This window comes from Capricornis sumatraensis, chromosome 12 (assembly GCF_032405125.1).
Source record: "Capricornis sumatraensis isolate serow.1 chromosome 12, serow.2, whole genome shotgun sequence".
NCBI classification, from domain to species: Eukaryota; Metazoa; Chordata; class Mammalia; order Artiodactyla; family Bovidae; genus Capricornis; species Capricornis sumatraensis.
Genome location: NC_091080.1, coordinates 43,844,278 through 43,966,173, shown reverse-complemented (window position 1 = coordinate 43,966,173; position 121,896 = coordinate 43,844,278). Strand labels below are relative to the sequence as shown.

At 49.7% G+C, this 121,896-nt stretch overlaps 1 protein-coding gene across 1 annotated transcript; it reads right to left on the bottom strand.

Annotated features, from left to right (window-relative positions):
* Nucleotides 1-6,162: 6,162 nt before the first annotated feature.
* Nucleotides 6,163-62,420, bottom strand: SPATA13 (spermatogenesis associated 13). The gene is made up of 12 exons (XM_068984362.1): nt 60,978-62,420; nt 47,851-48,216; nt 45,875-46,019; nt 18,699-18,835; nt 17,840-18,019; nt 17,388-17,573; nt 15,208-15,387; nt 14,260-14,492; nt 11,411-11,540; nt 9,435-9,807; nt 7,706-7,780; nt 6,163-6,414 (listed from the first exon to the last, which is right to left on the bottom strand). The coding sequence occupies exons 1-12, from the start codon at nt 62,418-62,420 to the stop codon at nt 6,239-6,241; spliced, it is 3,624 nt and encodes a 1,207-aa protein (XP_068840463.1). The 3' UTR covers nt 6,163-6,238.
* Nucleotides 62,421-121,896: the final 59,476 nt, after the last annotated feature.

Sequence of the window (121,896 nt, the reverse complement as noted above, 5' to 3'; positions counted from 1 at the left end):
AACAGAACCGAACCGAAGATGGTACCATTAGGCCTTGTTCAGACCCCGGACACTTCAATGTGACATCACTTATTAAGGTCTCCCCCACTCCGTGTAGTTCTTGTCAGTGTGGGCACTTGAGTGCCTAAGACTTAAATGCCTGTCCTCTTCACAAGACACGGGCTTCCCTGGTGGCTCAGCGGTAAAGACTCAGCCTGCAATGCGGGAGACCTGGGTTTGATCCCTGGGTCAGGAAGATCCCCTGGAGGAGGTCATGACAACTCACTCCAGTATTCTTGCCTGGAGAATCCCATGGACAGAGGAGCCTGGGTGGCTACAGTCAATGGGGTCACAAAGAGTCAGACATGACTGAGCAATTAACACTTCTTCACCACACCCACGCACACACACACACTCATCACTAAGGACATGCATGTGTGCATGCTAAGTTGCTTCATGGGCTATAGCCCACCAGACTCCTCTGTCTATGGGAAGCCCCAAGAACAACATGGTGAAACCTTTTTTCCAATCCCATATAATCACTGATTCCTCTCTTTTCCCGTCAGTCTATTAACGTTGATTTCTGACTTAAAAATAACATCAAGAGAACAAATACCCTGATGCTCTTTCTCAGACAACAGCTCTGAGGGCTCCCCTTTGGGGTCTGCTGGGGCCCTGTCTCTTGCCCCAACCTCCCAGGAAAGGGGTGGTCCCTGAAATTCTCCCAGAACTCAGACATTTGCTCCCATGTCACAGGACACGTGCTGCATTCTAGTGATGCTCCGGACCACACACCCCACTGGACAAGCACCCGTCTTGCTGCCCCTCTGGTGTCCAGTGGGTGGGTGGGTGACTCACCTGCTGGGCGACTCCCCAGGGCCCCTCTGAGGACAGCCCTGCCCCTCAGCCTGCTCCTCCCTCCATGGGTGCCCTCCTGTGTTGTTGGCACCACCCTCTGAATCCACACCCCCAGCCCATGAGCATAAGCCCCTCTTTCAGTCCAGCCAAATTCTGAAAGAGATGGGAATACCAGACCACCTAACCTGCCTCTTGAGAAATCTGTATGCAGGTCGGGAAGCAACAGTTAGAACTGGACATGGAACAACAGACTGGTTCCAAATAGGAAAAGGAGTACGTCAAGGCTGTATATTGTCATCCTGCTTATTTAACTTCTATGCAGAGTACATCATAAGAAACGCTGGACTGGAAGAAACACAAGCTGGAATCAAGATTGCTGGGAGAAATATCAATAACCTCAGATATGCAGATAACACCACCCTTATGGCAGAAAGTGAAGAGGAGCTAAAAAGCCTCTTGATGAAAGTGAAAGAGGAGAGTGAAAAAGTTGGCTTAAAGCTCAACATTCAGAAAACGAAGATCATGGCATCCGGCCCCATCACTTCATGGGAAATAGATGGGGAAACAGTGGAAACAGTGTCAGACTTTATTTTTCTGGGCTCCAAAATCACTGCAGATGGTGACTGCAGCCATGAAATTAAAAGACGCTTACTCCTTGGAAGAAAAGTTATGACCAACCTAGATAGCATATTCAAAAGCAGAGATATTACTTTTCCGACTAAGGTCCGTCTGTCTAGTCAAGGCTATGGTTTTTCCTGTGGTCATGTATGGATGTGAGTTGGACTGTGAAGAAAGCTGAGCACCGAAGAATTGATGCTTTTGAACTGTGGTGTTGGAGAAGACTCTTGAGAGTCCCTTGGACTGCAAGGAGAAACAACCAGTCCATTCTGAAGGAGATCAACCCCAGGGTTTCTTTGGAAGGAATGATGCTAAAGCCGAAACTCCAGTACTTTGGCCACCTCATTCGAAGACTTGACTCATTGGAAAAGACTCTGATGCTGGGAGGGATTGGGGGCAGGAGGAGAAGGGGACGACTGAGGATGAGATGGCTGGATGGCATCACGGACTCGATGGACGTGAGTCTGAATGAAGATGGACAGGGAGGCCTGGCGTGCTGCAATTCATGGGGTTGCAAAGAGTCGGACACAACTGAGCGACTGAACTAAACTGAAAGGAGGTGGGGGCAAGTAGCTGTTCAGATATAGAGTCAGTGGCAACCTCTGTGGGGACCTCTTCCTGGTGACAGCCACAGCAACAGTGAGCCTTTTCTGACTTTCCCGAGCTGTTAGTTAGGGAGGGAAATTCCCTAATTTCCCCACTGGCCTGGCTCAGTGCACATGGCTGGCCGAGCCTCTCTGGGGAAGGGCCAGCAGCTGCCTCCTGCCCCTGGGAACCAGAACGGGCCTTCTCACTCAGGTTTAGCTTCTCCAGTCTCTTTTCAATGTTTGGGGCTTTTCCCCAAGCCCAGGGGCTCCTCTGTTCCCTTGGAGACCTCTCTTCCACACTTACCCAGCAGTCTGACCAAGTCATTAATGGTGACATTATGCTGAAAAGAAATCTACTGGCATCCAGGCAGGGAATGAGTTGTAAATCCCAGAAAGCTTCCTAGACACTTACTCTCCACTTAAAATATGATACACACACACACACACACACACACACAACCACCCACACCCACCTCATATACTATACACACCCAAACACTACACACCCACTCATACACTCACACTACATACACACTCACACTACACACCCCTACCACCCACACCCACACCTCCCACACACATACCCACATACTATGCACACTCATATACATTCACACGACACACACATACTCTACACACCCATACACTCACCTATACACCATATATACATACATAATACACCCACAACCCACACACACACCAGGCAACACACACACACTTAAATGCATTACTACAGTCAGTTTGACAAATTAACTTTAATATACAGATACAAAACAACAAATATAGATTCACAGCATTTACAAGAAATCATTCAAATAGCATTGTAAATAAATTTTTTTTTACAAAAACTTCAGAGAAAGTACATACTTGTCGTACAAGCAATCTTATACAACACATGTCAGCTGACAACAGCTACGTCATCAGTTGGGAAGCTGTCACTTGACCTCGACAGATAACATCGTCTTGATGTTGACGAGTTGGAATTGAAGGAACAGGGCCTGGAAAGCCTTGAAAAGTAAGTAAGTCAAACATGATGGATGTTGATATTTACAAAAAAAAAAAAAAAATAGACCAATTGTTAAATCACAGTTACAGTATCTTCTAAATAAATTCATGCCGGATACCTAATAAACAACAAAGAAGGCAATGTTAAGTTTGTCGTCACTAAATGTGCGTCCAGTGTTCTAAGTTCCGGGTTTTTTCCAAGATCAGATGTTTTCTACATGTTATTTTCAGAGTCTCTTCAATTCCACCTTTGTTGCATACATCCTGAGAACAGCATTAGCCAGGTGACATTTTAACAGGAAGACAATTTGTAGGTTAAGATTATTATGGGGACAACTTTGGGGCAGTCTGAGCTTGTTGTGTGCCCAGCATCCCTGGCCAGCAAGCCACATTGATCCATAATTGTTGGCACTCAGTGGTGAGGGACACGTTTGTTTCTCTTCTCCCAGACTTCCCTGGCTCAGGTGGTTGGGCTGCGTGTCCCAGCTGGGTAACCGAGTTGATCTGCGTCGAGAACCAGCAGGCTGGGCTTGTAGAGATCCCCAACTGATAAAGTGCTGGGTTGTGGCTTCTACGGAACATTTCTGTTGTGAAACAGGTTTTGGATTAAATGCACTTTTGCTCTGTGTCTAGACAGCAGCGATGTAGGATCTGGGAGATTTTCTGCACAGGCATGGAGCTCAGCCTCTGTAGTATGAATAAAAAGGCATGGAAAAATTCAGAAGTGGGGTGGGGGTGGGCAGATGGGGGATGACGACGGAGATGTTTCCAATAACATCAGGTCCGCTGGATGCGGAGAGGGGTGAAGATCAGATCAGCTGAGAACAAACACACAAGTCCCAGGAAGAGGCTGGCAAATCACGGCTGCTTCTTCCAGTTTCCAAGCCAAAGACAAGGATGGTACTTCTCCAGAGCTTTAGAGATATCCCGCTTTATGATAGCTCACAACCTATTGCAAGACCGTTCTACATTTTAGGCTTCATCAAAACCGAGAACGCTGCTTCGGACCTGAGGCCATTTCCCAGGTCTTTCAACAAAGTTAGCAGAGACTTTAACTTGAGTAACAGAGTAAGTGAAATTTATCACAATGCTATTCTATCTTTCTGGCAGGCAGGTCCACCCATATTATGCAGTGTAGGGTTAAAAAGAAAAAAACGGCAGGACAGAGAGAGTGAGATTTCCAGAGAAGTCCATACACAATCTGGACAGGAGGCTGTTTGTTTTGACTCCCTTTTTCTCCAAGTGGGACGCACAAGGAATCAAGAAGGAAGTTTGGCAAATGTGAAAACAGTACCCCGGCCCATCTATTCTGCAGGCATCTGCTAATAAACCCAAGGCAGACACACAGATTTAAAGAGGTCAAAGGATGCTACATCCTTTTAAACGTATTTTAGTGATTTTTCAGATCACCTGGAAACCCAAGCGGGAGTCATCTGGGATGGACATCTGACCAAGCGGCCGCTGCTTGTACAGAGAGGCTGGGGGGGGTGGGGAGTGAGCAGCCTGGGGCACTCACGGCTCCTCCATCGGGAAGACCCAGGGGAAGGAAGAGAGGGGAGCAGGGAGTCGGGGATCGGCTGGGAGACAGACCAGGGCTGCCAACAGCACCTCCATCCCTTGGTCCCCATGCTCTGGGGGTGGGGGAGCTGGGGGAACTGGGGGAGGTCAGGGGAGATGAGGGCCCGCTGGGTGCTTCTGCACTGGAGCCGAGTCCTCACTGGAAATGTAACATGAGCAACTGATTTGCCTTACTTCCTCAAAGTAATTCTCTTTTATTAAAAAAACAACCAACCAAGCAACCTAACCGTCCACAACTGCCACATACACACACAAATGTGTTTAGCACAGAGGCGCCTACAGTTTCTGCTGGGGACCCCACGAGAAGAATATATTATGCCTTGTTAGTAAAAAAAGGTCAGTTATATAAATGCAACTAGAATGGAGACATCTATTCAAAAAGGAAACACACACACGAGGAGCCACAGCACCTCCCAGGAAGCCCCCTCACAGAAGGGGCCTTCGTCCGGGATCCCGGGCCCGAGGTGCCCAGAGGGAGCACCTCCCTGGGGGGCGGCTCTGGGACCACACCTGGAGGCTCAAGTATCCCCTGTTAGGACAGCACAGGTGTGCTGATGCTCAAGCAGGGGCCTGGTAGAAAAGAGGGACTTCCGTGCTTTCAACATCACAGGGAGATTCTCAAGCAGACAACGCCAGGGCCTGACTGGACCCCCACCTGGAGGATGATGGGCGGCTCTCCTCCCGGCACCTTTACGAGTATTTTCATCAAAATTTACGACGAGACAAAGGCAGGGGGGTGACCGCTGACAGGTGTCCGCCACGTGGCCCTCGCTGGAGAAGACTGCTCTCTCTGGACCTGTTCAGGTCTCTTTCACAAGAAACACATCTTCAGAAACCTGTCGACGTGGGCATCACCACACGGCTGGCACTACTGCTTGGGTTCATGTGACAAATGGAGGAACGCGGGGGAAGCGGGACCCTGGAGTCCCCTGCATTCGCAGCAGCAGAAGGGCCGTCTGTGTCACTGTTGCTGCATCAGGAAGGACAGACGGACAGGCACTGGGTGCTTTTTGAGCTGCTGCGTCTGCACGTTCACTTTATCGTCAAACTAAGGGGAATGGGTTTTCTGTTGCAAATGCATGTGTGTGAGCAGGTTCGTGGGTTCTGCCCAGGCGATGGCACGCGGGAGGGGACTTGTGTACACAGGGAGCAGCGGGTCCCCCTCCCTGAAAGCCTCGGTGTCTCTGGGGCACACAGGTCTCTGTGCACCTCGGACCCTGGACTGCATGCAGACGCCGGCCTGGTCTCCCCACCACCAAACATGGAAGAGGTGGATTCAGAAGACGCCAGGCACCCCGGGACCCCTGCGAGGCTGCAACACCCCTTCCCTCACACTAGAGGAGAGGGACAGCCCCAGCACTGCCCGCCCCTTCAAGACGGGAAGGCCAGTGACCGAACCCCCCTCCTCCTGCTCCTCTGGGAGCACAGCACCCTCGGTCCAAGCCTGGACCAGCTCGTCATCAGCGATGCTCCTGGGGCCCCGCCCAGCGTAACTTCGGAACCCGAGCGGGCAGCCGGGCCTCTCCTTCCCCAGGCGGGGCCAGGTCCTGTCCTCAGCTGGAGTGCGGCCCCGGGGAGGCCTCTCAGCACCGGGTCCCTGGGCCCCGGCCCCATCACTTCCTGAAGGGGGCGAGCTTGTTGAAGGTGTGCCAGAAGAGCGACGGCTTCCTCTTGGGCTCGGCCAGGGCGAACACCTGCTGCTGCGGCAGGCTGCTGGGCACAGTGACGTGGCGCTGGTGAACCGGCCGCAGGCTCTGGAGCGGGGGGGCCGTAGGGCAGCCGCCGTAGCCTGGGGCAGGGGTGCAGAGGGACAGCCACTCAGCTCACAGGTCAGCCCAAAGGGAAGAGCCCCCCGCACTCCCCGGCCGACCTCTAGTCACATTTACCAAGAGGACCTCAACAGCCGCCCAACAAACCCACTCGGATGCTGCGTGCTGGACACAGATGGCCTCCCCAAGGCCTCACCTAAACCCCATCCCCGGACGGCCCCGGGAGGCCCCGAGGCCAGGAAGGAGCCGGAAGCCCAGCACTGGCAGGGCAGGAAGTGGACGCTGCTTGGGGGGAGCAGCGGGGAGGTGCACCGCCGGCTGGAGGGGTTACTGGGTTTCTCTGAGCCTCGGTTTTCCAGTCTCGGAGACAGGGGGTACAGTGCCCACCGGTGGGGGGTGCGGTTATGAGAGTTGGGTGAACGCAGGTAACTTGCTTAGAATTGGTGGCACCGACGCCTCATCAAAATAACCAGAACTGTTCCTTTAGAGCCGGCATTTTAAACCTGCGCACCGGTGGTCCGAAGTGAAGTGAAGTCAAAGTCACTCAGTCGTGTCTGACTCTGCGACCCAGTGGACGATACAGTCCATGGTATTCTCCAGGCCCAAATAATGGAGTGGACAGCCGTTCCCTTCTCCAGGGGATCTTCCCAAACCAGGGATCAAACCCAGGTCGCCCACACTGTAGGCGGATTCTTTACCAGCTGAGCCACAAGGGAAGCCCAGGAACACTGGAGTGGGTAGCCTATCCCTTCTCCAGGGGATCTTCCCCACCCAGGAATCTAACCGGGGTCTCCTGCCTTGCAGGCGGATTCTTTACCAACTGAGCTGAGGGGTAATAAATCAGCTAAAGACCACAAGCTGACTGTGATGGTCAGTAGGAGAGGAGGACAGAGCAGGGGTTCTGGAAGGTAGGCTCTGTCCACAGGCTCCCCTTGTCCCCCGGCAGGAGAGAGAGAACGACAGAGGGAACTCAGGGAAGGGGCACAACGGGCGACCCGGGAACCCTTAGCGCTCCTCCCAGCTGGCTGCCCTGTGGAGAATCCCTCTCTTGCCACCCATGCCCCTGCACAAGGCCCCCGCCCCAAGTTAAGCCATCTTACAGACGCCTCTGCACACGGGAGCACGCACTGAAGTCCGTTCAGAACCAATGCGGGTGGTTTTAAACCGTTCGTTGCTTTCATCTGACCTTTTTAACTCACACTTGTCTCGTCCACTCAGAGTGGGTCACACGTCACAACCTCGGGCATTTCTCCCCATTTTAATTCCAACACTGACACACACTGAGGAGACGAAACCGTCTGTGAAACTCACCTTTTGACTTTCCGTGTGCTGCCTTTTGAGCATTTAACATGGCGAGTTTCTTCTGATTTTCTGAAATTTCCATTCCTGGATTTAGACACAAATGTGGTATGTATTCAAAACTCAAGAAGACATTTCAGGATATAACCTGCACCAAACCCACGTTAACCCTGAGGTCCTCTCTACAACCAAAGCAGAGAGCCTCAACTGTTAAGGAGGCAGAAGGGGCCGAAGAGGGCAGACAAGGAGGAGGGCTATCACCTGGACGGCCACACCACCATTTCCCACACTGGGACCCCGCGCAGAGCGACCACTTGTGTAAACCCAGATGGACAGACACACAGGGCCTCCCTCACTGTCCCCCCACAAGGAGGGTGCTGGGGGAGGCCAAGCCACCGGACCTGTGAAAGCTTGGCTTCACCCCAAGCAGAGGTGACATCTGAGCCAAGGGTGCTGGCTCCTGCACCCCTACTGCAGACCACATGGACAAGGGCCAAGGGCAAGACTGAGCGGGGCCGGGTGGCTGTGCTGTTCTGGGCAGGCTCTCCACCCTGAAGCCAGAGACCTGAGCTCTGCCTGGGCAGCTGGCCGGCCTGGACCCCCTGCCAGGACCCCCTCTACCTTCTGCAAAGGTAGAATGCCATGGGCCTTGGCCCCTCAACACAACTGACCCCTGTCCTGACAGGCCCTAGGGTCCCCTCCAGGCTCCAGACCCTGGACCCGCCCGGCCCTCCACCTCCTTTCCACTCTCCACACCTGCCTGGTTCATGATGCCAGGGTGCATCCAAGCAGGAGACACTGGACATACGCGACAGGCTAGGCAAGGCCGGGTTGCCTATCTCACCCCACACGTGCCTGGGCCACAGGCCTGCCAGCCCCTGGAGGACACGTTCGCTCCTCCCCCTCATCTGCTCGTCCACCCATCCCTGTCCCCCAAGCCCCAGCTATAGGGAAGCATGGCTGTGCCGAGAGGGGTACAGTCAGGCCTGTCTGAGGCAGAGCTGAGAAGCAATCACTGCTCTGCCTGACTGGTGAGACCTGGGAGGCCTCCCATGGGTGAGAGTCTCTGTGGTGGACTCGTGTAAGTCAGGGGAGGCCGCTGAAGCCCCTCCTGGTTTCCAGGCAAGCTCCCCTCACAGTAGGGCCGACCTCAGCCCCTGAGGTCTGGGGGCCATGGGCTGCAGATGCCGCCCTACACCCCACTGTCTCTGGGGCCCAGGCCTTGTCTCCATATGGCCATCTGTGTTCAGACCCCTGCCATGCCCGGGGGTGGCTCTGGGCTGGGCTTGGAGACTTGGGTGTAGGCGGGTGGGGCGTCATAAATACCAGGCCTGGCAGCTCCAGCCTTGGGGAGTGGGAGCTGAAAGACAGGAGGGGGCTGGGCAGGAAGCAAGGCGGCCCTAGCGGCCCTGAGCTCTGGGGCGGGGAGGGGGCTGCTGGGCCCGGACAGACCAGGCAGCGAGGTGGACGCACCGTGTGTGATGTGCAGAGCAGAGCTAGAGAGCAGACGTCATGCTCCCTGTGGGGGTTGTTGGGGGGGGTGGGTAGTGTTAAACTCCACCAGCCATGCTCTAGGCTAAGAGTGGGTGAGGCCCTGGGCCTCAGTTTCCTCATCTGTGAGACAACCACTGGACCCACGGCACCTTGCCCGGTCGGTCCCGTCAGTAAGTTCGGGAACACGAGGACCTGCAGGTGACTCCCGGCCTCCTCCCCGTGGGGGTGAGCAGGGCCCCAGGCTCACCCAGCGCCCGGTCCTCCTGCACCCGCCGGCGCTCGTCCCTGAAGGCCTGCAGCCACCGTGCCTTGTCCTCGGGCTTCCTGGCGCAGAACAGGTGCACCTCGTCGCCCGTGCGGCTGGCCAGCCTGAAGGCGTTCCTGAGGCCCGGCCCGCGGGCACCGTCGCGGCCGTCTTCCAGGTCCACCAGCTCGACGGCATCTGTGTCGGTGCGGCCGCGGTAGTAGAGCACGTCCCTGCGCAGCAGGTCCTTCTTGCAGAACACCAGCTGGTGGTCGAACAGGAAGAAGGTGCGCTGCTGGCTCCTGCCCTGCCGTGTGAGGCTGGTCAGCTCCCCGGAGTGGATCAGCTCCGAGCTGCGCTCCAGGAGGTCCTGGCCCTGGGGGCAGGGGTGCAAGCACGTCTGAGGTCGCCTGAGGGGAGGTCTCCTCCATGTGCCGGGGGTAGAGGGGGACCCTGGCAGGAACCCTCTTCAGGTGGCCAGGTACATGGGGCCCACGTGTGGGGCAGGCCCCCAAAGGCCGGTCAGATCTCGCTGACAGCCTCCTCAGGTGGGGAATTTATCTTTTAGACTCCACGAGAAAAGGTGAGCGAGTCCGTGTACCACCTAAGGGGTCCCCTCTATCAGAGAGACCTGGTGAAAAATGCTTGGTGGAGGGACCCCACTGGGAGGCGAAAGGGCAGCAGGCCTGGACAGGCGCTGAGAGCGCGGGGGTAGCCTGTGGCCAGGTGCTTAGGCTGTAGGCAGGGAGCTTCTAAGTCAGTCAGACAGCAGCTCCCCGCATAACCAGCTCAGGGCCCCGGAGACAAAAGGCCAGATGGCACGATGCCAGCAAGAAACTGGTAAGCTTCGGACAACAAACAATCCCCGAGACGTCAGAGTGCAAGGGCAGGAAGAAAAACACACTTCTGTAGTATTTAGGTTGGATCTAACCCAACATAACTTTACGCTATTTGCTATGATACTGGCCTTTAACATTTTATTCTTCCTTGATCCCAGTTATACACAGTATTTTTGGAGGCAAAGGATCCTGACTGTGAAATACTAGCCTGCAGGGATTCTGTGCCCCAGCTTCCTCACTCATGGAACAGGAGGCTGAGACCCAGGGACTGTGAGCACCTTAAAATAGTATTTCTCTCCAGCGCTCACTGCTGTCACCCGCTATAGTTAAAAAAGTTCCACTTCCTCACTGCTTGGGGAGAGTGAGTTCTGACAGCTGATCAGAGGCGGGACGCCCCCTGCTGGATCTCATAGCCGTCTGCACGTCACGGGCTTGTCCTTGGTGATGGCCAGGGGCCCATTCTGCTCCCTCACCTTTCTGCGCCTCGGTATCCCCATCTGATAAATGGGGTAATAATAGTTCCTACTCCCCAGGACTGTTGAGAGGGTTAAACGAGTTCATGTATTTAAACGGCTTAGACCAGAGCCAGGCATGTGTGAATCCAGTACAAGTACAAGCTCTAGGTGCTGTCACTGTTCTTTTTATTAATAAAAGCGTGCATGTATGTGTGTGTGTGCATATGTGTGTGTGCGCATGCTGGACCACCACTCAGGCTGTCTCACACAGTCCTCACCAGCCCTGCAGGTGACACCTCTCCTGCCTGCCCCTTGCCTTACAGATGGAGCATCCCTCTCGCCCAGGTCATAGGGGACGCGCACTCCCACCTCCACACAGCCTGCTGCTCTGTGAGCGCGCTCCAGCCACCCTCATGGAGCCCACCATCAGCCAGGAGGGAAAAAGGATGTACCCCATAAACTGATTATTGGGTACTCTGAAGACGCTCTTCAGGGTACTTCCCAGTGGAGGTGGAGGGTCAAGCATTTGACTGCTAACTTCAACAGCGTGAATCAAAACATCACACCATGGAAGCCAAGAGCAGAGGGAACCTATCACAGGTTGTAAAGTGTGTCATCCCACCAGGGGACCACAGGTGGGAGGTGAAGGGGGGTTCGGTGCTGAGGGCGGTGGGCTCCAACTTACCTCCCAGCCCACGATGGACACCTGCCACCGCGCGATCTTGTCTATGCTTTCCAGCTTGCGTTTCCGCTCATTGATCAGGCAGGCGACATTCTTCATGGCCTCGTACGCCGCCTTTATGTTGTCGTAATCACTGCAAAGTAAGGGGTTAATTTTAACCATGTAACAGGCGAGGACACATGAAGCAACACGCTCCACCCTTGATTGTATACTGACAGCCTAGACAAGATGGCCTCTAAACAACAGCCACTGTTCGTCCGTGAGTAGGCTACAGTCCGCGTAGGCTAAGGGAGCCGACCAGATGCCAGCAGAGTTTTCTGGAATAAGAATGTCATCAATCGTTTCCCAGAAACCACAGTGAATGAAAGCAAAGGCCACAAGAACTAAGTTTTAGTCACAGTGATGAGGGGTGATTTTCATTAACAAAGAAGGGACAGGCCTCTGTTTTGGCTCCGGTCCACACAGAGCTAGTTTTCCCTGTAAAGTTCTGTGACGGTCACCACTCATTCCAGGAGTGATTGGCTGAGCCTCATCTTACATGGGAGGACATGAGTGAGTTGTGTAAATGCTGACCGACATTTCCTGTGTCCAAGCACCTTCATTTCTGCTGCTTTCCACACACTGCGGTCAAACAAAACTGCCACATCCCCCTGCCCAGCAGCCCTTCAGACCCTGGAGACACCGGGAAAACAGAGGCTCTGGTCTGCACACAGGCTGCAGGAGAGCCAGCCTTGGGCCAGAAAGGTTTACATGCAGCTCTCGTTCTGCATTGACACTTCCAGTTCAGTTCAGGCACTCAGTCCTGTCCGACTCCTTGTGACCCCATGGACGGCAGCCCGCCAGGCCTCCCTGCCCATCACCAACACTTTGGGGATGTAGAAAGCAGTCGCCTGGCTAAGAGCTAAGTCTTTTTCCCCCAGCACTTTCCTGTGTCTTCCAGGACAGCACAGCCCCAGGGTCTCGGGTGGACTGGACTGCAGTCCTTCACAACCGGGAAAAAGCCCTGGGAGCAGATTCTGCTGTTTACCAAACACTCCCCCACCCCACTGAAGCTCCAATACTTTGGTCACCTGATGCAAAGAGCTGACTCACTGGAAAAGACCCTGATGCTGGGAAAGACTGAAAGCAAAAGGAGAAGGGGGCGGCAGAGAATGAGATGGTTGGATGGCATCATGGACAATGGACAAGAATTTAAGCAAACTCCTGGAGATAGTGGAGGACAAGGAACCTGGCGCGCTGCAGTTCCTCTGTTCGCAGAGTCAGACATGACTTAGCAAATGAACAACAACCTCACCCCCATCTCCAGGCAGATCAGACCCCACTCTCTTCAGACAGAAGCAGAGCAGAAAAGAAGAACCAAGTGGCACACAGGGGTTGCCAAAATAATGGGAGCAAACCTCCCAGAGAGGGCTCCAGCAATAAGGAAAAGTATGCAAAATTACTGTTTTCTACAATTTTTTTTGTACAATTCCAGAAAAGAGACAGAATGTAATGATCTTTTAAAATATTTTGGTTTGTTTTACTTCAGATGAGGAAATGGCTTTTTGTCATTTCCTTTAAAATGATTTTTTTTTTGATGAAACAAAGTATGCAAATGCTTCTCAGTGAAAAATGCTCTTAAAAAGAGAAAAATTAAGTGCTGAAGGGCGATGAGTGCACCCCTGGTATAGCTTCCCCATCTTTCAAGATGTTCTGCTTCCTAAGTTGCATTTTTATTTTTTCTGGTTCCTCATCATGACGTCTTTTTATTCTCTTCAAAAAGATTTCTTCAAATTTGTGACTTGCCTGACTTTGCTATTTTTTTAATTGAAGTTTTCTGATTTTCCCATCAGAAAAAAAAAAAAAAACAACCAGCTTCTTTTTAATTTTTTTCAACAAACTCCTTTCTCTTAGTCCTTTCATCTTGATTCTTTAAACTAACATCATTGTCTGGGCATGTCGTTAAGCGACCCTGCTCTTCCCTTCTACCTTCCATCTAATTGTGAAAAGCCCCCTTTCCCAGGCCCGTCTCTCTGCAGGAGTCCAGCGGCCGAGGACAGAAGAATGAGCCGTCCCCAAACCCTGCAGGGCGGGCGCTCCCTGGAGAATCTGACTGCTCTCAGGGCAATAGACAGATGTTAAGCAGAGTTGGTGGTCTGCTGCAGCAAATTCCTCCAGGCACTCTCCTCTCCCGGCTCCCTCTTCCCAACGGACCCCTGTCCTTTGGAGGCGGCAGGCGGAGGGAAGGCCTTGTGCTGTGACACAGATGTCAGGAACAAGGTTTGGTTTTCATAAACACAGAAGCATTATCCTAAAATACTGCTGGACGACAGCTGCATCCCCACTGGCCCTCAGCTGTAGGCTGCTGAAAACTCATCGAGGGATCATTGCTGTAAGCAAAGGGCGCCAAGCAGCCAGGCCTATGGGGGAGACCCTCATCCACGTCCCAGAGCTGACCGAATGGATGACAGCTGACATCCAGTCACAGCAAGATCAGACACGGTTCTGTACACGCGGGAAAACGAAAGCTGCTATTCGAGAGCAAAGGATACTTTGAGGGGTCCTTCGGGAGAATTCACAAAAGCCCCAGAGGGAGGTTGAGCGTTCAGGAACCACAACCAGAAGCCCTATGCTCAGAGCCAGAGGGACAGGGTGGGCGGGCTGGGGACGGAGCAAGCACTGCACTGCACCAGAACGGGGTGGGAGCCCTGCAGGACCTCAGGAAGCCGTGGCCCCTACTCAACACGCCCTGGAAACTGCCTGCTCCTTCAGGAATCCTGTGTGTCCTCCCCCTATATAACCGGTACTCTGCTTCCACGAGGTAATAACAGTGTGACGCAGGCGGCCCTCCGCGTCCAGGTCTCTGCCCCCACCTGTGCTCCGGCGCGGTGTACTTGAGCAGCTCGGCCAGCTGCAGCGGGTACTTGCAGATCTTCTGCACGGGCGTCAGCAGGAAGCCGTCCAGCGCGATGTCGATCATCTGCTGGAGCAACCGGCAGGCCTCGAAGAAGTGCCGGTAGCGGCGCTGCCGCATCAGGCCTGCCAGCTCCGCGCAGGCGCCCGGGTGGTTGTTGCAATACTCCGAGTAGATGGCGAAGCCCTCTTGCTGGGGAGGGCATGGAGCCGCGTCAGCTCGGGAGCTCCAGCTCCGGCCCCGCGAGCGCTGAAAACACCAGTCCCCCGCCCGCCCGCACCCCGCCAAATCCCGGACAGGGGAGCCCGTGGCGCCGACTACTCTGTGTGGGAAGGGGTGGAGGGGAGGCTGCGGAGAACACAGCATCCCCCCGCCCCCAAACCGGCCCCTTCCACGGACCCCCAGAGGGTGTGGCAGGGGCACAGTCCTCTCTGCGGGGCGGTGCCCTCCACGTCACCCGGGACAAGGGGGAGGCGTTGGTTTCTGCCCTGGTTGCCTCCTGCCCTCTGGTGGGTTTCTCCTGGTGACCAGGGGGACGCAGAGCCCTGCCTCAGGGTAATAGGCCTCCTTCCTGGGCAGAACCTGCTGTTCACGTGCCCACCTCCTCCCCGCTGCCCCCCAACCCGGACTCCCTTGGGGGCCCCTCCCAGCCACCTCCAAGAACTTACTGCACTAACTCCAAACCCCAGAGAAGTGAGAAGACTTTGAAAAAAATAAAGACCTGGGGTATTTAGGTGAAGATGAACCATATAAACTAATCAGCTTAATTTGCAAGTGACGCCTCCATCCTATGGGAAGTTAATCAAAGAAATAAAACAGAAAGGGACCTCTCTTCTTCGCAAGAGAAACATTTCTAAATTACTTAACTCAATGTGACGTTATTAATAAGAGGTAAAAGGTGACGTACGTGCTGAAGGAAGCAGGACCCTATTTCACTCAGGTGAGGTTCCTCTTTATTGTACTGCTTCTCAAGGTCTTTCAAGAACTTTCTTTGGAATCTGTAAATGTCTTCAATGTTTCCGAAAATGGTGGCCAGTTGTGCAACCGAGAACATTGCCGTGTGCTTGCGACACTGTCTAATGTAGCCCTACAACACAGGAAAGCAAACTCTTTTTTATGAATCTAGAAATTCACAGAAATTATCTCAACAATACTGCTTTTGAGGGCCCAGAGACATGGTCTTAAGAGTGGGCTTTAAAAAAAAAAAAAAAATATATATATATATATATATATATACACACACACACAATTTATTTTTTAGTTTTGGCTGTTCTGGGTCTTTGCTGTATAAGCTTTTCTCTAGTTGCGGCGAGTGGGGGCTACTCTCTAGTTGTGGCGTGCAGGCTTCTCATTGCAGTGGCTTCTCTTACGGCCGAGCACAGGCTCCAGGTGTGTGGGCTTCAGCAGTCAAGGTGCAGGGGCTGAGTTGCTCCAAAGCACGTGGGATCTTCCGGATCAGGGAATGAACCCATGTCGCCTGCATTGACAGGCAGATTCTTTACCACTGAGCCACCAGGGAAGCCTTAGAGTGAGTTTTAACTAGAGAAAATTATATTAACCTGAGGGGGTCCCTGATGGGCTAATTATACTTCCACAGCTAAGATGTGCCCCAAATATGTTAAAGACAAAAGGAAAGAGAAAATGTAAGTATGGTTGGGTTTACGGAGAAGGAAATGGCAACCCACTCCAGTATTCTTGCCTGGAGAATCCCATGGACAGAGGAGCCTGGTGGGCTGCAGTCCATGGGGTCGCAAAGAGTCGGAGTGACCGAGGTGGACTAGCACCTCGTGAGCCAGCGGCCGTGCTGAGCCACTTCAAGAAACCACAGAAAGCTTCCAGATTATACTCATGAAACAGATGGTTTGGTTTCAAACATTAGAGCTCAGAAATTGGTCCTGCCACACTTTCTCTAAACTCCTAAAATGCCCAGGCTTCCATCTTTAACTCCATGTCACAGCCAAAAAGGCCTGCCCAGCACATCGCTGACTGTTCCCTGTCCCAGTCCAGGGCCAAGGATGGCTTAACTGGGGCTCCACCGGCACCCGCTTTCTGGAGAAAAAGGACACAAACCTGGATATCTCCAACCCAAGGCTGCACTGATGACAGCACCGCTAATTCTCTACACCCTGGATGCACGGGGGTAGGAATGGCATTAGGATGGAAAGGCCGTGGAACGCCTACAGTTGTCCCCAAGTGGGCACCGTGTAATTGCACCAACTGAACTGACTACGGCAGAACAGACCACAGGCTGCAGGGTGGCAGGTCTGGTTTACACTCCAACCCCCCTTACTCCTGCGCACCTGGGCTTCCTCGTCTGCCCTTGGGGCACACGGACCAGCCCTGAGTGCTGCGAGGTCAGCTTACCCCGGGGGAGGGGCATGGCGGTGCTCAGCAGTCATCAGCAGGAGCTGATCCCCTAAAATGAGGCTTTGCTCCCTCAAGCGTGGGCTCCGAGGGAACAAGACACATAAGCCAAAGGCTGGGGGTCCTTATCTGGGGGTGAAGCCAACCCCAAAGAGGGGGCGCACTTGGCCTGCTTCCTGCTGGGCCCCCTCAGCTGACCACAAAGTGCAGGGTCCGCATTCATGGCCAGGAGGCTCGAGTGACCAGAGTGGGCACAGGACAGTCTAGCCCACCACTGTACAGAATCCACAAAAACGGGAAATACCATGGTGGGGGGGCGGGGGGAGACTGTTGCCAACGGGATCCCGAACACCGCAGGAAAGAGTTGGGGTGTCACCAGAGGATCCCTGTGTCCCTATCTGCGTCTGGGTGAAACGGACCCTGCGGGGCTTCAGAGGGGGTCAGGCGGGTCTCAAAGGTGCGCCCCCCAGCACGGTCACTCTCTCGGACCGAGGCTCAGGGTGGCAGGACTGAACCCTGAGGACGGCGAGCCGTCCACACCGCCCAGGGTGGACTAGCACCTTGTGAGCCAGCGGCCCTGCTGGGCGAGGTGGGGGAGGGCGGGGCTCTGAAAACACCGGAGCCGGGAGGGAGGGGCCGCGGGTAAGGGGAGGGGCCAGGGAGCAGGGGAGGGGCCGCGGGACAGGGACAGGGACGCGCCTCACGGGCATCGCCCAGGCCCACCTCGCAGATGTCCCGAAGGTGCTTGATGTACACGCGCTCAGTGTCCATGATCTCCTGGACCACGTTGGCCCGCATCTGCTGCTTGCTCTCGGGGTGCTTGTGGCGGGCCCTACCCGTGTCCTCCTCCTGCTCTTCGCCGGGGCTGCCGCTGGAGCCCTCCGACAGCTCCTCCTGGTTGACGCGCAGCTGCGGCCACACGCGGAGAACAGTCAGTGGGGGCGGCACCGGGCCTGGGTCCCCTGATTTCCACTCCCCAGGACTGTCAGGAGGGCGGCAGGTGCCCAGCCGAGCATCGCAAACGCAGCAGCGACACCAGCTGCCTAGCTGACCCCCGTGGACACTGCTCCACCACCCACCCTGACCGCAGAGAGGTCTGGTTCAGTGGGTGATAAGGAAAGAGTGGTCCTGGCACTGCCCCTGCCCCGCCCCGCCACCGGAAACAGGACACTCACCCTTACGAAGCTGGCCGGGAACCATGCCTCCCTGTCTGCGCTGCGGCCCCACCACCAGTCCTTGTGCGAAGCCTCCAGGACCTGGATGACGTCCCCCGCCTTGAAGCCCAGCTCCTGTTCGTCCATGGTCACGTGGTCCCACAGGGCCTCCGCGCAGACCACGCTGCCATCGCCGATCAGCTAGAATGGAGAGGTGGGCACTCAGCACCAAGCCGGGGGACCCTGAGCACCCCCGCCCCCAAGCGCCCACATGGATGACGCTCAAGCACCTGATGTCACAGGACACAACGGGGGAAAGAACCAGGGGGGCACCCTCACGTGCTCTTAAAGGAGCCCCTGAGCCCACTCAGTCCATAAGTCAGTCACCCAACAAGTGAGACTGACTGGACCGTTCACTCCCCCAGGGGGTTTCTGAGCCTCTAAACCGTCTCCCAAGGCTAGAGGGGCTGTTGCAAAGACTTCTGTAAAAAAGTGCTAACGACGCAGAGGAGCAGAAAGAAGCTCAGGCAAAGTCGTGCTTCACTTCTGTTCTGCCACCCTAGTAGGTCGCTCAGCCTCTTAGTTTCCAAGTGTTTGCCAAAACGTGGGCAGTAACTAACGCTCGCTGCCCACAAGGGCTGTGAGACCTTTATAAAGGTAGGCAGGGCACTGCCTGGACCAAGAAGCCCTCTCCAGGTGTCATGACAGCCTGCTGACTGGGAGGAACAGCTTCGGTCATCTGCAACACTTGATCACACAAATCGCCTAACTGGAGTTCTCCGTGTTACAATACGTTCACTAAGAAATAACCAGAGACAAGTAGGAGTGGATTCTGGGCCCAGACACACCGGCCACCACTGTGTGAAACGGACTCCAGTACCTCGTTGATGGCCAGCTGCTCCCCACCCGGCTGCAGGTATCGGGGGTTGGCCCGACACAGGTCCTCGTAGCTGAAGTCCTCCTCGCTGCCGTTGTCGTCCACTAGGGCAGACGGCTCCGCACCTCCATCGGAAGAAACTGAGAGAGAGAGAACGACGGTATGGTTTAAAAGATGCAGCTAATGGCAAAAATAGAAGGACAAAACCTGTGAGCTCTGAGAATGCGCCCTCTTGGGAAAGTTGTCATTTTTTGTCCTACCCAGAGTAAGAAACCATTAGAAAATGTCTACTGAGCTATTATAATCCAAAGATAGCAGCTGACGCTAGGAGGAGCCAGCGCTTCAAGTCCCATTCGGTGGGAAGGGGACACTTCAGAGACCACTGCAGACGGTGACATGCAGGGTTATTCCTGGAGTCAGGATACTGAGCAAACAACATGTGATGCTGGAAATTTGTGCTCCAAAGTGGATGTAACAGATGCAGTGTTTCTAAATAAGCTTGAGGAGGAAAACAAAGTTGAAATTTGATATACATACATATATATACATTTTTTTTAAGTGTCTGTTGCCATGTTTTCCTGCAAGGCACAGTGTGTGCTGTTGAATCAGGAGGTGCTGAGGGTATCCTAAGTGGAGCCCAGCAGCTGGGCTTCTTAGTTGTCCACACAGCAAAGGCCAGGGCTCACGTGTCACAATTAAGAGTTACCCAGCACCTTCTGAGGATGGGGGCAGCATTCAGGATGGACCACCTGGCCACTCCTATCTCCTTTCAGGATGGTGGGCTCCTCGCCAAGGCTCCTCTGTCACCGAACGTCCCTGTGAGAAGGACAGGGTCTCCTGGGAGAGGAGCCTGGCTCCTGACTGTGGACACATGTAGCTGCACTTGGGACACCAGGGCCTCGAACAAAGAGGGACTGGAGAGCAAGGGGCCTGGGCAGGGGAGTGATGGGTCCCTGGCGCTGCAGACAGAGACCAGGCGTTAAGAGTCTGAATTCAAGCCTGCCCCTCTCCAGGCAGGGAGCCCAACCAGGCACCCCATCTCCCTGAGCCCCAATCCTTCTCTTGTAAACAGTAGTCTCGTTCTTTTTGGAGAATTAGATGAGATAATGTGTGTCAAGTCCGTAGCATCCTTGATTCTAGTTGGGACTCGCTAACAAGAGTCACTGTGGTGAGGACATCCATGTTGGTGTGCTGGGACGCACAAGAGTGACTCGGCCACAGCTTGAAGCGGGTAGGGGGTGTGAGCAGACCACCAGTTGCAGGAGGTGGGTCAACTGAAGCAGGAGGCATCACGGTTCTCCGTCAGACAGACGGCTGGCGGGCGGGGAAGGGGTGTGAAATTCAAGGACAGGCAGGTCCAGGTAACGAGGGGGCAACAGAAAGGATAAAGTCTACCCGGTTCAGAAAATCCCAGGTTACTGGGAGAATTAATGGGAGAGGGAGGAGCTGCGGTCGGGGCAGGAGGAGGAAGGTTGGCCGGACGGTGATGGCGGAGGGAGAGCCCTAATGATTCTTTCAAGGACCTACCAGCTGGAATTTCCCCTCAGGGACAGGTCTATTTCTAAACTGAAGAAGCTGTTTTTAAAAATGAGATTTTTGGAAATTATTTTTAACTTTTTAAAAGTGAGATATTTCCTATTCCTTACTTTGTACTAAGTCTTTGTGACCTAAGCGCATCTTACGTCCCCAGCCCATCCCTCTGGACAGGCCACGTTGCGAGTGCCCTGCGGACACCTGTCTACCCAGGGCCAGGCCCCTCCGCTCTGCACACCAGGCCCCAGCTCTCCTCCGCCCTTCCCTCCAGCCCTGCCACTCGCTCCGGGCACACCTCCCAGGGTTCCTGCTGTGTGTGCGCATGTGTGTGTGAGCGCCGTGTGGCTGCCCCTGCCCTGTGCTGTGTCACACTGCTCTGTGGTCTTTTCGGGGGTGTGTCTGGGGGTTGGGGAGAGGACCTGGAGAAGGCAGACACACCTGCTCTAGGCACACGAGTCTCTCAGCAGACACCAGGGAGGCAACGCGAGTCTGCAGCCCGTCTCTAATGGAGCCCTCGGGGAGCTGCCCGACCACAGAGCGGTGTTCACAGCTGACTGGGTGGGGGGAACCACACCACCCCAGTCTGTCGGAGCCCCTTGTCCTCCCCTCTCGTGATCTTAACTGCCTTTAGGATCTTAAAGCCCCTTCTAAGTCGACGGCCCCCTGTGCTCCTGTGCTACGGTTCACACGTATCTCAGGGAGTGGGGTTTCTCCAGGGTCTGGGTGGGAGGGGTGAGGGCAGATTCTGATGCTGTCTACACAGAGCAAGGCTCCTGTCACCCCACACTTCTGCCTTTGTGAGGGTTTCCCTTCTGAGGTCAGAACTTCTTGAGGGAATTGGCGGGGTCTATTCTTGTACCCCAGCACCCAGTGTAACCCCTGGCGTGCAGAAGGCACTCAATAATGAACGGCAAACTGCTGGTGAGGGAACTCAGGCTCCCAGGAGGTTAACTCCTCCTCTGGGGGCACAAGGGTCGGTGGAGGCAGGGTACACACCCAGGTCTCCCTGCCTCCCATCCCCACCACCCTCTCCAGCCACACCCTATGCGGCTCCAAGGCTGACTTCTGGAAACCCCAGAGCAGCGACCAACTGCCTCAGTGCAGATTCCTCTGCAGGGAACCTCCATTCCCTTCCAGTTAAAGGCCCCCTTCCCCCGCAGAGCCCACCCTCTCACCAGTGTCGCCTTCTCACCGAGGCCTGTGTGTCACCTGCAGACCCAGGTTCACACGGGGCCTTTCCTGGAGGTTATTATGTGCCACTCTTTCTTGTCTGGTTTTCAGCGGTGATTCTTTATTTAGGGCTGTTTTGCATGTTGTGGACTTACTACTGACTCTCAAAATGCACTTCCGCAAAATTAGGACAGATTAATACATTCTAATAATGAAAGAGGAACCTTAATTAATTAGCTTCCTTCTTCCCTTCCTTTAGTAGTAAAAAACACATAGAATGGGCCATCCTGGACATTTGTAAGTGTACACTTCAGCAGTGTTGACTACATTCACGTGGTTGTGCAACCAACCCCAGAACTTTCTCATCTTGCGAAACTGACACCCTGGCCGCACTGAAGACTGACGCCCCCATTCCCTGGCAACGAGCCTTCCGCCTTGTTTCTGGGCTCTGAACACTTTACACTCCTCACTGAGTGGAGTCCCACAGTGGTTTTGTAGCGGATTTATTCCCTTCAGCACAAGGTCCTCAACGTTCACCCATGTGGTTGCCTGTATCCGATTTTCTTCCACTGCACCTGATACCGAGCTTTCTTCATCCATGCAAATGTCCAGGTGCGTTTGGGGCGCTTCCACCTCTTGAACACGGCTGCGTGAACACCTCCTCCAGGTCCTGCTCTGGATTCTCCTGGATGTGTGTCCGGAGGTTCGATGACTGGGTCATGTGGAAATTCTACTTAGCTTTCTGAGGTCCCTGCACGCTGTTCCCCATGGTGGCCGTGCTGCTCTATGTCCCACCAGGAGCACTTGGGCTTCCAAGTCTCCAGGTCCTTGCCAGCGGCATCATTTCTTTTGTTGAATAAGTTATTTTTGTTCAGTCGCTCAGTCATGTCTAACCCTCTGCAACCCCATGGACTGCAGCATGCCAGGTTTCCCTGTCTTCACCATCTCCCTGAGTTTGCTCAAACTTGTGTCCATTGAGTCGATGATGCCATCTTAACCATCTCATCCTCTGTCATCCCCTTCTCCTCCTGTCTTCATTTTTTCCCAGCATCAGGGTCTTTCCAATGAGTCCGCTCTCTGCATCAGGTGACCAAAGCACTGGAGTTTCAGCTTCAGCATCAGTCCTTCCAATGAATGTTCAGGGTTGTTTAATAAGTAGGTGTGCGAAAGCTATGTTTGAAAAGGATCTTGTGAATGGTGAGCAAAGACTGTTGCAAACTGAAACGGAAACCTCGACCCCTAAGACAGAGGAATCTGAGAGGGGACATGCTTGCTCCTCTGTCCACTGCGCCCTCACAGCTGCAGCCATGCCCAGAAGGGACGTCTTTCGGGTCTAAAAGACCTGCACACTCACGACAGCACACACGCCTGCAGGGACAACTCTGGGACAGTGCAGCAATCGTGTGCATTGTACACGTGCATAATGTGAACTACCCATGCTTGCTTAATCATCATGTCAACGTCCCCTGGAAAGGCAGACATCCCAGGACTCCAGGGGCTGCGCCGGGTGGACCACCTCCCCCCTCACCTGCCCATAGCTCACACAGTCTCATCCTAAGATTCAGACCCAAATTCTTGCCTCCCCAGGCTCTGCTTTCTTCCTGCATGCGCCGATCTGAGGAAACCCCATCCACCCTTCCAGTGCTGGCCCAGCGTGGCTTCAGGAACATCCAGGAGAGACCACCGTGGCCAAAGCGGATGTGCCTTCATAGTCAGGACTGCTGCAAACTCGGTAGAGACCATGTGAGCTCATGAGCAAATGCCAGCGAAGAGCAGTGTCCACGCCTCTCGGGAGGGCGACAACTTCTATCTGGACCTGGATTTCACGTCTCTGAGGAACAAAACCTGGCAACAGGCCCTCCAGGCGAGTTTTCAGGACAGGATATGTCAATACCACCACCGATGGAGAACCTCGGACTATAATACGCGCCAAGGACAAGGCCCTCCCACAGGCCCCCAGTCCGTGTCCCAGGGGGAGTTTTTCTCAGGACACAGGTCTCCCCCATCTGGCCTAATTTTGCAGATTTAAGGGCTTTTGCTCAGAGTGACAGAATTTCAAAAGCACAAGAGCTTGCTGGGGTCCCAGCCAGGCCCTGGCCCGAGCGTCCCCGAGACTGCCTTTCTCTTACCTGTCACACGGGGTTGGGGAGGGCAGGTGACAGGTGAGAGGAAGGTGACAGCTGACACAGTGGGAGTCACACCTGGGCACCTGCCATGTGGGCCACATGGGCAGGGCACTCTACAGGGGCGGGGGGGGGCGCGGGGCGGGGAGGGTTCCCACTAAAACACAGGTCACTTCGGGAAAATTCCTGCACTTGGAATAACCCATTAAAAACACACATTTTAGGAAACCTGCTGACCCCTCAGGCTTCCTCGGGTTGGAGATAAACTGTTCTCATTTCCCATCTTTCCCATCTGAAGAGCAAAACAGCAAACCTGGGCGGGTGGGCAGGTAGCCTGTGCTCAGAGCCCAGGGTGGACTTGACAGGGTGCTGCTGCTGCTGCTGCTGCTGCAGGGGGCTGGACCACCGGCCACGTCCCTGCACCCAGGGCGGCCCCTGAGCCATGAGATGCCAGAGGGTGCAAGCACGGACACAGGGGACCTCGATGCCAGAACCACCCTCCCCCTGACCTCAGGGCCACTCCCCCTCAGTGGTCCCCAAACACGCAGGGTCCATGGCTTCCCATCCTGGGCTGGGGGTGGGGATGAGGGTGGGGAGGGTTCAGAAAAACCCAGACCCCGGCGCTGGGCCAGAGAGCCAGGTCCTCCAGGGGGCGGGGGCAGGGGGAGGCGCAGGAGGCCGTGTTTGCCAGGAATCTCTTTCCAGAGCTCTCTTTCCAAGCGATTCTGATGCCTGGCTGAATTCTAGAACCATGGGCGCCCAAGCTCGACTTCCTCAGCCCCAGTGCAGGGACCTGCCCTGGGAGGTGTGCTGTGAGACTCATCTCCGCAGCGAGACAAGCTGGAGGGCAGTGGGTTTGGATCTGGCTGCTTCAACACCTCGGCTTCAGCCACTGTGTGCCGGCGAGTGTTCCCTGCTCTCAGCAAAAAAGGACACGGTCCTTCAGTCCACACTGACCACTCCACCTGGAGCGACGCCCCACCCAGAAAGCCCATAAGCTCCCCTTCCTCCTTCCGGGCGCCGAGCTCTCACTCCCTGGTGAGGGGTGAGGCTGGGACTCCTGCTTACATTCGCCACTCCCCCGCCACTGGCCAAGCCCCAGGTGGCAGGAACAGTCTCTGCCTCTCACATCCTAGAAGCCTATTAGATTTACTCACTTTAAAATGCTCACCGTATTTACACTGTCCTTATATTTCAGCAGCTTCATTGTAACACCCTCCTGAGCTGTTTTGAGTCTCTCATATCCACCCCTCCTGCCCCAGCGCTGACCTCGAGGGACCAGGAAGCCCGTGCTGGTCAATGTCAGCTCACACCTAGTTACAGGAGACACCCTTCCTGTTCAGGGCTCAACCTGACACCATCAGGACCGTCCCCTTATGCCTCACCTAGACTTTCAAACCATTCCACACATGGGGCAGTGCTCTGTGAGTCTTCTAAACACGTCAATGACAGTACAGTCAAAAAGGATAGTTGGCTTGGACGCGCTGCCCTCCACTGATACCCCTTCATGATGCCCACGGGTCTCCTGGAAATGCCCCTCCCAGGACAGAACTTCACATCTGGATTAGACCTGGGGCCTTGCTACCCTTGATGCCCGAGCAATGAGAAGGGTCACACCAAGATAGAGCTTCATTTATACCAAAGGCCCCAGAACCTCCCTATTTACACCAGTCACCCCTCAGAACTGACTCCTTAGAAAAGACTCTGATGAGTTGGGAGTTGGTGATGGACAGGGAAGCCTGGTGTGCTGCAGTCTATGGCGTTGCAAAGAGTCAGGCATGACTAAGCGACTGAACTGAACTGATACCAAACCCCCAGGTGGCCTGTTCCTATAAAAGGTTTGTTTAGAAAGCTTTGGCTCAAACCACGTGTATTTTTACTTCTCAATTTAAAGGCAAGTCATGCCCTGTGCATCCTCCATGCTCTGTACCCACCCAGGAGAGGCCCTCAGAGTCCTGAGATGGGCAGGCTGGGGTTGAGCCTCTGTGCTCTTGGGGGCCCAGAGGCAGGACAGTCTCAGCTCCTGGTGCAAGCCTGGGTTTAGGCCCTGGGTTCTCCCCTGGGCTGATCCCTTGGCATCTGTCCCCACTCAGCAAGCTGCTGCTACTCCTCTGGCTCAGCTCTGATGGTGGCTGCCCGGGCCTCTGTCTGCACCCTGCTCCTCCCCCAGGCGCCCCGGCAGCTCGTGCCCACTGCACCCCTCTCGGCTCCTGGCAGTGCCTCGCAGGCAGGCTGCAGCACCCTGGGAAGGAACCCGGCTGCTTTCACCACATCTCCAGGATAAACTCCGTGTGTACCAGGCCCCACGCTGGAAGCGTCCTGGAACCATCAGTGTCTGTCAACACAAGAGCAAACTATGGCTCCGAGAGGTGAAGGAACTGCTCCCCAGTCCTGGGGCTGTAATTCAAGTCCTGGTCTGTCTGGCTCCAAAGCAAGCCTGCTGGGCACCTGCCCGGGGCCTCAGCCTCGCTAACCATGGCCACAGGGCAGGCCTGCTGACCACCCGCCCTCCCCACCCGCTCCTGCCAGATCTTTCTCTGGGGGGCCGCCAGGCTGTCCCTCAGGGTCCCCTGCTCACTCAGGGCTCTCATCTGAGACAGAATCCCCCCAGTAAGCAGGCTCTCCACTTGATTCTCCGCTGTTGCATCTGTGGTCATTTCCATCACATTTACACACATACACACTTAGCACAGCAGGTACATGAGAGACAGTGCTGGGATCACACAACCATCGGGAACAGAGATGACCCCAGCAGAGCCCGCGCCTTCCTTCTCTTGGCAGCCAGACTCAAAGGCGGGCAGGGCTGGAGCCTGGAGCCCGAGGGCACTTGGGGAGGGAGGGCGCAGACCCCTAGCAGGAGGCCTGGCCGGCTGCGCCTCCCAGAGTGTCGGGCTCAGCACAGGGGCTGAACCCAGCTTCTCTTGGCCTCCACACACACACGTGGGAGGGAGGACCGGGCCCTGTGCCCGCCTGGGGTGGAGGAATGCGGGGGGCGGGCTCCATCGCCGGCTGCCTTGGGGTAAACACAGGCGCACCCCCAGCCCAGGAGGCCGGCAGGCAGCCAGCTGTCCTCCACGTAGGACCTGGGGTCACCAGCCACTCAGTGACAAGCACAGCTACTCGGCGGGCAGGCCTGAGCCCTGAATGCAGAAACCACTGGGCCACTTGTTTTTTTTTATTCTGAATTTGCGTCAGTGAAGCCCTCACCACACCCCTGTCTGTGCTCGGCCAGCACTGGGAGCCAATCAAAACAGGGAAGGCCAGCAAGAAGCGCAGAGTACTCAGTGCAGTGCGGGGAGGCCCACGCTGCCCTCTGGCTGTCACCTGTAATTCCCATTCATTCCAGGGTGAGCAACTGGAATTCACTTAATACAAAAACTGAGACAGGACTCTTTTTTCAAGCTTCCCATTGCATGATGTGTAGGAGTCGGCCAGAATGCTTTCCATGAAGCATTTACTCCTTTAAAAGAATACATGGGTTCCAGGTGATAACCTCCTAGTGTGAGAGAACCACCTTTCTAAGTTCACCTAGGAACTAGTCTAGTGACAACACTCACAAAAACACTGAAAAGCAATAATGGAATAAAGCCCCAAACAATAACCAAGTCCTGGGTAGTAACACTTTTTGCAAACAGTTGACTATTTCTCCAAAATCAATTCATACCATTAAACCTCACACACCCCAAATTAGCAAGGAACACTGTTATGGACCCCAACAACAGTCCCCTGAATAAAGAAGTTTCGTGTAACAGAAGCAAAGCCTAGCACAACAAGAACCAGATTCATAACTCATAAAGAACAATCCACGCTTGACTCTTGCTATTTTCTATTTCATACCAATGGCTGCACAACTCAAACCAGCCTCTGATTTACTGTGTCCACAGCTAGAACTTTTGAAATGAGTTTGAGCAAACTCCGGGAGATAGTGAAGGAAAGGGAAGCCTGGCGTGCTGCACTCCATGGGGTCACAAAAAGTCAGACATCACTGAGTGAAGAACAACAGCTACAACTGCCCTCAGGACCCCAGGTCCACACAAAAGACTCGCTCACACACACACACACACACACACACACACACAACCTGACAAGAGGCAGCACACAGAGCCCTGCACCTTGCGAGGACAGAGAGGACTTGGCAGCAAGGTCAGTCTGCACACATACCCGGGTGAAGGCTCTCCAGACTCCAGAATCTTGCCATTTCCCCCCTCGCCACCATCCTCGTGTGTGGGAAACAGCCGTGTTCAGAGCGGGGCTGTGGGGTGACTGAGCATCGCGGAGGATCACACAGGCTCTGGCTGCGGAAACGCAGAAAGCGCTTATTCACTGCTGACGCCTCTGCCCGCCTGGCCAGAGCCTCACAGCTCACAGCACCCGCGGGCGGCTGAGCTTGCAGCCCAGACAGGACGGCGGGGAGGGAAGTCTAAACGCAGGCCAGACGGCCAGCCAGAAACCTATCAGGAGTCCCCGGAGCCTCCGATGCCACTGACAGCAAGGCAAGGCGCCTGCTGCTTTTCATTATAACCCAGGAGCCTGATCCCCCATAGAGTTTGCAAGATGTGAGCTATCACACACAGGACAGACAGACAGCAAGTCCTACTGCAGAGCACAGGGAACTACATTCAACATCCTGTGACAGACCACAGTGGAAGAGAGTATTAAAAAAAAGTATATAGTAATACGTATAACTGAGTCACTTTCCTGTACAGCAGAAATTAACACAACATTATAAATCAACAATACTCCAAATAAAAAAGAAATAAAAGGGCTCAGAAAAAAAAAAGGACCTATTTCACGGGGGAAGAAGCACAGAGGTCACTAGGTTCAAACTGTAGTTGGGATTCCATGTTCTGGTGTGCCAAAACCTTCAGCTTTGACATCACATTTATATTAACTGCAAATCTGTGAACTCACTTTAAGAGTGACTTTGTTTAAAAGATGTATATGTGTGAATATGTGTGCCTTCTATATAAAAAGCATATGCATATCTTTTACTGTATAAATTGTCTGCTCTCTATAGTGCAGAAAATTGTTCCTTCTTTGAAGAGGCTCTCTCTAGATGACGCGGGTCACTTATTTTCTCTCTCATTTTTGTTTTTTTCCCAGTTGTCTACAGTGAGCAAGTCCTATTGTGAAACGACACCTACTAACAAACAGCTTCCTTCCATTTCCTCAGGACAGGAAGACGCTAACTTTTTACCTTCAGGAGCAAGGAGAAAACACACGCAGCGTAGTGATTATGTGGTTGTCCCCCAATAAACAGCTGAAAACTGAGCCCATGTGTGCAGGCTCTGGGGTGACAGACCCCTCATCTCACTCCACCAGCTCAGACCTTCAGGGGCTCGTGTCTGATCTATACAGTGGGGACAGCCAGCCTCCCACAACGCTCCCAGGTTCTCGAGAACGTGTGGGGATTAATAAACACGACTGCAGCTGCTCTCACAACCTGAGTCCGCAATCACTGGCTGGTTCCCAGACTTCACAGCACGAGGGGTCAATGGGCAGAGCTGCAACGTCAACTAAGACACCCACCCCGACCACGTGCTTCCCCGGAGGCTTTTCTTATCCTTAATTATCTGTGGCTGATTCTACTGACTCAGGGCATCTCACTCTTAAATCCAGCTAAGGCTTCAATAAACTACAAAGAGGCAAAATGTGCACACATATGAACACACACACACTACACTCACAAAACCAGAGTGGTTTTAAATCTATCCCATGCAAATATATATATTTTAAAATATTTTTTTATTTGTTTGTGCCAGGTCTGGTCTATATGTGGGATCTGGTTCCCTGACCAGGGATTGAACCCCACCCCCCTGTATTGGGAGCTTGGAGTCTTAGCCACTGGACCACTAGGGAAGTCCCCCCTTGCAAATATTTTTTAAAAATGAATTAAAAGAGTCAAATTTTTAAAAACTATTAAAAGACAGTCATTGACTAGGAGTGTATGTGTCCTTAATTAAGGCAGTGCTTCATTGCAGGAGGGACTCAAAAGACTCCTCGAGGTTGCTTCCCAGAGCAGCTCACTGTCTATGAGGTAAGGTTGCTTCCCATAGGCTCCAAGTCCAGATTACGACACCTGTGTCAACTTGTTTAACACAGAATGTCCCATAAGGCCACAAACCCCTTTTTTCACAGTAACATGTACAGCCACCTCAAAGGCTGCTGTCCAGGGACCAGCAGCACAGGGTGACCAGGGAGCTGGTGGGAAGTGAACCCCTGGGGCCCCATCCCGGCCTGTGGAATCAGAGCCTGACTCAGGTCTGAGAACTGTTAATTCACAAATGAGTGAAGCCCGTGGAACGCAAGGGTGGACCTGGTTTTAATGAAGAAGTGAAACGCTGAATGCTGAGACACAAAGTAGGGAAATGCGGGAACTCATTCTGATGAGCACACTTTCTAAGGGAGACTGAAATCCAGCAGGAGGCAAGGGAAATCCAGAGTGCTTTTATTTTCTTAAAAAAAAAAAAAATTTTCTTTTGTTGTTGTTAAAATTGCAAGTTTTCAAAAAAAAAACAAAAAAACTCTCTTGGCTGCATTTCCTTGGCACTGTCTTAACTTGGGTCCACAGCTCACTTTCACTCTCCCTGGGCAGCTTCTTTCCCAAGGACTTTTTCTAAATCCAGAGATGGGGTCAGGGAGATTAAGGTCCTTGGGATCTTAGGATTTTAAACCAAAGGCATTTGCTGAGTAAACTTACTGTACTGAGCACACACTCAAAACAAACATAAAGATAAAAAGAAGGGAAAAAAAGTAAATAAACAAAATTGCATCTTCCTCAAAGGAAGATGAACCAACAACACTTCTAAGATATTTTGGAAGAACCTACAGAGGCAGTTTGACTTTAAGATTTAAAAAATTATTTAGTGATTAGAGCCTATATTAACCAGATCAATAAGAATATTGCAACAAAGACCTTAAGCACAGCTGAAGGAAGTCTTATCTCCTCCACGCTCTACCGCCAACCTCCACCCCTGGGAATAGTCTATTCTCCTTGGATAAGACGCTGCTACAGGGTTGAGACTAGGATGTCGCCAACCTTGACTACTGGTAGGAAGAATTAAGAAAAGGATTGAGTCCCACTGGAGAGCAGAAAAACCCCAACTGTACATTAATATCAAATATTTGGAAGTCAGGATAAAATAAAAGTTGGAAGCACACAGGATGTTATGATCACGTTTAGTCTATAGATATAGAAGGAACTAAGGCTATTTTTGGCAGAGTGGCCCTAAGACCCACACACAGTTACACCCACATTTCTGGAAAAGGAGGGGGTAAGTTAGTGGTGGTGCCTCTACCTAAACTAGCACTCATCCCTTTACCCTCCAGGACCGGCTCTTGAGATGACCAGGGGGTCGTTAAGGCTGTACTTGGCTCCGAGTTACTGGCATCTCTGTAAGTACAAAATGGTTCAGGTCTTCTAACGTGGCCGCCTTAGGATTTGGGGCAGAAAGGTCACCAGCACTGGCCATCTGCTCAGCAACTGACACTCCCAGCTGCGGCTTCACAAAGCTGCAGCTCCCTGCATGGCGCAGAGACTCCCTTAACCTGGGAATATTCTAGAACCTCCCCCACCCCAGGATTGGGTACCACCCCACCACCAAGACCTGCAGGACAGCCACAGGGTGGTAGGCTGCCAAGGACAGGCATGCTGTGCCCCAACCAGCACTGCCGCCAGCTTCAGAGAGCGAGCTGGAGGCTGGGACACGTCAGAACCGAGGCAGCTCCTGCCCCCGCTGGACTGAGCCCCAGCCCAGACCACCGGTGAGCACCCAGAGTCACAAGGAACACAGCAAGGGCTCTGAGTCCACCCAGTCACTACCCTCGCTGCTGATGCCCTAAAGCTGGGATGGGGGTGAGGAAGTGATCAGCTTCACCTACTATGAGTTACTCAGACTCATGGGCTTCCTTGTGGCTCGGCAGTAAAGAACCCTCCTGCCAGTGCAGGAGACCCAGAAGAGCCAGCTATTTCTGCCTGGAGAATCCCATGGACAGAGGAGCCTAGCAGGCTATATAGTCCATGGGGTCACAAAGAGTTGGACACGACTGAGCGACTAAACAACCACTCAGACCCACAGTACCCTTGTCTTTTAGCATAAATAATAGAGTGTCCAGAGGGGTCCCTGTACTCTGAATGGATTACAGACAGACACTAGCACTAATCTTACAGGCCACAGCTACACCATTTTTGAGAGAAGCAGAAGAACACAGAACAGAGACCCTCAACACAATACATAACGTTTTCTAGCCCACACGGTCGCACAACCCACCACAGATCCCGTTTTGGTCAGCTGCCTGCTGGCAGAGGGCAAGGCAGGCCCTACGCAGGTCTTCCTGAAACACTGCTCAGCAGCCAGACGCCTGAGCACAGAGGGCAGGCTCGTCACTCCAGCACACAGGGAACGGAGCGCCGGTGACAACAAGGAGCAGTGGGAACCGAAGGCAGGGGATGAGCCGTGGGTCTTCAAAGCTGCTGCTTTTCCACCGGAGGCGCCGAGTGCCCGCCCACCCTAACGGACAGAAGATGCACTCTCAATGCCTTATGAACGCCACCCCGCTCCAAACACAGCCCAAAGACACTGGTCCTCTTGGGCTCCAACTACAACTTTTAGGCTAATTCAGAAACAGATCCAAAATTCCCCTTTAAAAGACAAGGTGCCGTCTCAACGTGACAACCGAGGCCTGTGCCGTCTTCTGTGAACAGCCATGTGGGGTTTTCATCCTTCAAGGCCTGGGACACATTTCAAACATAACAAGAGCAAATCAGAAAGTGGATGAACTTCACTTTTGTCTTTGTTTTAATAAAAGGCAATTATTAGGCGTGGCCTTAAAAACTGACACACGGGTGAACTTCTGTGCACATAAACAAAATAACTTTGTGTTCCATGCTGGAAAAGCGTAGCATCTGGGAAACAGTGAGTGGTATGGGAGCAACGCAGGCTTTGGGGTCTGTCTGATCTGCTCTGATCACCGGCTTCACTGTCTTATGACTTAAGTCCCACTTAGCTGAGCGAGAAAAAGCATGGCCTTAAAGTTTTCAAGCCTCAGATTCCTCATCCACAAGACAGGGACAGGCATGCAGGCCAGGCGCTTGGCTTGGTGGTGATTTGCTTCACGTTCATCTCTTTGCGGTCTTCCTCTTGACTTTTAATATTCTTTCTTTTCCTTCTCTTTAAAAAAATTTTTTTTAGAGATGTACAGTTGACTTACAACATTGTGTTAGCCTCAGGCATATGGCAAAGTGATTAGTTATACACATACAAATAAATATACTTTTTCATATTCTTTCCCATTACCATTTATTATAGGGTATTGAATATAGTTCCCCATTCTTTTCTTTTTAAAATCCAGTTTCTGAGACTTGGCAGTAGACGCACGGTATTTTGAAAACTTTTTAAACTCTGTACTTTAGAATGATTGGAACAAATACATGTGTTAGAACTGAGAATGTTTTAAAGGTTAGAAAGATGAGAATTTCAAGAGTTTGATGGAAAAACGTTAAAAAAAACACTTCATGATGTTTTTCTGAGACAGGAAGAACACTCTCTTTCTTTTCAAAAAAAAAAAAAGAGATTGATTTTGGGCAACGATAAGGCTGAGACAGCAGCCAAAGCTGCTGGAGCTGACACCTGTCTCAGATTTGCAGGCCTGTGGTCTAAGGGCTGTCTTCAGACAAAAGGAACAGAATCCTCTTGATTCACAAATAAAAACACCCAGTGTCCGTGACCCCAGGCAAGAGCCTGAAATGGGACGGAGACAGCAAAGAACCAGACCCGGCCCCGTCCACAACTGACCATCAGGGCTCCACCACCCCCATCCTTCAACCAGCCTCCCAGGAGCTCCGCTATAATCACCTACTCCAACAGTGCTGAGCAAGGACCAGACGACTTTGTACTTTCTCTCTGATTCCTCATTGAGAGAAAACTTTAGGAAAGCAGATGCAGAGGTTATCCAGAGAATAAGAGATCAGATAAGGTTTTCTGGTGCGGCTAAAGTAATCTCAAGGCATTAGACACCCCTCAGCACATGCTATTGCTTTTCTTTTCTTCTTTCAACAAAAAGTTTAGGCATTTCTAGGACATACTTTGGGAAATCTCTGATGAGGTCTGAAATTTGGGGTCAAGAGAGTCAAAAGAAAACATTCAGTCGAGTTACTTCCCCCCCCAATAACCTGAGTGTCTGCCCTTTAGATGGATTTAACTCACATCTGGATAATAATTAAACAGAACACTGTCACACATGGACTCCTGGATAACTCCTAGGGCTGTCTGTACACATTAAAGTAAATGACCTGTCAACAGTTAAACTGCTGGTTACTGAGGCTGAGTTAGTAACTCAGAACTCTGGCTGGAAATACAACCCATTTGTCACCAGAATTATGACTGCTTCTCTTTACTGCACACTTACAGCGTACCAGATCATTCTCACACATCTGTGGACAACAGTAATATTTCCTACTGAGAGACGAGAACATTAAGACTGGGGCGTGAAATGACTTGCCAAGGTCAACGAGGGACCGGGACTCAACTCTGTTTGGTGACCCAAATGCCAGTTCATAAGAAAATCAACTTTCATAACAATCACTAGAATAGAACATCGCCAGAATGATAGATTATAAGTAGGATTATCAACAACAAAAAACTAAGGCAAAAGGAAAAAAAACTATGTTTTTTTGTTCTGACCATATGAAAAATTAATCTAAAGAGTCTTAACAAATTTATTAACTTTACAACAAGACTTTTCAAAAAATATGGCTCGGTAATTTCTTGTTGCTGTTGTTTAGTTGCTGAGTCCTGTCCAACTTTTTTCAATCCCATGGACTGTCACCCACCAGACTCCTCTGTCCATGGGATTTCTCAGGCAACAATAGTGAAGTGGGTTGCCATTTTCTTCTCCAGGGGATCTTTGAGACCCAGGGATCAAACCCATGTTTCCTGCATTGCAGGCAGATTCTTTACTGCTGAGCCAGTAATTTCTTAAAATTTATTTGATTAAAGAAAAAAAAAATCAGAGCTTCCCTTGTGGTTTAGATGGTAAAGAATCTGCCTGCAATGCAAGAGAACCCCAGTTTGATACCTAGGTTGGGAAGATCCCCTGGAAAAGTGAATGGCAACCCACTCCAGTATTTTTGTCTGGAGAATCCCATGGAGAGAGGAACCTGTCAGGCTATAGGCCATGGGATCGCACAGAGTTGGACACAACTGAGCAACTAATGATTAAATTGCCCCCAGTTTCTTAATGTTGGGGCATTACATCAGAACTCTAAACCAAGGAATGGAACTTTCTGGTGTATATTTAACATGACTACTTCAAAAATATTTAATAAACATTGATATGGTCCTATTAATGAACTTTCACATATGGTAACATAAAGCCAAGATAATTTTTAATATGGTAGCGAAACAAATAGTTTTTAATTAGTCCTAACACTTAGAGAAAATTTTCAGCTATCAAATCAGAAAACCAGCACGGATAAACCAAACAGATAGAACCCCTCCACACTCATACACAAGGTGTGGACTTTTCCCCACAACCTTGCAGACACCCTCTGTGCATCCTGGCTCTGCCTTCCCACTGAACCAAAACTGTTTTTCTCAAAACCACCAAGTCTGTGGGCTTCCCTCATGGCTCAGTGGTAAAGAACTCACCTGCCAATGCAGGAGACATGAGTTCAATCCCTGATCCTGGAAGGTCCCACACACCACGGAGCAACTAAGCCTGAGCGCCACAACTATTGAGCCTGTGCTCTAGAGCCTGGGAGCTGCAACGAGAAAGGCCACAGCAATGAGAAGCCCATGCACCGTAAGCAGAGAAAAGCCTGCAGAGCAACGAAGACCCAGCACAACAACAACAACAAAACCCAGCAGGTTCCTAATTGCTGCTGGACCCATGGAAATGGCTCAGAGCACTCAGCTTGACCCTTGTCACAGGTGACACGGTAAGCACTGCCTCCCTGGGGCTCAGCATCCTTGGACAACTGGACACCACTCACCCGTCTGGCCATTCCATTTCTATCTTCACTGTGGATTTCTTTTCCTTCACAGGCCCCCCGGTGCTGCCCCCTCTTCTCACTCCACACACACCCTGCTGGTACCTCTCCCTCACCGGCCTGGAGAACAGCCAGCCATGTGTGGACCACTCCTCCCCGAACTCCCCTCGAGCCTGGGCCTCCGTCCTCATCAGACCGCATCGTGCAGGCCGGGTGATGAGATCTCCACCGAGCTGTCCCACCAGTGCCTCCAGCTCCAAGGCCTGGAACGGACCTGAGCCCTGCACTCGTGTGCTTTTCTCCTACACTCCCCTTCACCTGGGTGCAGGGAGGGTCTGCCCCCCAAACATCCAGACAATGGCTGGGCTTTCAGGTCTTTGCTTTTCCAAGAGAACCATCATGTTCCTGGTTAAGGGCTCTGTCCACTGGTTGTCTGCTCTGTCCCCAAGCAGGTCCACAATTTAGCTAGGAAGTTACCAAATGCAAAGCGAACCACTTCTGTGGTTCCTGGCTCTTCCAGGATAGGCCCTGAGGAAGGCCCTGAGCAGGCCGTTCCTCCCACCTGCAGTGGTCTAATTCCTGGTACAGACCCGCAGCTCACCCCACTACAGCCACTAAGTGTGGTCAATCTGCCTGAAAGACCCACTGCAGAACCAATACATCCACATCACACCCCGAACCCTTCAACTTCTACATACAAAGGTGCAGCTGCCTCATCAGTGTCATCCCCAAGGACCAGAGGTCTCCCTCACATGTCATCACGGGACAGGGATTCTGCATGTGAGACCACGATGTACCAACTGTGATGGCCAGTTCTAGATACTCTTAAGTGATAACTGGAAGCATTCTGAGCTCAGAGTTCCCGGTTTTTCCACATTTTACGCTCTCAATTCTTATCTGACTGAAATAACTTTTTAGCAATTCATCTTTATCAAGAGTTCAGTTGTCTTAAATGTGAGTCTCTTCTGAGTCTCACATTTACATTTCATTTGCTTACGGAGCTAGACAAGCTCCATGACCGCAGCAATGACCACAGCTGCAGCCATGCCCCTGACTCCTGGTAAGGACACGACCCACCCATGAGAGCACTGGTGGGTGCTGTGTCATCCCCCCCGCCTCTCAGCCATTCCAAGTGAGCCCTGGGCAGGAGCAGGCACCACCTGCACTGAGGACATGTCCCTTTGGTTGGGTTAAGCATGTGGTTGGGTAAAGAAGGCTTCTGAGGGGCGACCTGACCCTGAGCTTCTCAAGCAGGCTCTCCTCCTCCCGCCCCCACCCTCTGTACTGGCTGTTTCCCAGCCTAGAACAAACACACCTTCTCCAGCAACAGATTCCACCTAAGTCCCACTCAGCCTTCAATCTCAGCTTTGCTGTGGCTTTCCCAGGAAAGCCTGGGACTCCCTGGATGGGATCTGCCGCCCTGTGGTTACACTCACCTCCTTGGGCGCTGCCGTGGCTTTCCGGGCCCGGACACCCGCCAGGCGGTTCTGTGAGCTCGGTGACTGGCTTCCTGGAACCCGCCAGCCTGCACCTCAGGGCCCCTCTTATCACAGGGGACCTGTGTACACACACATGTTATGCACGGCAGCATGTAACTGTGCTCTGTGCATCCATAAAATGAGGTGTCTCCTAACCCAAGGGCGAAGTGAAAACTCAGCTCGAAAAGGTTTCGGGCACCCTGCTCACGTCCTGAAAAGCCACTCTTAATCTCCTAGTGGCATGTCCCGTGTTATTTCCGGATAATATTAAGCTCATCGACTTCATAAGGGGTCTAGATAAGCTGGCTTCTAGAACCGACACTAGCTCCTAAGTGGGGAAAAGAAAAGAGCGCCTACACAAGGAGATCTCCGGGTCTGAGATATCAGTGCACCCCGGCCCAAAATCAGCTGGGAGAACCGGAAGTTGCGGAGGGAACAACGTCCCCGAGGGGTCACCCCAGCCGCTCCTTGAAAGTGCTGGGCTTCAGGGGTGGGGGCCTCTGGACACACGCCTCTCCCAGTGGACACACCAGCCTTGAAACTGTGGGGAACGTTCACCCGAGGAAAGCCTGGCGGGGAGGGGGCGACCGTTGGGGGAGCGCACGCAACCCCTCCCTCCCCGCCGGCGCGCGGCATCCCGCACGCAGGACCGCAGGGCAACAGCAGCATCCCGCGCGCAGGACCGCAGGGCAACAGCAGCATCCCGCGCGCAGGACCGCAGGGCAACAGCAGCATCCCGCGCGCAGGACCGCAGGGCAACACAGCATCCCGCGCGCAGGACTGCAGAGCAACACCAGCATTCCGCGGGCAGGACCGCAGGCCTTCCAGCGCCAGGTGCGCGCGCCTGCGGTTTGGGAGAGGCCTCGGTTCTCTGGCGGCTTCCCCCCGAGGTCTCGTAGGTTTGCGGAAAGCGGGGCAGGTTGTTACGGCCGCGAGCCCACCCCGAAGAGCACTCTGGTCTCAGGGCGGGTTGAGTTGGACCAGCCCCTGTGAGCCCTCCTCCGCGGACCCCACAGAGCACAAGGGCAACCCTGCTGTGGGGGCGGGACCCCTGGAGGCGGTCCAAGCCACACCCCTTCGGAGTTGGACCCCCACCCCGCTCTACAAAGGGCCTCTGTGTGTTCTCCACAAAAGGAAAAATGGAGTATCTTGAACTTCTCACCACCAAGTACCTTACTTTGTAAATTCTTAATCCCCACTCTTATCTCTAGATTTATATTCTTGTTGTACTCCCTGATCAATTGCTCTGTGGTCTGTAGTATTTTTTCTTGCTTTCTTACTGACAGCGAACTGGGAATTTTTAAAACCTCAGAGTACCGTTTTTCAAAATAGCTCCTCTCTCATCAAAACCTCGGAGAAGGCAATGGCACCCCACTCCAGTACTCTTGCCTGGAAAATCCCATGGATGGAGGAGCCTGGTGGGCTGCAGTCCATGGGGTCGCTAAGAGCTGGACACGACTGAGCAACTTCACTTTCACTTTTCACTTCCATGCATTGGAGAAGGAAATGGCAACCCACTCCAGTGTTCTTGCCTGGAGAATCCCAGGGACGGGGGAGCCTGGTGGGCTGCTGTCCATGGGGTTGCAGAGTTGGACACGACTGAAGCGACTTAGCAGCAGTAGCAGCAGCACCAACCCCTGGCTAGCTCTGATGTGCTTCACAGATACATGGCCTGTTGCATAATTTCGGTTATTCTTTTGTAGAACACGATGTTTTATATAAATATATATATATGCATATCACTCTATATATCAAGCTTTTAAAGACTGGATTCTTTGTTTTTTTCCACATGAAAAATGTACATGGCTGGTTATGAGTTTGAGCTTCAGGACTCCCTTGTTAACAGCTTAAATGATGACATCATCCTACTGAAGACAGATTCTGGCCCGGCTCATTGGATAGCTACCCTGATTTAATGTCATCCTCTTTCTTACCTTGTTAAGTGACCATATTACATTCATAAGAAATTAAGGTATGAAAATCAAATCAAATCAAGCAATAATTTGAGTAAATTTCAAAATATTTTAAAAAGCCATAGAAAGTCCAATCAAGTCAACTCATGCTTTTCTCCACTTTTTACACTTAGTTATCATTGTACCTAACCTGGCCATTTTCTCTCCTCTGTTGTTCTCCTTCCTGGGGAACAGTTCAGACATCACTTGGTTTGCCTTACAGGAGAAAACTCATCTGAACTCGATGGGGAGGGTGGGTAGAAAGAGAAGCATGCGTAGACACGAGAATAAGAATTCTGAAGGGCGATCAAACTGGACTTCTGACCAGAACAGGTGAAGCAGTTACCGAAGGGAGAATGGCAGCGACAGAAGCAAGTTTGGGAAACTCAGGCTGCCGCGGAATAAGCTGCCTTGGATGTAGGAGAAAAATATCATAAAGGAAAAATGCAGACGGCAGTGAAGACAGTCTCCTAAGAAAAAGTGAGCATGCACAGGCACGGCTGCTCAGACCCAAGGATGACCGAGGGGCACAGCCCCCATCGCCAATAAAGCCCCAGGGTTTGGCCATGAACTTGACAAAAGCACCTCGGTAACTCGCGGTAGAATTCTGTTATCCAATGCCACACCCAAGCAGTGGGTGAACATGACCCAGGGCTGCTCTGTGCCACCTCTCCCCAGACACACACGAGCCAGGGAGGAGACGAGACGGTGCTTTAAGCAAAGGGAGGGAGGAGGGAAAGTTCTGGAAGGGAACTCAGGACGAGTTCACTTTCACCTGAAAGGATTAGGTCTTCACTTCTCAAAAAAATTAAATTGCTATGTTCAAATCTACATTTTGAGAAATTGTTACTTTCCGGGTGCATCTTGATTTGAATATTTTTGAGAGCACCTGACCAGGGAGGAGGAAATATACTGTTCACTATTTTAAAAAGGTTTTATTCTAGGAAATTGCAAACAAACTCAGAAGTAGAAAAAGTATATGATGAACCTATAAGGATCAATATTTTATCAATCTTTTCCAACTAGGTCTTTTTGGATATTTTAAAGCAAATCTCGAATATATAATTTCACGCAACAAATATTTAGTATGCACCCAAATGAATAAGGACTGAAAAATAACTGCACTATCATTACCGTGATAATGAACAAAATTGACAGTAATTCCTTCTCTGAATACTGAGTCCATATGAAAATGTCCCTCCTCATCTCAAAATGACCTTTTTACAGCTGGTTGGTTGGTATCAGAATCCAAACAAGGTCCACACACTACATTTACCAAACACAATTCAGATCAAACCAGATCTGTCCATTTGGGTGGCATCTACCAGGGATTCTGCATGCAACACTCAGCTCCTGAGCTGGGTGCATTCCAGCACGTCGGTGGGAGGGGAACTGGGCCCCCAGGCTGCCCATTCCTGAGGCAGCTGAGGGGCCAGCTCCTGGCAGATGGAGAAGAAGGGGTCTGGGAGACAGGAATGCTGGAGCTGGCCTGTCAGATTCTCACCATCCCCCAGGCTTCCCAAACCACATGGTGGACAAGGCAGCATCTGTTAGTGGGCCAGGGGCCAAGGGATCCAGGACTCCCGTGGTGGTGTGAGGTCTACACGGAAGAGCAGATGTCATTTCTGTCCTGGGTGGCAGAGCCAGCTTGGTTACTGGGATGGTCCCTCCCACCGGACCTCTGGCTGTGCTAAACTTATCACAGGGTCCCTAGGGACAAAACTGACGAGAGACTCCATGAAGGTGCTGCTTGATTCGTGGGGCAGGAAATCCCCAAGTCAGTGGGCAGAAGGCACACGTGAGGCACCACCACAGGGATCCGGGGATCTCGCCCCACGCCCAGAGCTAAACTGGTTCTGACTCAGAGCCTCCTCCTGAGGCAGAAGGCAGATGACCATGGGGTGGGGGTCCCATTTCTACAACCCTTCCTTCCTGTGAATTCCTTGGTGATGGAGCCCAAGAAAGGGAGGTGCCCCAGCTTCTAAGCGATGCTCTGTCAGAAATTTCTGACTGAGAGGCCTCAGTAGGGGCTACACATGTGGACCGGAGTGAATGGCTTGGCTGAGAAGCCCCTGGAGGAGCCTGGGAAGCACACTGTGGGTTACCGGATTGCTCTGGGGAGGATGTGACTGGACATATCAGAACACACCCTGGCACAGGAAACCACCCGTCCCATGGAAATCCACCGCAAACGAGGCTGTTTAACAACTGTGTGACATTATGTACACCCCGCAAATGCCCGTCTTTGTTCCTGGTCATCTTGATGCTGACTCAGCGGGTTCAAAAAATAAAACAGCCCTGGTGGCAGAAACGGATGCCAAGCCTGGGCTAAACCACGGGTGTCCCCTCAACAAAGTTAATGATACGGTGCCTTGAAGGACCCAGACGGCTACTTGTGGGGAGCTGATTACAGTGGACCCTTTTCACAATAGGTGGTTTGTCTTTCCTGGAAGAGACACTTATTCTAGATTTGGGTTTGTTTGTTTTGCCTATCAGAGTCCTGCTGGAATCTCCCCGGAGGGGCGCTGTTCATGGCAGTGCAGAAATGGAGGGGTCAACATGGGGGTTCACGATCACTTAATAATACACTTGCAAAGTGTTTTCTTTCCATCCAGTAACTCTGCTCTGTCAAAGCTGAATCTCCTCCCTTCTCAGGAGGGGCTCCTAGCAGCACCCCAGCCCTGGTGCCACTGGCTCTGAGCCTGGGCTAGGCTGGTGAGCCTCCTCGTGCATGAGGAATGAGCACCCAGGGAAAACGTGGTGCCCTCTGCGGTCTCTGCCACCAGCATTTCCCAATTGGACAAATGCGGCAACCTCCAATCAGCCTCCTTCCTCTGGCCTCACTCCCCAACGGCCTTGCTCTCTGAAGCCCAGCTGGCAATGGCTTCCGCTTCACTTGGAACAACCCTGACTCCTCGAAACCTGTGATGCCCTTTCTATGCAGACTCTCTCTAGCCTCCGGGCTGCCCTGGCCTCCCCCGCCCTGGACTCCCGAGCTCCAGGCAACCGGCCTTCTCGCTGAACCTCGGACACACTGAGCTCCTGCCTGACCTGGGCATTCGATGCTCCTTTGACTGGAACCTCTGTTCCCTCAGATCTTCGCTCCCTGCTCATCTTCCAAGTCTTGGCTCCAAGGTCACCTCCTCAGAGACATGAGGTTGCCCTCCCACCTTCCCCTTCTCCAGAAGGCTCACTAGTGCCCAAGGGAGCCCTGCGTATCCACTCACTGGTTCTGTTTAAATGCGGGAACATACATGCGTTGCGATGCTTGACTCTCTGCTTTACTCCAACAGTAACAGCGGTGCCTGGCTCAGAGCGGACGCTCCACATATTTTTCTTTCTTTTTTTGCAGACTGACAGGTTTTCAACTAAGAGGGGAATAAAGGAGACTGTGACGACTGGAAGCAAGCTCAGAATCTTGGAGAATAGGCCTGGAGCACCTCAGAGGGCAGAGATAAGCACCAGGTGCTGTGAGGAGCAGGGGGTCTGCAGTGCGCGGGGACCAGACTTGCAGAAGGAGAGACAGCACCCACAGCCAGCCGCAGAGGGGAGGTACGCCCTTTCCTGGTATCGGGCATGTGCACGTGTGATCTCTTTGTGTTTTCTGTTTCCTCTCCTCCCACTTCTTTCCACTGTGAGATGCGTGTGTTGCTTAAATTTACTTTTGGGCACAAACAGTGGTGGGCCTGCAGGAGGGAGGGACCTGATCGGAGGCCCTGGACTTGGAGACACCAGCAGTGACTGATGAGCCTCTGGGCTGCTTCCAGGGAAAGACTGGAAGAGGGTTCTCATTAGACATGGAATTGGTGTGCCATGTCCTTTTAAAAAACGAATGCCTGGGAATTCCCTGGCGGTCCAGTGGTTAGGACTTCGTGCTTTCACTGCTGAGGGCCTGGGTTCAGTTCCTGGTCAGGGAACTAAGATCCCGCAAGCTGCATGCACCACCTCCTCCCCCCAAAGAACACCCTCCACCTGCTTCACCTTTCTTCACGGTGCCCCCGTGGTGTTACAGCTCCTTGTTAACTTATCATCCCCACACAAGGACCTGTGAGATGAAAGGCGCTTTGTTGTGCTTCTGGCACATGGCAGGCCCTTGGCAGACACTGAATGAATGAGTGAATGAATGAATGAATGAATGATTTCCCTGGAGGAGCGACCTTCCTCCACCGTGGTCGGGGAATCCACACACTCACCACTTCATCCCTGGAGGACCCATCCTACTCCCGGTCCCTGTGCCCCGTGTTGGTGGACCCATCACCTGAGCTGGGGGGCTGAACCCCCTTCCTGGGACTCTGACTCCTGAGTGAGTGACTCAAGGACAGATGGACGGTGTCTTCCTCAGCTCCTTCCACATGGCTTCCCAGCTCCCAGGGGCCACCCTGACTGCCAGGTGTTTCCTAGATGCATTTCCAGCCACCCCATCAATTTTGGGGACACTGACACCCTCCCAAGACAGTCTCTTTTTGCTCCAGCTAGGCAGGGTGAGTTTTTGCTACTTCTCAACAAAAGAACACTAAACTCAAAACAAAACAAAACATGGTTCCAGAAAGCACAGAAATAAACTGTTCATGTAAGTACAGGGTTGGAGGAGAAACCATCCACATTCTTGCCCGCCTAACTACAGTATTTTCACTTTTGCACACTCGTGTTAAACCTTTGGCCACATGTGAGCATGCTGCATAGGGCTGCAATCATGGTTTGTTATGGGCTGAATGTGTACCCCCCTAAAGATGCTGAAATTCTAACCCCCAGTACCAGCGAGGATGTGTCCTTATTTGGAACAAGCTCTTCGTAAATGATCCAGCTGACACGTGGTCATTAGGACAGTGACTTAATTCTTTATGGCACCACGTGAAGATGAAAGCAGAGACCAGGGAGATACAGCCAGACGCCGAGCTCAGGGGACCCGAGGCCGCCAGGAACCAAGAAATGGCAGAGGGTTCCCACCTCAGGCCTCGGAAGGAAACCGCCCTGCTTCCAGCCTCCAGAATGGAGACAATTCTGTTCTGCTGCTGAAAGGACCCAGTTTGTGGTACTCTGTGACGGCAGCCCTAGTAAATAAAACAATATATGTGTGACTTTATTTCCTTTTTTTCCTTAATTTTCTCACATTACAGTGGTCACTTTCCCCGTTGTTACAGACTTTTTCCTGACGATGCTATAAGCTGTTTTGAAGCGGTCACCCGTAGACGCTGGGCTCACTATTCCACCAAAAGTGGACACTTGCTTCAACTCCTCTCCATCACAAGTAACGCTGCCTTTTCTCTCCTTGTGACAACTTTCCTGAGATACGTCACCAGACGCTGACGACTGGGTGGGACAGAAGGGGCTGCTGAGCAGAAGGATGACTGACGATGCGTCTGTCACCGGGATCCCCAGGGCAGTGGGTTTGAGTTCTGGGCAGAACAAACGCTGCCGTGTGTAAAGGGAAGGAAGGAGGTTCTGGGCAGAGTGAGGGTGCGAGCCGGGTGGTGGGTAGGAGAGCGGGCAGGAGGAGGAGAGGTGCAGACGGCAGGTAGGCAGGCGGCAGAGCCTGCGAACTCCTTACGAGGCTGGGGCTTTATTCCAGTAACCACAGCGAAGTTCGCAGGGAAACAGCGGCAAGAACCGAACAGGAATAGGCACTCAGAACCAGTGTGGATGGAAGCCTGGCCCGAGGAGAGGCAGGGGCCCTGGGATGAGGGAGGGGGCGCGATCCCAGGGCCCCAGCTGCTCGGCCGAGAGGACACAAATCAAGAGATGCTCGAAAACTTCCTCGCCCCCAGCCGCCCTACAATTCCTCTTTCTGGTCACCCTGTCCGATGAGAGTTCAGACTGGGTTCCTCCTGGGGTAGAAATCAGGCCACTCGATGGTGGGAGAGGAGGGGACAATTCCTCAGCCATATGTTCAAGCCGCTCGCTCAACCCCAGGCAGAGACCTCCCAGGACACACTCCCAGGGTAACCATTTCTGGGTCACTTCTTCACGCGCCCTGGTCCCTCCTCCTCCCACTCCCTGAAATCTAAGTGACACCGAGCAATACTCTCCTCCAAGTCTCCAGAAACAACTCTTTAAATCCTGCCCCTTCTTGTGGCTCTGGTCACCACCATCACATGGAGAGCATACCCACCAGCTGGCGAGGCCTCCGAGAGCCCCGTCCCTCACTCACGCTCACGGGGGAGGCTCGTCCTCAAAGCCAAGACAGAAAAAGTCAGCACTGAAACTATCCGGTGGCTAGCCATCCACTGCCTCTATTTAAGGAGTCCGCACAGCTCAGTGGTTAAAAACATGGGCCTGCAGTGAAAATTCTAACTGATTATAGATTCAAGTCCCTTCTCTGCCACTTCCTGGGTGGTTTATCTATTTACACTTGGGGTTTCTGATCTGTAAAGCGAGGAATACAAAAGCATCCGCTCAGCACTGAGTTGAGATCAGATGAATTAATCCTCAGAGCACACGGGAGGGTGTCTGCCCCACAAAACTGCCCGTCCTATCCCTGCCCGTGAGCCAGCCAGGCCACTGTCCAACCAGCAGGCTGGCTCAGACATTGGTGTCCGCACTCAGGAACCTGAAGTCAGGTCGGCAAGTGTTCACTGGGTAAGTCCCAGGCCGGCGTACGCATGGCTGTATTAGATAAAGTCTTCCATGCGTATACCATCTATTAGATAAACAGGTGAATCTCAGACACTCAGGAAGAGCTTTCAGAGGATTAAGACAAATCCCCAGGAGCCCATTCATGGTCAGATCACCACAGCAGGAACCCAGGACCCAGACTTCCCAAGGTCAAGGTCTCTGAGACGACACAGAGCCCATAGGGCACCTTCTCTGGACGGGGTGCCTTCCCTGGGCCCAGGGCAGGCCAGACGGGTGCAACAGGTTGGGTTCCCAGACTGAGCAACGATTCCACACCCGCCTCCGGGAGACGGACCTGCCTGGGGGGGACTGTGAGACTCACCGTTGGACGCTCTCAGGTGCCGCCGGCGTCCCACACGGTCCAGTCCGATGGGGGTGCTCTGGGAGAAGGCGCAGGGCCGCAGCCGGGCTGACACCGCTCTGTAGGGCGGCACCTGGTGTGCGGGCACGGGCGGCCGGGTGGCGGGCTGCAGAGGAAAGGAGGGGCGGTGAGGAGAGGCAGGAAGTGGGGCTGGGAGCCTCGAAGCCCCAGATCACGGCTGCACAGACTCAAGGGCAACCTTCCTCCAACGTGGAAACCCAGTGCAGACCCCCAGGGTGTCAGGTTGTCAGTCACCTGTCAGGACACACCCACGGGGACACTCAGGAAAGACCACGGTGGAGGAAGTGACGGCCCCCACCCACACGCGTCCAGCAGCACCCCCAGGGAAGCTGAGGCAGTGCCAGTGACTGAGGCCCGAGACAGTTCCTTCCCACACACCCCCCCACACACACACCACACACATACACACCCACCCGCAGGCAGGGACCAGCATCTGCGGAACACGGTTCTTGTTCACCTTAACTAACAGGGCAATGAGCTTTGTCTAAAAGGAGAGTTGGTTTTCCACCAATTTAGAACCATCTATAGCCCCTGGGATCTTCCATATGAGTCATCCCTAAAATGACACTGAAGGCCATGTTGGTCCATGCTTTCCATAGGCTTTCTCAGTATTTCTCTACCCAGTTCCCTAAACAAGCTTAGGGGGCAGAAAATTATCTTACTATGCTCCTTTTGGATGCTCTGAAGTGAAAAACTGTCTTAAGTGCTTAGATCGCCCCTAGACTGTGTTTCATATTAGAAGAGATTTGCTTCCATTCAGAATCATTTCCTGTGATACCATGGTGAGGACAGCCACCTTCAGAATTATTTCCTCGCATGTAGAGCATCTCAACACAACAAAAAGTCTGCAGTATTCTTCAACATGATCTGCTTTCACCTTAACTGAATTCAAATTAGTTCAATTAAGCAAGAGATTTGGGGGGTATTTGCTATAAATAAGCACTGTGCCAGGGTTATAGGGAGAATGCAAACAGAAAATCCAATACCAATATGTTACTGCCCTTTCAAGAGAACGTATGGGTTATTTAGGCCTTCCCTGGTGGCTCAGGTGGTAAAGAATCTGCCTGCAGTGCAGGAGACCTGGGTTTGATCCCTGAGTTGGGAAGATCTCCTGGAGAAGGGAATGACAACCCACTCCAGTATTCTTGCCTGGAAAATCCCATGGACAGAGGAGCCTGGTGAGCTACAGCCCACGGGGTCACAAAGAGTAGGACATGACTGAGTGACTACCATTTTCACTTTCTTCCTGAGTTATTTATAATATCAACTAGCAAGTTAAAAAAAAGAAAAATGAAACCCGCACTTACTCATGTGAACACTTGACCGTGGCTGGGATAAGACCTCACCAAATATAAACTCCTTCTGAATGGGGGCCTTTATTTAAATGTTTGTATCCTCAAAGGGCTTTCTGGGTAATTGATAAGTATTTGTTGAATTGCTAAAATATACTAAGGAAATAATATTAAGATTTTAATCTACTGTCGAAACAGTTACAAAGCTGCAACTGACATGTAAAGAGTAATAAAATGGCAGAAAAAAAATTACTTTCTCATCTAGAAAAAAATCAATTTTCTTCTTGTCTTTCCATTTTAGGGATAAGCAGCATTTTCTTTCCAGATTTCTTCTTCAAGGAAGCTCACTAAATATGCACGGCTACTTTCCCCAGATGATTTAGAACAAACAGCAAACCAGTTTCACATATTATCTGAGATCCCAGAAAGACAGAAGATTAGTCAGAGCCATCCAAATGTCAGTGGGTTAGTTCTAATTCATGCATGTTTTCAGAGTCAGGAAGAAAGGCTGTGAGCGGATGACGCCATCCCCGAGGCAGAGAGAAGAAAGGAAAACGTGTCTGGGAAGTCTGCAGCAAGAGGACAGAGGCCAGGAGGCTCTGCGGGCAGTATGGCTGGTCTTACTTGGGGCAGGAGGGCTTCCCCCTCCTCCGTCTGGCTGCTCCCATAGAAGCCGACCCCACCGATCACGGAGATGGGGCGTCTTCTTGGGCCCCCCTGGAGACAGCCCCCAGCAGGAGTCTGGTCTGCAGGGTCTGTGGGGGCCATGCTGGGCTGGTGGTCACTGTCCACAGCGTCCTCTTTCTGGGGGTCCACGGCGATCGAGTCTTCTGGGATAGACAGACTTCGGGTGACCAGCTGGCCATAGTCAGAGAGTGGTCGCGGCCTCAACCTCCTCCCAGACCCCAGTCTCTTCCTGGGGATCCTCTGAGCCTCCGTCCTCTCTTCCTCCGGTGGGGGAGCCTGCCTCCAGGACCCCTCGGTCACAACCTTTTCAAATGCGAACAAGTTAGGTAAGGGTGGTATCCAGGAAGGTAAAGAAAACAAGCCCCCGCCCGTCCCCACCAAGTTGACTATATGCCAGAAAGACACGACTGAAACACAGATGGGAAGAAGCAAACCTGTCTTTAATCAGAGGCTTAATTAAAACCCTAATTTCAGTAGTGATGTTGGTGACACATGATGAACCATCATAAAAGATACTAAGAAAAGCAGCACCCATTTGTTTATTTTTGTTTCTGTTTTCATTAGTCTAGTGAGGAGTTCCTGCAATTTATGTCAAAGAGTATTCTGCCTGTGTTTTCCTCTAAGAGGTTTATAATATCCGGCCTAACATTGAAGTCTTTAATCCATTTTGCGTTTATTTTTGTGTGTGATATTAGGGATTGTTCTAATTCCATTGTTTTACATGTAGTTGTCCAGTTTCCCCAGTACCACTTATTCAAGAGATTGTCTTTTCTCCATTGTATGTTTTTGCCTCCTTCGTCGTAGATTAATTGACCATGGACGTGTGGGTTTATTTCTGGACTTTCTAACCTGTTCCATTGATTGACATTTTTGGCTTTGTGCCAGTACCATACTGTTTTGATTACTGTAGCTTTGTAGTATACTCTTACACAACAAAGGAAACCATAAAGAAAATGAAAAGACAACCCTCAGAGTGGGAGAAAATATTTGCAAAAGAGGCAACTGAGGAATGAATCTCCAAAATATACAAACAGCTCGTTCAGCTCCATGCAAAAAAACCCAATCAAAAAGTGGGTGAAAGCGAAATAAACATTTCTCTAAAGAAGACATACAGACAGACCAAAAGCACATGAAAGGATGCTCCACATCACTCATTATTAGAGAAATGCAAACCAAAGCTAAAATGAGGTATCACCTCATACCAATCAGAATTCCTATCATCAAGAAATATACAAACAATGAATGCCGGAGAAGGTGTAGAGAGAAAAAGGAACCTTCCTACCCTGTTGGTGGGAATGTAACTTGGTGAAGTCACTATGCAGAACAGTATGGAGGTTCCTTAATAAACTAAAAACAGGGCTGCCATATGATCCAGCAATCCCACTCCTGAGCACATATGCAGACAAAATGATAATTCAAAAAGATACATTCTCCCCAATATTCACTGAAGCACTATTTACAACAGCCAAGACATGGAGACAACCCGAATGTCCATCAACAGAGGAATGGATAAAGAAGATGTGGTGCGTACACATCAATACAACGGAGTGCTGCTCAGCCTCAGACAGAATGGGATAACGCCATCTGCAGCAACACGCGTGGGCCCAGAGATTATCATCAGTCAGTCAAACACAGAAAGACAAGTATCATGTGACACCACTTATATGTGGGATTTAAAAAAAGGGTACAAGTGAAGTTACCTACAAAGGAGAAATAAGAGTGACAGACGTAGAAAACAAACTTACGGTTACCAGGAGATAAGGGGAGAGAGGGATAAATCGGGAGATTGTGACTGACAGATATACACTGCCGTTGCTGCTGCTTAGTTACTTTAGTCGTGTCCAACTCTGTGTGACCCCATGGACTGCAGCCTCCCAGGCTCCTCTGTCCATGAGATTCTCCAGGCAAGAATACTGGAGTGTGTTGCCATGCCCTCCTCCAAGGGATCTTCCCGACTCAGAGATGGAACCCGGGTCTCCTGCCCTGCAGGCAGAGTCTTTACCACCGAGCCACCAGGGAAGCCCACATATACACTGCTAAGTCGCTTCAGTCGTGTCCGACTCTGTGCTGCCCCATAGACGGCAGCCCACCAGGCTCTGCTGTCCTTGGGATTCTCCAGGCAAGAACACTGGAGTGGGTTGCCATTTCCTTCTCCAATATATACACTACTATATATAAAATAGATAACTAACAAAGCTCAGGTAACGCAGGCCTGCAGGAGAAATGGCCCAGAGGCTGCATTTGCTATCCAAGGCTGCCTCTCTCAGCAGGTTCACAGACAATGTGTCTTAAGGGGACTGAGTCTGGGCTGCTGCGTGGCCCAGCACGCGGGGACTTGGTCTGATGGGGCAAGCGCTAAACCAGATCAGCCTACTAACCAGCTGGGTGTGCTTGAATGAGTCACCACTAACCTCTCAGGATCTCAGATTCCAGACCAGACAACCCCACAGGTAGAGAGCCTGCCGCCCAGAATTCGACGACACTTCCCAAGTTCTCAAGTGACTGTTTCAGAGGCAATGCCATGTACTAGGAGAAACCCGAAGGTGTGGGAGTGGGCAGACTTCTGTCTAGTCCTCCTGACCCGGGGTTGGCTCGTGGCCCCAGGCTTCAGCCACTGCTCCCGTCTGGGTCCTGGGAGGACAAAGTGCAACCGTGGGGATCACAGTGCCCACCTACCTCAGCCCTGGTGAATCACTGCTCTCAAAGAGCCTCACGGAAGAACAACCACGAGGGCTCAGCCTGCAGACCTTCCACATCTGGGCTCAGAGCAAGCAGCGGTCCCTAGGAGTCTGGTGTTTTCAGCCCCTCCATCCCGAGACACTGTGTAACAACGACTTGAAAATAAAACAGAACCCCACCCAGGGAGGGCTGGAACAACCAGGCAAGTCAAGAGACGGCAGGGCAGGCAGAGCGGCCACTCTGAGACCCAGGGAAGTCTGGTGACTTGCTCAGGGCCACGCAGCCAGTCAGCAGTAACAGACACCAGGTGTGGGCCTTGTAACCCGTCCCCACTACGCCATGACGCACCCATATGCCAAGTCGTTTTTTAGTCCCTCAGTCGTGTCTGACACTTTGCGACCCCATGGACGGTAGCCCACCAGGCTCCTTTGTCCATGGGATTTCCCAGGCAAGAATACTGGAGTGGGTTGCCATTTCTTTCTCCAGATATACCAAGTCACCTCTGCTCAGAAGGCAGTGGGCTCTGGCAAACTCCACTCCCTTCCGACCTGCCAGTTCAATTTTTACAGCCTGGACGTCTACGTCCAATCCAAGTCACCATGGACAGGGTCCAGAACACACCATGGTGAATAAACACCACTTTGAGCTGCAGACACGTAAGAACAGGCTTTCCTTTTACCTGAAAGCAGGAGAACTCAGTTGTCATAAATCCCTTCCCTCCCTTGCAAGGAAAAGGTATTCTTTTCCTTCCAACCAGGGAAGACTGACTCTTATCACTGAGAGGAGAAGCCCTCAGCTAAACAGACACTGGCACAAAACTAGCCTGTCTCCCTCCTATTCTACAGGGCCCTCATCTTTCCTAAAAGTCACTCATTTTCCATAAGTGGCTTTTCCTACCACTTTCCCCTGTTAAGATGCCCTAACCACTTCTTGCAGTCAGTTTCTGTGAACTCCCACTTACTCACTTGAATAAAAGTCAACTTTTGTCAGTTTAATTTGCATACCTCCACAAAAAAAAACATACGAGGGTGTATTAAAACATTTTCCTCTGACACCATGGGAAAATATGAGAATAACTGGGGAAAAGTTTGTATTATTATTATTTTTTGCAGTATGCACATATAAAAAACAGGCTATTATGGGCTGTTTAGTTCATTTACTAAATCAAACAGCACAGACAACTTAAGCACACAGTGAGAAAAAACTCATTTATATCATCATCCTGTGATAAAAAGGTTCAGAAACAGCATGCTAGCAAAAGTAGAAGTACAAAAAAATTGCAGACAATAAACTGATCACAAATCTACATGCAGTTGTTGTCGGGCTTTGTTTGTTTGTTTGTTTTTCACTTATGCAACCTGCTTTCCTCATTGATACAGAAAAGAAAAAACAGAGTGACAGACAGATGGGTTTAGGAAAACCAGCGTTTGTCTTAGACTGATCAGGTAACAAATCCTTCTGAGAGCAAACACGCTCCAGGAAGTGATGGGGGCGGGTGAAAGGAAGGTGTGCAGAGGCAGGAAATGAGACGCTGGCTCCTTTAAGCTCATGCCCACGGGGCAGCTCGGGGAGAACCAGCTGTGGCTGTCCTTTGAAACCGTGCAGCCTCGCCAGAGACAGGAAAGGAGAGAGCTCGCCTTTTGGGTGGTGCAGAATTGTAATACATAAAACCAAAATGTACACTTTACTCAAAGCAGAAGTCCAGAGGGAGAGAGGGACAGATGGGGGAAAACCCCTGACTGAAGCGCACATCCGAACAGCGAGGCTTTGCCAGGAGACATATTCCTTGCAAGACACATGTGAAGTGTCCCACAAATTCTAAAACTGAATCATTGAGCAAACTTTATGTGCTTCTGAAATACGGCCATCCAGGGGACACAGCTTTGATTGCGACTCTTCCTAGAACTACAGACACCAGCGAGCCAAGACCTACCCCAACTCTGCCACAGGCAGTGGCCCCCAGACGCTCTGAAGATCAGCAGGTAACCACATCCATGTTCTCCAAGAGTGTTCCCTTGCTTTAGAAACACTCTCTCTGAGTGTAGGTGGCCGGGCCAGAGCCCCACCTGGTCTACCTTCTCACAGTCCAGCGCAGAACCACCCAGGGCTCAGAAAGCCTGACCTAGACCTGCCAATTCACACCCGTCATCAACGTCTGTACACAGACGTGTGTGTGGCCTCATTAACCCTTGCTTCCCGGCACAGTTTTAAGTGCTTTCCATAGGCTGTGGGAAGAAAGCTGGATATGGAATCAAAAGAGAAATACTGCTGACTCTGAGTGTGCGTGCTCAGTTGTGTCCGACTCTCTGTGACCCCACGGACTGCACCTGCCAGGCTCCTCTGTCCATGGGATTCTCCAGGCAAGAACACTGGAGTGGGTTGCAATTTCCTTCTCCTGGGAATCTTCCCCACCCAGGAATCAATCCTGCATCTCCTGCATTGGCAGTTGGGTTCTATACCACTGAGCCACTTGGGGAGCCCTCAAAAGAGAAACTCATGAGCAATTAATGCTTGCTGTCTCCCTGGAGAGTGCAGCGCTGGTGTTACAGACTTCAGTTGTCCTGACAGGTGTAAAACTGATGATTAAATGTGCTGAAAAGAGTCTGTGAGCCTATGGCCTTTGTAACTTGTTTGATGGGCAGAATAGGCAATTCATTAAAAATGCAAATATTAACGTTCACGTGGACACAATTTACTACTGATCACACAGTTCTCTGAGCATAAAAAGACCCTTACTGATAACTACGAAAAATCTGGACTCTTGAGGTCTCCCCTCCCCTGCCTTCATAATAATCATTCAGAGGAATTCCATCTGGGGGACTTAACACCTCCCCCCGCCCCCGGCCCCCCTAAGACTGTCCTACCATCTCAGAATCAACAGCAGCACAGTGCAAGAGCTGACTCACTGGAAAAGGCCCTGATGCTGGGAAAGATGGAGGGCTGGAGGAGAAAAGGATGAGATGGTTGGATGGCATCATTGACTCAATGGACGTGAGTCTGAGCAAACTCCAGGGAAGCCTGGTGTGCTGCAGTCCATGGGGTCACAAAGAGTTGGACACAACTGAGCGACTAAACAACAACAACAACAACATGAACAATAAAGAGCTGGATGTGACTGAACAACAGAAATGTTCCAAAATCAAGAACCGTGTTTTAGAGCTGAATATGACAGAAGCCTATTGTCTAAACCTTCTTGGACAGGAGACCTTGTTGATGACATCTGAGCTCCTCTACAGAGAAGGAGAGGAATCAGGATGCAGGGAAGCAGGCAGGGAGGCAGGGCTCGGCTTACTCTCTGGGGAGGATGATGAAGGATGGTGTCTGTGTTCCCAGCATCAGTGCACTTCAAGCCACAGTATGCCACTCAACAGCCCCGAATGCCTGTAGAATCCAGGAAACCAAGGTTTTCTGGATTAGAACACAGAACAGCACCTTCATAAACATGCCTGCGTCTGTGTTTCAGCCGAGGAGATCTCAGGCACCCCTAACTCCTCCCCTTCCCTCTCCAGCCACCTCCAGCCACCTCCACCCACATGACTACTACGTTCTGCCAACATTCAGTCTCAGAGGGAATCTGTTCACGGCTCTTGTAGAGGCAGTAACTCTCTTCCGTGTCTCTAATCCACTCTCCATCCTAAGAGGAGCGCGGCTAAGACTCCTAAGACTCTCACTAAGACACACATCAGATCATGGCTGGCGGTTCAAAACCTTATCTGATGTGCCTTTCCAGCTCCAGCTTCACCAGCCGCACCGAACAACTCACTGTTTGCCACTCGTTATCTGATGCAATTGGAAATGAGAGAACGGCTGCTCCCTCCACTATACCTTTTTGCCCCCATCCACCTGAAAATTTCATCCTTCAACATTCAATTGAAGTATCACTTCCTGCAAGAAAACCTCATAAATTCCCCTGGGCTCTAAGTTCTGTTTTCTGTGGCTCTGTTAAAACCACTGCTATATTTTTATAGGCTTGATTTGTTTATCTGGGTGTCTCATGAAAGCAGCTACTTACATTCTTTCCAAATGATCTGATGCTATCATCACATCCCCAAAGTCTGCAGCCTGGGAAATCAGTAGTTAGAAACTTTCATGAACGGTTGAGGGATGAATGGGGATAAAGGAGCAAATAAGTGAGCAGTTCTTGGTGTCAAGGAAGCAGTTCTCACCCTACATCCAGACATGACTTTATAAAAAGAACTGGGGGGTGGGGGCGGGGGGGTGGTGTCTGAAAAAGAAGGACACGACTTTCCCGGGATTCTTTCTTTTCGGCAACTCTCACTGATGACGACTAGATCTGTGATCCCTCCTTTAAAGGAACAAGAGTCCATCCAATGCATTTGACTGGCCAAGTAAACCCTGAACCTGATGAGATTGCTGTTCATCAAGAACACCCTGGTTAAGAGTCTGGGGCTGTGGGTACAGGGACCACGGGAGGGAAGGCATGACCAGGAGCAGCACCTGGTGTTTCCAGAGAATCTAACGTGGATGCTGCAAAAGATCTCCAGTGTGCTTAATTCAAAAATTGCAGTATCAGTATTTCAGATGAATAATTTATGCCTCAGAAAGAACAAATCCAGATGTGCAGTGGAACCGTGCTGTAAGTAAACATATGATACATTTGTGTCGTATATCAGGGAGTGGATCAGTCACACACTGTGTCCAAGGGCCGCCCACCCCACCCAAGGCTCTGACCTTCCGGACACGGCAGGGCTCTGCCCTCTGAGCCACAGGCCCACCACTGTCCACACAGCTTCCTCTCCTGTGCCATAGAGTGATGACACCCAAACTGCCAGGAGAGGGACGGAATGAAGGTCCTCAGTGAGTGGCCCAGCCCACCCCAAGCTGCCAACTCCACCCAGAAAATCAAGAGGAAGGACTCGGCTCTGGGCAAGGACCCGCGGAGGTAGGAGGTGGTCCACACTCCGTGGCAAGGATGCTGGTCTACACTCCGTGGCAAGGATGCTGGACAAGAGAAAACGGTGAGGAAGCGTGCAGATGGCGATGACGCCAGCATCTCAAAACTGGCCTTCACTGATCCCATCTCATTTAATCCTAAAAGCTATACAGTGGATACTTTAAATTCTGTTTTACAGATAAGGAAGATGAAAGGATTGCACCAAAGACTGGGAAACCAGAAATGGTCAGAATGTGTTTGTATGCGGGTCCCAGCAGAGGCTCCCCAGGCTCCGGTCCCCCTGGAGGCCCAGCTCCAGGCCCAGCCACGGGGCTTGGGAGGGGACGGTACCCTCTCCAGGCCTCAGTTTATCCAGCATCTGAAGCAAACCCTAAATGCTGACCTTGAGAGGGCAGCTGAGAAGGACCTTTATTAACTGAACAAATCAGATAAACAGAGGTTGCTATGCATACTTTTAGTTGGATGAGTCAATGACATTTTTAGAGTTCCAATGTGAGCTGGTAAAATTCCAGCCGCTACCCCCACCCCTCCAAGGGGGAGTAGCCATTGAAGGTCAACATATTTTAGACCAAATGCTTTATACCACCATTCCTTCTGGCTTGAAAGGTTTTAAAGCCATTTCTGGGAACTGGCATTTGTACTCTACAGAGGTTCATGTCCAGCTGATAACAGAGTCCATTGGAAACACCAGGGTTACAAGTCATGTTTAACTCTTTCAGGAGTTAATGCCTCTCCTTCCTGAACCAGGGATTAGCTCGACAGAGCTGGAAGAGAAACGCCCAAACCTAACCTACAGGACATCTGGACCGCGACAAGTCTGATGGAGACAGCAGGTGTCTACCCTCAATGCCTGAGCTATTCCCCTGTGGGCCCTGTTCCAGGTCCAGGTCACAGCTCCAAGGCACAAGCTCCAGCTGAGGCTCTGTGCCCTTACTGTGCATGCTGGCTGGGCCCTTACTGTGCATCCTGGGTCTGTGCCCTTACTGTGCATCCTGGCTGGGCCCATTGCAGACTCAGAGAAACTCTGGCTGGAAGGTGGAAAGTGATTTGCAGAGTTTAACTGGTCTGTACTGAGGAGCCTGACTGAAGGCGGCAATTTTAACTAACAATGAATCGATAACAGCTAACATTCATGCTTTGTTATTAGTAGTAATAATATCAATAATAAATAATACTATAGTTTTAATTATATGGTAAATAATATGACAAAATAAAACAAAATTTTATTTCTAATGTATAATACATATAACATAAATGCTATATGCTAATGATACTAATATTAAACCATATGTTTAAAATATAAAACAATATATGCTAATGATATTAATAATAAAGATATCAAGCTAAGCAATCTTAAGGTACTATGAGTATATTTCAGGCGCTGTGGTATCTTTTTAAAGAATATTTATGTGTTTAGTTATTTTTGGCCACGCTGGGTCTTTGTTGTTGCGTCTGTTGTTTCACTCTCTGTCCTTCCTCGTGTCCTGGATCTCCTCCCAACACTTCAGAGCCCTGTTACCTCCGAGATCTCTGCAGCAATAAATTCCAATAGCTTTCTCTCTGGTCATCTTTCTCCCCAGTTCTCTTTTTTAGAGACAGTGGATTAACTTCTCAAACACACAGTTCTGAGCTTGGCCCTTCTCTATTCAAAGACATCTCTGACCCCTCAATGCTTATCAAGTAACATACAGATCCTTTATGTGGAATCCAAGAATCCACAGTCTGAACCTAATGATTTCAGCTTGACCAGGATGGTTCCCCGACACCAAATCAAACTGTTGTGTCCTGTTCTGTGAAATCACAAAAAACGTCTGTGCCTCTGACCGCTGAACCGCTCCACTTCCACTCCGTAACTACCAGCAGAAATCTCACCTTCTTCAAACCAGATTTGATCACCCCTATTAAGCCTGCCTGGATTTGGTGCATGGGTAAGAACTACAACCCTTGTGAAATCCCTCAGCATCACGGTTTTACCCCTGTTATGGGGTTTAATTCACTCGGCGTATTCTACTATGACTTAGATACATCTTGGGTCATCGATCGTCTCCCCGACATTGCCCACTGTTCCTCAGAGCTACATCTGAGTGTCCGGAACCTGATGGGGAGTTGGCAATTTGATCCATAAGGGTGTAACACGGTGGGTGTCAAAATCAGTTCTAGAAAACACTGACCTTACCTGGCCCCTGTCTGAAGGAGTCAGGTCAATCTAGGATGGAGAAATCACAAAAGGAGAGTGAACAGCAGACCGCAACGGCCACTGGGAAGCACTGGGCCAAGCGTTTGCCACATAATTTCCTCGGTTCTTACAGACCTCCAAGATAGAGGGAGCTCTCCTGTGCTCTACCCTTAAGGTGTTTAAGGGTCTGCCCAATGCTGGGCATCTTTCAAATGGCAAACTAAAAGTCTGAAGCTCCTGTAAAGGAGTTACAATGGATTCTCATCACTTGAAAGAGTTCACCTGTGGCATACTCAGCACCACCTGGAAGTAGGGCATCCTTTCTGCAGGACCAAGGACAGGGCCCCAAATTCAGCCAGTGAGCTACTGGGTGACTCTGCAGGGACACCAGCAGCCACACTACACCCTGTGCCTGTTCCCTTATAAGAGAATGGGTATAAACGCTCAACTGCATTTTTCAACCAAGTAACAATTTCAGTTTCATTCCCAGGTCATCGTTGTTACGTTTACCACTAGGTGGCAGGAGTACAACGCTATGGAGGTGGTTTTGGAATACAGTCCTGTTCCACTGTGCGCAGTTTTTCGAAGATTGTCACTTTTACTTCTAAATGATTCTAAGTTAAAAAGTTATTCCCCTTTATTTAAAACTGCATGATAAGCATTTTAAATATCATAAAATGCACAGCTTTCAATCTTTTAAAATTCAACAATAACCATAGCTCAAGCTAGCTTTAAACATGTAAGTGGAATCATACATACTACGTACGTACTAAGTTGCTCAGTCATGTCCAACTCTTGGTGACCCCACGGACTGTGGCCCTCCAGGCTCCACTGTCTGTGGGATTCTCCAGGCAAGAATACTAGAGTGGGTTGCCATACCCTCCTCCAGGGGATCTTCTGGACCCAGGGATTGAACCCACATCTCTTGTGTCTCCTGCATTGGCAGGCGGGTTCTTGACTGACTACTACTAGCTCCACCTGGGAAGCCCACAAGTGGAACCATACTATCAATAAACTAAGAAAATAACACAGTGTACATTAAAATATAGTAAAGGCTGATACTTAGTTTTATTGTGGCCATATAAGATTGACAAATACTGCTTCTAACCTAGAAAGATTAGAATTGCTGCATTTTAAAGCAAGGTGCTTTCTGGTTTGTTTTGTTTGCTTCATTTTGCTTGTACTTTGCTTCCAAATGACAAAATAAAAGAGAAGGTTTCATGTTATATTTTACAAGTACTTCTCTGCAAGTAACAGAGAAGATATGCTGAAGATTACCAGCATACACAACGTAAATTGGGCAAAATCAGTCTTTTCTCTGTTTGTCATTTACTTTAACAAGCACATATAAGAGGAAGCTTGACGTGTTACATGAGAATTTTGCAGAAATGAATGCAACCTAAAAATGTAATAAACATCTTAAAGAAAATCTGTAGTATTATCAACATGCCTACACTATTAACTACTTGTGTCCTGCTTTCTCTCTTCAGTGATCCCTTGTGGGTAGAAACTAAGTGCCATAAACTAAGAACAGCAAATATAAATGTGAAATTGTCTAATGGTCAAAAATTACCCTGGGAAGTAAATAAGTCAGAAACTCCTGAATATATTTAATTAATATGTGCTCAAGAATAAAATACTTTAATGGCTTTTAAAAAATTATTATTAATTTTGTTAAACAGAAAATGAAGTCCCCGCCTTTAACACAAAGAACCCTCTTGACCACAGCAAATCCCTCTTTTGAGGAGGAAGGGGGTGTCCTAAACTATCAGTATGGCAGAACGGGGTGCTTGGTGTAAGGAATTACTGGTCATCTCATCATCCAGGCAGAAGTGAAGCCCAGACTGGCTCAGGCCTCGATGGATAACGCAACCCATCGCAGAGGCAGGACTCTCCCCTTGGCTGGCACTGAGCCCCATTCCCTCACAACTGCTACACGGACTCCTTTTAGGAATATGCAAATGAGCAAGTGGTCATCAACAAACAGGACCTCTGGAAGACAGATTGGCCCCGAGGTCTCCATGCAAGCCTGGATCTAGAAAAAGTGAGGCAGTCTCACTCTCTGGCTACCCAGGGACCTGTGAGGTGGACTTAGATCTCCCGAAAGTGATCTGTGGTAGGCCCCCTTTCTAAGGCTCCCTACAATGCAGAGGTTACAAAACAGTTCAGAGGCTGCCCTGGCTTCCGAATTTGCTGCATCATCACGCTCTCTTGCAGGCATGAAGGCAAAACTGAGGTCCTCTCTGGGGGCCAATGGGAAGGAACCACTGCTGGCACAATTTATACCTGTGATACAGTCTGGCTTCCTTGGTGGCTCAGTGGTAAAGAATCCGCCTGCTAATACAGGAGGCACAAGTTCAATTCCTGGATGGGGAAGACCCTTTGGAGAAGGAAATGTCAGCCCATTCTAGTATTTCTGCCTGGAGAATCCCATGAACAGAGGAGCCTGGTGGGCTACAGTCTATGGGGTCGCAAAGAGTTGGACACAACTGAGCAACTCAACAAAAACCACACAGTCTAGGAGCTTATGGGAAGAATCCTCTGCAATACAGACACAAGCATGCATCTCCTCTGCTCTCAGCTCTGTAAAGGAACGTTACGGAATGCATTTATAGAGTAGAAATTACACAGTAAGGCTGGATCCTTGACAGGAAATGAAAAGAACATTGCTCTCGGAGCCTTGACAGTTATTAGTGAATTTGATTCATGAGATGCTTGTGTTCTACTCTAAAAATAAGTATAATAACCATCAAAAACTTCTCTGAGCTATCATCACTCAGGGTTGACAGGTATAACAATATACATTTCTAATTCACTCTTAGGAAATGAAGTCGACTTCGAACATGCAATGGTCCCTTAACAAAGAATCTCATTCACACGAACTCTGTTGGAAAGGGCATGGAAACAGTTTAAAGCAGAAGGAGAAGGAAAGTCATAATAACGTCTCAAAGATTAGAATTTTGAGAGCCCCTATTAGCTGCATGGGGTAGGAGAGAGATGCCTTCAACTTTTCTCCCAAATCTAGCTCAGAGCTGGGCTCATCTCTCCTGGAGGAACTGTGTGGTATAAATGCCACCTCCAGGAGCTTCACAGAATAGTGGTACATTTCACAACAAAGAGAGAGATCACTTCTTAACCTGAGAAACAGCAACCTAACAAGAAGACTCCTGAGGGCAACACAGCTTGGCGCGCTGTCTCCAGGAAGGTGAAGGGACCACCTGTGCCCATCTCAGTGGCAGGAGGGTGGCGCTGACAGGCACCCGTTATGCTTGGCAGGCCACCAAGGATCCTTACCTCTTCTATCTTGTCTTCTGGACCAGACGCCCCTCCAAGGCTGGGTTGAGCGTGGCTCCTGGAGCCGCTGTCCTCCCTGCCCTGGTCACAGGCGGCTGGCACGGCCTCCTGGGAGGACCCGAGACCTTGCTCCCTCTGGGCGGGCCCCTCGGCCCTTTCCTCGCTGTCTGCTGAGCTCAGGGACAGCGCGCTGACACTGCTGGGACACTTGGCACTTGCTGCATCGGGGCTCCGAGGGCTGGGGGGCTTGGGCGTGGTGGGCCTCAGAGGCCCAAGAGGATGCTCAGGCTCGGAGGGAAACCGGTCACCAGGTCCTGGTTCATCGGAGTCTCTGTCCGACATCTCCCGGGCCGATGGGCTGGACGGAGAGCCCTGGGCGCGAGGAGCGGCACCTCCTGGGACCGCTGCCCTGGGCGGTCCGCCTGCACCCACCAGGCCCGGGTCTCGGGGCTCCGCACGCCCCCGTCCGCACCCCTCGGGGCCGGCAGCCGCGCGGCGGGAGTAGTCATCGTGCAGCCGGCTGAGCGGCCGCGGCCCGGGCGCTGCGCTCCCGGGGTCCCCAGTCCGGCCGGCCGTGCCACCCCCCGCGAGCCGGAGCACGCGAGCCAGGTCCGGCACCCGCAGCGGGCTCCTCCAGCGCCTGGGCCTCGTGGGGCCCCCGCCCGAGCCGTCAGAGTCGGCGGACGAGCCGCTCAGCGTCCTGCGGGGCACCCGGCCCTCTCGCGCGCCCCGCAGCTCGGCCAAGTGCGAGGCAGACTTCCTTCGGAAGGAGCTCTTCCCGAGGAAGGTCAGGCTGTCGGTGCTCTTGCTGCGCCGGCAGACACCATTCCGCTCGGGCTCGCGTGCTGGGGGCTCCGGCGCCTCGCACGCCACCGGCCCGGGGGGCTCCGGGTCGAGGCGGATGCGCCCTAGGCCGTAGGCGCGACGGAGGCTCCGCGACCGGAGGGCACTACGCGCGAAGCCGTCGTCCGGTTCCTCGGGGTCCGAGCCGTCGGAGGCGAAGCCGGGCCCTGGGGCACACTTGCCCGCCGGGGCCCCCGCCGCCGCGCCGTTGGGGACGGACTTGCCCAGATCGCGGTCCAAGTTTCCCTCCTTCGCCATATCCCACCCCTCCCGGTTCTGAATCCCCTGGAGGACAGAGGACTTCAGTTTTTTGAAAGAGCCCATTTTCCGAAAGGAGGCCAGGGCGTTCCACGTGGACGAGCTGCCCACGAGGCCGGCGGGCCGGGGCCGCTCGCGGTCGGCGCGCGTCCTGCCCGGGCCGGCAGAGAAGAGACGCAGGATGCGGGCCGGGCTGAGCCGCGCCTCCCGAGCGCCTGCGCCGCCGCCGCTGCAGCCGCCGTTGCGGCACGCCGGGTGGGTCCCCATGCCGGAGTCCTTGGGATCAGAGATGGAACCAGGGACCGCAGCTCCGCGCCCGTGGCCGTTCTGCGCCGTGGTCATGTTCTCGGGGCCGGGGGCCCGCGGGCGCAGGTCAGCGCGGCTCAGACCCACGCGCGCCTCGATGTCCCCCGGCCCCACGCGCAGGCCTTCTTCCTGGGGGCCTCCGGCCTGGCCTTCCCGCCCGCCGTGCACATTGGGCTCCGCAGTCACCGCCTGCAGCGGAAACAAAGCAGGGAGTTAGGCCCGTCATGCCAAGAAAAACCTTCATCAGTGGAGGCTTTGCTATTTTGTTTACGAGTTGCTAACAGAAAACCAGGCCTGCTGATCACATAAAAATCATTTGCAATTACTATTCAATTACTATTAATAAAATGTTATTTTTTCCTAATTCATAAATGAAAAGGGAAGAATGCAAATTTTGCCTATGGGTTGTGCATTCCTTATGATGGTAAACTCTGAAATCCACCAGCACTTGTTTCAAGAAAACTTTTGAAAAACTGCTAGAATGAAAAAGCCAAGGCGTAGTTCTAGATTGTGTCTTCTTGTTATTCGAAATAGAAGACATCATCAATTCTCTCTCTCTCTCTCACACACACACACACACACACACACACACACTCCAACAATATTCCAAAATATCACAGGGAAACTTGAACCAGGTTCAATTTAACACAGCTCATAGGAGGCGAGTGTTTAGTACACAGGAGGCCTCAAGCAAGGAGTTGTGATGTCAAGACAATGAGCTGCCTATTGTCTACAAAATACCCCAAACTCTAATGACAAAGATGCAAAACACCCCAGGGGCCACCAGAGCAGGAGGGACCAAGCTGACTTGACCTGAGGTCAGGCTCTGGGAAGGAAACCACATTAGAGGGGCCTCGGACCAAAGATGCTAATTGGCTGGGGGAGTCCAGAGAGTTGAGGGTAGTACTGAACTATGAGAAATCCGGACACAAATTCACATCAAACCAATAGCGCACGTTTGTCCTTCCTCCCTTGGGCCAGATGCCCACCGCACAGTGTCTGTGCTCTCCCCGCAGTGAACATGCAGTTCAATGGCCTCTGCCCATCAGGCCAGCCCGGCCTTCCCAGCGAGGGAGAATGGCTCCCCTGCTCTCAGTGAAGGATCAGAGATGGAATCAGGGAGGGTGCTCATCATCGTTTACCAGGTGCGTGCCTGTCAGACCCCAGTGCGAGGCGCTTCAGAAACAAGATGGCACTGGCAAGCCTATGAGGTCAGCAGGACTATCCCTGTTTTATGCACCATCAGATGGGCACCTGGGCAGGTTAAGGAGGTCACCTGAGGGTCCCACAGCTCTCCCACTCCAAAGGCTATGCTCTTCTCCACTGCTTCAAGGTAGGATTTGAACACAGGCGTCCGACTCCAAGCTCAATGCTTCATGACATCGTTCAGTCGCTCAGTTGTGTCTGACTCTTGGCGACCCCATGGACTGCAGCACCCAGGCTTCCCTGTCCTTCACCATCTCCTGGAGCTTACTCCTGTGACAGAGCCAGTGGCAGCCAGTGCAGAAGGAAGTGGCTCTCTCTCCAGGATGATTTAAGAGGTGCTGACAATCCTAAGCACCTCCCTCACATTCTGTCACAGCCCAGGCCCAAAGCTTGCCCATCCAAGAGCCAGCCCTGAGATCCGAGAATGGTCTGCCAATTATTGCTGTTGTTCAGTCGCTCAGTCGTGTCCAACTCCTTGCAACCTCATAGACTGCTGCATGCCAGGCTTCCCTGTCCTTCACCACCTCCCAGAGCTTACTCAAACTCATGTCCTTTGAGATGGTGATGCCATCCAACCACCTCATCCTCTGTCGTCCCCTTCTCTTCCCACCCTCAATCTTTCCCAGCATCAGGGTCTTTTCCAATGAGTCGGTTCTTCACATCAGGTGGCCAAAGTGTTGGAGTTTCAGCTTCAGCATCAGTCCTTCCAATGAATATTCAGGACTGATCTCTAGGATGGACTGGCTGGATTTCCTTGCAGTCCAAGAGACTCTCAAGAGTCTTCTCCAACACCACAGTTCAAAAGCATCTTCTTCGGCGCTCAGCTTTCTTTATGGTCCAGCTCTCACATCTGTATATGACCACTGAAAAAACCATAGCCTTGACTATATGAGCCTTTGTCAGCAAAGTGATGTGTCTGCTTTTTAATATGCTGTCTTGGTTTGTCATAACTTTTCTTCCAAGGAGGAAGCGTCTTGATTTTATGGTTGCAGTCATTGTCCACAGTGAGATAACTCTGACTTAAGTCAGGTGCTGGAAGTCTTCATGACACAAGTCAAAATGGATAGTCTGAGGGACTTCCCTTGTGACTCAGTTGGTAAATAATCTGCCTACAATGTGGGAAACCTGGGTTCAAGCCCTGGGTTGGAAAGATCCCCTGGAGAAGGGAAAAGCTACCCACTCCAGTATTCTGGCCTGGAGAATTCCATGGACCGTATAGTCCAGGGTTCCAAAAATATTCTGAAGACAACGTTAAAGGTAGAAGAGAAGGAGCAAGGTGTATACAGACCTTGAGGTCGGGTCCCAATCTGGCAAAACCCTTTCATGTGCAGAAAAAAATCCGACCTCATGCAGAGATCTCCTCTGTTCCTCCACTCCAGATTCTGACAGGTTCGTCTTCCTTTGCCCCTGGCTTGTGCCCACTGAGGCAGATTCCCAGGGAGAATCATAGTTAAAGGGTTGATTCCATCTGGGACCAGGGAGGCTCCACAGATGTAGACCTGGAAGCCTCTCTGAGGTCCACTTAACCAGCTCCCTTCATCAGAAGATGCCTTCTGAGGTCTACTGTTCAAACAGAGAGGTAAGGGGCCTGAAGAGCCAGGGGCTGCATCTGAATCAACCGTATCAGCAACATCCCGACTCACCCTGGCACCAAAGTTGGATACAAAATCTACCACCAGCCGCAGAATGAACCTAACAGCCAGCATCACCCGCCCATCCTCACCTACTCTGGGAGGGACAGGCATTGTGGCTGTTGCTGCTTCTCACAATCTTGAAATGAAGCAGACAGCTTATGCCTACTTCCATGTCCAGTCATAGGCACTGACCGCACAGTAGGTAATAATAAAGGTCCTGTTATGAGCTGCGGAAGAGCAGACAGTATCCCCCCTTGTAATCTGGCTGGATGAAGACAGTGTCTTGACACCACCACCAGAGGGCGCTACGAGACCTTCTGTAACCAAGGACCCATGGGAGAAGCTGATCCTAAGGGCTCAGGGCGTGCAGGGTCATGTTGGGTGGTTTGAGAATGTTCCATGGAGCACTAGGGGCCAGGTCTAGGTCTAAACTGTGGCCTGAATCTTAAGTAAAGCCATTTCTGTCATCCGTGCTTCAGCACCATCTACAAAATAAGAGATGCGGACGGTGTGTATCTCTGCTGGCCTGTGGGAGGTGAGCAGGACCCATGGTAAACTGCAGGTGGTGCCATGGCAACGGCCCGTTCTAGGGGGGGTCTAGCACAGGTATAGGAGGCTGTCTGTTGGCCCACAGATGGGGGTCCTCCAGGCTGTGGAACTCTCTGAGGTGAAACCGTAAAGTTCTTTGCAAACCAAGAAGACAGCTGACCCTACCTTAAGGAGAACAATATGGCTGGAAGGATGGCTCGATGTTATAGTGGAAACTCGGTAAAAGCAGCTTTAGAAAAGCCTAAACCTTCCTTGGTCTAACGCTTTAAGAGTATCTGCAGGTGTCACCTTTGAGAAGCCATTGCTAATTTCCTAAGGTGGATTAAACCCCTTACTCTGTGGGTTCCAGTTGCTGTTCAGTTGCTTAGTCGTGTCTAACTCTTTGTGACCCCATGGACTGCAGCCCACCAGGCTCGCCTACTACATTGGCAGGCAGGTTCTTTACCACTGAGCCACCCGGGAAGCCCAGGCAGCTCACCAGATGGCTTTACCAAAGTGTATCCTAATGCTATATATTTATATTTATCATTTTAACAGGTTCATGTGGCTGCCTTCAGAACAAGACTGCTTAACTCTTTGGGAGTAAGAACTGTGATTTGCACAATTATTCAAGTTTATATGGACATGAATTTTATATGCGTCATCCTGCCTTACTAATATCTGTACCAACAACTCCTCATTACATACCACCATGTTATTCCAACAAGAATATCCTCAAATTTTTACAACACTAAAAAGTGTGTGCTTAAAGCTTTATGTAAGTTTCAGGATCCAGTAAAATACATGTGTATCTGAGTTTCTAATTGGGGCAACACGCTTCTTAAAAGACCAGTGACTTAGTATTCTGTGAACAACATGATTGTTGTCTGTTGCTTGGAACGAAACTGAAAATCACGGAAAAAAGCTTTTCCTGGAATTTCCGAGTAACATACCAACTTGCATTATTTAGAACTAATACTTTGACCTCTATTCAGTAACAAGGGCTGCAATTCAATCAGTGGTTTTGTAGCCAGTCTTGTAAATTACGGGAGCTCAGCCAGAGATATTTATGAACAGAGCTACAAGAAAGAATTTTAGATGGGAATATTGTGAAATCCATTGTCTACCAGCTGGATTCTGGACCGTATGAACTTTAGAAGGGAACATTTCTTTTCATTCGTAATGAGAATTCTCTGAAAACAACCATGATCAGTAATTTTTAAATAAGAACTTGTACTCGAATCTGAAATTCAGGAACATATACCAGGGTCACGTACAAATAAGGAGGTTTTCATAACAGGTTAGGGTAAATTATAGAAAATGTGACACTGGAAGAAAACCCAGAAATCTGGATGCTCAGGGGTGGACGCACAGAGCCCTGAGTCACAGCACAGCACAGAGACCAGGACCCGCCGTGCAGCCACGACAGCGAAGGGGCAGCCCCGGCAGCAGGGGACGCGGCTCCAGCGCCAGCACTGCCGCAAGCTGGCCAAACCCCAGGGCCATCCCAGCCCTCTTCCTTTCCCTTCCCATCTCGCTGGTCTGGCCTGAGGTCCGGAGCGTTTCAACAGTCCTGGCCTTGCCCCAGCTCCAACACCTCCACCGGGATGGCTAGCTACCCTGACCAGTCTCCTGTCCTACGGTCTGACTCACTCAGCCCCCAGCCACAGTGTCCTTCCAGTGTGCAAACGGACAGGCACCACTGCCTTGAGTGTCCCTGGCTGCCCCTGGGGCCTCAGAAAGAGTCGCATCTCAGCCCAGCCCGCCACACCTTCTCTCTATGAATGCTGACACTCACAGTGACCCCTCCTCATGCTGTGATGCTCTGGGCCACTTCCTTGCTGGCTCTCAGAGCCGTTCGCAGCCATTCTTGTCTGTGTTGGGAAACCACAGTCCCCATGCTCTCCTGACCAATGGCTTCCGGCCATGCTGGCCAGTGGGTGGGCCCATGGGAGACACCGAGTGGGGGGTGAAGGGAGACGAAGGGTTTCCCATCTGCTCGGGTCTCGGCCCAGGCTTGTTCAGCAGCCCCCCGCCCCCGACTCCCACTCCTGCTGGGGTCCCCGCCTGTCTGAGCCCCATCCCAGGGCCTCACTCCTATACAAGGGGGCCAGCACCTAGCCCCCTATTTCCCTCCAGCCTTGGGAGGCAGCACCTTCCCGCTGCTGTCCGCCTGAGCTCTTCTGGCTTCTCTCGTTTCTCAGCCGAGTGAGAGGATAATTCTCTTAGCTTCTCTTTTTGGAATACCTGAAGATGCTTCTCCTTTCCTGACAGACATGCACTCTGCCTAACTATCTTTAACTCAAATCAGCTCTTTCTTGGGAGGCACGGTCTCCTTCCTCCCAACTCAGACACCCCCCAGTCCTCAGGGGGACCCCATGTGCGCCGCCATTTCAGCCCTCGCCACGCTGCTCTGCAGTTCTGGTCCCTGTCTGCTGGCTGCACGACACTCTGACAAGGTTGAGAGGCAGAAACCAGGTCTTACTGGACTGTGGCCTCTGCATCCAGCCAGTGACTGACTATGGAAGAGGGGCCCACTGAACCAGACCATCCTCAGCTGTGAGGCTGGCTGTGCACTGGCCGACGGTCAGCACTGCCTTTCGCTGAGCTTGTGCGTCTCACTCTCCCCTCCCCATTCCTGTAAGGCCCTTTTCTTCTCTCATTCATTCCAACATCTTCCCTAGAACCTTGCTGAAATCGAGACTCTAACTGGGAGCTCAAACTCCAGTCCCCCACCTTATGAACAGGTTGCGTTCTAAACGACTCTTTGCAACCACATGGACCTGCCATCCATGGACATCTCCAGGCAGGAATACTAGAGTGGGTTATTATTTCCTCCTGCAGCGGATCTTCCCAACCCAGGGATCGAACCCAGGTCTCCTGCATTGCAGGCAGATTCTTCACCCTCCAAGACACCCGGGAAGCCCAAGAGTTACTTACAGGCGATCTATTTTCTCATAGACTCTGTCCAGCAAACCACATTTAGCTGATAATATAGTGAATTTCACCATAATTTATAACGTTTCCTATGCACCCAAGTTTCAACGGTGGGTTCTAATTCCAAAGATGAAGGAAGGTCCTCCCCCGCTGCCCATCAGTCCTTAGCACAAGACCCTCTCTCTGTTCTTCCCAACGCCCATGTGCATATGTCAAAGGAAGCCTGTCCCTCCCCGGGGACCTGGCATCCTCAGTGTCTTTCCAGGAGAAGATGTGGGAAGATGCTCCAGCAGAGTGGAGCTCTGGCTTCACTGAAATGCCCACATGTACACCCATGGCTGATTCCTGTCAATGTATGGCAAAAACCACTACAATATGGTAATTAGCCTCCAATTAAAATAAGTAAATTAAAATAAATAAATAAATGCCCAATCGTGTAACTGTCTAAAAACCAAAAGTATAAACAAAACTGTAGCTGGACGAGACTGGATCACTGCATCTTCGGGAAGGGTGTGGATTCTGTACAAGGTGTGACTGGCTGGCCGGCCTTATCTGGGTCACTAGGCTAAATCGCATTCCTGCGGGTGAGAATGGGGTTTCCCAGTGAGGATGGATGTTTGCTTTGTCAATTCCAAGGGTTTGCCAAGGCAGGCCTTAGGCCAAAGAGAGGAAAACCTTCCTATGGTCTCTGAAGTTGGGGGTTGGCGGGTCGAACCAGGTGTGCTTGCTAAGTCTGCATCTGCACTGGGCTTCCTGGCCGTGATCCCGACATTCAGCAAAATGCCAGCCTCTGAACCCTGCTCCTGCACCCCACTCTAAACCTGAGGTTGAAAAGGCCTTGGAAGACTTCAGGAGGGGCACCGCCAAGGAAAGGGCTGCAGACGGCCTTTCTGGTTCTCACACCTCCTCCCGGCCCCCACCCTTCTCTCTTGGTTAGTAAGTCTGCAGCAGCAACCTCCCAAGTTCACGGTGAGGACTACCTCGTGCCTGCAGCCACCCCTGAAACGGATGTCACCATGGCAACAGGACCTCCCGGTAACGGCACTAACTATTCAGAGCAAGGAAGGGTTTCCAGATGGGCGGCCCTGATCTAGAAGGCACTTTGAAGGTCACTGGAGCAAAAGCAGCGTTTCTGCTTCCGAGAGGTGATTTAGCAGAATCCGGAGTCATAGTGACCGGGCTCACCCTGCAGGCTGCACGGAGTCCCCTCAACACAGCTTGTATATCCAGCACTTGGTAAAAACGTTTACAAGAGTGTGTGTGTGTGTGTATATATATATATATATATATATATATATATATATATATATATATATATCTGTGCTGCGTGCACTTATTTTACTGCCCAAGTCCTTTGGTTTTGTTCTTTGCATAAAACGCGTCTCTGGACATAGATTCCCAGTTTACAACACTGCATTTTGGAGAGAACAAGATCAGCCTACCACCCCGTTTCCATCCAGTTCAGCCCCAGTTTAGGGGGTGTGGGAGCAGCCGTGCTGCCAGCCCTGAGGACAGAGGCGCAGAGACCACCTTCTCCTGCTCGTTCACTTGGTGGCCCGCGTGCTCACGCTGGTTTTCATAGGAAAACAGTTGCTGGAATGCCTCGTTTGTCTGATTTAACCTGCCCGCTTCTAACCGAATTGACACATGGCTGTTGGTTCACAGACATCCTCCTTCAGGAGATGCCCTGGTACCCACGGGTACCAACAAGACCAGAGCAGTGGTGACCGGCCACTGCCCCTGAGCAGAGGTCCCCAGTCACGCCCCCACCTCGGGGGGCCCGGCAGGAGCTCAGTGGGGTGGAGGCGGGGAGGCTGCTTGGATAGAGGACGGGGCTGTGGTAATGAGCCCTCCCCGGGGACATCGTGTGTCCCTCTGCGGCCGAGGACCGAGGACCCTGGTCTCTGCAAAGGAAACCTCCTCTAATGAGGGGCTCCAGCCTCACTCCAGAGGCTCAGAAAAGCCAACAGCCCCGAGTGCAAGGAAAACCGGACGGAGGGAAAGACCGCAAGTGTCTCAGGCCCTCACCCAGGGCCAGTTCCTCAGCTCACGTTTATCCTTCAAAAAAGGACTAGCGGGCAACTCAGGAGAGCCCCTCAGTGGCTTCTTTTGGGGGTTTACTATTCTTTCTAAAATAGAAACTTGTTCCAGAAGCTTCCGTGGGACTGTACAGCCATTCCATCATCCGGCTTCTTGCCCAGGGCCGCTGCTGCAGGCAGGTGGCCGCCCCTGGGGTTGTGCACACTGAGGTCTTCTGGACGGCAAAGATGACACACCTTCTGTGGACACGGCCCTGCCACTGCGCTCTCTCTACTAGCCCACCACTCCCTGCAGGGGGAGCGAGTGTGGGAGACCGGCCAGGTTTCTTCTCTCTCTCCAAACACAGCCCACGAGCACTGTTCTCTCCTCCCAGCTTCAGTCCTGACCCTCTCCCCAGCCTGTCCTCCCGGACTCCCCAACCTCACACAGCGTCCAGCTCTGCCTGTGGGGAGACCAGCCACCAGCCGGCCCGTCCCCCAGCTCCATTTGCCTGATGCAATGCTGCTGGCTCTCACAGGTCGGAAGCTTCTGGAAGCCCAAGGGAATGTGGCAGGGACACATGTGAGACTCAGGAACACCCAGGCCCCACCCCCATGACACAGGGGTCCACGACATTCTGAATATGCAGGCTGCTCAGAGGGCCTGATGTGAAATGAGCACTACATTCTGTCTTTTGTGGAGTTCAAAGCCAATTTAGGTGCTTAAAAAAAAAACAAAAAACCTAAAGAATAACAATGATGGAAGTGTCCTGAACCTAAAAAAAGGAGAGTGGGAGGGGAGCGGGCAGGTCTCCCCAGAGGCCCAGGAAGGTAAGCACCAGGCAACCAAGAGAGGACTAGGTCTGTTCCCGCCCCGCAACCACGAGCTGCCGGGGGCTGCAAAGGACCCAGCGACTGCAGACGAGACCCAGCGAGACCCTTGGCGAGACCAGCCTCAGAGAGTTAGGAAAGCCCACCCAAGTCTGCTGGTTCATGTCCCTGGCTAACGATCACTTCAGAACCGTAATGGCACAGCATCACCCTGGGTCCCCACTGTCCCTCCTAGAGCGAGGGCTCTGATGTGAGAGGCTGCACCTCAGCAGAAACGTCTCCTCCTTGCCTCGGAGTGGTGACACAAGCAGCTCAGGGCCACAGGCCGGTAATCCGAGTGCAGGCAAGTCAGAAAGAAGCACCGACGGCTTCCAAGGAAACAGATCACCTGCGCCTTGTTTTGAGACTTCATCTTGTAACAAGAAAACCTCACTTGAGGCTTCATCTGCTCATCCATTCACTCCACCACTGGTGTTGGGACAGAGAGAGGACGAGAGTGGGGACAGTGGACACTGTCTCAGCCAGCTGGGAGACACACGATTAAACAACTGACTGTAAGGAAGCCTGCGTGGTTATGACACCTCAACGGGCTCCCTCAGGAAGTGACATCAGTATCAGGACTGCAGGGGAGAGAGGTGGGGGCACCTGCAAAGGTCCTCATTTATTGACTCACCTTCGACAAGAACTGTCTTTCATTCCTTCGCCCCACATCTTAAATGTGACAATCCGATCGGTTTCAACACCGATCTAAAATTAAGAACAAAATGAAGTTAAAGCCTTATACCTACTGAGGTTTAATGGAGAAACAGAACAGGCTTTTTCAACAATTCCTGTTGATGTTTTGTGACGACTGCATTTTCCAGCTAAATTCCTAAAATCGCCCTGGTCCTAAGCATAGCCCTTGACTGTCTCGATTGGGGTTGCGACATTTCTTGCTATGTCTTATCACTGTTATACTGTGTCCTCCGAGGGCTCTCCAGTACTGACACTGAGGTCAACATGAGCCTGTTGTTCAGGAGATTACAGACTTGTCCAAACAACAACAAAAACATTCACTAGAGATTCCCATTTTCTGGGAATTTTGTGTTTTCTGCATAATTTTGTAAAAATTTAGGTTAAAAAAATCCCTACCTCCAACAAAAAGAGAGCATACATGTTAAGACTTCTGCTTGCCTTCAAACTAAACCAAGCACGTAAATTTCTGCAGAAGGCTAAGCTTTTCTTAATTTGCTTCTCTTTCTACACTTAGCAACAGCCTTTTTTGGACAGCTAGTTAAAAACTGCTTAATAATGGAATTATTAAGTGTTTCTTTTGACTGAGGGGCTGCGTAAGAGACTTGCTGAGAAGCCAGGGCTCATGAACTGGGAAGTTTGGGACCTTCTGGGCCAGAGTTGAACCCAACTTGCACCAAAGACCAGCCTGGAACGTAGCTTCTTCCACAAGGCCTGATTCATGACCGACTAGGAGCAGCTTGCTCAGAAATGTGCACGTGTCCTCCAGGACAGGCCTGTCCTTGTCACCCTCGGCTACCACGTGTACCCAGAGTGTCTGGCAGCTGTTAACAGCTCAATAAATATTTGATGAAACGTTCAGGGACTCCTTGTGAACACTGAGTCTGCATGTCTACAAAGTAACCCGACCCACCTGTGGGAAGGACTGCCAGCTTCTCTCCGGAACTAACTGTGCATTGTAAGATCCAAAAAAGAGTCTTTCTGTCTCCTTTCCTACCTCTCCACCAAGAAAAATGAGAAATAAGTCTGAGACTTGGAGCAGCCACTGAATGTAAGCCACAATAAATTCTGTATCTCAGGGAAGGCCCCATGTCACCATGGTCAGGCTCTCCCAACACACACGTGACTGTCACCATGTGTCACACACGGAGACGCAGGCCCCATAGCACGTCCTCAATGGTGGAGTTCAAGGAGACCACGAGGACAAAGGGCCAGGAGTCCACCCTTTGCTGGATCGGACACCTGGCTCCTCACCAAAACGGACTTCATGAAAGGAAGCTCATGTCTCTGTGAGGAACTGAGGAAAGAGGGAAAAGCAGCCTTAGGGGCATGGCTTCCTCTCCTGCTGAGGGGCGGGGACGCCCCAGGAACCAGTCTGCATCCTCCACAGAAGGCTCTGCCGCACTTGGGGTGGGAGGCGAGGCTTGCAACGAGTCGACTCCTAGTATCTCCCCAGAAACCCTCATGGAATCAGCCCTCTGCTCCCCTCTCAACCACCCCACCACCAGACTGGACAAGCACCAGGACGCTTCAGCTGACAGACCCAGCAGCAGTCCCTACTCTGCTCTCATCTCCTGCGGGGGCTCTGTCCCCTGCGCTCAGTGCAGACTTCTGATCGCACATCATTAGAGAGGCAAGCGGAGACAGAGAACAGAAGACAAAGCCCATGTGACGAGACCTGTCACCGTCTCCACCTGCATCTTCCGAGCAGGAACAGCAGGTCTAATATCTGTTATTCTGCACGATTTTGCCTCCTACACCCTTCAAGTATTAAACCTCAATTTTAATTTTCTTCCCCAATTTGCACACACACACACAAGTCATAGGAGCATTCTAATACTGTACCTCAAAGTACAGGTGAGACTGAAAAATAGGAACTTAGGTCTCCAATGGAGGCCAGTGCTAGAGTCCGTCGATTCTGCTGGCTGAATGCCCCTATCCAGTCCTTCTGAACTTGAATCCTAGAACTAGAAGACAAACTTGCAAACACACAACAAAGTGATATCCTTACTTATTATCTTTTAAGAGCAAGAATACACTCAGATGTAGCAAAGAACACAGGGATCAAATATTATAGAGTTACTCATTGTCGTTGTATAAAAATACATTTATGACAACATGGACAGACTCCAAAAGCTAAATGGAGCCTTAAAGGACACAGTGCAAGAAGACAGACATGGAGGGGCTTCCCTGGAGGGCCAGCAGTTAAGACTCTGCACTTCCAATGCAGGTGGTGTGGGTTTGGTCCCTGGCCAGCAAACTAAGGTCCCACATGCTGCGTGGCCCAGCCAAAAACCCAGCAGCTCACACACTGCTGGCTTCTAGCAACTCCAGGGTGTCCAGGAAGGGCGACTCTACAGACACAGGAAGTGGAGGCCGGAGGCTGGGGGCTGGGGGCTGGGGACGAAACAAGAGGTGACCATAAAGGGCCATGAGGGTTCTTCTGGGGACAGTGGTTGCACAGCTCTGTAAACTTCACCAAAAATAACTGACTTGTACAATTGCAGAGAGTGAATTTTATGGTACGTAGATTATATACTAAAGCTGTTAGAGCACAAAATTGACGATATTAAGCACGATGGCCTTGTGAACCATCTGATAAACATTCTGAAGAGGATTTAGACACGTAATTCAAGGTAAAGCATATATCTGCTCTAAGTGTCCGAGGAATGAACTTCGGTCAAAAAAGCCAACATAACTTCCTAGGTCCCCACCTCAGAAAAGTCACAAGGTTCTCATCTTCATCACCAGCAACCTCAGGAAAAGTCGAAAGTCTTTTCTCCTGATGGTTTTTCCATCACTTTTTTCAGGGACTTTACAATGAAGATCTTCATGGCTCAGCTTTTGCCTGTTTGGATTTGCAGGAGAGCAACCCCCTTCCTGTGACAGGCGACTCATAGTCCACGCCAATGGCTTCACAGTAAAGCAACCAGGAGCTCTCAAAACTGGGCATGAGCCAAAGGTGGGGCAACGCAGATGCAGGCTGGACCACCTCCCTGGGCATCTCGAGGGGCTGCCCACGTGGGTGCCTGCGCCCAGACAGCGGGGCTGCCGTGCTTCAGCTGGTGTGAAGCCCCGGCCAGCTAGGCAGGCACACTCACCCACATTCGCACCTGCCCACATTTAAGGCCTTCCTGGCCAGTTTCACATTCGACATTGGTTACAGGCTGAAAAACTAGTCCTGTAAACCAAGCAGCCCCTGGGTTTGCTGCTCTGGGTTTTGCTTTCTGTTTGAAAAGGCTTCATCCTCATGCTCTCCGCTCTGTCCAGCCCCCAGCCGCCCCTCATCTTCCTCTCCAGTCTCCTCCTCCCGGGGACTGAGATGTCACCCACTCTCCTGGTCCTGGTCTTGGTCCTAATCCTCGACTGTCTTCACAGATGGGATTTCCAAGGGTTAGAAACAATAAAGACTTCTGTTCAATGTCTCATTTTACCAATGAGAAACCAAGAGAGCAAAGCAAAAGAGCTGACATGTTTACAGCAGTTTTATTCATAGCTGCCAACACTGGGAAACAGGCAAGATGACCTTCATGGGGGTGACTAGACAAATACACTGTGGTGCGTCCAGAAGGCAGAACAGTATTCGGTGCAAAAAGAGCTGAGCTATCAGCCATTTGAAAACAAATGGAGAAACCTTCAACTGCTGCTGCTAAGTTGCTTTAGTTGTGTCTGACTCTGTGTGACCCCATAGACGGCAGCCCACCAGGCTCCCCCTTCCCTGGGTTTCTCCAGGCAAGAACACTGGAGTGGGTTGCCATTTCCTTCTCCAATGCATGAAAGGGAAAAGTGAAATTAAAGTCGCTCAGTCGTGTCTGACTCTTAGCGACCCCATGGACTGCAGCCCATCAGGCTCCTCCATCTGGGATTCTCCAGGCAAGAGTACTGGAGTGGGGTGCCTTCAAGCATAACACTAAGTGGAAGACAATCCAAAAAAGCCATATACTGGATAACTCTCACTATCCAACATTCCGGAAAAGGCAGAGCCTTGGAGACAATGAACAGATCGGTGGTTGCCAGGTGTTACAAGGAGGGAGGGTGAACGGGGGGCACAGAGGATTCTCAAGCGGTGAGACCACTCTGTGAGATGCTGTCCAGATGGGCGCTTGTCACCATGCATTTGTGCCAACTCAGGATGGACAGCACCACCCCAAGAGTGAACCCCAAAGTGAGCCACAGTTCTGGGGGATGACAAGGTGGCAGTCAATATCGGCTCGTGGACTGGTACAACTGTGCCAGGTGGATGTGAGAAGTTATAAGCAGGGGAAAACTATGCCAGGCAGACGGGTATTAGGGAACACTGTACTTTCTGATTAATTTTTCTGTAAATTGTAAACTACTCTTAAAAAGAGTATAGATTTAAAATATAAGTAAACAAAAAGCTGCTGAGTGAACAGGACGGTCAAGCCAGCGACACAGACCTTTACTACTTGAGAGCTTTGTCCACAGCAGAGGGTCTCTGCTCACCCAGGTGAGCATCCAGAAACCCACCCCTTGAGTTAGTGACCACCTGACCAAGGTCTATGAAGGGAGAACCAGCACCATTGCATCACCAAGACTCAAGAACATTCCATCAAAATCCGACTCTATGAGTGCGTCATCCCAACCAGCAGATTTTGAGGTTCACATGAAAGAACAAGGGTTGGGGAATCAGCAATATTCAGGGGGGTGGTGTTGGGGTAACAGGCAGGGAGAGACAGGTGCCAAGTCAAAAGCCTCTATTAACACAAGGTTAAAGTTGATTATATGAAATCAATCATTTTAATTGCATTTGTGAGTAGTTTCTTTAAGCCGGATGTGAATGTGAGATTTTTATGACCCACAAGTGACAGGGGAGTCGGGGGACCTGCCCAGGTTTCCATAGAGGCTGGGGAGGAATGCAGCTCAGAACTAATTCATGGGTCCCCCAGGAGCAGAAAAACAAAGCTGCTCTACAGTCACACCCCAGACGTCATGCTTATTCAACTAGGAGATTACGTAAGGGAAAGAAATGTTGAGGGATGTGTTTCTAGGCGAAAACTCAAAAAAGAAACCTTAGGGAGTGACAGGGCTTCCCTGGCAGCTCAGACGATAAAGGACTGGCCAGCAAAGTAGGAGATTCGGGTTCGATCCCGGGGTTGGGAAGATCCCCTGGGGTAGGGAATGGCAACCCACTCCAGTATTCTTGCCTGGAAAATCCCATGGACAGAGGAGCCTGGCGGGCTACAGTCCATGAGGTCACAAAGAGTCAGACGCAACAGGGCGACCAACATTTTCACTTTTTTTCAAGGACTGATAAGCCCAAAATTCAGAGTGACGGTTACCTCTCAGGAGGGGTTGTCAAACTTACACGTTACATATGTTCTTTGTACAAATTAAGTGTTTAATAAACTCATTTTAAGAAGATACACGAGTGTTAAGAAGGATAAGGCAGAAAACACTAATAATAATGTACCGTAACAGGACTAAGCAGGTGAGAGGCTTCCCAGGGGGCACTGGTGGTAAAGAGCCCACCTGCCTGTGCAGGAGACATGAGAGACCTGGGTTCAATCCCTGGGTCAGGAAGATCCCCTGGAGAAGGAAATGGCAACCCACTCCAGTATTCTTGCCTGGAGAATCCCATGGACAGAGGAGCCTGGCGGGCTGCACTCCACGGAGTTTCCAAGAGTCAGACATGACTGAAGTGACTTGGCACGCATGAATGCAGGCAAGTGGGTGGACTGATCACCTGGCATCAGAGAGACCTGTGTTCAAATCCCTACTGCAGATCTAGCAGCCATTTAACCCTAAACAAGTGATACAGCTCCCACATCTGGAAAAGGGGGGACACACTAGTATCCTCAGCTGGAATTGGGTTAAATAGTAACTTGCCTGTTGAAGAGCTCAGAGGTGTCTGGGAAAGAGAGGAACAGATCCCATTCGGACCACTGACCACGTGCCAGAAGCCATGGGAACCCTACGGGCACAGACCCACTGGATTATGTCCAGGTCATATAGTAATAAACAAAGGAGATAGAATTTGAACCCATGGACAGTCCGACTCCAGTGCTAGCTCCTGGCCATCAGGCTAGTCTTCCTCTCTGATAAAACCCCTATATTATTATTAATAGTGTTGCTTACTATCATAAACATTAGGTGGCTTAAGCAATTAGGTTAAAAATTACCTAAACATCGCTAACATGGGAATACTTGACACAGAAGCAATTTATTTCAAAAAGAACCCAAAGGCAGAGAACCACCTGGCCAGTGTGATCAACATTGTCATGTGACTCTCAGAAATTCCAATACATTCAATTCTACACAAAACGATAGGAGCCGAGCTCGATCGAAGAGGCAACAGTCTTTCCCAGCCCTCCCCTAACCTGTTCCCCAGCCAATTAATCTGAGATGACACATGCAGTCCTAAGTACCACATGTTAGAAGAACAGTCACTGCAAATCGGCCTAGACAATGGTCTGGCACCCATGTCCTTTCACAGACAATAGAAGGATCCTGGGATGCTCAGCTTTTAACACAAAATTTAGGAATTTTCCTATGGAAGGAGCACAGATTTACTCAGACGTGCATCCTCTGGGAGAATCAGTGCATAGAACGCAGTCCTTTTAGTTCTGGGATAAAGAATTCATGAAGCATCAGGCGTCTAGCAGTTCAAGACGGTTCAGCGGCCACAGAGGGGCTTGGGGGCTGGATGCATCACCTCTGAGGTTCCTCCACCATAGGTTTTATGATCCTGAACAAACAAACCCCATCTCCTAAAAATGCAGTCCTTTCAGAAACAGCAGAAAGGGCCCTTAGGAAGGGCACTGCCCACTTCGGATGCCCTGCAGTCATTGCTACTTACAGCTCTCCTAATCCTGCTGAGTCCCAGACGCCTCTCAGGGTCCACACCCTCAAGAGCACACGTGGGACAGGCCCACACAACATCTGGGACAAGAGCAGAGTGGAACAAAATGCACTGCTCACTTGCTGAACCAGATGTCCAGTTTCAAGTCCCCACAACACTTACTTAGGGAACTGTCATGAACTGAGCCACCCCAAGAACAATGCTTCACGGTGACCCCAGACCACGCTGAACCAGGCATCCAACCAGACCTAACCAAGCATACCATCGCACTTACTCAGGCCCCAGATGGGAAACGCCCACAGACCTTGTCACCTGAGTCTAAAGGATTTCATGGTGAAGGGTTTCAGAGACCTCGTGGCAATTTTTCCTGTTTCTGGAACACCCAGCAAAACCATCTGTCCCTGACATAAGCTGGCCGCCTGATTCCCGCGTCCATGCTGGTACGGAGCGGGAGGCGGGGGGACCTGACACGGAGCACAGTCGCTTTAGAAACAAAACAGGTGTATAGGAGGGGGTGAGGGGAGGAGGCGCTGGAAGAGCAAGGCTCCGCTTCTGGGAAACCGAATGTCTGTCACACCCTGTGAGCTGAGCCCCGGGCATCTGGTAACTTCAGGAATGTTAGCGGCCCCTCTCTAATCCTTACACTCATTTTAAACAGCAACCAGAAACAGAAACCCAGAAAAGGGTGGCGCTTTCAATACCACATCAGAGCGGGTCCCATAGGACTCCCCAAAGACAATCTCATTCTCCAGAGAAGGTGCCTAATTTTGACTTGCTATTTCCTGCTGATTAGGTGAGTCACAGGTTAATCTGTAGATTATTTGTGTCCCTTAGCGATGCAGATCATTTCTGCCTTTCAGAAAAGATAACCACAGAGGTCACGGTTTTACTGCCTGTGGGGCGTTAGCCGGTTTTGTCTCCCATTCAGCAAACCTCTCAGCCTTTCCTGACTGTCTGACCCCTTCCCCCAGCACCCTGAGTCCCCTGCCCTCAGCACCCCAGACCCCTACCCTCACTCATGGGGTAAATCAGTCTCTGACACATGCTCACCAGGGATTTAACAGGTTACCCGTGTTTTAACATTGTGAAAATTGCCCCTTGATACATTTAATCTATATTCAATCACCATGGTCCCACTACTCTTTTCCTCTGTAATTTTCTACTGAGTCTGTGTCATGTAACAGTTTTTGTGATTATCCTCACACACTTTTAACTATCTTATACAAATGTTATAGATTTAGACAGCAGAAATAAACAGCAACTCTTCCTCTAAATATGGGTCTTTTTCAAAGACTGAAAAATAATAAAACATAAAAACAATAAGAAGTTCTACCACAAAGATAAGGTTTCTAAGTAACTGAGTCCCCTTTTTCCAATATGTCTGATCACTGTCCATCTATACTGGCACCTGGTTGCTCCCTTCAAACCGGGCTCCTTCTCAAATTGGTTCTCTTTAACTACTCCAGTCTAATTTAGAAATAATGCCTGTTATTGTCTCTTAAAATACACTGCTGCTAGGTCACTTCAGTCGTGTCCGACCCCATGCGACCCCATAGACGGCAGCCCACCAGGCTCCCCCGTCCCTGGGATTCTCCAGGCAAGAACACTGGAGTGGGTTGCCATTTCCTTCTCCAATGCATGAAAGGGAAAAGTGAAAGTGAAGTCGCTCAGTCGTGTCCGACCCTTATCGACCCCATGAACTGCAGCCCACCAGGCTCCTCCGTCCATGTGATTCTCCAGGCAAGAGTACTGGAGTTGGGTGCCATTGAAATACGCTACTTTCTACTAATGTGTCGATTTCTTTAGACCGCAAATAATCTTTACTGAACATTAAGTGACACATACTGTGGCAGACGTGTTTGAACAAAGAGGCAAAGAGGAAACCAGAACTGCGGTCATCTTTACTTGGCTCTCTACAACCCCAGCCCCCGGGATGCTTCTCAAAATGCTTCTCTACCCTCTGAGTGCTTTCATTCTTTGCTGTCTCTCGTTCGTCTGTATTGTTATTACAGATGTTAGATTGCAGTATGCTACTTGGACCTACTTAGCTTCTGGAGCTTTTGAAAATCTCTGCTCCACTCACCCTCTGACCAATCCAGATCAGACGCTTCCACGGGGGCAGGATCTGCGATCTGGTCACGCCTGTCTCTGCCCCACCCGCAGCTCTGACAACCGTCTTCTCACCTGAGGACCCGGGCCTCACAGTGGGGGTAGGACTCCCGGGAGGAGGCCCAGGCGGGGCACCACTGGGAGACCACTCTTAGCTCTTCCCCACACCCTCTCAGCACAGCCCCGGCTCCAGAAATTCCTAAGAACTTGACCGTGCCTGACCCCCTTGCGGGGAGCAAAGGGATGCTTAGAAAGAGTAGGCCACGTGACCCAAGTCAGAGCAAGCTCAGGTCCTCCCAGCTGCAAACTGTCATCTTCAATGAACACTTCAGCGCCCCGGCCCCAAGTCTCCAAGGCAACTCTGGTCCTGTTCACTTCGCCTCGCGCCTGAGCCGCTCTATCAGGCGCCAGGGCTGCTTCCTTGAGCACCTTTGTAGGCTCTTTGGGGAGTGACATACACACACCACCATATAGACAGTGACAACCAACAAGGAAATACTGTATAACACAGGCAAATACACGCAATATCTTATAATAATCAGGAAGGGAAAGGATCTGAAGAAGAACACGCACAAAAAATAGAATCGCTTTGCTTTACACCTGAAACTAACACAACGCTGTGAATCAACTGTACATCAATTTAAAACAAACAAAGAAAATCCATATTAAAAATAAAAGAAACCCTTCATACAAAAAAATACATGGATAACATCTCTACACTTTTTTATCCCTAGTTCGGGGACCAATAAATATTTACTAAATAAACGGATGGCTTAGAAAGGACAGTACAGAGCTGTCCTCCGTAAATCAGAACACCTCCCAGCTGTCTTCTTGTTGCTGCTTTTGGCTGTGCCACACGGCTTGTGGGATCTTAGTTCACCAAACAGGGACTGAACCCACACCCTCAGCTATGAAAGCACGGTCGTAATCACTGCATGGCCAGGGAATTCTCAAGGTGCAGCTATTTTTAACTGTTCTTTAAGACTGTTTTACAGTAAGATAAATGTTAGATAGCTACTATGTGAATATCACGAGAGAGAATGCAAATTCACATGACTATTAAAGACTGGAGCTGACACCTCACGGTGACCAGCCTCTTGACACCAAGGCTTCACTCCACAGCAGCGTATCTTCCTTCTCACCATGGTGACAGGGGCTCCACAGAGGAAACCCAGAGAAATGCTGACCAGCACACCTCTCACCACATTTCAGCAACAGTGGAAGCCCTTGGAAATATTACCCCAGACTCCTTAAGAGATTTTGAAAACTCTGCATGAAATTAAATGGTGCCACTTTAATTTCTTGTTCAAATGCAAACTGAGGCGATAAAATTGAGCTGCAGTTTTCCCTATAGAGCAGTCATTCAGATAATACAGAAAATGGCTAATTGACTTTCAACATTTATATTAAAGAAGACACAAAGTTTACAGATTACCATAGTACCCAAGAACACAGCCCCTGTCACAGAGAGCTACCTGCCGTTAATCTAAAACACCACTTGAGCTAATGCAGTCAGCCTTGTCTTCTCGGCCAACTTGTTAATAGGTGTTAATATGTACCTACATTAACCAGGTTAACTTCTCCCAGCTTCCCTCTCGTCCCCAGGGAAGTGAAACTAGATATTGTTAAAGTGAAACCAATAGGTCAGTTGCCTGGAAGACAAAGACAAAGAAACCAAAATCCTAGAAAATCTCACCTCACAGAAAATCGGTGCCTGCATAATTAGGAGTTTTCTAGAATACTGTGTTGTTCTGGACAATAACAAGTGTTGACAAAGACATGGAGCAATCAGAGCCCTCTTACACAACTGATGAGAAAGCAAAATGGAGCCGCCACCTTACAAAACAGTTGGGCAGTTTCTAAAAAAAAATATATGAAACATAAAGTTATCATATGACTCAGCAATTCCACCGCTAGGTGTTCCCAAGAGAACTGCAAACAAGTCCACACAAAAACTCATACATGAGTGTTTGCAGCAACATTATTCCTAACAGTTAAAAAGTGGAAACAAAGCACATATCCATCCACTGGGGGAGGAGGAATAAGCCAGATATAACATACCCACAGATCTGAACATTCCTTTTCATAAAAAGAAGCACTAATACCTACTACACATGGATGAACACTGAGAATATTGTCCTAAGTGAAAGGAGCTGGTCACAAGAGGCAACATATTATGCCATTCCATTTAAACAAAATGCCAAGAATGGGCAAATCCATGGGGACTACAAGCAGACCAGCAGTTGTCAGAGGCTGGGGGTGGGGTGGGGGGCGGGTGTGGTGGGGAGAGGCTGGGGAAACTTTTAGGGTGAAGGACTGGGCAGCCCGGCGTGCTGCAGTTCATGGAGTTGCAAAGAGTTGGACACAACTTAGGGACTGAACAAGTGCTCACTTCCCACGAATTTAGCCATAATTCATCTTCACAAGAGACACTGTTTCACCTCCTATGACAACAAATAAGCAGCCTGCAACTGATCTTGGGGAGGACAGAGGAAATCACTGATTCATGCCCAGCAGGTGAAGACTCCACATGCGTTAAGCAGGTGGAATTTTTAAACAGCGCACAAGTGAGTGGGCCACAGAAGATACTTAGGTGCCAGGAAGGGGAAGTCCCTGTCCTTTCAGCCTGGCCCAGCGGCCAGCTTAGTCTGAACACCTATGCAGTCATCGTCAGGACCACAGTTCAGGTTTAGGAGATGTGAAATAACCATCCTTTATAAAGTCACGTGAGGGGGAGATAGGATGAAAAATCAGCAGTCCCTTCTCACAGCCCGTGAATGACTCAAACATCCAAAGGAAACAACTGCAGCAATATTGGGAGCCCGTGCCACCCGCCGGCCACATCCCACCTCCCACAAAGGGCCCGGGACCCTCCTGTCCAGGTCCTGCCCTGCTCCTGCAGGCCACGAGGGAGAGGGAAATCTCAGGGTGATTTTAGTTATGTGGACTTTCCTTTATTTAAAAAAAAAAAAATCCTGTTTTCAACAACAGAGGTTGAGGGCACTGAGAAATGCACATTTAAACCACTGCACATGTGGGCACTCGCCTGACACAACTGCACGTCAGCTCCACGTACAACCAGGTCTCATTACTCTAGAATCTGCCCTTCAGGGCCCCTCTCGGTATGCAGCGGGGGCTGCACAGTCCATGTAACTGGAGGCAGCAAAGACCAGGAGGCATCGTGGGGGACCCCGCTGCTGACCTAAATGTGGACCCACAGACGGGAAGAGGGGCCTCTGTGGTCCCCTCTGGACTTCTCCCATGGACCACCATCCCCTGACGACTATCTCATTGCGATGCTTGGAAACTCTACGAGGACGAGGCCGCATGGGTGGCTGCCCTCCACCCGTGCTTCTGCCAAACTTCTGGAAGAGGAGGCTGCAGAGGACCAGGCAGCCCCTGGGCCCTCAAGGGCCTCCGGGAACCCCGGGCATGGCCCCCGTGTAACCTGAGGCCTCAGAGAAGAGGTCTGGGTTTGCCTGCTCCCCTCCTCTTTCCTGGGACAGTGAAGGGATTCCTGGGTCTGAGAGCCTGGAAGCACGTGACCAGGGGCAGCACAGGTGACGCTGCCTTGAAAAAAGTAGTCTCCTGCCAGTGTCTCACCAGAGAGCCCAGCGCCTGCCGGAACGGCCTCCCGGAGGAAAGGATTATAAAAGGCTCTTTGTTGATCCCACCCCGTTTGCACAAACCCGCTCCTACCCGTCTAACCCACACGAAGGCCCTTTTAACTGAACAGCAAATCAAGTGTGACAGAATCACCTCCTTGATAAATTAGCTGATTAGAATTTCCTGAGGACACATAAGCACCCAATGCATACGATTTCCTACCCTACCTCTTGAATTGCTTTCTTTTTTTCCTCCATTTCAGGATGGATTTTTTTCCCCAATAGCTCTGTTGCCCATTTCAAACAAGCTGCCCCATGGAGGACCTCTGGAAAACCTGTAATTTCCACACAGAAGACAAACGTGCCCACTCCATCACCAGGATTTGCTGTCGCTTCCTGAAACCCAACGCTGCAGAATCCTGGTAGGTAACTTCTCTCCAGCGAGGGAGCTGAGCGTAGAGGCCTGACTCAGACCCTGATGCCAACAGAAAGTCATGTCAACTGCAGCCCTCAGTCGGAGGCATTGCTGAGGTTCTGTCTGCGTGCAGGTCTCAGGGGGCCGGGCCCAGGGCTCATGGAAGTCTCCATGGCTCCCAAGGGTCCAGCCACCTCCAGGCTCTGCCCATCAGTTTTACTGGGCTGTTGCTGCTGCTATTCCACCCCCCACACCCCTCGCTGTCTGAAGGTCACTTTCAGCCCCTACACTCCAAGTACGTGACCTTGGCATATCCTTGACATGCTCTCAACTCCTGTCCCTAGTTGCACCACTAATTTCCAATCACTGGTGAGGCATCACATTTTCCTAGTCACTCCCCAGCTTCCTAACTTTCTACTTTTACCTTGAAGTTAATTCTTCTTCATGTGAGCAGGTGGAAGAGAGAGGGCTTTTTAGTGTCCACACAGGGAAACTGAGAACCCAACTCTCTCCCCATTGGGAGGTGGTGATGGTTACATCATGTGTCCACTTCACGGGGCCATGGTGTTAGTTATTTGGTCAAGCACTAGTCTAAATATTGCCCTGAAGGCACATTTTAATGTGATTAACAGTGAAATCAGGAGACTCTGAGGCAAGCAGATGACCCTCCATAAGGTAGGTGGGCCTTGTGCAATCAGTAGATGGCCTTACAAGATTGAGGTCCCCCAAGCAGGAAGGGATCCAGCCTCCAGACTGCCTTTGGTGCAAGATTGCAACATCGACTCTGGCTGGAATCTCCAGCTTGGCCAGCTGCCTACAGACTGTGCTCTTGCCAGCCCCATATGAGATGATTCTCTAAAACTAAGCATCTCCTTTGTCTCTCTCTCTCTCTCTCTCTCTCTCTCATATCAGGTCTGCCTCTTTGGAAGAAACTATTAAATTTCAATAATTAAAGACCTTCAACAAAATGCCTCAAGCAACCGTTAAAATGCAATGCTTTGTGTGTTAAGACAAGTGACTCGCTTTGTTTTTGTTGTTCAGTTGCTCAGTCATGTCTGACTCTTTGCCACTCCATGGACAGCAGCAGGTCAGGCTTCCCTGACCTTCACTATCTCCCAGAGCCTGCTCACACTCATGTCCATTGTGTCGATAATGCCATCCAACCATCTCATTCTCTGTTGCCTCCTTCTCCTCTTGCCCTCAATCTTTCCCAGCTTCAGGGTCTTTTCCAATGAGCTGGCTCTTCACATCATGTAGCCAAAGTATGAGAGCTTCAGCTTCAGCATTAGTCCTTCCAATGAATATTCAGGGTTGATTTCCTTTAGGATTGACTGGTTAGATCTCCTTGCAGTCCAAGGGATTCTCAAGAGTCTTCTCCAGCACCACAGTTTAAAAGCATCAATTCTTCAGTGCTCAGCCTTCTTTATAGTCCAACTCTCACATCCATACAGGACTACTGGAAAAAACATAGCTTTAACTAGATGGACCTTTGTCAGCAAAGTGATATCTCTGCTTTTTAATGCACTGTCTAGGTTTGTCATGGCTTTTCTTTCAAGGAGCAGATTTGCAAAATGAGAATATATTCAAAGACTAGATATGCAGAACTGTCAATAATCACGATGTCAAAAATAATGGGCTACTGGTGGACTCAAAATTAAAGAAGGAACTCCTTTCAGAGGTAAAATCCAAGCGCTAACTGAAATTTGGTTCTTTCAAATCTCAGTCTTTCAATTCTCTGCACTGGTTTATTTCTTACAGAATGGATTTTCAAGTAGCTTTAGAATAAATTATAGCCTTGAGTCAGAAAAATCTAAATTACAGGCCCCTAGAAAAATCATACACACAACAGAACATTGCCAATAAGTAAAATCCCTTATGAAAAAAAATCTTTCATAAAGCAAAGCAATAAAATTTTACTATTTAGTGCCTATCAGGCACTCTGGGAACAGTTACAAACAAAAGCATTTATGGTATAATCTTTGGTCACACAAACTAGCACCTACTTAGTGCCACAAACACACATCACAGTGAGGTGCCCTGGTCTGCATTGTTAGGAAAGGCTTATATTACATTACATAAACGGGGAGAATGCCCAGATTGATAATGAACACAATTACAGAGTAGGTCCCCGGAGAAGCAAAATGCAATGTAAAACGAACGCACTTTTCAAAAGACTGACTCCCAGCGCCTGCCCTGAAAATTATGAGCTCTTCCTGGTGGAAAAACTCATAAAAAAAAAAAAAAAAAAGTGTTGATTGCTAAGCCATATCTGATTCTTTGCAATCCCATGGGCTGTACCCCTCCAGGTTCCTCTGTTTGTGGAATTCTCCAGGCAAGAATACTGGAGCCAGTAGCCATGCCCTTCTCCAGGGAACAACTCATATGTCCACTCAAATCCTGTAGCAGTAAAGCATCCCTCACTTTTGGTACATGCCACCACTTGACTTTAGACTCAGAACAAAAATAATGGGTTTTCCTTTAACTCCAATCTCCATTAAGATAACAAAAGAGCTATTGCATTTAAAAAACGGCAGTCGGGGCCCATCCTACCTTTCCAGGTCTTCAAAAGGCCACCACCAGGGTCGTACCACACACAGTAGGGATGAATTTATTCTAGGTCCTGGTGGCTCCACGGGAGAGCTCAGACCATGAAATTATCAGAGCTTTGAACTTTGTCCTGTGCGGAACACAAAAACCCACCAGTGTGATTTGTAGGTTTGTGCTGCGGCCTGGCATTAAGTTAATGTGTAACAACAATTACATATCAGAGAGAAAAAAAATCAACAAGTTAAATATATACTTCAGAAAAACCCAAACTGACAACAACAGCAAGAAAGTGGTAATCTTGGCAGTGCGGCATTTTCCCCGCTTTCCCGCTGTGTCGGGCGCTTGCTTGGGACCAGGCGGCAGGCGAGTGGATGCTGACGGCTGGACCCACCTCTGACCCAGTCAACAGGGCTGGGTTCTCTCCAGCTGCGTGGCTTGGGTTTCAGAACAAAAGCAGTCTGATTACTTGGGTTCAGGTAGAACCAAAAATTCCTCCCAGAGGATTTTCTGTATGGAATTTCAACACCCAAATGAGTTTAACTCTGATTTCTCAAAATGAGTCATTCTCAGGGAGCACAGAGCCCAGATACCTATTCACAATCAGCCACTCATACAGGCTGTCAGTACTTGCCATGAATAAAGAAGCAGCTAGTCATTATTTGAGATGATTTAAAAACAATAATGAATATAATTTAACTCTCAAAATTACTACATGCCTTTCTTTCTTTGGGGGGTTTCTTAGGGAGTGCAGTGGTGAAGGATCCACCTGCCAGTGCAGGAGACCCAATACACAGGTTCGATCCCTGGGTTGGAAAAGTCCTCTGGAGAAGGAAACCGCAACCCGCTCCAGTATTCTTGCCTGGAAAATCGCATGGACAGAGGATGCTGGTGGGCTACAGTCCGTGGGGTCACCAGGAGTCGGCGACAACCAAGCACTGATCACACACACACAACCACCAAGGACCTACGGCTCAGCACAGGAAACTGCTCGATGCTACGCGGCAGCCTGGCTGGGAGGGCAGTTTGGGGGAGAATGGATACATGCATATGTATGACTGAGTCCCTTCCCTGTTCACCTGAAACTATCACAGCATTGTTTGTTGATCGGCTAGTTTTAAAAAAATTAAATTAAATTAATGTACATCTGTGTTTACTAAATAAGTAGTCTCCATTTTGTAAACCATTATAAATCACGTCTCACATCGATCCATCAGAAGAAAAGAAATCTTTCTGAAATCCTGTAATCTTTGTCAGAGACTCATAGGTGGACTGTTAAAGGTTTACTTAGGCTATGTGGGAACTTGATATATGTTAATTAATAAAACTGGATGAGGACCACTCAGGTGGACCAGTGGTTAGGACTCCACCTTCCAGCGTCGGGGGTACAGGTTTGAACCCTACTCACGGAAATAAGATCCCACATGCCACAGGTTATGGCTTTAAAAAAAAAATCTGAATGATTTGTAATATTTAAAAAAAGAAGTTGCCAGTGACTCCTCACTTAGCACCCTGTGTAACTTCTCATGATAGTCCTGGGAAGGAAATTAGCTTTTCTGGGTAACTTTTAACAAGTTACCTAACCTCCCCAAGTTAGTCTTCTTCACAGGGTGGGAGTGCTAATGTCTGCTCACTGCTTTATGCAGGGACCGAACCAAGACATGCAAAACCCAGGTAGCCCCATTTCAGAGGACACACACATGATCATTTTAAAAATCACACAAACTCAGGGCAAAACCAGGATTTGAACAAATGCTCCAAATTCCCAGCCCCAGTGTGGAGAGGACATGTAGGTCCCCTCTCTTCCTTCCTCAGCCCAGGTGCACCGAAGGTAAGGCCACCGCCAGCCAGTGGAGAACATGGCAAAGTAGTAAAAGCCTTGATTTGATCTCTGAAAACTTTCCACGCAGAAATAGTTCTGAGCACTAAGCTTACAGAGCGAGGACTCTCGGTCCATTGTTCCCAGTTCTGCCTTCATCCTGGTTTGCTTTGGTGGCATTTTCCACAGAGAAGAATCATGTCTGCCCTGAAGAAAATCCGTATTCATTATAGTTGATTTATAGTTGAAAATGTATGTTCAATTTATCTGATTTTTGAAACACTCGGCCCTCTGTTGAGGCTAAAACAACCTCAACATGCACATAACAGAAAATGAGCTGAAGAGATTTAGATCTAGTAAGACAGAGAGAGCCTTACAGGATACCAGAAATAGAAACTCAGAAAAAGGCTTTAACCTTATCACTAGGAAGTCGTGCGTGCAGGTAGAACTCTTGTGCGTGCAGGTAGAACTCTTTCTCTACCTTTGCTCGCAAGTTACCATGAGTAATAAATCTATGTGAGTAGATGTCTTTCTTGAGAAGCTCCACACACCCTAATCTCAAATGTAGCAATATAGTAACACCTGCTCTGTGAGCTCCCTTCCTCCCCACTGCTCCACTCCACAACCCGCCAGCACCTCCACCACCCTGCCAGCACAGAGAGCAGTGCCTGGACAGTCACCGTGGTACCCACCCCACCCCCGGGGGTCTCATCAGATTTGTTTGGATGGACTAGGCCTTATTTAATGGACCTGTGTAACAAAGCACAACGGCACAGTGAGTTTTCTAATACATCTCAAACCTGCACAGCAAACTAAATTTAACCCCATTAGTAGCACCCCACTCCAGTACTCTTGCTTGGAAAATCCCATAGAATGAGGAGCCTGGTGGGCTGCAGTCCATGGGGTCGCTAAGAGTCGGACACGACTGAGCGACTTCACTTTCCCTTTTCACTTTCATGCATTGGAGAAGGAAATGGCAACCCACTCCAGTGTTCTTGCCTGGAGAATCCCAGGGACGGGGGAGCCTGGTGGGCTGCTGTCTACTGGGTCACACAGAGTCCGACACGACTGAAGTGACTTAGCAGTAGCAGTAGCACCCCAGATAACTAGAAATGAAGGTTTTGACAAAGCAAGGGATACAGGTTAAGGAAGGATACAGACAGGACCATCAAATCACAGCACTGAAGCCGCACTAAACTCATCTTCCCACCGAGAGCAGGGGAGGAAGCTGCCTGCCTCTAAGAGCCTCAGGCAGGATCCTAGAGACAGGTGGCACGTCACCCAGCCTGGACTCCTTCACAAGGCAGGATTCCTCTTACGGGGAAGAAAAACCCACAGAGGAGTTTTCCACAAGTAGGTGAATAATTTCAACACCGCCTTTCACTCAGGCATTTACTGGCTGCCAGGCTATACGAGGTACTCATGAGGAATATGAGCACACCATCCCGGAGCCTTCAGCTCCTCCTAAACGCCAGCAGCTGTGCTATACACGCCTCTGCAGAGCCTCTCCGAATTCTCAGAAGAGTCCAGGGAAGCAGGTCCCCATCCTGGGCGGCAGGTGAGGGAGCAGAGGGACTCGGACCAAGACTGGCTGATTCTGCAGGCCACGAACTCTAGCATTTCCTCAAGGGAAATTGAAAGTCTTCTATAAGAGCTTCCAGAGACATTCCAAGGAATTATTAGGGGGGGAAAAAAGAATGCTCCTTTGTCAGAGAATTTAATAAGGAAAAATTTCAGCTAATCAGCCATTAAAATTAAGATATTGAACCAAATCATCTATTATTTCAAATACATATTAGAACATGGTTAATTTATTAGAGAAATATTAAATATGTATATTAAATATGGCTAATATGAGCTTCATTCTCTAAAAGGAGCTTAGTCTTGTTCAGTCGCTCAGTCGTGTCCAACTCTTTGTGACCCCATGAACCGCAGCACGCCAGGCCTCCCTGTCCATCACCAACTCCCAGAGTCCACCCAAACCCATGTCCATCGAGTCAGTGATGCCATCCAACCATCTCATCCTCTGTCATCCCCTTCTCCTCCTGCCCTCAATCTTTCCCAGCATCAGGGTCTTTTCCAATGAGTCAGCTCTTTGCATCAGGTGGCCAAAGGATTGGAGTTTTCGCTTCAACATCAGTCCTTCCAATGAACACCCAGGACTGATCTCCTTTAGGATGGACTGGTTGGATCTCCTTGCAGTCCAAGGGACTCTCAAGAGTGTTCTCCAGCACCACAGTTCAAAAGCATCAATTCTTCAGTGCTCAGCTTTCTTTATAGTCCAACTCTCACATCCATACATGACCACTGGAAAAACCATAGCCTTACTAGATGGACCCTTGTTGGCAAAGTAATGTCTCTGCTTTTTAATATGCTATCTAGGTTGGTCATAACTTTTCTTCCAAGGAGTAAGCATCTTTTAATTTCATGGCTGCAATCACCATCTGCAGTGATTTTGGAGCCCCCCAAAATAAAGTCTGATACTGTTTCCACTGTTTCCCCATCTATTTCCCATGAAGGGATGGGACCAGATTCCATGATCTTAGTTTTCTGAATGTTGAGCTTTAAGCCAACTTTTTCCACTCTCTTTTTAGGAGCTTAAGCCATCAGATATAAGTCATTATTTAGTGGTGCTAATAGCACAAACTATTGGGGGTTTGGGGAGAAAAGAGGAGTGACTGTTAGTGGGCATGAGGATTTTTTCTTGTGTTCTCAAATTGACTGCAATGATGACTGGCATGATTCTAAATATACTAAAAATAATTCCTCACTTTAAATGGATGAGAGGTAAGGTATATCAATTATATATATATTTTTTTAATTGACATATAATCATGTTGATCAAACCAGTCAATCCTAAAGGAAATCAACCCTGAACATTCATTGGAAGGACTGATGCTGAAGCTGAAGCTCCAATACTTTGGCCACCTGATGTGAAGAGCTAACTCACTGGAAAAGACCCTGACGTTGGGAAAGACTGAAGGCAGGAGGAGAAGGGGGATGACAGAGGATGAGATGCTTGGATGGCATCATCAACTCAATGGAGCAAAATCTGCAAGACAGTGAGGGACAGGGAAGCCTAGTATGCTGCAGTCCATGGGGTCACAGCAAAGAGTCGGACACGACTGAGCAACTGAACAGCAGTTGTGTTCAAGTGCAGAGCAAAGTGATTCCATATACACATATACACCTACTCTTTTCCAGATTCTTTTCCCTTACAGGTTATTACAAAATGTTGAGTATGATTCTGCGTGCTACACAGTAGTCCTTGTTGGTTATCGATTTTATACATAGTAGTGTGTGTACGCTGGGTGTATACACAGTATGTCTTAGATAAATCAGGTGACTTCCTGGAGCCGCACTGTCCCCTGTCTGTGCAGTGACTCTGGATGATGACAACTGTATATATGCCAAGTATACTTCACAAAGCTGTTTAAAAAAGAAGCAAGTGAGGCTGCTGGCTTTGCTGTGCTGTCAACTCATTCCTTTGTTTAATTTTTATTTTCTGTGGATTATAATTGATTAACAGTGTTGTGTTAGTTTCAGGTGTACAGTCAATTCGTTCTCTTTTCATTTTTATTTTTAATCAGAGGATAATTGCTTTACAATACTGTGTTGGCATCTGCCATACAACAACACGAATCAGTCACAAGTATACATATGTCCCCTCCCTCTTGAACCTCCTCCCCCCACCTCCTCCCCAGCCCACCCCTCTAGGTTATCACGGAGCACCAAGCTGGGCTTCCTATGCTACCCAGCAGCTTCCCACTGCCTATCTGTTTTACACGTGGGCGTGTACGTACGTCAGTGCCACTCTCTCCATTCATCCCTCCTTCTCCTTCCCCTGCTGGGTCCACAAGTCCGTTCTCTGCGTCTCTGTTCCTGCCCAACAGCTCTCGCTCCCCTGGAGCTCGCAGACTAGAGATGACAACGGAAACATCTGTGACTAAGTAGGGAGGAGGGAGTCCCTTATCATCACCCAGATTCACTGCACAGACAGGGGAACAACGAGGCTCCAAGAAGTCACCTGATTTGTCTAAGGCTCACCGTGTCAGCCAGACCAATGGATGCATGCCCAAGCTGTCATAAGGGCATTTGATGTCTTTCTTCCAAATATCTCTAAGAACTTGATGTCACAGTTAAAAGTAACAGTGAATCAGGGAAGCAAAGCAGAGTCCATCCCGCCAGACTGCGATTAACGGAGGAAGAATAAAAGCAGTCGAGTAGAGCATTTCCCACTCCTTTCTATACTAGGAAGAAAGAGGATGTTCTTTAATGACATGATAAAAAATAAAATTTGAGCCTGTTATTCTCAACCATTAATAGCTCATCAACCAATCACCTACCATTTATTTAGATACTTGGAGCTTCCTTAGCAACTTACCAGGAAACACGGTAATGAAATTAAAGAGCTACAAGGAGAGAGAAAGGAGACAGGACCTTCTCCAGGGATCAAGCCAGGTTCCCGTGTGCTTACTCTGTCCTTGGACTGGCCTGGCCCCATTAATCAAAGCAAGTGGTTTTCTGGGAAATAACATGCTTTTGTGATCTGAAAAAGAGATGCTAGAGGAAAACTGCGATGCCATAGGGAAAAGGAGAGCAAACACTGTGATATATTTAACTGCATTTTCTCACTTCTTGCTGTGTTACATGTAATAGAGTAAGGTCTTTGCTGCCCTTCTGTAACTGTACCTGGTTAAACAGGTTAAACTAACGGTGTGTTTACACAACGACGTGAGGTAACGTCAGTATTGACACTGATACCAGATCTGTTTGTACTTAAATCCAGCAGCACTTATGTAGATATTCTTTATATAGCTATGTTACTATAACTATACATGGACGCTTCCATTTCTTTACTATACATGGAAGCTTCTATTTCTTAAGAAACAACACATAAAAATGGATGTAAAGTATGAAATTTATACTTGGCCTCTATTTTTTAACAATCAGACTGAAGAAAGAAAACGTACAGCCGGGGTTGAGCAAATCCAGACTCCCTGCACCTACTTCAGTGTGTGGCACTCGGGAGACCTGCAAGAAGGGCCAGGTTTTTAACTGAATGTGACTCTACAACCACGGGATAAAAACAGCTTCTCCGCGTGGCACACTTAACATTGTTTCTCAAATTTAAGTTGTGTCATCTGAAACTAAAACAATCTTCAAAATTTAATTTACTCTTCGGTTTCCCAGCAATCAGTCTTTATGGAAGCCATTGAGATTTCTAGGTTTTCTTCTGTGGGAGAATAAAAAATACTTGAGTCCATGTCTCTCTAGTTAATTTTTATATTCTCAAGAGCTAGCACCACGTCTGGAACAGAGGAATTACTCAACATATTTTTCAGAATAGATTAAAAATATAGCTTTATATCAATAACCCATCATTCTGCTCTAGATCTAATTAAAGACTGAATACTTAGTAAGCAGTGAGTTAGTTAACTAATAAAAACTAATCAACAAGAAGAAACCCAACCAATCTTGAAATACCTCCAGTCCTGGTCAGCACCTCCAGCTACCTGACCTCTAACTTTGATTGAGATTTAGGACGGTTTTCGTCAGTCTTTCTAATCCTAACACAACAGTGTAATGAAATGGCCCTCTGTTACCCACATTTCCAATAGAGAATATAAACTCTACCCTCCCCTTGGATGGTTGTCAAAGTTGCCCTAAATTAACAATATGGATTATTATGGATTTTCAGTCTCCTTATTTTCACCAAAAAATATTTAAAACAAAATACTCCATTTCAGGATTAAAAGCATTAACAACAGGATTAGAAAGGCATAGTACACTCCACCCTACAACAGCAGAATATATTCTCCTCATAGCACACGGAACATAGATCAAAACAGACAATATCCCAGGCTATAAAACCAACTTCAAAAACGCTTAACTGAAATCATACAGTATGCATTCTCCAACCATAAGGGAATAAACTGAAAATGAATAACAGATGTGAGGAAAATTTCCAAACATCTGGAAACTAAACATACTTTTAAATAACCCACAAGTCATACATATACACTGTGGAATATTACTCAGCCATTAATAAGGATACATTTGAATCAGTTCTAATGAGGTGGATGAAACTGGAGCCTATTATACAGAGTGAGGTAAGCCAGAAAGGAAAACACCAATACAGTATACTAACACATATATATGGAATTTAGAAAGAAGGTAACGATAACCCTGTATGTGAGACAGCAAAAGAGACACAGATGTACTGAACAGTCTTTTGGACTCTGTGGGAGAGGGCGAGGGCGGGATGATTTGGGAGAATGGCACTGAAACATGTAAATTATCATATGTAAAACAAATTGCCAACCCAGGTTTGATGTATGATAAAGGGTGCTCGGGGCTGGTGCACTGGGATGAACAGAGGGATGGGATGAGGAGGGAGGTGGGAGGGGGGTTCAGGATGGGGAACACGTGTACACTCATGGTGGATTCAAGTCAATGTATGGCAAAACCAATACAATATTGTACAGTAAAATAAATAAATTAATTAATTAAAAAAATAACCCACAGGTCAAAGAGGAAGTCTAGAGACGAATTTTAAAAAGACATTTAACTGAATAAAAATAAAAATTAAATGTGACATATCAAAATTTACAGGACAGAGCTAAAGCAGTGCTCTGAGGAAAAATTACAGCATTAAATAAATACATAAGAAAATAAGAAAGAACTCAAATCAGTAGTCTAAATTCCCACTTCAAGAACCTAGGAAAAAGACAAAATAAACCCAAAACAAGCAAAAGGAAAGAAATATCAGTAACAAAGGTAAGAGCAGATAGAAAAGAAAGCAGATAAATAGCAAAAATCAGTAAAACTAAGAGCTAGCTCTTTTGAAAGATTAATAAAGTCAATAAACTTCCTAACAAGATTGACCAAGGGGAAAAAAAAAGATAGAAGAAACAATATACCAATATTAGGAATGAGATGAGATAACACTACCCTCCCTGCAGACATCAAAAAGATAGTAAGAAAAAAAAAAAAAGAAAAACAAAAAACAAAAAGATAGTAAGAGAGTACTATGAAGAACTCGACACACAAAAAATTGGACAACTTAGAGAAAATGGTTCACATGCTCAAAAAACAAAAACTACCACATGTAATACAGTATGAAATAGATAACTTCAACAGACATTAACCATTATGGAAACTGAATTTGTCATTTCAAAACTAAGAAGAAATCTCACTGAAGAATTCTACCAAATGTTTAAAAAAGAATTAACACTAATTGCATCCTTAGTCACCCAGGAAATGAAAGGCATTTTCTGTGATTAGACATTGTATGAAGCTAGTATTACCCTGATACCAAAATCAGATAAAGATAGTACCCTACAACACTAACAAAACCAAACAAACAAAAACCCAACTACAGACCAAGATCTCTCATGAATATAGACATAAGAACGCTTAATAAAACCTAAGCGAATATGAGTGAGTGGAGTGAGTGAAGTTGCTCAGTTGTGTCTCACTCTCTGCAGCCCCATGGATGGCAGCCCACCAGGCTCCTCCATCCATGGGATTTTCCAGGCAGGAATACTGGAGTGGGTTGCCATTTCCTTCTCCAGAGATCAGTTCAGTTCAGTTGGATAGCAATATATAAAAATAATTACACACACAATCAAGTGGGTTCCATTTGGGTTTATTTCAGGAATCCACTGGTTCAATATTTGAAAAATTAATCAATGTAATTCATTATATTAACAGGCTAAAAAATCATAATCATCTCAATTGATGGAGAAAACACTTGATAAAATTCAGTCATCATTTAAAGAAAAAGAAGAGCCCAATTTCCTCAACTTGATAAGGCATATCTGCCAACAACCTACAGCTAACACTACACTTAATTGTGGAAAGACAGGATGCCCTGTAAGATCAGAAAGAGGCAAGGACATTTGCTCTCACACTCTTATTCAACATAGTGCAACAAGTTCTAGCCAGTTCAATAATGCAAGAAAAGTACATGAAAGGTGTACAGTTTAGAAAGAAAGAAATTAAATCATCCCTATTTACAGATGACACAATTATCCACATAGGAAGTCCTAAGGAATCCACAAAAAAAACCCTAGAACCAAAATCAATGAGCTCTACAAGGTTATAGAACACGAGTTAAACACAAACACAATTTTTTTTTTTACTGTATTTCTACATAGCAATGAACATATGGGCATTGAGATAAAAAATACAATCCATTTATGAGTGTTCAAAAGTGAAATCTATGCAAACATGAACAGAAATTATATGCTTAAAACTGCAAATACTGATGAAAAAAATGGAAGACTGGAAGATTCAAAATAGTAAAGATGCCAGTTCTCCCCAAATTCTAGCAGATATGAGATCATTCAAACATTTATATGAGAGCAAAAGGAACTAGAATAGCTAAAACAATGTTGAAAAAGAATAAGCTGGGATGAATTGGTCCACCCAATTTCAAGACTCAAAGCTATAGTAATCAAGACTGTGATGTTGGCTGAGACACACAGCTCAGTGCAACAGAAAGGAGAACTTAGAAACAGACCTACACAAATATGCCCAACTAATTTTTGATAAAAATGCAAAAATCACTGAATAGAAAAGGCATAGCCTTTCTAACAAAAAAAGGGGGCTAGAGCAATTAGACATCTACAGGCAAAAACCACAAACAAACAAAAATCTCACAAAAAAACACAACCTACATCTCACACCTTATATGAAAGCCAACTCAAATGAGTCATTGACTTAAATGTAAAACTATAAAACTTAAAAAACACTAGAAGAAAAGTCTTCAAGACCTAGGGCTAGGCAGACTTGACACCACAAGGATAATCCATAAAAAAAGGAAAAACAACCAATAAATTAGACTTTATCAAACTTAGAACATATTTGCAAGCCACACATATCTAATGAAGGAGTAGTATCATCTTCAGAGCAGTGTGTTGAGTAAGAAAAGCAATACCTAACATACAGTATGATTCCAATTTTATAGCATTTTTGAAATAAAATTATATGCAGGAAAAATTAGTGGTTGCTTGAGGCAAAAGAAGGAGTAGGGGCAGAAGGGAAGTGGGTGTGGATATAAAAGGACAACACAAAGAACCTTTTTGGTGATGGAAAAGCTATTTATCTTCACGTAGCAAGGTCAACGGGCTTCCCACGTGGCTCAGTGGGTAAAGACTCTGCTTGCCAATGCAGAAGACGCAAGAGACGTGGATTCGATCCTTAGGTTGGGAAGATCCCCTAGAGAAGGGCATGGCAACCCACTCCAGTATTCTTGTCTGGAGAATTCCACGGACAGAGGAGCCTGACAGGGTATAGTCCATAGGGTCGCAAAGAGTGAAACATGACTAAAGCAACTGAGCATGCGTGCACGCACATCAGTGTCAACATCCCAGACATGATGTTGTCCACATCACATAAATATCACTGCATTATACTATGCATGTGAGTCTACAATAATTTCAGCTTTTTAAAAAATCTTAAAGATTACCAAGAATGCAAAACTCCCGAAGAATACAATTCCATATTGACTGAACTCTCAAATCCCCACTCTTTTCTGCCAACTCTTGCCTCCTGTGTGTCAGATGTTGACTCTTACCAAAGTCACTCCAGCTAAAGAAAACCACCTACACACCACAGCTGAGTCTTGCGTACAATCCGGCACCAGGATCTGGGTATTTTACAGAGAACTTCCTGACTGTGCAAACCTCGTGACTGACGCGGAGGCAGGTTCAGCCCAGGACAGGTGCCAGAAGTGTCTGAGTTCCTGTGTAGACACCAGCAGACGGGCGTGGCCACCTCCACAGGGAAGCAGCAGGTTCTGAGACCAAGGCCACCACTTCCCCATCTCCGTCCACTTCTGGCCGAGGCAGCACTGAGTACACAAGGGCCTCTGCACTCCGAAAGCAACAGAGCCGCTGCCCTGAGACCAGCAACCACACAGATCACCTCCTGAGCCCTTAGCAAACGGATCCTGATGCGGGTCTGAAGTTCCCTCTCTTCTGAGGTGAAAGCTGTAGGCTCCTCCCAATGGGAAAAATACCTTTCCATCTAAAAGACCATGAGAAATGTGGTCCAAGCTAACTGCAGCCGTGAGTCTGTACAAGGAAAAGAAAGAGTCACTGACCAGGCATGCGGAATATGCATGGCTAGACATATCTAGAAACAGTCACATAAAAGAAACTCTGCTGTTTGAAAGAAACGTGTGTGCATGCCTGTGTGCTCAGGTGCTCGGTCGTGTCTGACTCTTGGTCACCCCATGGACTGTAGCCCGCCAGGCTCCTCTGTCCATGGGAATCTCCAGGCAAGAATGCAGGAGTGGGTTCCCATTTCCTTCTCCAGGGGATCTTCCCTACCCAGGGATCGAACCCGCATTCTCTGCATCCATAGTTGGATTCTTTACCACTGAGCCACTAGGGAAGCGACATACATAAAGAACTATACCACTCATGAAATCAGTGTTTTGCTTTGTTTTGTTTTAATCCTCTCTCAATAATACAAACCAAAGTGCTTCCCAGGTCTCTTCAGCTGACCTGCAAGCACACACAAAGTGGCTGCTCCGGGTCTGGGGGACAAGGGACCAGAAACCCTCCTGCTGAGCCAACCTTCTGTTTCTCCTGGACTGATCTGCACAGATAGCCACTATCTTCATCTCAGAAGATGAGTGTTCCAACTGACACAAAGACTTCTTAAAAAATTCCCAGCCAGAGAAAAACAGATGCACTGTGTGGAGAGTAAGACCTGCTTCTACGGAATCGACTTTCCAGGAAAGCCTAGAAACAGTGCTGTCTGCTGACGATGGCATTTCCTCCTTCCTTAGAGACAACTCATCCCAGCAGGAAAGAAAAACCAGGAGAGATTGGTTGTATTCACCCACAAAAATAAAAACAGGCTATTAAAGTCCTAGAGGAGAAAACAAGCAAAACTGTAATTGTCTACTGGGACAATACAAATTCAGTAATCCAGCATGCACCAGAATTTAATAAGCCATTTTGCTTCAGAATAATTGTGGCATGGGGTTTGATTTAATTAATCTCAGCAGGTTTGGAAACAGCCCCCAGGAAATCAGTGTGATAAACCCCCTTGGACGTGCTGGTATGTCAGGGTGCCGCAGACTCATACCTTCAGGCGGCGGCAGGGACGCTGTGCACTCTGACCCACCCACTGTCAGCCTTGAAATGCCAGGACACGCGCGCATCCCTGCCTCGCGTGAAGGCTTCCGGTGAGCACCCACTCAGGGTGAGCACCTTGGATGAGGGTCAGAGTAGGAACAGACCAGGAAAACCAGAGAGAAACCCTGCTTCCTCCTACAAGGGGATCAGAAAGAACATCTACCGTGTTCTCTAAGCCTGAGTATTTTCTCCTAATTTTCAGTCGAGCCACAGGAAGCCCCAACCCACAGCAGGGGAGGACAGCATAGACAGACAGAGCATCTCCACCCTTCTCCAGGGCTCCCCATCCCCGGTGGCAGAAGAGTCTAGCCTGAAAGAGAGCCCGGAGAAGGTCACCCTACACCACCACCCTGCCACCCAGCACAGAGATCTAGGAGGGACGGTGAGGCTGCAGGGAAGGATTAGTGGAAACTGGGAAGGGCCTCCCTGTGGCTGGAACCATGGCTGCGTTTAGGAGTGGCCCGTCCTTCCACCTCAATGAGCACCATCATCATCCATGAGCGCAAGACACTCTGCCGGGCACATGGCCTTTCAAGAGCTGCAACTGGACACAGGTGGCTCAACCCTGAGCAGAATGGTTGATCCCGATGCTGGTGGGTGAGGACAACTACTGAAAATACAAACTGACTTCCCTGGTGGCCCCGTGGTTAAGGCTCTGCACTTCCAGTGCAGGGGGCGCGGGTTCAAGCCCTGGTCAGGGAGCTAGGACTGCACATGCCTTGAGGTTAAGAAACGAAGAAAAAATACGAACAGAATCCCATCAGTCATCCAGATTCCACAAGCTGCAAGTTTACAAGTCAGTCTTCTTCCTCACACCTTGCCATGGCTTTTCATCCAAAAATGAATCCTCAGAAGAAGCTGCCACTTTCCTTATTCAGAATTCCACAGCTTCATTTCTCAGGGATGCCAGGCGTCTCAACCTGACTTAGGTACAAGGATACACTGACTCAGCACAGCCCGTGTGTGGGCCCCACCCTAGACACACACACACACACACACCCCAGAGGTCACTGCCAAGAACTGGAGCTGGGCCATAACGGTGAAGTCCCCCACGCTTTTCTGGGAAGTGCGGGACACCACGGCCCTGGCAGAGAGGCCTGAGGACGCAGAGGCGAGATCTAACGCCGGAGCTGGACTCGACTCGATAAAACAAGCAGGCTCTTCAGTGAGACGGGCCACTCAATCCACTCTGGGGAGTTTAGGTTTGTTTCAGAAAAGTCAAAGGGAGAGAAAGCAGGCCTGGGAGATCTCAGAACAGACCATTTTAAAGAACACTGTTAACTTTTCCCAGTGTTTTCTGGGTTATTTCTTAACCTCACATTTTAAAAATTAAAATATAGTTTTAACTTTTCTCATTTTAAAAATCTAATCCTTTTGAATATAATTGAAGCTGTAGATATTCATATATTCCCTCCTTCTTTATTGTTTCAAATGAGGGGGTGGGCGATGTTATTTCAGAAGGATCCATGGAACATTTAAGCCAGGGCAATTCCTGTGAAGGCCTGTATTTCTAAAGGCTATTCAGCTCGTGGGTAACACCAGTGATAACGTTAAGGCCACACAATGGAGGCTAGTCTTTACCATAATACTGAGCCACTTGTGTGCCGGCCACACAAAAGTTTCCCTAGTGGTAGATGTTCACTTAGTCCTCGGGCAGCGGAACAAATAGAGTGAATCAATTATTTCTATTTTCAACACAGATTTAAATGTATTCCGGCCAACCTAAACAGTAAACATCAGCTTCCTATATACCCTGCACAGCAAAAAACAAAACCAAAAACAGAATCTAACTTTTCCACAGAGACAGAACAATCATAAACCTGAGATATGAATTCTATTTCTTGTTTCTTTAATTGATTTGACCAAACCACTAGGACGGACTCTAGACTGAAAGAAACAAGAAACCCACAGACCTTACACTGGATGGTGGATTTCATCCTGAGAGTACTAACTATGGTCTCCAGCCCCAGGCAAACTGGATTTTAATAACTGGTGGGGATATTTTAGGATAATTGCTGCATGGGGTTTGATTTAATTAATCTCAGCAGGGTTCAAAGAAGCCCCATGGAGTCAACATGAAAAATGTCCTTCAGATGTTCTATTATTGCAAGTGGGGTGATTGCATCACCAAAAGGTATACAGCAGGCTGCAGCTATAAACCGAAACCTAAAGAAACGCCTTCTACATGGTGATAGGTATGCTTGTTCTGCCACAGGAAAGAGGGGATAAAATCATCAGCTCAGGCTCGATGCAAAGCAGACGCCCATCAACAGTTATTGAATTAACAACGAATGAAGGTTGAAAGAATATGTGTGACGGAGCACAGTATGCAGAAAGGTCATATGTTATTTAAGTAACTGTCAGAAATACGCAATTTATAATATGACATATAGATCAGAGAAGACAGTTCAAGTGTAAAGACAGAGATGGAGATGTTTGGTGTGTTCAGGTGTAAAGACCAAGTCTGAAGGTGTTTGGTGCGTCTGAAAACAGGTGTCTAGGTACAAATGACAGATTAGGGCAGGGTCAGAACCCCGGGGTCAGGGGCGGGGAGCATTCTTACTGGGAAGCACTGCGCCTTCATGAGTTTAGAATCTGGTTATATTCCAAAAAGTCAAGTCCTTCTGCACAGAGGATGGAAGACGGTGCCGGTGCTGGGAAGGCAGGCCGGGGGTGGGGGCCTGCGTGCTCTGCTCACGCAAGACCTCTGCAGTCCTGCCTGGAGGATGATCAGTCAGACCTGGAGATGCACTCAGAATAAGATGGAACCACCAAGAGAGCCCCAAAGCAACAGGCCCTCAACACCTAGCAAATATTCATGGAACAAGCGACAATAGCTCCGCTTTCTCCCCATCCCATCACAAAACCATCCGGGCCTCCCCTCCCCCAGCTGACAAGTGCCAGGACCTCTTCTGAGCACCCTGTAAGAATGGACTCTCCCATCCTCACGCAACCTATGACTGTGGTTCCCAACTTCACTGCCCCTGAACAATCTAACACTATTTGGGGGTGAGAGAAGGCATCAATCTTTCCGAAAGACCCCCAGGTAATTCCAACACCCAAGAAAGTTTGAACTACTCAGTGAAGAGATGAGTACCACTATCTACATTGTTCAGAAAGGCAACCGAGGCAGAGAGGTCAAGGCCACCCCAAAGTCACACAGCGGGCAAGCAGCAGAGTTGGGACCTGAACCATTTATCTGATGACCTTGAAACACTAAGAAATCATGTCAGGGAGCAGTGTTGTAGAAATAGTCTACATCACTAGTAGGGATGAAATGAAGCAGGGTGGGCGAGGCAGTTGTGCGAGTGTACACAGTACAGAAACACACGGACGGTGGGCAGCAGATCCCAGAAGGAGGTCTGACCAGGCAGAAATGTGGTCCTGGATCTTTGAAGGAGCAATGAAGAGCTGCTGTTTTTCATACGTTCTAGAGCACTGGTTCTCAAGCTAGCATGCAAGAAAGTCACCTGGAAGGTGTTAAAATACAGACACACACCCCCGAGTCTCTGAGTCTGGGGGCTTCCGGGGGAAAGTCCTAGAATTTGCTTTTCTAACAAATACCCAGGAGATAGTGACTCAGAACCACTGTTCTGGGCACACGGTGACAGTAATGAACGAAGGGCCCCTCAATTCTGGGGGCCACTCAGAATTGTCTAAAGGTCCCTCATCGCCGAACTGGGTCTGTCTCCCCACCTCTTATTCTGTCCCCAGAGGCTGGAATGCCTCCCTCTGTCACCCCCTTCCCCAACCTGAGCACTCCTGTTCAGCCCAGGCTGTGGTTAGCACCTCCTCCTAGGATCCTTCCTGGATCCTAGGCCTCTCATGAACTCCCCTAACACCCTCCCTGCAAATTGATCCCTCACCTGCTATGGTCCCCAGACTTTCACACACCAGCCTCTACCCCTGGAAAGTGTGTGAGCCTCCCTAAGGGTAGGGATGTTCCTAGCATCCAGCATATAAACTCTTGAAGCCACAAAGTCCCAACACCCCAAGTGGACAGGTTTCTACACCTACAGGTCAGTGGTTTTAGTACTCCGACCTACTCTCTCTTTATACCTTGTATGTGGTGATGACTGACCAGGGCCTGACCCCTGTTTAATGTAACTGAGGTGTAACTTTGATACTCCATGACAGGACTGCTTACTGTTCCTGTTATATGAACAGCAATTTCCCTGAAAGCCTGTAATCCTGGTTCTGCTACCAGGAGCATACCTCCTCCCTGGCCTCCGGACCCCTCTGCTCTGAGAGTAAAACCAGGGTTCCGTCCCCTGCACCTGCCCGGGATGCCAAGCAAAGACCCCAGCTTCCTGTGGGCTGCCTCCCGCCATGGCCACCTTCCAGGCTAGTCAGTTCCGACCTGTGTGCTATTTTCCCCAAGGACAGCCTGCTAATCTCTGTAATGGAGCTAATCGGGGAGGGAAAAGGCTGGTCCCTCCCTCTCTCAGATTAGCCAGCAGGGTCCTCTTAGAGCTCCTCAACTCCATGGCTAAACCCCAAGACAGAATGGGGGCCCACTCAGATCTGGCCAGAGAAGATGTCCTGAGTCAGGCACCCAGTCCCTGAAATGACAGTGCTGAGCTTGCAAAGCTCCCATGGTGACGTGGAAACAGGCGGAGGCTACTTCTGGCCAAGTAATCAGGTCCTTGAAGGTCCTAGTGAGGGGAGGGAACGGTCCTCTGTCTAGGACACCTGAAGATCACTAGCATAGGCTGAGGCATGAGGCGTTACTCGTGACCACAAGCGTTGACATGCCGACCACAGCAAATGGCCACAACCACGTTTGGACTACCTCTGTCCATCTGGGACTTGCCGCAGCTCCTGGCTTCCCCCAGTCAGCCAGTTCCCTTCCTCCTCTGGTCCAGGAGGGAGATGAACAAGGTGCCCGGAAACCCCCTAAGGCCCCATGCACCGCTTCGTATCCCCACCTCGGCTAGGCACCAAGAACCTTCTAGCTCGTAAAAGGCCCTGAGGACACTGCTGCGGAGGGAGCTACAAGCTTCAGAGGAGACACGCTGGAAACGCATGCGTGTGGGTCTCTTGAGCCAGGCAGCCCCATGTTCAAACTTCAGTCTTGACTCATCCTATGGGGCTTACAGCCATGAACCTTGACGCCTTCAACTATGCAAGGGAGCTGTGAACCTAACCTGCTCTTCAGTTACACAGGCCTCATCCAAACCACAGGACACAGACACGTCTCATCAGCTCTCCCAGGGACGCACAGACCCACCCATCTCATTCGGGAACATCAGAGAGAAGTTAATTACATGCAACGTACACCTGAGGGCATCAGGGCTGGATTCTGTCAAGAACGGCAGGTATGGAATGGTTGAGCAACTGTCGGGAGGCAGCACCCTCCAGGTTCCCCAAAGGCTCCCGGAGAAAGGGGTGAGCCAGACAGCAGGGAGCAAAGCTGGGAACTGGGGGGCACGGACAGGAGTCCCAGGTCAGTAGGAGAGACCGGTAGGCAGGGCAAGGCCAACACAGAGACAGGCTCCCCGTCACCCCTGTTTCATCTGAGATGCAGAGATGAAGGGAACCACATGAGTACTAATGCCTCTCTCTCTGCAAGTGGAAAACGCAATCCAACATTCCAGTTACTGATTCTGAAACTGCCATGGATTGTACAATGTGCCTCTAGAAAGCAGAGGTTCCTGCCTGGTGTTCCAGCCTGAAGTTCTGGAAAACAAACAATACTTCTTTCTAAAACACTTGAATTTATACTTCTGTGTTTTTATGATTCCATGTATGCCATTACATATCTCAAAGCAAATATTGTTAAAATATTTAGCTCTCAGACCAAAAAAAAAAAAGAGCCCACGGACAATTTCATCCTCCATGAATCCTCCTGCTGCCTCTGAGCTCAGGAAAAGGGGGGTGGGGGCAGGGCAGCGGTAGCTGCTCCTCACAGCAGGTCTCTAAGAGGCCACCCCACCGGCTGTAGAGCCAGGCATAGAGAGTCCTGGCCCAGCAGCCAGCAGGTCGGGCATCTAGGGCCAGCCCTACCGTCCAGCTGCCTCCCTTGGATATGTCATTTTATTTCTCTGGGCCATAGTTTCCTCATCTGTGGAATATAAGGTCCCTTCTAGCCATCGAAGCAGAAAACTTTCCCAAGACTGTGCTTCAGCATCTGCAAAAGAACAAATACTTTCCTACAACTCACAGGAAGGCAAAGAAGATATCTGAACAAGGCTTTAAATTGTACAATGAAATGGAAACAAACTAGACTCACGGCATCACAGGGCGCTCAAGGACCCTGAAGCTCTGGCCAGCTAAAGTGAAACTGACCTCTCACTATAGGGGCGGAGCAGCTGGCAATGGTCTTGGCATGAAGCTTTCTCGAGCTCTCCTGTAGCCACGGGGGCCGGCACTCACTTCAGGAAAGCCAACTGGAGGCCATTCCAGGCAGTGTCCCCGTCTTTCTGAAGGACGGGAGACAAGTTTTTCCCCACATGCGGCTCTACAGGTACAACTATTATGCCCTCCACTGTTATAAAATGCAGACTAAATAAAACACACAAATAATGACCTCGTTTCCAAAGCCAAATCCCAACCCATGTCTGAGTTCAAAAGTTGGTGTGGCGAGAAGAGGGGGTCTGGGCCTGGTATTTCACTTCTCCAAGCCTCCCTTTATCCATCTGTAAAATGGGGCTAGGAATCCATCGATGTTACAGGGATGCGAGGAGGATTCGTTGAGTTATTACTGCATGTACGTTCCTCAGAAGGGTGCCTGGCTCCTTGTAAGTGCTCGATAACTGCTACCTAACATTCATATCAATATAAGTATCAACACAGCCAGAGAACTTGTCTACGGATGGTACTGCTTCAGGGAGAACACAGACACAGCCAGGAACAGGCAAGGAGATCCTTGAATCCACAGCAGTCCTGGGGAAGCTACCGCCTCCTCCTGACACTTTCTGACATTCTGAAATAAAGACGTCTGCCAGGTGATGGGGGACCAACTGGCAGAGAAGAAATGGACAGAGGGATGGCAATGCAGGAGAAAAATCAGCAACCAGAGGAACCGAAACAAGAGGCGGGAAAAGCACAGGGAGAAACAGGTAAAAGGTAGGTTAAAGACAGGAGCTCAGACAGAAAGACAGACCGGCAGGCTGGTGGGAGGAGAATGGCTGATCTGGGGACCGAGGCAGGTGGGTGAAGATGAGAACGCTGGGTAAGAAACAGTCACATAAAACTCTAACGGGTGGGGGCGGGGCAGAGGGCAAGGTTCAGAATAGGGAGGCACAGCCAACAGGTCCCCGGTACACTGCATTGAGGAAGCCTGGTAGAGGGACACAGAAAACGAGCGTTTGTTAGGAAAGGGTTGGGGGGCGGGGCGGGATAAAACAGGTAACGTTTCTGTGCCTGCTAGAGAAGGCGCGCACAGAACTCGGGGACTTGGCAGGGATAACAGGGTAGAAAACACCAGGCACGGAAAACGAGGTGAGACGCCGGGAGCACGGCGGGAGGACCGACGCGTGACACACGAATTCAGACGGCCTTGGTAACAAGTAAATAAACAAGTTATTCTTCTACTCATCGACAAGACTGTCCAGTGCTGGGAAACAACTGACCGAGAGAGTTTTGAGAGTTTTGTTTGTCTGCTTGGTTGGTTTGGCTCTTTTTCCACACCTGGAGGGGTTGGGGGAGGGCATTGCTAGGGCTCTGAGACAGTACAGCCAGATGGTGGCCCTCCGCTCAGGTCACCCGAGTTCCTCAGACGTGGGCGCAGCACTGGTCTGTGATCCCGGGGGCTGGGGTGCCGACTCCCCCCTCCTCGCCGTCCACAAGTGGAAGGAAAACGGCTCTGGAGCCCACCCCTCCAGCTCGGGATCCCGCCGTCTCTCTCGGAAGATGAGGCCCGGGGCACCAGGGAGCGAAGTTCTCCAGTGCATCCCCTGGGCGGCGCGGGCGCCCCGCGCCTTTGTCCCTCCCGCAGCCCGCGGCGGGTCAAGTCCCGGGGGTGCCCGGGCGCGCGGGGCTGGAGTCCCACGATGCCGGGCCGCCCGGCCGCGCAGCAAACGCACTGAGCGAACCTCACGCCCAGGCTGTGGGGCCGGCGTTGGGGTACCTCCGTTCCCGGACTCGGGCTCCCTGTGGACACCCGGGCACCGACCCTGCGGACCGCCGGCCCAGCGCCCCGTGCCCCGGTGCAGCCTCACCTACAGCGGCCCCGCTCGCAGGAGCCCCGAAGTCGGCCGATCCTAGACGTCCTGGCGACTTAGGATCGGTCCTGCCTGGCCCCGCGAAGCTCTGAGCACTCCGGAGTCGCGGAGAAGCCTCAGCCCCGGCGAACCGATTTTGGGCTGGCGGGCTCGGATGAGGCGCGAGGAGCGCGGCGCGGAGCACACAGCCTCCACCTCCCTGCCCAGGCCACGCCCCCACCCGGGCCACGCCCCCGGCCGGGCTCTTCTTCCGCCCCCAGGCCACGCCACGCCCGTTCCATGGCCACGCCCCCGCACGGCCACGCCCCCGGCAGGGCTCTCCTTCCGCCCCAGCCACGCCACGCCCTCCACTGGCCACGCCCTCCACTGGCCACGCCCATGCACACATACCGCCTCTAGTCCGGCTCCCCTTCCACCTCCCCCAGGCCACGCCACGCCTGTCTCCTGGCCACTGCCCAAGCTCGCCTCTGCCTTTTGCTTTAGGCCACACCTCCAGTTTGGCCCCTAGACACCCCCCCCAGCCCCACCCCTACCCCAGGCCACCTTGGCAGCAGCCCCGCTACCCCCACCATTCTCCCAACCCTTCCCAACCCCACCCCCATCCACCACGAGGATATACCCCACCGCGTCGGCGGCCCTGCTACACTGCCCCCCGACCCTAGCTCCTCTTCCCCTTAGCTGCATGCCCCAGCCCGGCTCCCTTCCATCCGCAGCCAGTGACTACCCCCATACCAGCACCCCCAGCCTGGCGCCCCTAAGCTCGGCTCCACCCCCACCCCAAGAACTCCCCAGCCTCGCCTGGGGCCGGGGGAGCGAGGAGCATTTTCTCCTCCTCACCAGGGCCACTGCGCCCCTCAGCCCCTAGCCCCATCTCTGTCCTGGAAGGAGGTCACTGCAGGCCAAGGCGCCCTGGCTGCCCTTTTCGAGGGGCGGGTGTTGGGGAGAAAACCCAGAACGAAGACTTTTAAACCTACCCACCCTCCAGGACGCACAGCAGGTCTTCCGTGAGCTGTGTGGGTGAACCCACTCAGGTTTCACCTTCCTGGTGGCTCAAGGCTTAATCACTAATTCACGCGAAAACCACAGAGGCAAAGGCAACCCTCCAGCGCTAAGATCTGGGCCCTAAAACGTCCATGATTGTTTCCTGATGTGCACCTAATGGAATTCATAAAATAAACACGTTCTTTTAAAAACTGCCATCTTTTAGATGATTCATTTCAGTGGTTCTGTGTGCAGCACTATTATTATAAACATGTGTTACTTTTATAATCAAAGAACAACCACCTCTATTAAAAAACTAAAGAACATATAAAAATATTAAATTTCGAATGTGTGTGGTGTTCGTCACTCGGTGGTGTCCGACTCTTTGCAACCCCATGGACTGTAGCCTCCCAGGCTCTTCTATCCATGAGGATTCTCCAGTCAAGAATACTGGAGTGGGTTGCCATGCCCTCCTCCAGGGGATCTTCCCGACCCAGGGATGGAACCCAGGTTTTCTGCATTGCAGGCAGATTCTTCACAGTCAAAATTAATCCTGTGTATGCTTTCTTGAAACTCCAGTGCTTTGGCCACCTCATGTGAAGAGTTGACTCATTGGAAAAGACTGATGCTGGGAGGGGTTGGGGGCAGGAGAAGAAGGGGACGACAGAGGATGAGATGGATGGATGGCATCACTGACTCGAGGGACGTGAGTCTGAGTGAACTCCGGGAGTTGGTGATGGACAGGGAGGCCTGGCGTGCTGCGATTCATGGGGTCGTGAAAAACTATTCTGTGTGATACTCAAATGGTGGCTACATGTCCTTATGCATTTGTCAAAACCCAGAGAATATACAACACAAGGAGTGAACCCTTATGTAAGCTCTTTCATCATAATCTACAATACTGGCTTATCGATCACAACCAATGTGCCACACTGAGGCAAGATGTGGGTAACAGGAGAAACTCGAGGGGAAGAGCTGAGGGAATCCATGCCAACTCTCCTTTCCTCTCAGTGTCTCTGTAAACTAAAAAATACAGCCTATTAATTAAAGCACAGGCTTCCCTGGTAGCTCAGCTGGTAAAGCATCTGACTGCAATGCAGGAGACTCCAGTTCAATTTCTGGGTCAGGAAGATCCCCTGGAGAAGGGATACGCTACCCACTCCAGTATTCATGGGCTTCCCTGGTGGCTCAGATAGTAAAGAATCTGCTTGCAATGTGGAAGACCTGGGTTCGATCCCTGGGCCCCTGGAGAAGAGCATGGCAACCCTCTCCTTCTTGCCTGGAGAATCCCCATGGACAGAGGGGCATGGCGGGCTGCAGTCCGTGGGGTCACAAAGAGTCAGACACGACTGAGTGACACAGCTCGGCAATTAAAGCACACACACCAAAATATTAATGGTCATTTTCTCTGGGTGGTGGAAATATGATCAAATCTTTGCTATTGTTTGGATATTTATTGAAATTCTCCAAATTTTCAACAATGAACATATTTTTTAAAGCAGAAACTTATTAACAGGCAATAGAAAATTTTAGCGAGCTCTCATGAAAGGCTAATATCAAATATTTCATTTTATTTCCTTTTTAAATTTTATTGAAATATAGTTGATTTATAATGTGTTAATTTCTGCTATACAGAAAAGTGATTCCGATAAATACATATATATTATTCTCTTTTTAATATTCTTTTCCTATGGTTTATCACAGAATATTAAATACAGTTTCATGTGCTATACAGTTGTTGTTTAGTCGCTACGCCTTGTCTGCCTCTTTGTGACACCATGGACTGTAGTCCACTCAGCTCCTCTGTCCATGGAGTTTTCCTGGCAAGAATACTAGAGTGGGTTGCCATTTCCTTCTCCATATTTTATTTCTACTTTATATAACTTTAACAAAACCTGCAAGAAGCTCTCAAAGTTGTTAAAAATGACATCAATTTAAATATTGTTTTAAAAAAGCATATCAAGGACTGAATTGAGTTTTTAAATTAGCTCTTTAGAATTAGCAAAAATCAGAGGAAAAAATTTTGATTGTTTGCTTTAAAAAATCAATATCTCAAAGGATCATCTCTGCCTGCTTGGAAATTGTCACAAATATTTACATGAACACATGAACACTGGCCCTCAGATAAACAGATTTCTCTAGAGCTATAAAGAATTGGCCTGGAGGCATCTTGTCCCTGTGATCTAGCCCTTGACATTTCTGGGTTTCAGTTTCTTCAGTGAAAAGGGAAACACCCTCTCTTGTTCTGTTGCTCAGTCCTATCTGACTCTTTAGGACCCCATGGACTGCAGCAAGCCAGGCTTCCCTGTCCTTTAACATCTCCCAGAGTTTGCTCAAACTCATGTCCATTGAGTCAGTGATGCTATCCAATCATCCTATCCTCTGTTGTCCCCTTCAAATCCTGTCTTCAATCTCCCAGCATCAGGCTTTTCCCAATAAGTCGACTCTTTGCATCAGGTGGCCAATGGATTGGAGCTTCAGCGTCAATCCTTACAATGAATATTCAGGACTGATTTTCTTTAGGATTGACTGGTTTGATCTCATGGCCGATCAAGGGACTCTCAAGAATCTTCTCCAGCACCACAGGTCAAAGGCATCAATTGTTCGGTGTTCAGCCTTTTTTATGGTCCAACTCTCACATCCGTACATGACTACTAGAAAAAACCACAGTTTTTATATGGACCTTTCTCAACAAAGAGATGTCTCTGCTTTTTAATATGCTATCTAGGTTTGTCATAGCTTTTCTTCCAAGGAGTAAGCATCTTTTAATTTAATGGCTGCAGTGCTCACTTAGGCAGCATATATACTAATTTCATGGCTGCAGTCACTGTCTGCAGTGATTTTCAAGCAAAAATACCAAACTTTAGCCCATGTAGGACTCCTGGTATCTTAGTACATGTGGGTGCTTAATAATTAATAGTTCCTGCCCTTTAAAATATACTTTAAAAAAATTTTAGTGGGATTCTTGAGCTTCTAAGATAAAAGATACTTCTAGTTTTAGATTATTAACTTATTTGGCAAAACAGGATGGTTAAAGAGAGAAACCACTGATTGACATGGAGAGGCTGGGTGTTGTACACCAGGGCCGGCACTAGTTGACAGGCATCGAGGGTATAAATCACCAGACTTCTCCAGCTCTCACTTCCCTAATTTGTTAAAGGATTGACATGGACCAGTCATCTCGAAGTTTCCTTCAGCTCCCATCATTCCACTGGGAGTCTCACTGTGACTTCTGAGGACAAAGGCCCTAAATCTCCCACAGTGACCATTCTCTGCCCATAGGACCCGCCATCACTCACAGCCCTGCAAACAAATCTGACATCTGCATTCCACCTTCCCCACCAACGGGAACTTCCAAAGGTTTCTTTGGTCTTTCTCCCATCCTAGTAATATGCTGCTGCCCAGCTCTGACCAGCAGCTTAAACTCTAAAAGTTTCCACCAAGGAGAGAATGAACTACCACTGGCACTAATACAAACCACCAGCTCTTACCAAGTCGACGGTGCACTTCTTTTTCACATGATAACCTCCCTGAAATTATGTGTCCCTCTGTTAATATATCCAGAGCACTTCCCATGCTATGTCCTTCACACTCACTCCACTGAAAGATTCAAAGCAGTGCTTGGTGTGCCATCATCTTTTGTTGTTTATGATGGAGAAAACAAAGCTCAGTAAAGTTGAAAGTGTCACCTACAGTCACACAGCTAGTGAATGATGGAACTGTGATTTCATTTCACGTACCTGTTTTTAAACACTATGTAGAAAGCAGGACTGTGAGTGCCCAGAGTTCTGAAGGAGCATTGCTGCATTCAGTCTGCTCTAAGTTCCTGTTCGTCTGGTTTCTCAGGAGACAGGACAGGGGAGAGAAGAGTTAGGCCCTGAATGTTTGTGCCCCTAAATCCTTATGCTGAAGGCTAACACCCAGTGAGATGGTTTTAGGAGGTGAAGATGTTCAGATAAGCAGGTTTATATGAAGTCATGAGGATGGGGCCCTGGGATGAGATTAGTGCCCTTATAAGAATGGGAAGGGAGACCAGAGCCCCCCTCTCTGTCTCTTTCTTTCCCCACCAGGAAGAGACTATACACCAAGAAATGGGTTCCCACCATTCACTGAATCTGCTGGTGCCTTCATCTCAGACACCAGAATAATGAGAAATAAATTCCTACTATTTAAGCCTCCAGGCTGTGGTACTTTTCACTACAGCCTGAGCTGACTAATACTATAAGGAAACTCCCTTCTCATTTCAGATTTTTCTTTTTGAGGAGCTTCCACAAAGTAACCCTTCTGGCTTCAGATCCCACCCTCTGCACCAAAGAAGGAGTTGCTGGCAAGTGGGAGGATCCCATCGGTCCACCTACCTTGATAAAGTGAAAGTGAGAATGGCTCAATTGTGACTGACTCTTTGTGACCCCATAGACTTGCAGCCTCCATCCATCGGGATTCTCCAGGCCAGAATACTGGAGGGGGTTGCCATGCCCTTCTCCAGGGGATCTTCCCAACCCAGGTCTCCCAAGTTGCAAACGGATTCTTTAACATTTGAGCTACCTGGGAAGCTGCTACCTTGATAGGATAGACCTAATTTATTAGTAGTTTGACAGTAATTCTTCAGAAGCACAAAGGAGTCACTCTTTTCTAACCTCTCTACCCAGACATCATCAGAGAGCAGTCTGGAGTCAGGGACTGTCACCTGCAGGGTGGGTGGTGGGGGTGATTTCAGTTCTACGCCTGGCTGGGGGGCAGGGGGCACTAAGAGAATATTAGTGAGAACTTTTCTCAGACCTAAAGTCACAATCTACAATTGATTTGATTGACGATATCACTGACATTTTTATCTTCATCTGTCAGTCTCTGGTGCCCTGTTTCTTCATTGCTTATAGAGGCGGAAGGGGATTGAGAAGGGTGGGTTGGCCCCTTCAGTGGAAGGTAAGAACAAGAGGTAAGATCCAGAGGTAAGATCCAGGTCTTCACTTCAGCCCTGGGGCTTCAGGAAGATAACTTAACATTCCCGGGAGTCTTCCTTATCTGTGAACACTGGGGTGGAAATCAACTGTGAAAACGTCCCAGGTCAAAGCCTGAGTAAAATGGTAAAACCTGAGTAAACTGGTAAAATCTCAGTAAATGGAGACTGTCTTTATCAATTAGAATAGACAAGCAGGATTCACTGTCTTCTGTTCTACAGTGTATTAGACCAGATATCTAAGTATCCTAGAATGAAAAAAATACTGTTTGGTATTCATCAGATTATGTTGGCACATAAGTATCTGTTAGGGGGGAAAGAGGGAGAGTTTACCTTGCTCTTTGCTCGAGAATGGGGCATGGAGTCCACAGGGCTGGAGAGCACTTGGCAGGGGTGGGATTAGACACTCTGGGACTCGAGTCCAGCATCTATTGCAGTGCCCTCCTCCAGGGCTCAGCAAAAGGACTGCTCTCACACCTGGGTCTGGAGGGAATCTGATGGGCAGGGCCACCCTGAGATGAGGAGAAAGGGAAGAGGAGAAGGAACAGAAATAGCTTTCTCAGCTCTTTCCTGTTGCTCAGAATTGGGCCTTCCTGGTGGTGCTAGTGGTAAAGAACCTGCCTATCAATGCAGGAGACATAAGAGACGCAGGTAAGATCCCCTGGAGGAGGGCATGGCAACCCACTCCAGTATTCTTGCCAGGAGAATTCCATAGACAGAGGAACCTGGCCGGCTACATACAGTCCATAGGGCTGCAAAGAGTTGGACACGACTGAAGTGACTTAGCACACACACATAACTAAACCAGTTTGCTAAATACCTGTAACTGACACAACATTGTAAATCAACCATATTTCAAGTAAAAAAATAACTAAAGGGTCCCCACGTAACCCCCTCACCCCTCCCAACAGCTTCCCTTATTATTAACATCTCTGTCAGTGCAGCACACGTGTTACATACAACTGCTGAGCCAATATTAACAGACCCCTGCTAACACAAGCCCACAGCTCACACCTAGGTACGCTCTTCTTCATGTTATTCAGTTCTGTGGATTTTGATGGATGCAGATACCATGTATCCATCACAGGAGAGCTTCATTGCCCTTAAGATCCCCCCGTGCGTAGGACTCCCCTGCTGGCCCAGTGGCTAAGACTCTATGCTCCCAGTGCAGGGGCCTCAGGTTTGACCCCTGTTCAAGGAACTAGATTCTACACGCCACAGCTAAAGATCCTTCATGCTGTAACTAAGCCCTGGCGCAGCCAAATAAGCAAATAAATATTTTAAGCACAATCCCCTGTGCTCTACCAGTTTATCCCTCCTTCCCCTCTAATCCCTGGCACCCACTGGTCTTTCTACCATCTGCATAGTTTTGCCTTTTCAGAACGTTGTACAGTTGGAGTCTCACACTGTGTAACCTTAGGGAGCATGAATGACTTTACATTTGATGGCACTCTAAGACCTCAGATGTGCATTTGTGTTAGCACAGATCAAAGAGACCTCTGTATGGGCAGCAATTTTTCTCCTTCTCCTTTATTTACTTTGAGATCTCCCACAATACTAGGTACAGAGTGCTGTGCTGTGCTGAGTCGCTCAGTCACGTCTAATTCTTTGTGGCCGCATGGACTGCAGCCTGCCAGGCTCCTCTGTTCATGGAAATTCTCCAGGCAAGAATACTGGAATGGGTTGTCATGTCCTCCTCCAGGGGATCTTCCCAATCTAGGGATCAAACCCAGGTCTCCCACATTGCAGGTGGGATCTTTACTGTCTGAGCCACCAGGGAAGGCTAGGTACAGAGTAGGCACCAGGTATTCAATAAAGCAGTAAGTGACAATAATAATAATACACCGTTAGTTATTATCATGTGCTTTAAAGTCTACTACAAACACGAAATGGAATTATTAAAAAAAAAAACCACAGTTCCTAAAATCAGGGATCTCACTGTCTAGGCATGCTGCCAGCTCTTTTGGCTGATTTTTGTAAGTCCTATTAAAACAATCATTCTTTTCAACTCCAAAATTCTAAGCAAACTCCTAATAACCATTGCAGCCCACAACTCTAATTTGAAAGGAATCGTATGACCAGTCTTGAATTTCAACTCTGACCAATCTCTTTCATTTTAAAACCCAAGTTAATCCTTTTTTTTCCCCCACCAACTTCAAAAGTACTGGAGAACAGATGGGAGAAAACAGAATGATTCATTGTCTACTTACAAGTAACCTTTAAGTAATGAACACATTAGAGAGACAGTGTAGTATATCTGAAAAACTGGGTTGCATTACAGATCCATATTCACTAAAGAATATTCACATAAGCCTCTAGACCTGGGTAGTGAGGTAGGAAGAATAAACGAATGTGCCAGAAAAATGGATTATAACAGAATCATATTCTAGAGGTGTAAGAAAATAGTGATGAAGTCATACACTTACCAAGTCAGTTAAAGAAACTGATTGCGAATGATCAATATTCTTGTTATTACAGCCACTGTGACTATCCAGTGGGCTTCCCCAGTGGCGCAGCAGGAAAGAATCTGCCTGTAATGCAGGAGTTTGATCCCCAAGTCGGGAAGATCCCCTGGAGGAGGAAATGGCAACCCACTCCAGTATTCTTGCCTGGAGAATCCCATGGACAGAGGAGCCTGACGGGCTACAGTTGATGGGGTGAAAGAGCCTAACACAGCTCAGTAGCTAAACAACAAAAAACAGGAAACAAGATAAGACTATAGCCTACTTAGGTATGTGTCTCCTTAGCAGCAATTTTATTTATCCATTCCTATCTTCCCTGGTGGCTCAGAAGTTAAAGTGTCTGCCTCCAATGCAGGAGACCTGGGTTCGATCCCTGGGTTGGGAAGATCCCCTGGAGAAGGAAATGGTAACCCACTCCAGTATTCTTGCCTCGAGAACCCCATGGACAGAGATGCCTGGTAGACTACAGTCCACGGGGTCGCAAAGAGTCGGACACGACTGAGTGACTTCACTTACTTACTTATCTTTAAATTAAAACCATCAAATCTTTTCTGTTGACCCACCCTCATGGAAGCCGCTCAGAGTCTCAAGGATGCTCTGTGTGTGGGGAGAGGGGGCTGGCTGAACTGGAGGACTGTCATGTCAGGTTTGGAGAGGCTCATACTCCCTCCCAAGGCAGGAACTGCCTTTCTGCTGGGGCTGGAGGACGCATGCTGAATTGGCCGTCATCCCTTATGATCATTTCTGAATTGGGATGGGCTTCATCAGTGGGACCAGGATGCCCGAGGCCCATTTCCTAAGGGTCCCTACATCATCTGCAGAGTGTGGACAGTTGCCATGTCCCTAGGCGCACCCTCCTCCAGTCAGCCAAGATGTCCAAAGCCATTTTCTCCTCCTGTGCTTCCAGTGCTCTTCAGAAAGGGACCCCACACCACCTCTCACCCAAAGTGTCTCCACAGCCTCTACTAAGCTGCAGGTAGACCAGGCCTCACATTAGTCAGCTGAGTCGCTCAGTCGTGTCCGACTCTTTGCGACCCGATGAATCGCAGCACGCCAGGCCTCCCTGTCCATCACCAACTCCCGGAGTTCACTCAATCTCATGTCCATCGAGTCCGTGATGCCATCCAGCCATCTCATCCTCTGTTGTCCCCTTTTCCTCCTGCCCCCAATCCCTCCCAGCAACAGAATCTTTTCCAATGAGTCAACCCTTCGCATGAGGTGGCCAAAGTACTGGAGTTTCACCTTTAGCATCATTCCTTCCAAAGAACACCCAGGGCTGATCTCTTTTAGAATGGACTGATTGGATCTCCTTGCAGTCCAAAGGACTCTCAAGAGTCTTCTCCAACACCACAGTTCAAAAGCATCAATTCTTCAGTGCTCAGCTTTCTTCACAGGAACCAGGCAGACCTGGGTTCAAATCCTAACTCAACCACTTGCAGCCGTGTGACTAGAGGTAGGGGCTTGGCTTCTCTGGGAATTGAGTTTCTACTCAGCCAAGTAAGGATAACAAGACCTCAGCAGGCCAGCATTCGGGTGGCCTGGGATAGGGCGTGCATGGCCTGTGGAAACACAAGGTCTGAGGCTCAGTGAGTGGACACCCCTGACCCCTGGTAGGGGACTGGTCCTGGATCAGGCACTTCTCCCCAACGGGATGCAACCTTATTTAGTTTAGGGCACCCGTGTGAGGTGGGCGTAATTATTCCCATCTCACAGATGAGGAAGCCAGCAAGGGTCCTGGAGCAGCCCTGGCCGCATGGCGATGGGTGGATGAGGGGCTGCACCCAGTCTCCGTCCCTCCTGGTCCCCTGCCTGCCCTCCTGCTGGTGCTGCCCCGGCTCCCCTCCCGGGACCTAGACCCACATCATGGTTCCCTGGTTGGGGGGCGGGGGTAGTGTCTTCCAGACGTACCCAAGCCCAGAAGCAGTGTGGCGTCAGTACAGGAGGGCTATAGGGCTGGGTGTCATGGACTGAGAACTGCTTGGGCAGGAGGAGAGGCTGCTGGCTGGTGATGAGTCTCTGCCCACAGGACACAGAGCAGGAACTCCAGCCCCGGCCTGTCTCAGGTTCCCCAGAGGCAGGGAATAGAGTGGTCTCCTAAAGGAATCTTGGTCTCTGAATCATAATTCCAAACTCTAAGTCACTGAGTGATCTACCAAATTCCTGAGAATCCAGAGATTATAAAACAGTAATAATAAAAAGAGCAATTATCTTTCAAGGGGCAAGTTCGAAATGTTTTACATATACTGAGAATGGTGCAATATCTCTTCCTTGGCATTTCTCCCCCAAATGCATAGCCTCAGTCTAAAACAAGAAAACATCAGGCAGATTCAAAGCGAGGGAGTAACTGGCGGGGATGTTGTGAAATGGTCAAAATCATGAAGGGCAAGGGGACCCAAGAACCACAACAGTTCGCGGAAGCAGTTCAGTTGGCCAACAAAATGTAGTGGGGCTCTCCCAGGTTGGATCCTGAACCAGACAAGGGCATTTGTGGGAGAAACAGTGAATAAAGTGATAGGAATTGTGTCAGAGTTAACATCGTCTTCGGATCACAGCACTGTGGTTATGACAGATGACAACATCAGGGGAAGCTGGTGAACGACATAGAGGCCCTCTCCTCCTTTTATAACACTTTTGTAAGCCTAAAATTATTTACTGTAAAAGCTAAAAAACCAACCAACCCAAACTATGTTCCCTACAAATGATTAACACTGTCCAAAGTTGCTCTAACATTAGGACTGCAAAGCGTAATTAGCAACAAAACAAAACTTACTGGATTGTTTTAGTGAGTAGTGAAAAGATGAGGAAGAAAGCTGCCTGGTATATTTTTTATAATCACACAAGCTGGGGCATCTGTCTCTATGTCATGTTGAGCTCATTCCTGGACGCGCTGTTTCTAGACTGTTGCTTCTACAAGGTTCCTCCGAGATGCCTGAGCCTGGGGATAAACAGCTCCAGAAGACTCAACACTCCATAGGTCAGCCCAAGTTAAGTAGCAGTTTTGAAGTAAAGGAAAACACCAGACTTGCCCAAAAGTGGTGGTTAGTGTGCCCTGAAACAGCACATTATCGGCCTCGAAGTGATGAATTCGAGAAAAAAAACATTCACTTCATGGTACACCTGGGTCTGTTGTTCTTACCCATCTGAGGCTTCACAGTTACTGATATAAAAGGCAGCGATGGTTATCAGTTGTTCTATTTCTTACTATGTCACAAATACCCATTAAATTCCTTCTGGATACAGGGCACTGGGGCTGCAAGGACAAACAGGATGCAGACACCCCCTCAGGCAGACTTCATATTCCTGCAGACACTGTCTGCCCCAATCACGTTATATTGAGAAGCTCTATGCAGAGGAACAGGCAAAGTGTTTGTGGACCACGGGGGAGAGAAGAATTAGTCCAGCTGGAGAAGTCAAGTAAGGCTTTGAGGAATGAGTACGATTTGACAGGTATAGAAGGGAGCGTGGCCTTGTGCAATCCCGTGACCTGTTCAGGAGGAGAGGGTGACTAGAATGTACAGGGAAGCAGGAAGTGGTTGGGAGATTCGAAAGGAAAACATTGGCCTAATGTTAAAAAGTGACCTTCATTAGAATTCCTCAGAACACTTAATAAGTTAACTTTTAAAATGTGAATTCTTGCTGGTCCTCGTCAAGATCATGCCAAAGGGAGACACTTCAGTGACCGTAATCTTTAAAATGTGGCAGAGAGCACTCAGAGAAGCCAGGTGCTCATGAGGAAAGAAGGTAGAAAAGCAGCCCCGGTTTTATGAGCCCACTCCCCTCACCACATTGATTCTGGGCTTTTTCACTTAGCTGAACTACAGAGATGCCCGAACAATCCCTGGCTTGACTTTGATCCTGAATGCCTAATAAACTACGGAAAGCTATTTCAGAAGGACCTACACACAGACAGAAACACACGTGAAACCAGGCTTCTGAACAAGCACGTTTGACCTCGGCAGAGAGACGGCGGCTCTGGATCCAAGGAGTCCTGCTTTGCCATCTGACCCTATTTGTTTGGATTCCAGAACCTCTCACCCCAGGTCCCACCAAACCTCCTGCTTATAAAGGCCTTTGAAGATGAAAACCCTATATTTGAATCGCTAGTTTCACTTTCCGACATCAATGAGCCTTTTATATTTTGAGAATATCCTCTCTCCCTGCAGAGAAAACAAAGTGTGGATTGATCATCTGAGCATCTCCACGTCCATCAGAGCTCTTGACCTTCCCTGAATCCAACAAGGTAACAGTGGTTTGAATATAAACTAACTCTAAACTATACTACTAGGCTCATGATTACCAAACACAGAATTGAAGGACCATTTACCCTACAAATATACATGTGAAAACAGAAGCAAATGGATTTACCTTATGGCATTTGCAGCCATAGGTTATTAGAATCGGAAAGGGCCTTAAAGGTGGGCTATACCCTGTGGTTACAGATTTTAGAACAAGTAGAGATACATAAATAAAGCAAATTGCTCTAAGTGACATAGTAGGCAGTACTAGAACCTGGAAAATTCAGAGCAGTCAACTCTTGGTAGAATGTTTTTACCTTTACAGGTGGCTGGAGTTTATTTTTATAGTTTTGGTGGT

What these genes read in the sequence shown, in the direction of transcription:
- SPATA13 (XM_068984362.1), bottom strand. Translation starts at nt 62,420, where the DNA reads ATGACCACGGCGCAGAACGGCCACGGGCGCGGAGCTGCGGTCCCTGGT. An exon ending in GCACCTGAGAGCGTCCAACG is followed by an intron (nt 18,836 to 45,874) that starts GTGAGTCTCACA and finishes TCTCTCTCTCAG; the next exon opens with TTTCTTCCGATGGAGGTGCG. An exon ending in ACCTTCGGGACATCTGCGAG is followed by an intron (nt 15,388 to 17,387) that starts GTGGGCCTGGGC and finishes CCTGTGTTGTAG; the next exon opens with GGCTACATTAGACAGTGTCG.